The following is a 144179-nucleotide window of genomic DNA, read 5'->3' as shown; positions in this document are numbered from 1 at the left end:
TCAGGCTTGTGCAGTGCTGCCACCGGTTCAGCTCATTCCCCTCCCCCGCTTCCACATTCCTAGGATGGGCGCATACCACCTGCAATGGCGCATACCACCACAGGTGGTACCCAAAGCACTAGCTGGAAAGCCCTGCCATAGATAGCCCAGCCCTGGATATACCTGGATATAAAGGCGGGAGGGCCTTGGAAGGTCTTCTCCCCTGGGATAGGCTGCTCCTCTGAGGCCTTTCCCTCTCCTCCACCCTTGGCAAGGCGTCGGGCTCCTCCTTGCCTTGCTTGTCTTCCGCCTCAGCAGTCCCTGGAGTGGTTCTCAGGGTTGTCCTTAGGCCCAGATCGGGAAGCACCAATGCTGGCAGTTGAACCTTCTTCCTGGCCTTCATTGGACCTGCGGAAGACTTGACAAGCAGACGCAGGAACTGGGTGGCTCGCTGACTGGCTGAGTGACGGGAGGTGGACAGGTGGGAGCCAGAAAAGTGGGCTTTCTGGGTGTCCCCCTGCTGCTGGCCACGATTGACACACTCATCGCTGTCCTTTTTTCTTGAAGGCAACTTTTTCAGCCTGCGGCTCATCCTGCCATAAAGAGTGAGAGTTAGAAATGGAAGCAGATCCTAACCCCCCCCCCAAAAAAAGGGAAGAATTTGTAACTCTGGGTTGAAATGAGGGATCCTTGGTGCTCCCATCTCTCTCATCTTCTTGTGGCTGCTTCATCCCTGGAGTTTTTTAAGAAGAGACTGGACAGCCACTTGTCTGAGATGGTGGAGGATCTCCTGCTGCTTGAGCAGGGGGCTGGACTAGAAGACCTCCAAGATCCCTTCTAGCTCTATTCTGATTCTGATCTCTCTTTCTGTCACACACACACAAAGACAAAGAGACAAACACAAAGAGAAAGGAAAAACATATCTCTCTCCTATCTATCTATCATTTATCTATCTATCTATCTATCTATCTATCTATCTGTCATTTCTCTCTGCCTGCCTACCTATATCTTACAATGTTAGGCAACACAGGATCAACAGTGGAGGCCTTCACCTTCCTGGCTTCTATAATCTCCCAGGACTGGAAATGGACACCTCGCATTAGAAGCATCAATAAAAAGGCACCACAAAGAATGTTCTTCCTGTGCCAACTCAGGAAGCTCAGGCTGCCCAAGGAGCTGCTGATACGCAACTACAGAGGAATTATTGAGTCTGCCATTGGCGCCTCTGTAACGGTCGGGTTTAGTACTGCAACCAAACAAGACAGACACAGACTTCAACAGATAGTTAGGACGGCAGAAAAAAATAATCACAACCAGCCTGCCTTACACTGAGGACCTGTACACTAGAAAAGCCAGAAAGAGGGCTGAGGAAATGTCTACAGACCCCTCACATCCTGGACACAAACTGTTTCAACTTGTCCCTTCGGACTGCCAGTGTAGAGTATTGCATGCCAAAATAACTAGACATATAATTTTTTCCCTCCGCACCGTCAGTCTGCTGAACACTTAATTCCCACAGCACTGTCTCATTTCTCATCTTTTCTCTTCTCTTCATCTTTCCTACTATCTTCTCCTACTGGTTTCTTATGATTTATGAATTGTTGTTTCTAATTTGCTATTAATGATTGTAATTATGATTATGACCTGTGACCTGCTCTTTATATGTACACTGTGAGCTTCTGCACCGGTGGCAAATTCCTTGTGTGCCCAATTGCACTTGGACAAATAAAGAACTCTTCTCTTCTCTTCTCTTCTCTTCTCTTCTCTTCTCTTCTCTTCTCTTCTCTTCTCTTCTCTTCTCTTCTATTCTATTCTATTCTATTCTATTCTATTCTATTCTATTCCACCCCATCCCCTATTTACTTTAATAAGAGGACAGATAATCTGCAGAATCAAGGGGCAGTCTTACCTGATCTTCTAATCTTCCAAACTTTGCAAACTACTTCTCTTCGCTTGCTGGATTTCCACTCATAAAAAAGCTTGTCAGCCTCCTCTCCTCTCCTCTTGTCTCCTCAAATCTCCTTACCTCCACTCGGCTCTCCTCCGCTCTTGTCCACGCTACACCACTCTCCTCTCCTCTGCTCTCCTTTGATCTTCTCCGCTCTCCTCTCCTCCGTTCTCCTCCACTCTTGTCCATGCTACACCACTCTCCTCTCCTCCGCTCTTGTCCACTCTACACCACTCTTCTCTCCTCCACTCTTCTCCGCTCTCGCCCACACAGCTCTCCTCTCTTCGACTCAATTGAACGCAACACAACGCAACTCAACTCCTCTCCTTCCCTCACCTCAACACGCCTCAAATCTCCTCTCTTCAACTTTGCTTTTATATATCTGCCCTCAGCTTTATTTATGACCTCATGGGGGCAGCCGATACATGACCCAAGGGGCCTCTTCCTTCCCAAAATAATGGGGATGGGATATGGAGGGTCCCCCTTGCTAGAGATACATAAGTAGATACATAGTTACATAGGTCCATTCCAGCTCCAGGCTTCTATTGTCCATTTCCTTTTCATTATAGCCTTAATATCCAGAGAGGGAACAAATTAGGGTTAAAATTAATAAGTGACAATAGCCTCACACATTCATTAAATTGTAACAACTTTGTGTAAAAATCACAATGTCAAAGCAAGAACATTGGATGTTAGCAGCGTTGACACACAAATTTGCCCCCTTTAAGGCATCTGTGGCCTTCAGCCCCCAGAATCCAGCGGCTTACTAGGGAATTCTGGGAGGTGAAGTCCATGCAGGCCTTTAAAATGGCCAGGTTTGAGAACTACCCACATAATCCATCAATACTGTTATGTATATATGTATATAGGAGATGTTCACAGAGATAGCCACTGACACCACTAGGTGGCAGGGTGCCCTGTCAGGATTGGCAGGGCAGTCTTTGGTGGGAAATCCGGACAATGGGATTGGTTCCAAGTATACCTGGCTAGGTATATAAGAGGGGCAGTTGCCCCTTTGTTTGCAAAAGTCTGTGCTACATCAATAAAGGAAGTTATGCTGAACTCTGTTGTCCTGCGTCATCCATCTTGGCCATGCAGTCCTGAGCCCATGATCTAACAGTGGCAACGAGGATGGGATGCTGTTTCAATCAGAGCTGAAGTCACTCTGAAGCGGGAAAGGCAGAAAAAAAATTCTGAGACCTTCCTAACGAAGCAGCATTCTAGGACTGGTGCAACATGGCTAAATTTGCAGCAACCAGTGAATTTCTTTTCAACATCGATGAGCCAGAGCGATGGGGAGTGCATCTGGGATGAGTCGAAGGGTTCCTGATGATCAACAAGATCAGAGAAGATAAAATGAAAGCAGTGGCGCTTCTGTGCTTAAGCGGTCAGGACATGTATGATGTGGCTGTTGGTCTGTGCTCGCCGATGCCCGTTGAAAACGTCTCTTATGCTGATTTAAAAAAGAAGCTGGAGGAGCATTTCATGCCAGCGAGAGCTCCAATCTATTGGTGGCATAAATTCATCCAGCGCAGCCAGCATCTGGGTGAGCCGACCTTGCAATTTGTCTCGGCGCTGAGACAGGCTGCTCGCCAGTGTAAATTTCCTGATCTGGAGGACAGGATCAGGGATCGAGTGGTGTTTGGACTGAGAGACCAGCAATGCCGACAAAGGATCCTTGCAAAGCCACCGATGAATCTGCGGGAGGTTTTAGATGAGGTGATGGCTTACGAGGTAGCCAATGACTCTGACAAACACACACACAGCAATAGCAGCAGCTCAGGAGAGACCATACATCACTAGTGTGCTTCGAGCAGCGGAAGCGGCGACCTGGAGGGAGAGACAGAGGTAGATGTGGTACAGCACAGACCTGGGAAGCATCCACTGTGACAGGACAATGACGGGGGCCAGCAGAGACAATCATCAGCCACAAAGAGCACAGCGTGCAGCTGCGGATGCAAGGAACCGAGGGGAGCCAACACATCCAACCAGAAATGTGCCAGCTGTGGAGGAAACCATCTGCGTGCGACCTGCCAGTTCAGATCCGTAAACTGTCATTCCTGTGGCAAGACGGGGCACATTGCAGATGTCTGCTGGAATCGGAGCAGAGACAGCCTGAACAAATTACAAGCTATGGCATTGGAGCTTGAAGGTACTGTTTTCCCTCGGCACAAACCCCGGCACGATCCCTCAGTCCCTGGAAAGGGCAGACAGACCGTGTCTCACATGGAAGTCCATCAGCTGCTCAAACCAAAAATAACAATACAGGTCCATCTGCAAGGGGTACCTTGCACGATGGAGCTGGACTCCGGCTCTGCAGTCTCAATAATCTCCTATGAGATCATGGGGAGGCTGAGCACCACCACCTGTTTGTTGGATCCGTGCCCCTCCTGGCTAGCTTATGCGGCCCGGGAGGGGACACGAGGCTGGTTCCATGCAGTAATAACTGCTTCTTTGAAGGAGGGTGTCTTCCCTGGCGCCTTGAAGGAGGCGGTGGTGAGACCCCTCCTCAAGAAGCCTGCCTTGGACCCGGCTGTTTTAAATAACTATCGTCCAGTCTCCAACCTTCGCTTTTTGGCGAAGGTTGTTGAGAGTGTGGTGGCGCATCAGCTTCCTCTGTTCCTGGAGGAAACTGATTATCTGGACCCGTACCAATCGGGTTTCAGGCCCAGATACAGCACGGAGACGGCATTGGTCGCGCTGGGGAATGATCTCTGGAGGGCTAGGGACAGGGGTTGCTCCTCTGTCCTGGTCCTATTAGATCTCTCAGCGGCTTTTGATACCATCGACCATGGTATCCTACTGCGGCGTCTCAGGGGGTTGGGAGTGGGAGGCACCGTTTTACGGTGGTTCTCCTCCTATCTCCTGGGCCGCTCGCAGTCGGTGTTGACGGGAGGGCAGAGATCCACCCCGAGGCCTCTCATTTGTGGAGTTCCTCAGGGGTTGGTTCTCTCGCCCCTCCTGTTCAACATCTATATGAAGCCGCTAGGTGAGATCGTTCGTGGTTTCGGGGTGGGGTATCATCAGTACGCTGATGATACCCAACTTTTTCTTTCCACCCCAAACCAACCCAGCGATGCCCTCGCCGTGATGTCCCGGTGCCTGGAGGCGGTCCAGGTCTGGATGGGGAGAAACAGGCTTCGTCTCAATCCCGCCAAAACTGAATGGCTGTGCATATCGGCATCTCGGGTCAACCAGACTATTCCATCTCTAACGATGGGGGGTGAGGTGTTACCCCCCATTGATAGGGCTCGCAACTTGGGCGTCCTCCTGGATTCACGACTCAATTTTGAAGACCATATAGGAGCCGTGACCAGGGGGGCTTTTGCCCAGGTTCGCCTGGTGCGCCAGTTGCAACCCTATCTGGACCGAGATGCCCTACGCACAGTCACTCATGCGCTCGTGACCTCCCGTTTGGACTACTGCAACGCTCTCTACATGGGGCTGCCCTTGAGGACCACTCGGAGGCTTCAGCTGGTGCAGAATGCGGCCGCGTGAGTTGTGATGGGGGTCTCCCGATACTCCCATGTAACACCTCTACTCCGTGAGCTGCATTGGCTTCCGGTTGCCCTCCGAGTGAGATTCAAGGTGCTGGTGATGACCTATAAAGCCCTACATGGCTTGGGTCCGGGATATCTGAGGGAACACCTGCTGCCGGCATCAAGTTCCCTTCGTCCAGTGCGCTTCCACAGGGAGGGTCTTCTCAGGGTGCCACCGGTAAGAGATTGCCGGCAGACAACACCCAGGGATAGGGCCTTCTCAGTGGGGGCGCCTGCCCTTTGGAACCAGCTGCCAGTGGAGCTGAGGACTGCCCCCGACCTCCGTTCATTCCGCTGGGACCTGAAGACCTGGCTCTTCGAGCTCTCTGGCCCAGGCTGAGGATTAATCTTATTTTAACTGGGGTTTTACTTATACAGGGACAAATTTAATTTTTTAAAAAACTTGTTTTTAACTTTTGTATTTTGGTTTTTAATTACCCTGTAAACCGCCCTGAGTCCTTCGGGAAAGGGCGGTATATAAATGTAATAAAAATAAATAATAAATAAAAATAAAAGAATTTGCGATCGGAGCAGGCAGAGGGTTCCTTTAAAGCCCACCAGTTTACAGCTGTCAGATTTTCAGCACACCCCTATTAAAATCAGGGGAAAGGCCACTGTGTCTGTGGGGTTGAAGGACTTCCAGGGTCCCTTAGAGATTTTGGTGACCAATGGGCGGAGAACTAGTTTAGTAGGGCTGGATTGGTTTGATGCCCTGGGCATTTGGTTGGGGGCAGTGAATAGCATCCAGCACAAATGTCTTGAATCCGTTTGTAATGAATTTGCAGATGTATTCGATGACAGGCTGGGGAAGTACATGGGCCCTCCCATTAAATTTAAACTAAACCTGAACGTCCCACCAGTTTGTATCAAGCCCCAAAGAGTCCCATTCGCCCTCAAACATAAGATTGAGAGCAAACTGGACAAACTGGTGGAGCAGGGAGTGTTAGAACCGGTGGACGGGGGAGACTGGGAAACTCCAATTGTGACTCCGTTAAAGGCAAATGGAGAAATTAGAATATGTGCTGATTATAAGGCTACAGTAAACCAAGCCTTAAATCCACACGCTTACCCCGGTCCGTCGGTCCGGCAAGTTCTCGCCACTGTCCAAGGTGGCGCGCTCTTTGCAAAACTTGATTTGGCGCAAGCGCATCAGCAGCTGTCAGTGAATAAGGAAGCAGCTGACGCTCAAACAATAGTGACACATAGAGGAGCTTTCCGAGTTAAGCGGTTACAGTTTGGTATCTCAGTAGCTCCTGGGATTTTTCAGGAAGTGATGGAGAGGACTCTGAAGGGCATTCCTGGTGTATGTCCCTATTTTGATGATGTCCTCATCACTGGGGAATCTGAGGAGATCTTGGCTGACAGGCTGAAAGCTGTCTTAAGCAGATTTCGCTCTGCTGGGCTTAAACTTAAAAAAACTAAGTGCAGCATTGGTGTGGCATCCACTGAGTTCTGAGGGTTCAGGATTGATGACAAGGGTATTCACCCCCACTGACTCTAAGGTGAAAGCAATTAAGTTGGCTCCAACCCCAACAAATAAGCCTGAATTGCAAGCTTTTCTGGGGTTACTTAATTTCTATCACGTGTTTTTACCCCACAAAGCAGCGATTGCAGAACCTTTACACAGGCTGTTAAATAAGAAAACTCCATGGATCTGGACCAAGGTCCACGAACAGAGTTTTACAAATCTTAAACAACTGTTATCTAGTGATTCTACCATCACACATTTTATAGAAAATAAGCCTATCTGCATCGCGTGTGATGCATCCCCTTATGGGGTGGGCACTGTATTAAGTCATATAGAGGAAAATGGGGAGCAAAGGCCTATTGCATATTACTCCCAAACTCTGTCCAAAGCAGAAAGGAATTATGCACAAATTGACAAGGAAGCACTGGCAATTGTGTCAGGAGTAAAAAAATTCCATGATTACCTGTATGGCAGGGAGTTCACCATTTTTACTGATCACAAACCATTGTTGGGGTTGTTCACAACTGACAAACAAACACCACAAATTCTTTCCCCAAGAATGCTGAGGTGGTCTATTTTCCTATGCGCTTATGCTTGCAAACTAGTCCATAAACTAGTCTATAAGCCCTAGGCCCCTTAGTTGTGGAGTGCCTCAGGGATCGGTGCTCTCTCCCCTCCTGTTCAACATCTATATGAAGCCGCTGGGAGAGATCATCCGTGGCTTCGGGGTGAAATATCATCAATATGCTGATGATACCCAGCTATTCATCTCCACCCCGAACCAACCCAGTGATGCCCTCGATGTGATGTCCCGTTGCCTGGAAGCGGTACAGATTTGGATGGGAAAAAACAGGCTTCGACTCAACCCGGCCAAGACTGAGTGGCTCTACATACCGTCATCTCGTTTAGTCCAAGAGGTTCCATCTTTGACTATAGGAGGAGATATGTTACCTCCCATTGATAGAGCACGTAATCTGGGCGTCCTCCTAGATTCACGACTCAGCTTTGAAGATCATATTGGAGTCGTGGCTAGGGGGGCATTTGCCCAGATTCGCCTAATATACCAATTGCGCCCCTTTCTGGACCGAGATGCCCTACGTACAGTCACCCACGCACTCGTTACCTCCCGTATAGACTACTGTAATGCTCTCTACATGGGGCTGCCCTTGAAGACCACCCGGAGGCTTCAGCTGGTGCAGAGTGCAGCAGCACGGGTAGTGATGGGAGCACCCCGATACTCCCATATTACACCCCTCCTGCGTGAGCTGCATTGGCTACCGGTTACCCTCCGGGTGAGATTTAAGGTGCTGGTACTTACCTTTAAAGCCCTACATGGCTTAGGCCCGGGATACTTGCAGGACCATCTGCTGCCTGGAACAAATTCCCATCGCCCAGTACGCTCACACAGAGAAGGCCTCCTCAGGGTACCGTCAGCTAGGCAATGTCAGCTGGCGACCCCCAGGGGGAGGGCCTTCTCTGTGGGAGCGCCAGTCCTATGGAATCAGCTCCCCCCTGAGCTTCGGATGGCCCAAAATCTCCAATCCTTTCGCCGCGGCCTCAAAACACTCCTTTTCCACCAGGCTGACCTGGACTGACAGGCATTTTAATTAATTATATTTACAATTTTTAATTTATTTTTAGTTTTTAATTTTAATTTATTGCACAGATGATTTTAATTTTATTTTTATCTTAATTTCTGTACTTATTATATGTTTTGTTGTTAGCCGCCCTGATTCCTTCGGGAGATAGGGCAGGATATAAATCCCATCAATAAATAAATAAATAAATAAATAAATAAATAAATAAATAAATAAATAAACCGGGAAAGGACATGGGCCATGCAGATGCATTAAGCAGGTTGCCAATGATGCGCAATGACCCAGATCCAGCACCGGCGGAGCAGATCCTACTCATCCAAGATCTTCCAGATTGTCCTCTACAGGTGAAGGATATTGCTGCTGGCACCACAGCAGACAAGGTACTGAGCAGGGTCAGCTCATGGGTAGCATCTGGGTGGCAGGACAAGAGCCCGGGGCCAGAATTCCAGGCATATTTTATGAGGAGACACGAGTTGTCTTCTGTTGTGATTCAGGGCCAGCCTGTGGGTCCGGCAGCCGGCTCGGATGTCTCGGATGACTCAGACGAGGGGGAGGAGGAGGGTGTTGAAGACGAACTTGCTGATGATGGCTTGGAGGCTTCGCAGAGCCCCCAGCCATGGCCCTCTTCTCAGCTGCGCGAGCCCGACAGTGCGGATGATGATGACCCACAGCTGGCCCTGTTCAAGGACGCCCGACGCAGGAGGCAGTCAAGCAGGAACAAGCAGAGAAAGGCTGTGGGACTCCTCGGAAGGAGGCACAGGGAGGCCACGCCCTGAACTCTAATAAAGGGAGTGTTTGGGGAAGGGCTGGTTGCTGAAAGCAACCGCTCCATTTGAGGATCACAGTTCCGGTGTTTTGTTTCTTGTTCTGTTCTTTGTGTAATAAATCTTGGCAGACGCCTTCCAGCCTCAGACGCTCTCCAGCCTCTGCCGTTTGTACAGGGGTTGCCTTTCTGCAAGGCCGGTAGCAGGCTGGTACAGAACATCTTCCCATAAAGGATGTTTGCTGTGGGGTAGTAGAGTTATTATTCCAGAGAAATTGAGGGAAAGGGTCTTACAATCGTTACACGAGGGGCATCCTGGCATAGTAAGGACAAAGGCACTAGCTAGGAACTATTTATGGTGACCTGGTCTTGACAAAGCCATAGAGGAGCAGGTAGTGCCAGAGGTCAAGGCCAGAACAGCCACAGGCCCCCATTCACAAATGGGAGGCAATCACACCCCATGGTCTAGGATACACATTGATTACGCTGGGCCTTTTCAGGGGCAATCGTTCCTGGTAGTGGTTGACAGTCACTCTAAATGGCTAGAAGTAGTCCCAGTCTCTAGCATGACCACTGCAAAGACAATTCAAGTGCTGTGGGGACTATTTGCCACTCATGGGTTGCCTGATGTCTTGTTCTCTGATAATGGCCCACAATTCACATCTACTGATTTCCAGGCATTTACCAGAGCCAACTCGATTAGACACATCACATCAGCGCCTTTCCACCCATTGACTAATGGCTTGGCAGAACGAATGGTGAGGACAACCAAGGATGCATTGAGGCGCATCATCAGTGGAGATTGGCATCACCGGTTAGCTCAGTTTCTTTTGGCACAACATACCACTCCATGTACAGCTACGGGCAAGAGCCCCACTGAGTTGCGTTGGGGACAGCGACTCATTACTAAGTTGGACAGACTACACCCAGACAGAGTATCAGCTCAACAGGAGCAACCGGACACCACCCGAGAATTGCACATTGGTAAAAAGGTTTGGAACCGGAACTATGGTGTAGGGCCTCCCTGGATCCAGGGGGTGGTAGTGGGCAAAATGAGGCCTGTATCTTACATTGTAGAGGTGGAGGCAGGTCGCAAGGTGAGGAGACACATTGACCAGTTGAGGAAGAGACAACCTGAAAATCCTCAAAATATGTTTCCAGAGCAACATCTGGCTGGTAGTCAGGACCCTGATGGCATCCCAAGGGATGACTACATTGCAGACTCAGTTGCCCTTGCTGATCCGGGCGACCAGAATGCGGGGCAAGCAGTGAAACAGTCAGCAAGGATCCATAGGCCACCGGCGTATCTCAAGGACTATGTAAGGTCTTGAGGCTAGGGTAATATAAACAAGATCAAGCTCAACTCTGCAAGTTTTATTCCATTATTTATTTATTTATTTTTTATTTTAATTCCATTTATATCCCGCCCTTCTCCGAAGACTCAGGGCGGCTTACAAGCTTAGCAGTAGCCTTCATTCTACGTATATGCCTGCTTATTAGGGCTTTCACACATACCCCAAGCAGCATTATTACAAAGTCAGCTTAATTGCCCCCAACAATCTGGGTCCTCATTTTACCTACCTCGGAAGGATGGAAGGCTGAGTCAACCTTGAGCCTGGTGGGATGCGAACCTGCACTAATTACAGGCAGCTGGTGTTACTTAAGGAGGCATTAGCCCACTGCTCCACCAAGGCACTTATATTAGTTGTTCATTGTTCCCATTATTATTTGTTTGTTTTTTTTTGTATGGGGGAAAGGGTGTTACGTATATATGTATATAAGAGATGTTCACAGAGATAGCCACTGACACTACCAGGTGGCAGGGTACCCTGTCAGGATTGGCAGGGCAGAGTTTGGTGGGAAATCCGGACAATGGGATTGGTTCCAAGTATACCTGGCTAGGTATATAAGAGGGGCAGTTGCCCCTTTGTTTGCAAAAGTCTGTGCTACATCAATAAAGGAAGTTATGCTGAACCCTGTTGTCCTGCGTCGTCCATCTTGGCCATGCAGTCCTGAGCCCACGATCTAACAAATACTGATCTCTTTTCAAACTACTCTGACTCCCATTTGATTCTGACTCCAGTTCGAGGCAGATCTTCTCTCGAAACCCTTCAAAGGAGCCGGAATCCCCCATCAGTCACTCTGACCATCTCTGGCCTGGCTTTGCTGTTTCTGATGATGGAGAAGGGGTGACCATTTGAATTAAGATGGACACCCCCCCATTACTTACAATTTCCATCTTCATCAGGAAAGCCAGGTGTGTGACTTTGAGACGGTCTCTCTCTCTCAGCCTTAGCCCACCTCACAAAGTTGTTGTTGAGGGAAGGATGGAGCCTATGTTATGTTCATTGCCTTGACCTATTTGGAGCACTAATAAAGATGGGATAAAAGTCACCTTTATTAAAAATAAAAATAATTAAGTATTTCAGTCCCCCAGCAGAGAGTTTTTGGGAAATAATTATCTCTGGCCAACGGTGTCCCTTTTTGGCTCATTTCCCCAAATCCTGGAACCGGCTCAGGTTTTACCCTGGGGGCCCAAGGCCCCTCCAACTGGGACCTCCTGGAGCCACGTTTTGGGCCCCTGAATCTTGCAGAGTTTTCCCAGGGCAAAGCGTGGCTGCCGGCCGGCTTCCCCAGTCCCTCTCCGGAGACCTCATCTTCCACAGGGTAGGTGGGTAGTTTGGTCCCAGGCAGGGAGGCTCCTGACATGGCAGGTAGGAGCCCTTCTGGGGTGCTGGGGCTGAACCCCCTTTTCTCACCCCCTCCTCCAAATGGGCATCCACGGGAACTGTTGCTCCCTTCGGACAAGCCCAAACCAGCCAGACCCTGGCGGGGCCCGCAGAGCCCTCCGCCCTCCTCAACCGCCTGCCTGGCCTATGGAGGGATTGGCGGCTCTGGAGGGGCTTCTGCAGCTGCACTGGAAATAGTGGCCGTTTTTCAGGCTTACGACCGTTGCAGCCTAACCATGGTCTCCTTTTGGGGAAAAGAGCTCCTTGCTTTTACAGAACTGTGAGAGGACATGATAGCCTGTGGAGCAAACACATTGCTTTAGCTTCAGCAAGGAATAGGCGAGACAGCTGGCTCAAGTAACAACCTGTTTATTGTAGTGTGGAATTGGGCGCTGACAGGCTTTCTGCGCTGACATTTATACTCCAGCTGGCACGCTGGTAACAAATCAGGAACTTGCCGGTTTCCCACGGATTGGTGAGGTCCAATCCGCGGCGGCTGGTTTAGACAGCTTAAGATGTTACATTAGTCGCGCCTGCACTGTCTCCGCAGTTTGACAGATGAGAGCTGTCAAAACTGCTGCGGCTGCGCATAAGCTTCGGCAGCTTTGACAGCTGTCAAAGCTGCCGTGTATTTGGCCGGTTTTTACCTCATAACCTTTTGTAACGTATATAACCATAACACATTAATACATAACACATTAATACATAACACCCCTTACCCTTACCCTGAACTGGTGGGTTTACCCCTTTATACCCTGTGTCATTTTTTGTGCCCCCACTCGTAGTCTTTTAAGTAGGCTGGGGGTTTCTTGGTTCCCTCGGAACGACAGGGGGTGTTGCTGCATTTGCTTCTGTCCCCCTTGATTCTGGATGTGCGGATACTTGCGTGGGGTCCAGTTCCGGGGGTTCATTGTTGGTTGTGTTGGGGGGTGCTGCTATGGGGTTGTCGCTTGTTCTGGGGGTGATGTTAGGACCTATGTGTACCCTGCTGTCCCTTCCCCCTAAGTTTTGCGCACAGCGCTGCCGTAATTGGTCGATGTGGCGGTGCAAGCGGTTATTGTTGTCAGTGTCCACCATATATGACAAGGGTCCAGTTTGTTCTATTATAACCCCTGGAGTCCATTTGTGCCCCTCCCCATAGTTCCTTGCCCAGACGAGTTGCCCCTTCTGAAAGGTTCTTTGAGGCAGGGGCTGTTCTGGTTCAGCCGATGTCCTGTCAGGGTGCAGCCTATCAAGTCTTGTAGTCAGGCGTCTCCCCCAATGCAGTTCTGCTGGTGACTTGCCTGTTGTTGTGCAGGGGGTGGTTGTTCTGAACCAGCCCTCTTCTGGCCTTGTAGTAAGGCAAACCCCTATTCAGAAAGAAGAGACTGGAGAGCGTCCAAGGCTAAAAGGCATCTGCCAAGATTTATTACGCAGTTAACAAAAACACTAGAGCTTGTCTTCTCAAGCGGAAAAGTTGCTTTCAGCAACCAGCCCCTCCCCAAACACTCCTTTTATAGAGAGCTCAGGGCGTGGTCTCCCTGTGCCTCCTCCCGAGGAGTCCCACAGCCTTTCTTTGTTTGTTCCTGCTCGACTGCCTCCTGCGTCGGGCGTCCTTGAACAGGGCCAGCTGTGGGTCATCTTCCTCCGCACTCTCGGGCTCACGCAGCTGAGAAGAGGTCCCCGGCTGAGGGCTCTGCAAAGCCTCCAAACCATCATCAGCCGGTTCGTTTCCCTCCCCCTCATCTGAGTCATCCGATACATCGGAGCCGGCTGTCGGACCCACAGGCTGGCCCTGAGTCACAACACTATCCCGCACCGCAGGGCCCTTCCCCCGGGTCTGCCGATCCGGATGCGGTCGGGATGGGAACTGTTCGTGAAAAGCAGTCACCAACGCAGGGGCATGAACGGCGGTCGCGTCTTCCCATGTGAAGTCCTCCGGCCCGTACCCTTTCCACTCGATCAGGTACTGGAAGCGACCTTTCAGCCAGCGGGAATCCCTGATGCTGGCGACCTCGTACTCGGGGGTGCTGTCGCCATCACGAGGTCCTGATGGGGGAGGTTCCGCTTGGCGAAGTGGACAAGCCGGTTGTTCGGGGACCAACAAGGACCGATGGAAGACGGGGTGCACGCGCAGGGAACGTGGCAGAGTTAAACGATAGGCGACCGGGTTGATGATGGCCTCGACTGGGAACGGTCCAAGGTAACGGTGGTCCAGCTTCCTCGCCGGCCGAGTGGATGGTAGGTTCCTGGTGGACAGCCAGACCCGATCCCCCACCGATAATGGAGGCGTATCCCTTCTCGACCGATCGGCGAACCTCTTGTAGTCGGCCTTGGCCTTCTCCAGCTGCCGTCGCACCAACCGATGGATCGCCTGTAATTCCGCCATGAATTCGTTCGCTGCCGGCTCCAGTGAGTCCACGGGCGAAAGGGGGAAAAACCTGGGGTGATAACCCACGTTGGCCAAGAACGGTGTCATCTGCGTGGAGGTGTGCTGCAAGTTGTTAAAGGCAAACTTGGCTATGGCTAAATAGTCCACCCAATTGTCCTGCTGCAGGTTAACATAGCAGCGCAGATACTGCTCTAAGATGCCGATGACCTTCTCGGTACCCCCGTCGGTCTGAGGATGATGCGCGGACGAGAGGCAAACCTTAATGTCCAACGCCCGCATCAACTCCTGCCAGAAGCGGGCTGTAAACTGGGCCCCCCTATCGGAGACGACCCTATCGGGAAGGCCGTGCAGCCGGAACACCTGTTGGATGAACATGCGACTAGTGGCGCGAGCTGACGGTAAGCCGCGACAGGGGATGAAGTGCGCCATCTTGGTCAACATGTCCACCACCACAAACACTGTCGTGAAGCCGGAGGATGGGGGTAGATCCGTCAGAAAGTCCATGGACACAGCCCCCCAGGGTCTCTTGGGCGTTGGCAAAGGCTGCAGTAAACCAGGCGGGGCCCCTGTCGCTGACTTGGCCTGCCTGCATGGGACGCAGGAGGTGACATAAGACTGGACATCGTGTCGGACTCGGGGCCACCAGAAGGTACGGGAGACCAGGTTCAGAGTCTTGAACAGGCCAAAATGCCCCGCAGCCGGGTTATCATGACATTGGCTGAGGACGAGTCCCCTGAGTGGCCCTCCTGGAACATAGAGCCGGTCACGATAATACAGGAGTCCATCCGTGACCGACCAAGGCGAATCTGGCCCCACCTCTTCCTTCCGCTGAGCCACCCACGCCTCCTGCTGCTGCGCCTCCCGGATCCGAGCCCGTATATCCACCGGCTCCCGCACCGCAGCAAAAGACTCGACGGGGATCACTGTCCTGGGCGGAAGCTTGTCTTCCACTCGGGTGTACTCGGGCTTCCTGGACAGAGCATCCGCTCTCTGGTTGTGCCCGCTTGGTATGTACCGCACCCGGAAGTCAAACCTCGCAAAGAAGAGGGACCACCGGATCTGGCGTTGGTTCAAATTCCGAGCGGTCTGCAGGCTTTCCAGATTCTTGTGGTCCGTCCGGACCTCGATTTGATGCCGCGCCCCCTCCAGATGATGCCTCCAAGCCTCGAACGCCGCCTTGATGGCCAGCAGCTCCTTCTCCCAGATGGTATAGTTGCGCTCCGAGGGGTTCAATTTCCGAGAGTGATACGCGCAAGGGAAAAGGGTACCGTTGGGCGTCGCTGCCTGGAGTAACACGGCCCCAATGGCAATGTCGGAGGCGTCCGCCTCCACGACAAACAGCCGTTGCGGGTCAGGATGCTTCAAGATGGGCTCCTTCATGAAGGCGTCCTTCAAAGCTTGGAACGCCTGTTGTTCGGGGGCGTTCCACTGGAACCGAGTCTTCTTCTGCAGGAGCCGGGTAAGGGGGGCTGTCAAGGCAGCAAAGCCAGGGATGAATGTTCGATAGTAGTTGGCAAATCCAAGAAGTCGCTGAACATCCTTCACGCGACGCGGGGGTTGCCAACTCTGCAACGACTCAACTTTACTCGGTTCCATGGCAATGCCCTCAGGAGAAATGCGGTGACCCAAGAAATCGATGGTCACCTGGTAAAACTGGCACTTCTCCAACTTGGCAAACAGCCGATGTTTCCGGAGGTGCTGCAGGACCTGACGGAGATGCTGATGATGCGCTTTACACGACGGGGAGTAAATCAGGATGTCGTCCAGGTAAATTACGACAAACTGATCCAACAGATCTCGAAAGATGTCGTTCATAAAATGCTGAAACACAGCGGGGGCGTTGGTCAGGCCAAACGGCATCACCGTGTACTCGAAATGTCCATAGCGAGTACCAAACGCCGTCTTCCACTCATCACCCGGCCGTACCCTGACGAGGTTGTAAGCTCCACGCAGGTCCAGTTTCGTGAAGATCTTAGCCTCCCGGAGTCGGTCCAAGAGCTCGGGGATGAGGGGCAGCGGGTAGCGGTTACGCACCGTGATGGCGTTGAGTTTCCGGTAGTCACAGCAGAGCCGTAACTCGCCCGACTTCTTTTTGACGAAGAGCACGGGCGCAGACACTGGCGAGGACGAGGGCCGGATGAAACCACGAGCCAAATTCTTTGTCAGGAAGTCCCGCAATGCAGCCAACTCGGGCTCCGACATGGAATACAAACGCCCCACTGGGAGAGGCGCATCAGGAACTAGATCAATGGAACAGTCATAGGGCCTGTGCGGGGGTAATTGGTCCGCCTCTGACTCGCTGAACACATCAGCAAAGTCGGACAGTTCAGGAGGCAAAGAAACCCCTGAGGAACCCTCCACCTGGCCGGCACAGATAAGGCGGGTGTGGTCCACGCACTGCAAACTTGGGAAGGTGACCAAGTTCTGAGACCAATAGATCTGTGGATCATGCGCCCGGAGCCACGCCAGTCCCAGGACCACGGGGAAGTGCAGATCCGAAGTGATGTAGAACTGAATGGCCTCCACATGGGAACTGATAGCCATACTCACTGGTTGCGTGGCGGCCGTAATAGGCCCGGACAGGAGCACTCGACCATCAATAGTCTCCACTAGCATGGGCGGATCCACCGGACACTGAGGAACAGCCCATTTGGCCACGAAGGCCGAGTCCATAAAGTTAGTGGTAGCCCCAGAGTCAATTAAGGCATGGACCGGAATCCCCTCTGGCTTGCCAGGAAGGATCAGTCGTGCCTCCAAAATCAAATGCCGTGGAGGTTCACAGGCACCATCGGAATGGCGTCGCTCGGCGTGGTCGTGGTGGGTCGTCCGATCTATCACACCGTCTAGATCGGGCTCGGGCCGTTTCCCGACAGCAAAGCAGGGGACTTTCTCGGGGCCGGCTTGGTCACTGATGCCCGCTGACGCTTCTTTGGACAAGAAGCAGCCAAATGTCCAGGGTCCCCACAGTAAAAACACAACCCCTCCGATCGTCGTCTGTCCATTTTCGTCACCGATAGACGGAACCTGGCGGCACCCAGCTCCATTGGCTCCTCCCTCTGGACTGGGGGCTCACGCACAACAGGGGCGGCAGGGGTCTGTGGGGTGGCACGGCGACTCTTTCGCTGCTGCAGCCGGGCATCGATCCGCAGACAAAGATGGATCAGCCCATTCAGATCTGAGGGAATGTCCACGCGGGCCAGCTCATCCAACATCTCCTCTGACAAGCCATCCTGAAAGGCATCCACGAGCGCAGCCTCATTCCAGGCGGAATCCTGGCTAAGCAGCCGGAAATCGCTGATATAGGCCTGTAGAGGGTGCTGACCCTGCCTCAAAGCTTTCAGGCGTCGGGTGGCAGTCTGCGCCTTAATCGGGTCCTCGTACATGAGGCGCATATGGTCACAAAACCCCCCAAAGTTATCCAACAAAGGGCTAGGCTGTGCCAACAGAGGCGTGCCCCAACGAGCTGCATCTCCCGACAGAAGGCTCAACACGAATCCCACCTTATCTCGGTCAGTGGGGAAATCAGCTGCTCTCACGCTGATAAAGAGCTGGCATTGTCCCAAGAAGGCAGGAAACAGTTCTGGAGTACCAGCAAATTTATCCGGCATAGCTATCTGACATTTCCTCCTGGGTGGGGGTGCAGCATGTACCTGAGCTTGCAGTTGAGCCACCTGAGTTGCCAGCAAAGTGAGTTGCTGGGTGAGCTGGGCATTCTCGGCAAGAAGCTGCTCCATCGTAGTAATAAGGGGTGGGTGGCTGAAAGCAAACTGTTCTGAACCAGCCCTCTTCTGGCCTTGTAGTAAGGCAAACCCCTATTCAGAAAGAAGAGACTGGAGAGCGTCCAAGGCTAAAAGGCATCTGCCAAGATTTATTACGCAGTTAACAAAAACACTAGAGCTTGTCTTCTCAAGCGGAAAAGTTGCTTTCAGCAACCAGCCCCTCCCCAAACACTCCTTTTATAGAGAGCTCAGGGCGTGGTCTCCCTGTGCCTCCTCCCGAGGAGTCCCACAGCCTTTCTTTGTTTGTTCCTGCTCGACTGCCTCCTGCGTCGGGCGTCCTTGAACAGGGCCAGCTGTGGGTCATCTTCCTCCGCACTCTCGGGCTCACGCAGCTGAGAAGAGGTCCCCGGCTGAGGGCTCTGCAAAGCCTCCAAACCATCATCAGCCGGTTCGTTTCCCTCCCCCTCATCTGAGTCATCCGATACATCGGAGCCGGCTGTCGGACCCACAGGCTGGCCCTGAGTCACAACAGTGGTGTGCTGGGCCAGCAGGAATTGGGCCAACCTGCGGTGCCAATTTCCCAAGATAATTTTCCGTAGTGCATCTTTCGTTGTCTTAACCATAACCTCAGCCAAGCCATTCATCGAGGGGTGGAAGGGGGCCGAAGTGACGTGTCTAATAGAGTTCTCCATTGTGAAAGTCTGAAATTCATGGGAAGTAAACTGGGGTCTGTTATCTGAAACTAATATGTCTGGAAGGCCGTGTGTGGTGAAAAGTCCCCTAAGTGCTTGGGTTGTTGCAGTTGTGGTCATGCTAGTGACTGGCACGACCTCAAGCCACTTGGAATGGCTATCTACTGCAATTAGGAACACCTGCCCTTGGAAGGGTCCCGCGAAATCTAAGTGCACTCGGGACCAAGGATTGTTGATTGCTTCCCACTTATGTACTGGGGCGTGCGGGTGTGCTGGTCTGGTCACTTGGCAGGGGTAGCATCCTGCCACATGTGCCTCAATATCCTTGTCCATACCGGGCCACCAGACATAGCTTCTGGCTAATGCCTTCATTTTTACCGTTCCCGGGTGTCCCTCATGCAGAGTGTGTAGCACCTTGGGTCTGTGTATGTCAGGGACGATGACTCTATTTCCCCATAGAACGCAACCCCTATGGGACGACAGTTCTAGTCTCCTTGAGAAGTATGGCTGAAATTCAGGGCCAGGGGATTTGGTTTGCCAGCCGGAGGTGACCCAGGTCAGTATTCTGCTAGTGATTTTGTCTGTGGCCGTGGCGGTGGCTATTTCCTTAGTGGATAGAGGACATTCAGGTAATTCCAGTATTGACAGGATGTTGCTAGCCGGGGCAGGGGCAGGGTCCGTGTTAGGGAGGGGAAGTCTACTTAGCCCATCGGCATGTCCCATCTCTTTACCTGGCTTGTGGATCAGTTTGAAGGAATAAGCAGATAAAAAGGTAGACCATCGAAGTATTCGAGGTGACAGAATTTGGGGAGTCAGCTTGTCTGACATAAAAATTCCTAATAGTAGTTTGTGGTCTGTAAAGATTGTAAATTGCTGACCATATAGGTAGTCGTGAAACGTTTTCACTCCGGCCACAATTGCTAATGCTTCCCTATCTATTTGCGCGTAATTGCGCTCTGGTTTGGATAGAGTTCTTGAGTAAAATGCGATTGGTCTTTGCCCCCCGTTCTCTGTCAAGTGACTTAGAACTGCCCCGATTCCATAAGGAGAAGCATCACAAGCGATGCACAGGCGAAACTCTTCCCGGAATAGTGTTACAGTGGCTTTGTTTGTAAGTAGGCTGTTAAGTTTTAGGAAACTGGTGTCATGCTGGGGGGACCAGGACCAGGGGGTTCCCTTGTCCAGAAGTCTATGGAGGGGTTCTGCTATGGTAGCCTTATTTGGTAAGAAGGTATGATAAAAATTAAGCAACCCCCAAAAGGCTTGTAATTCTTGTTTGTTTTTGGGGGTGGGGCGGCTTTAATGGCTTTGATTTTGGAGTCTGTAGGGTGAATTTCCTGGGAGTCTATCTTGTATCCCAGGAATTCTGTGGACGGAACCCCTATAGAGCATTTTTCCTTTTTCAATTTGAGTCCGGCTACCCTGAATCTAGTTAGGACTTCCCGCAGTCTGTCAGCCAAATCTGCTTCTGATTCGCCTGCAATTAGTATGTCATCGAAGTAAGGACAGACCCCGGGGATTCCTTTAAGGTTTTTTTCCATAATTTCTTGGAAGATTCCCGGGGCTGCCGAAATGCCGAACTGTAGGCGTTTAACTTTAAAAGCCCCGCGGTGGGTAACTATCGTCTGCGCATTTGTGGTCTCTTGGGTGACAGGTAGTTGCAAATACGCTTGCGCCAAATCCAGTTTAGCGAAGATGGCACCGGATCGAATGGCCGTGAGGACGTCTTTCACCGCTGGGAACCGGGTAAGCGTGCGAATTCAAAGCGCGGTTCAGGATGGCCTTATAGTCGGCGCAAATTCTTATTTGGCCGTTGGGTTTGACAGGGGTTACAATAGGGGTTTCCCAAGTGCCGCCCTCCACTGGTTCTAGGACACCTAGGCCTACTAGGCGATCCAGTTTGCTCTCAATTTTACTTTTGAGTGCGAACGGGACTCTCCTAGCCTTAATTCTTATAGGTAAAACTTTGGGGTTTAGTTTTAGGGATACAGGGGGCCCTGAGCACGTTCCGAGTGAGCCATCGAAGACATCTGCAAATTGATTGCAGATGGCCTCGAGGCTTGTAGTCTGGGTCGCGTTGACTCCGGTTAAGGCTATTCCCAAGGCCTCGAACCAGTCTAGTACGGGGACCCTGGGTTACCAGGACTATTAAGGGTCCCTTGAATTCTTTGAATTCTACCCAGATCCTGGCCTCCCCTTTAAGTGGAATGGGTGCCTTTTGGAAATCGGCTAAGTGCACTTGGGTAGGAAGTAAGGGGATTTGCGGCTTGCTAAGGCGGCAAATCTCACGGAAAGTTTTAAGTGAAATGAGGGAGACCGAAGACCCCGAGTCTACCTCCATTTCGCAAGGGATTAAGGGTCCCTTGAATTCTTTGAATTCTACCCAGATCCTGGCCTCCCCTTTAAGTGGAATGGGTGCCTTTTGGAAATCGGCTAAGTGCACTTGGGTAGGAAGTAAGGGGATTTGCGGCTTGCTAAGGCGGCAAATCTCACGGAAAGTTTTAAGTGAAATGAGGGAGACCGAAGACCCCGAGTCTACCTCCATTTCGCAAGGGACCCTCTGGAGCTGTACTAAAATTTTGACCTTAGGTTTTAAAATTTGATGGACCGCCCGGTGTGCACTAGGGACCCGGGGGGCTTAACTCTGTTGGTCGAGGAAGGTCTCATACCTGCAGACGTCACTTCTAGCTCATGCAGGTTCTCCCGGTTTTGGCTTCTGCAAACGGCTTTGAGGTGTCCGGTTTTGCCACAGCAGTGGCATTTGGCACTACGGAAACAGCAGGTGGCCCTGGGGTGGCTTCCTCCGCAGCTGGCGCATCTCGTTGGATTCCCTTGGGGATTGCCCTTTGGGGAGTTGGGGTTTCTGCCGGTCACTTGGTTGCTAGGCGGTCCTCCGCAGCTGTCACGGCGGGTCTGGAGCCTTTCGAACCTCCGTTGGACCGCATCCACGTCCGTTAGGATGTCGTTTTCCCCGTTGTCGCTGAGTGTTAAATCTTCTTGGTGTACGGACCCGAATGGTCCGTTACTCAGTTGGCCGGTTGTTTCTTGGTGGCCTTCTTCGTAAGCCAAGATTTCCGTGGAGGCTTTGGTCAGGTTCAAGGATGGTTTCGCGACTAGCTTCTTCCGTAGTCGTTCGTCCTTGAGTCCGATGACCACCTGGTCACGGATGCGGTCCTCCAGGTCAGGGAACCGGCACCTCCTTGCGGCATGCGGCATGCCTGACCCCCGCTATGAAATCCGTGGCAGACTCGCCCGGAAGTTGGCATTGCCGTGCGAAGTTTACGCGCCAGGAGAGTTCTGATTTTGCGGACATAAAATGCTTACTGAGTCCTTCCATGAGTTCTGCGTAGGAAACTGAGGCGATGGGGTCCGGGCTGAACAGCCCGACAGCCACGTTATATACGGCTGGCCCACTTAGGCAAAGGAGTGCCGCCGCCTTGGCCCAATCGTCCGCGAGCAGGAATCCTTCAACCTGGCCCCAGTGCAACTCCCAACACTCTGGGTGTCGGATATCAAACTCGCGGATATGCCCGAGGTTATCCATGCTGTCTTGATGTAGGGAACTGCTACACAGCGTTGTGAGGGAAGTGGACTTCCAGCTCAGTGACTCCAGCTGTGACTAGCTCTGAACCATAAAAGAGATTCTCTTTCTACGGCTAGTGACTTCAGCCTAGCGTAGCAGAAATCCCACCTTCGTTGCCAGTGCTTTAGCTTCAGCAAGGAATAGGCGAGACAGCTGGCTCAAGTAACAACCTGTTTATTGTAGTGTGGAATTGGGCGCTGACAGGCTTTCTGCGCTGACATTTATACTCCAGCTGGCACGCTGGTAACCAATCAGGAACTTGCCGGTTTCCCGCGGATTGGCGAGGTCCAATCCGCGGCGGCTGGTTTAGACAGCTTAAGATGTTACATTAGCCGCGCCTGCACTGTCTCCGCAGTTTGACAGATGAGAGCTGTCAAAACTGCTGCGGCTGCGCATAAGCTTCGGCAGCTTTGACAGCTGTCAAAGCTGCCGTGTATTCGGCCGGTTTTTACCTCATAACCTTTTATAATGTATATAACCATAACACATGAATACATAACACATTAATACATAACACACATTGCATGCATTTCACTCTCCCGAGCCTGGCTTGAAGCGTGAGAATTGCCTCCAGGAAGGTCTCTGCTGGGCTGGAAACCCGTGCTAACCAGACTCTCCTGATACGAGAGCAACTCTGGAGACAACCCCCAGGAACTAAGAGCCGCCAAGGGAAATTCCTCCATGAGGGCCGGGGGGTGATACAATTATAGAAGGGGGAGATGCAATCGGGGGCAGAGAGAATTGTTCCCTTTAGGGGCTCTGGAGAGGTTGTGAGGACAGGATAAGAGCAGGATCACTAAGCCAGGGACGAAGAAGCGGGAGGGAAGCATGTAACAGCCACAGAGAACATAAAACAGGAACATGGAAGGTTTCAGGTTTGTCCACTGTGTGCTTTCAAAGGAGCACAAATAAATTGCCATGGTTTTCCCTTGGAGGTTTTTGCTTGTGATCTTTATTTCAGCGAGACAACAAGTCCCAGATTGTTATTGATACATACCAAACCCCCGGGAGCCTTCAACCATCTTGGGAAAACCCCGACCCAGCAGCCGTTGACAGTTGACAGCTGTCAAAAGGCTGCCGGAAGAAACAACGCATGCGCACAAACCCGCAGGCAGCCATTGACAGTGACAGCTGTCAAAAGAACTGCCGAGAGCAAACACGCACACGCCAAGACCGATCCAGCTGACAGCCGCCGGAGCTGTCAGCACGGCGGTTCCCAAACAGGTCCTCCAGCTGAGCCGGCCGCTCAGCTGAGAGGATTTCCCTAGCAGTCGAAAACACAGCCCCAAGAGCTGTCAGAATGCCGCAAGGCTATTGGCCTCCGCCCCAGCGGCGGGAAAGCACGGTTCACCGATTGGTTGTTATGTTTTGACAGTTCTCTATAAAAGCCGGTTTGTGTTTGCCTGTCAGCTGTCCGGAGCTGAAACCAAATAAACGTCTGAACCTTGCCTACGGTCTCCCTCTCGTCCTTCGTGAGACATTTCACCTGGCAACGAAGGTGGGATCCCGGTACTACAGAGCTGCCTCTTGAGCTAAGTCATGTCTAGAAGGAGTTCCGATCCCTCCTGCCGCTAAGTCACTGCTGAAGTCGCTTTGAGGGCAAAGGAACCCTTCTGCAGCTTGGCCAGTACCATGGACCCATGCCATGGCAAACTTAGGACACATCAGGGAGTTCGACGTCCGGCATCCCGAGGGATGGGAGTCGCAGTGGGAGCAAGTCGAGGGCTACCTCATCGTCAATAAGATAACGGAGGACCACCACAAAGCCGCAGCTCTACTGTGCCTCAGTGGCCCTGCCGTCTACGACATCGCTGTAGGGCTCTGCAGCCCGGACCCCATCGCTACCATCCCATATGCTGAGCTGACCGACCGCCTCAGCAAGCACTTTATGCCCTGACAGTCCGAATTATATTGGCGCCTCCACTTCGCTCGCTGTCACCAGCAACCGGGCGAAGCATCCACTGCCTTCATCGCGGGGGTGTGTCACGCCGCCCGCAGATGCCAATTTCCAGACCATAAGCTAGTCACACTGTTGTTGAGGAAATCTGGCCTCCCCCTGACTTTGCTGGTCAGAAAGTCGCAAAAGTGGATCGCCCGACTCTGAGACGGTCATAAATCCGAGTCAGTTGCCGAGCCTCTGAATTCCGGTCACGTGACCAGAGGGAGGCTGCAATGGCCGTCGAGGGGAAAACGGCCCCCCGTCCCTTTTTTCAGCAGGGTTGGACTGTAACCTGAAACGGTCACTAAAAAGGAACGTTGTCAGTCACAGTAACCGAGCTCAGCCACAACCATCCCCAGACTGGCCCATAAGCACCGACCCTGCCAACCATCATGGCTTGGTCCAATCATGGTTTTACTGCGAAGCTTTTTGATCAGAGGAGATGTAAGCCCAACTCACCATCATACCGTCTGCTGCAATCCTGGCTAAGCGTAAGACTCAATGCTGGTCAGTTGGGCGTTATTGGGGCCGGTGTGCCCGGAGCACACTCAGAGCCTACTTTTACCCCAGATTCATCTTAGCCTGTGCAAACCAGGATCTCTAACCTACAGGCTGTTTTGCAAACTGATTTTCTCATTGCCTGCCTCTCACCAGCGAGGCAGTCCCTGTTGTGTAGCGACACACTCTTCGGAAGAGCCTGCAGCCTTTCCAACACCTTTGTTTTGTGGCTGCCGCTACCTCTTTTTGGGCCAGTGTTTGTGGCTTCTGTTGTTCTTTATTTCTCCTGGAGTTAAGAATGCTTCTTTGTGATGCAGACCAAGGAAACGTGGAATTAACCAAACCACCTTGAGCCCTAATAACCAACTATATTACTGGAGGGGGGGGGAAGAAAAAATGGGGGAGGGGCTGATTTTTGTTGTTTGTTTCGTGTTATCTTTTGGGGTTGCCGCACAAGCAGCAAACTGAAACCTGACCATATCCTGAACACCAGCGGAGACGGATTGGCGTGGACACACGGCTGGGCTTGGCAGGGGAGGGGGATCGGCTGGACGGCTGGCCCTGATTCTCCTTCCTGTGCCTGATTTAGCTCGGCCGTGCAAGCCCTGCAAAACCTCATCCTGTGCACCGGCCGTCTGGAGGAAGACCAGGCTCTGGGGAAGAAGGGGTGCTGGAAAAGGCTGCTGAGCCCGGACCGTCTCTTCGAAGCCGTCTCCCACCCGGTCGGGTAAGGCATCCAAAGTCAGAAGAGCTTGGCTGTAAGTGGCTGTGTGGTAACCTGGTGAGCCCCCCATGACTCTCCTTTCCTCCCGTGTCTAGGCCACCAACGCTCTGGGCTTCATCCTGTCCTTGCCGGAGGCAGCTGAAGCGGTCGGCCGCAGGTCCCCTCCCCTGCTCATTGGGCTCCTCACCCAGACCTACTTCCTGCGGGGAGGAAGCGGGGAGGAAGCGAGCAGGAGGTGTCTTGTGCTTGTGGAGCGGTGCCTGTCCCAGGACTCTCTGCGACTTGTGATGTTGGGATTTTGGTGGATGCCCTGAGACGTTTCTGCCGGGTGTTTGGCTTAGACGACTGGTCCCTCCATTTTCTGGCACTTCAGACGGGAAAAGAATTTGAAAAGTTGAGGTCGGCTATCAAGAAAACCCCGTTAGCCAATACAATAAATGCAGAACTGGTATTTTCTCTCTTGATGAAGTCGTCTCTTTGGGTAGCTGTGTCGATTGTGGAACCGGCTCTTGATTTTATACCTGTTATTGGTCCTCTGTTTGGTGGAGCGAGTTCATACATTGTCACCTATCATTTTCTGAACAGCTTTCTTGACGATGCTGTGGAAGACGCCCAAAATGTTTGGGCAAAACGTCTTGGCTGATCAGAGTTCCAGGGAAAGTTTGAAAAGAACTCTCAAATGCCCCTTTGAAGGAAACAGTCGAGCATTTCATCCAAATGAAACAGGTGGAAGAAAATAATAATGTCTCAGTGCCTTATTATTTTCTTGTTTTCAAGAATATCACCCTGATCACCCTGTAGCAGATATCTCCATGGGAACTCAGAAATTAAGTATTTATCTATATGGTTTGGGGGTGGTTGCTTTTCTTGTTTTTTCTCTTTTTCTTCCTTTTCTGTTCTATTTGTAACAATTCTAAATAACAAAAGCAATAGAGAATTTGATATGAAGATGCATATTTTGTAATGGTTTTTGAAAGAGAAAGAAAGGAAGAGAGAAAGAGGGAGGGGGAGAGGGAGGGGGAGAAAGAAAGAGGGGAGAGAGAGATGGTGGGAGGGAGGCAAGCAGAGAGGGGGAGAGAGAGGAAGAGAAAGAGGGAGTAGAAGGGGTAGGAGGAAAAGAGAGAAAGAGGGAGAGAGACAGAGGCAAGGGAAGAGAGGGAGGGAGGGAGTGAAAGAGAGAGGGTGGGGGAGAGAGAGAGGAAGAGGGAATAAAGGAGAGAGGAAGAGATGTGTGGACAGAGAGAAAGAGGGAGAGAGAAAGGGAGGGAAGGGAAGGGAGAGAAAGAAAGAGGGAGAGGGAGGGAGAAAGAGGGGGAGAGGAAGAGAGAGAAGGGGATCAAAGGGGGGGGTCAGACAGCCACTAACCTTTGCAGTGATTTGCTTTCATTTGTCTAAACGTTGCAAGATCCAGACTTCTGTAGCCCATTCAGGATCCAGAAGCATTTTCAATATCCAGCTGGTTATTTTTAACTTGGTTTGGATTTGTGTTTCGAAACTCTCTTTATTCTTGAAGGGTTGTGAAACACCCAGGGTTGAAAAGGGGGGTGAGCAGCCATAAAAAGTCTCTAAATTGAGTAATTCATTCCATCTCTTTATCCATAATTCAGATAGCGATTCTTCTGACTAACCAGCAGATCTGGTCTGATCTCTCCGTACTTGATCTTTCAGAACCTTATTCACATTATCTTCAGCCCAGCTGAAGATGATGTACCGAGAGGCCGACGCATACATGCGCCACTCGGACACAAAGGTGAAGACCATCGGGATGGCTTTCTTCTCGGAGGTGAGCAGACGTTGTGGTGCACCTCCACCTTCTGGAGGCCAAGGAAAGTGGCCCAGGGTTCAGGAGGGCTTTATTGTTGGACACCAGAAGTTACGGAGGCTCCGTCACTGCAGGCTTTGAGGAAGAGGCTGGACAGCCATTTGTCTCAAGTGGTGGAGGCTCTTCTGCCTGAGCCGGGGGTTGGACCAGAAGACCTCCCAGGTCTCCTCTTATTCTCTCAATCAGTGGAATGACTTCTGGATGGATGGATGGATGGAGGGAGGGAGGGAGGGAGGGAGGAAGGAAGGAAGGAAGGAAGGAAGGAAGGAAGGAAGGAAGGAAGGAAGGAAGGAAGGAAGGAAGGAAGGAAGGAAAGTAAGAAGGAAGGAAGATGGGAGGAAAAGAGGGAGGGAGGAAGGAGGGAAGGATGGAAGGAAGGAAGGAAGGAAGGAAGGAAGATGAGAAAGATGGAGGAAAGTAGGAAGGAAGGAAGATGGGAGGGAGGAAAAGAGGGAGGGAGGAAGGAGGGAAGGAAGGAAGCCTTGATGACCCCAAATTCTATTTCCACTTTGCATCGTAGGCAGTTTTGTACACTTCCAACTATCATTTACACTAACTTTTGCCATACAGTAGCCTCCACATATGACCATAATGGACCCTCCAGCGGTCACTAAGTGAATGCAGCAATCCTTAAGCCAATGCTGTGGTCATATATTTAGGATGAACCAGATCTTTTAGTGGTTTCCTTCTACAGGGAGTCCTCGACTTACAACCACAACTGAGCCCCAAATTTCTGTTGCTAAGTGAGATGGTTCAGTGAGTTTTGCCCCATTTTGTGACCTTCCTTGCCACAGTTGTTAAGTGAATTTGGCTCCCCCTCTGACTTTGCTCGTCAGAAGATTGCAAAAGACGATCACCTGAGCCTGGGACACTGCGACCACCGCAAATATGAACTGCCAAGCACCCAGATTTGGACCGCATGACCGTGGGGATGCTTTAACGGTCATAAGTCTGAAAAATGGGCATGCATTCTTGGCTACAGGATGTTCTCTGCCCTGCGTGCCTTGGTGGCCCTTTGCACCCCTCCGGTGACCCTGAGGACACGGAGAAACCTCCAGGTGGCCTCCAGGACTCTCTGAAGGAAGACAAGGTGTATAAATTCTCCCCTTCCCCACTCTCCGGTCAGAGCGGAAGAAGCTTCCTGGAGGAGAAGCGAAACATCTTCAAAGGAAGACAGGAAAGTCCAGTTGCCTGGACTTTGGGACAACCATGACCTGGATGGCGGAGAACCTCCATGGGCATTTCTCTTAGTAGCAGCTCCCAGGAACGTTCTTTTCCTTTACTCTGCTGATGCTCGGCATCTCTGCTCTTGTTCCTCAGCTCGTGTATCACACCCGAGAGTGGAGAACCTCTGGAGGTTCTCCATGAAGGTCTGGGCTTCCTTCTCCAGCACCCCTTCCAGGTATGAGACGGGAGGGAGGAAGAGAGGGACTCTGGAGGTAGTAGTTAGGGTGACCTCCCTCTCTGGGAAGTCTGCACTGCTGGGAAGGATAGAGGAAGGAGAAGGAGAAGACCAGCATCACCAGTAAGAGGATGGGATGGGATGGGATGGCATGGGATGGGATGGGATGGGATGGGATAGAATAGAATAGAATAGAATAGAATAGAATAGAATAGAATAGAATAGAATAGAATAGAATAGAATAGAATAGAATAGAATAGAATAGAATAGAATAGAATAGAATAGAATAGAATAGAATAGAATAGAATAGAATAGAATAGAATAGAATAGAATAGAATAGAATATTTTTTTATATTTATATTTTTTAATATTTTTATTATATTTATATACCACCCTTCTCCCGAAGGACTCAGGGCGGTGAACAGGGCACATATAAAAATAGAATAGAATAGAATAGAATAGAATAGAATAGAATAGAATAGAATAGAATAGAATAGAGTAGAGTAGAGTAGAGTAGAGTAGAGTAGAGTAGAGTAGAGTAGAGTAGAGTAGAGTAGAGTAGAGTAGAGTAGAGTAGAGTAGAATAGAATAGAATAGAATAGAATAGAATAGAATAGAATAGAATAGAATAGAATAGAATAGAGAAGAGAGGAGGGGAGAGGAGACGAGAGAAGAGAAGAGAAGAGAAGAGAAGAGAAGAGAAGAGAAGAGAAGAGAAGAGAAGAGAAGAGAAGAGAAGAGAAGAGAAGAGAAGAGAAGAGAAGAGAAGAGAAGAGAAGAAGATAGAAAAAAATAAAATAAAGAGAATAAAATCATTTATCTGAAATGGTATCGAATAGCACTCCTGACAAGCAGGGGGTTGAACTACAAGACCTCCAAGGCCCTTTCCAAGTGGGCCGAGGTTCGTGCCAGGGAGGAAACTGCCCAAGAGGTGAAGGATTTTTCTTGAAATAATTAATCCAAAAGACCCTGAGGCAGTGGAGTCTCTGTTGGGCCTTTCTGGCCACCTGGGTTGTATTAAAGCCATATGCAAAGGATCTTGTATCAGAAAAGGAGAGATTACTTGGGTCAAGCTCTCTGGGGATACGTTTTGGGACAGGTAGGGGCTCTGCTCTTGATTGTACCTTTCTCTCCTTTCCAGATGAAATTGATGAAATTGAGTGGTTCTCCATTTATATCAGGAAATCACTGGCACTTCTGAGAATCTCTGAATTTCCAACTGTTCCTGTTCTTTGTGTTAGAAACAGGAAGTGGATTGATTCACCCCATGAATTATGGATCTCCTGCTTCTGCTTCTGATGCTGCCTTTGTCCCATCCAATCTCTGGGAAGCTCAGAATGAAGTGCTTGCTGAGTTCGGAGCACCAAGATGAAAAAGGACCATGGAACTATTACCGTGCAGGAGACCATCTCATTGGTATAGTCACAACTGCAAAATAAATATTTCATATAAAGTTGCCTTTCAACCTGGCTCCTACTATTCAGTCTCCTTCATAAGTCTTACAGAATGATAGAGTTGCACTCCCTCCATTTCCAATTCTAATACTCTCCTTTTCTTCTTATTTCACCTACCTCTGTATTTCAGGACCTGTCTAATTTCCTAAATGATTTAAATTTCCATGGCTTCCCTCTTTTGTCTTTGTGGAAGAGACTGAAATCCAAAAATGGGGTTGAAAAAAATCTGAAGGAAGTGGGAAGGGAGTTGGGGTCAATCTCACAGTACTCATCCTATAGGGATGCCCCAGCTGTGCTGGTCACAGATCAAAAATTGTGAATCCCACTCCTAACACCAGTTTCTGTGGCAGGAAACAACCAATAATCAGGCTCAATGCTGTTATTATTTATTTAATGTCCACTGGAGGAATTTCCCTTTAAAAAACACTGGGAGGAAATCCTACAGGCAAATATACATTTCAGGAAAGGAGGACAAAATAATAATAATACACATACATATTTAACAGATGATATAAGCATAAATATTCATAATTAGCATGGCTAAAGTCATTTCCTCACCCATATACTTTCCTATCCTCAAGAAACTGTGTAAATAAAAACAAACATCTAAGTGGCATTTCCAAGGCAGTTTGAATGAAATGTATTGAGAAACAAGCTGTTAAGGTTGTTCTATATATTCCTTCCATATTTCTATATTTCTAACATGCTTCCATTCCTCCAAGAAATTGGTTTCCTCACAATCTTCCAGGCACCCATTAATTATTTCAAGAAAAATCATTAGCCCACTCATATATGGAGAACAGCTTGGAGCATTTTCTAGATTTCACCTATTAAAACAGGTTGAGAGTTGAAATTCCTCTGCATCACATTTCTACATTTCTTCTGGCTGTAAGCTGCTCCTTTGTGTTCAGGTCTGGTCTCAGAATGATAATGTAGCACTTGGGGATGAAGATGCAGACCAGCAGACCAGCGCTGGAGGCCAAGATGGAGAAGACCTGCACAGTCACCATGTATTTCCCTTTGGTGCTCAGGTAGGTGGGCACAAAAGTCACCCAGACACTGCAGAAGACTAGCATGCTGAAGGTGATCAGCTTGGCTTCGTTGAAGGCCCCAGGCAGATTCCTGGCCAGGAAAGCCACCGTGAAGCAAATGGCAGCCAGGAAGCCCATGTAGCTGAGGGTTACATAGAACATGACAACAGCCCCTTCGTTGCATTGCAGGATGATTTCTCTAGGCTGGGAGTGAAGGTCAGAGTCAGGAAATGGGGGAGAAACCCCCAGCCAGATGGTGCAGATGATAAGTTGGACAGCAGAACAAGAAAGGATGATGGAGTTGGCCAAGCTCCTTCCCAACCATCTATTCATTTGGTTTCCTGGTTTTGTGGCCAGGAAGGCCAGCACCACCGTGATGGTTTTGGCCAAGAGAGAAGAAATGGCAACTGAGAAGATGATGCTGAAAACCATTTGTCGGAGAAGGCAGGTGGCTTTTCTTGGTTGACCAATGAAGAGAGAAGAAGATAAGAAACAAAGCAGGAGGGAGACCAGGAGGATGTAGGAGAGGTCCCGGTTGTTGGCTTTGACAAGGGGAGTCTCTCGGTATTTAATGAAGATGATTAAAACAAGGTCTGTGGTTAGGAAGGAGAGTAGGGCAAAAAAGACCAGAATGATGCCCAGATGTTCTTCATAAGACAGGAAGGTTATAATTTTGGGGATACATTGGACTTGTTCGTCATTTGGATATTTTTCATCCTGACACTTGGTGCATTTTTCTGTATCTGAGAAAAGCAAAAAGTAATATTTATTTTATAATATTGTCATGGTTGCAATTATGCTAATCTATGCATCACAAATTGACATCCTGACATCAGTAATGGGGGGGAGCAGTGGGGATCGGGATGCAGGGAGGGAACCAGGAGGAATTGAAACCAAGCTGTCCCGTCCTATGAGAAGCACCAACCATCTCAAGGTCACAGCAAAAGAATGCAGAGCCAGTGAGCACACAAAGATAGGGACTGTATCTTTTGTGGGGGGAAATTTCAGATCCAGCTATGCCACTTTGGCTTTAATAAAGTCTGTTTTGGGTTAATGATGGGTCAGTGGTTTTTCTTTCCTAATTGACCAAGTTGGGATGGCTGATGGATATTTAATTGGCTTGCAGAAAAAGATTGTCCTGCAAATAATCTGGAATGAAAGGTAATATGGATGCAATCATGTGTACCCATAACAATCCATATCACCTCCTTCTGGACCAGCAACATCTTCTCTGTGATCCTCAAGAGGAGGCCCATGTAGAACCCATTGCAATAATCCTTTCATTAGGTTGGACCTAAGACAATTCATTAAGTTTTAAAGAACTCAGATCTTTCTAGAAAGGTAATACTAGCAGGACACATGCATAATATAAAGCAGGGCTTTTCAACCGGTACACGAGCATCTGGCTGGTGGTACGCAGCGTTGCCTTCCTCCCCCCCTGCTCCCCCCCATGCTCCGCTCCTTCCCAGCTCACTTGCTGCCAGAAAGCATGCTGCTTGGCAGCGGCTTGCAGGAACCCTACAGAGGGCGCGCGCAGGTGCAGGTTGTCAGAATCCATTTATAACCCATTCATAAATGAATGTCTAAAATATTATACTCCTCCCTGGATTCGGCCATTTTCCCGAGGGGAGAAGAGAAGGTGTTTATTCAGCCTGCCTGTAGGCTGTCTTCAAAGATCAGGGAAAACCTTTTGAACTGAGGACAACAAAGGGAGGGAAGGGAGAAGGAGATCTGGTTTGAATCTCCATTTGAATCTGAAAAGGAAGGAGGCAATAGTCATAAAGGCACGGGAAGATCCCTCTTTCCCATGAAAGGGTTTGACACCTAAGTTAAATTGATGTGGGTCTGACCAAATGGGTTTGAGGGGAGGGGGTTGAACCGGGAACTCTTTATAAAGTATCAAAGTGTAACACAATGCCAGATCCTGTCTTGTATTTCCACAACCGAAAATGTCCTAGTAAAAACTCCTTTTGGACAAGACCTGGCTCCAAGAGTTCTTTATTTTCCTAAGATGTGGATTGGGGTGGGTCCTGACATAGGTTAGTGTTAATCTGTCTTTTAACTTGCACTGTCATGAAAACACTCTAGATGGATGCATTTCCACAAACCCTTCCATTTTCTTTGGTGTCACCCACCTTCCTGAGTGGAGATGGTCCCCTCTGGACAAGGAACGCAATCGTAGCAGCAAACTGGCTCTCCTTCTCGAGCCCTCTTGACAAATCCAGGATGACAACTTTCCACACATTTGGACTGAGGCAGGGACTAAGGAGAAAAACAAGGAATGCCAAGGAAAATGTGTTAGGACTCACCATCCATGGAAAATGGAAGTAGACATGGACCTTAGCTAAGTAGTTTCTATTCTTCACTTAGACAAATAGGAAATCTCTGACTGGTTCCAAATAGTTGTAGGAGATATAGCTATGGGCAATTTCTTCATTTAGCTCCTCCCTCTTGCTTTTGCAGCTAAGATTGCAATAAAGGATTTTTCTACTTAATAAAATCTGGAGGGATGTAATAGATGAAATATTTAAGAATTCAGTGACAACCAGGGGGTTCCTCCTCATACCCTTATAAACACACATTTCTCCCCTCTAAGAAAACAATCCAGTTTCTGCTCCCCAGATTCAATGCTCAGTGAATGTCAACGATCTTGAGGACTAGGCTTAGCTCACTTGAAATGGGCCAAGAGGCTTTGGAAAACAGAGAAAAGACACAAAAATTTCTCCCACCTTGTTGAGCAACTTTAGCTGTGAAAGAGCATCTGGGATGATAATAAACCTCTGTCTTTTAAAATATGCCAGAGTCTCTTCCCTGGGATCCTCCTTGGGAAGAACTAGCAAGCTGTCAATAAACAGATCTGCTGCTATCTCTCCATTTGGGTCCAAGTACAGTTCAATCTCAGAAATATTCCAAAACTCATTCTTCTCCAGAAAGAGATGAAACTAATATTGAAACATCCAAGAATTTTAAAAGCAGAAAACTTCATTTCGTATCACAAATTTGATTTTTTCTTCCACAGTTCTCTAACATGCACATATGCTTAATTAAGAGAAAAGATATTGCCACTATCTTCATAAGTGAACAAAAAAGATTTTAAAACTAGTCAATCATATACTGACAAAATACTGCACACATTGAGAGAATATGGGACAGAAAAACTGTCAAAAAAGGCATTCAAATAATTTTAGTTTTTATTCTTCATCATAAAAGTGGGAAGTTATGAATAACAATTTGTCCTAAATTATCAATTTTCCTATGTTATCATTAACACAGTAGTTGATAAATCTCAGTCATACAAGACTTAATAAAAGATTTATAACAATTCTCAGGCAAATATAATTTGATCTGATTTAAACATCACGAAATTTCCAGAAAAATATTTATGATTTCTTCATCGAAACAACTGCATGAGTAAAAAGCAGTAGAAAAATATCTGAGTTTTAGGAAATGATAAACTATAGAATCTTATTTAAGGACATTAAGGATGCACTGGATGAAGGAAGATGCCAAGCTTGATAAGTATATAAGGGAGCCAGTTTGGTTTAGTGGTTAAGGCATGGGGCCAGAAAGCCAGAGGCTGTAAGTTCAAGTCCCGTCTTGGTTATGAAAGTCACTTGGGTGATTCTCTCAGCCCAACTCACAACTACTCCTTGGTGCTCAGCCTGGGACCTTACTCTTCTTTTACTCCTCTGGAAAGGGTGCAATCAAAATTCCTAGAAGGAAAATTTCAGGTAGCGCCCTGCGTCCCAAATGTAGCACTAAGGAGGGAGGCAGGACTAGCCATAATTGAAACAGGTGCAGAGATTTGCATTTTTGTACTTTGGATAAAACTACTTGGATAAAACACCTTGGATAAAACCCTAGTAAGACCACACCTGGAATACTGCAGCCAATTTTGGCCATCATATCACAAAAGATGTTGAGAGTTTGGAGAAAATTCAGAGAAGATCAACTTCATAAGTGGGTTTTGACTTCCGGGTGGCAAGGCTCTGTCAATGGCGGTCATTTCTGACCGTCAGCCCCGTTCCGTTTGAATCGCGAAAACAGCAACAAACAGCTGTTTCGCAGTTTGGGAATCGTCCCCTCAGGAGAAGAGGGGAGGGTGAGTATTCAGGCAGAGGTAGAGCTCCCTTAGACCCCCAGAATTATTAATCTGGGGGTCGAAGAGTGAGAGCTCCCTCGAAGCCTGAATTAACTCCGGACTCGGGGACTCCTCTGTTTTAAGGTTTTAAAACAGAGCAGGACGCTGCAACCATCCCTGCACTCAATATTGTACTCTGGATTACTTGGACGCAGGCAGAGCTGAGCAGGAGAATATTGAAATAGCAAGTATATGATCTTTAACTCCAGTTTAACTTAAAAGAAGGGGAGGAAGATGGCGCTGGAATAATTTTTTTGGAGAAAGCGGGAAGAACAAAAGAACAAGGCAAATAATATAAAAAATCAAGGAGGAAGACAGAAAGTGGATTTTTAAAGCTGTAAAAGAAAATATTTGTGTCAACTCCTGGATTGCTAGGCAACGAAAATTACCAAGAGATGTGGTTGTTTATTTTACAAAGAGAATGATTAGAAATGCGATTATTCAAGCCTTTTATAATAACAGATTTAAAGTGGCTGATCAAGAGGTTTTAATTTTGAAAGAAATCCCACCAAGAATTTTAAGAAAAAGGAAAGAGTTTTCCTGACAGATGAATTGAAAAAATGACAAATCCAGTTTAGATGGGAGATACCTACTGGGATAGTGGTGAATTATGCTGGTATAAGATATCGTCTTAATACAGTTCTGAAGGCATGAGATTTTTATTGTAACATATTGAAAGTAGACCCACCGCCATCCCCAGAATTTAAAAGAGGGAAGGAAGAAGGAGTGCGACAGATACAATCGGAAGGTATTCAGCCAGGTGAAGAAACCACCTAGCTGATTCTAAAAGAAGTACAGCAAACTCTGGAAACTGTGCAGTCCTTGGTCCCATTAGAAGAATCAAAGGCTCAAAGAGTGACACGGGCTGCAACCAGACAAAAGGAACAACAACAGCAACAGAAACAGTATCCTACAATTACAACTCAAGAATCTAATAGTGAAGCCGTGGGAGGAGCGAGACCAAAGAGGCAGATGCTTGTGGATCTGCAAGATACGCTCCGAAAGCTTCAAGTCACAAAAGATGGTGACAAAGTTTCTAACATGGAATGTTAATGGTTTAAATTCACCGCAAAAGAGAAAGAAAATATTTCAGTATTTGAAACAATTTAAAAATGATGTTATATGTTTGCAGGAAACGCATATTCGTGTATCTGATCAAAAATATCTGATAAATTCCAGACTGGGTATACAGTTTATAGCTTCTGCTCCGGAAAAGAAAAATGGTGTAGTCATTTATGTGAAGAAGACTTTAACAGCTAACCTAATTGAAGCAGATAAACAAGGAACATATATTATAACTGAACTCTTAATAGAAGGGAAGAAAATACTTTTAATCGGATTATATGCACCTCATCAACAACAAGGAGAATTTTACAAACTTCTACATAATAAAATAATTCAGTGGGATTATAAATCGTGTATTTTAATGGGAGATTGGAATGGAGTGCTGGATACACAGAAAGATAAAAAAGGACTTTTTAAAAGTACTCCAAATCATGCTAGATTACCTAAATCTTTTTTTGATATGAAAGATGATTTGGAACTGAGAGATTTTTGGAGAGAACGAAACGTGGAAGAAAGGGATTTTACGTTTTTTTTCTGATAGACATCAATCTTTTTCCAGGATTGACTTTGTATTAACTACTAATGATATTTTTTCTTGGGTTAAGAAGATTAAGATATGTCCAAGAATTTTATCAGATCACAGTCCAGTATGGATGGAATTGGACAAGGGGATGGGAGATAAGAGATCTTGGAGCTTAAATGAAAATTTGTTTAGATATGAAGAAAATGTGGTAGAATGTAAAAAGCATATGCGAGAATTTTTTATTATAAATATGCATAAGGGTACTCCCATTGAAATGGTTTGGGATGCAAGTAAAGCTTATATGAGAGGAGTGTTAATATATTTGAATAATAAATATAGACGTAGATTGAAATATAAGCGTAAAGAATTAGAGGAGGAAATAAAGATGAAAGAGAAGGCTTTTATTTTGAACCCATCTAATAAGAGGCTGAAAGAAGCAATTAATTTGTTAAGAGGGCAGTTTGATCTGTTGATGGCAGATCAAGTGGCAACTAATTTACGATATGTCAAACATAATACTTTTTACAATGCTAATAAGCCAGGTAGATGGTTAGCTTATCTGTTAAGGAAAAAACAAAAATCACGTAATATAGATAAGATAGAATATAAGGGTAAAGAGGTGTTTCAGCCAAATCTTATTAAAAAGGCTTTTGTTGAATTTTATTCCAAATTATATGCTAAGGATATAACTCAAGGTTTAGATATAGATAGGTATGTACAAGAAGTGAATATCCCTATACTTACACAAGAGCAAAGGGAAGGGATGAATCAACTGATAACTGCTGAAGAAATTATTTTAGCAATTAAACAACTAAAAGTGGGTAAGGCACCTGGAACAGATGGTTTGACAGCCATTTATTATAAAAACTTACAATTAGAGTTGGTGGAAACTTTAAAAGAATTATTTAGAACAATTCAATCTGGAGGAGAAGTGCCTCCATCGTGGAAAACAGCATTTATAACGTTGATTCCAAAGGAAGATCAAGATCTTACCCAATCAAAGAATTACAGACCTATATCGCTTTTAAATACTGATTATAAGATATTTGCAAAGATTTTAGCAAGTAGATTATGCAGCAAATGACTTATAGTGATCAAACAGGATTTATAAGTGATAAACAAATGAAAAATAGTGAGACATATTGTAAATTTATTAGAATATTTGGAAAGAAATAATCATGTCCCTGCAGCGCTGATTTTTTTGGACGCTCAATCAATTGAATTGGCAATTTTTATTCAAAGTCTTAGAGAAGATGGAGTTTGGAGATAGGTTTTTACAACCTATTAGGGCAATATATCAGAAACAAACAGCTCAAATAATAATTAATGGTAGTTTAACAGAGGCTTGCAAAATTGAAAAGGGTACAAGACAAGGATGTCCGTTGTGACCATTGCTGTTTGTTTTAACATTGGAAATACTATTGATTAAGATACGTGGCTCAAATAAAATAAAGGGAGTGAAAATTAAAAATCAAGATTATAGATTGAGAGCATTTGCAGATGACCTGGTTATTACATTAAGTCAACCAATTCAATCAGCTATAGATTTAATGAAAATAATTTTGCAATATGGGCAAGTTTCTGGATTTAAGGTAAATAGGCAAAAAACTAAAATATTGTCAAAAATATAACTGCAGAACAAAAGGTAGTTCTAAAAAAACTAACAGGATTTGAAATAGTTAAAAAGATTAAATACTTGGGGATATATCTTTCGGCTTCAAATGCTAAATTATATAAACATAATTATGAATTGTTATGGTTAAAAATACAAAAAGAGTTAGATGGAGAAAATTACAATTGTCTTTATTGGGAAGAATTGCAGCAGTGAAAATGAATGTTTTATCAAAATTTCTATTTTTGTTTCAAATGATACCTATACTTAAAAAAGATTCAAATTTGGAGGAATGGCAGAAAGGTATTAATAAATTTGTTTGGGCAGGGAAAAGACCAAGAGTTAAATTTAAGATAATGCAAGATGTACGTGAAAGAGGTGGTCTTAAAATGCCCAATTTTAAATTATATTATGAGGCTGCGGCTTTATCGTCAATTAGTAATTGGTTTAATTTAACAGAAGGAAGATTATTGAACATTGAGGGATGTGATTTATTATATGGCTGGCATGCATATTTATTGTATGACAAAAAGGTGGATAAGGTTTTTAAGATACATATATTAAGGTACGCCCTGTTGCGAGTTTGGAAAAAATATCGATACAAGTTAAATTATAAAATACCACTTTGGGCAATACCTAAACATGTGATAGAAAATATAAGTTTGGGATTTAAACATGATGTGATTAGATATAAAGATATTCTTAGACTGGAAAGGAATCTATGGCAATTAAAGCCATTTAATATTTTAAAAGAAGGAAAAATAGTACAAACTTGGTTTTAGTATGGTCAGATACAAGCTAGATGGATCGAAGATCAGAAAATTGGCATTTCGACAACAGATGAAAATTTGGTAAAACAAATTAGAGATCAAAGTCAAGCGCATATAAGAAGGATATATAATGCATTGATAGAAATAGATTCAAAAACGGAACTTGTTAAAGATTGTATGATAAAATGGGCCTAGAATATTCAGGAGCCAATAATGATGGATACTTGGGGAAAAATTTGGGTCAGGAATGTAAAATTTACTCAGGCACAAAATTTAAGAGAATTTTTATAAAACGTTTTATAGATGGCATTTAGATCTTAAAAAGTTAGCATGTATGTATACAAATTATCAGCCTAAACGTTGGAGGTGTGGTTGTGAGGATGCAACGTACTACCATATATGGTGGACTTGTAAAAAAGTTAAAGCTTTTTGGATTAAAATTTGGTGGAATGTGCAGAAGATATTTAAGAAAAAGATCAGGTTTTCTCCACAGTTATTTTTGTTGGGTATTATTACAGATTATACCATTATAGAAACTAAATTGATGTTGAATTTAATAACGGCAGCAAGACTTTTGGTTTCACAATACTGGAAGAAGGAGGAACTGCCTACTATAGAAGAATGGACTTTAAAAGTTTCAAACCTAGCTGAAATGGCAAAAATTTCAGCATATTTGAAAGATACATTTCGGAATTGAGAAGATGGATCGATTACATTCAGAATAAATATGGGACTAAAAAGTTTCATTTAGCATATGAATGAGTATTAGAATTTAATAAGATCTATTATTATTTAGTCATGTTTAAGTGGAGTTAAAGCGTGATAGGATTTAAAGTGTAATTATAGATGGTTAGCATATTTTAGCTCAAGTTTGTTAGAGGCAATACCCTGTATTCAGCTCTGGGAAGTCGGGGGGGGGGAGGGGGAGGGAGGGGAGGTTTTTGGGGGGAGGGGGAGGGAAGGAGTATATATTTAAAATGTATTGTAAAACTTTCCAATAAAAAAAAGGATACATAAGTGGGTTTTGGGTTGCAGTTTGGGTACTCGGTCTCTAAAAGGTTCGCCATAGGTTCTCCTGCTTGAGCAGGGGGCTGGACTAGAAGACTTGCAAGGTCCCTTCCAGCTCTATTCTATTCTAATTCTACTCTTTTCCCCTACAGGTTTGAGTTCTCTCCTCATAGAAGACAATTTTGAATCAGGATAGTTCAGGGCCATCTTACAAAAACTCCGGTATCTCAGCTTCTCCAGGGAAGGGCTTTTCATGATGGTGTATGAGTTAGTGTAGTTCGTGAACTCAAGCAAGCTATCAAAAATCTGGAAATCAAACAAGATTGGGCTGCTTTTTCCAAGAACGTTTATTTCAGCCGCCAAATTTCCACTTTTAAACGGCAAGACATTTATATAAAAAAAACATGCCAAAAATCCAAAGGGCATTAACCTTAGAGCGCTGCAATGGGCTTTCCTCAGCAGTTTTATAGGGCCGATATAAAGAAATAGGGTATGAGCTGAGACTGGGTCCCTGTGGACAAGGGGCCACTGAAACTGCAGCTCACCTCCTGTTATGCTGCATCTTCTATAAGGACTCATGGATTCACTTTATAAGAACTCTCCATAAAACTTTATCTGTATGTTTTTAAAATCTTACCCCTCCCCCTGGATTCTGCCATTACTCCAAGGAGGAGAAGAGAGGATGTGTATTCAGCCTGCTGGGAGGCTGTCTTCAAAGACCAGGAGAAGTACCTTTGAACTGAGAACAAGAAAGGAAGGGGGGGAAGAGATCTGGTTTGTATCTCAGATTAGAATCTCTAAAGGAAGGGAGCAATAGTCATAAAGACACGGGAAGACACCTCTTTCCCACGAAAGGGTTTGACACCTAAGTTTAATTGATGTGGGTCTGACCAAATGGGCTGGAGGGGAGGGGTTGAACCGGGAACCCTTTATAAAGTATCAAAGTGTAACACAATGCCAGATCCTGTCTTGTATTTCCACAACTGATCATGTCTTAGTAAAAACTCCTTTTGGACAAGACCTGACTCCAAGAGTTCTTTATTTCCTAAGATGTGGATTGGGGTGGGTCCTGACACCTTTTTTAGGTGCAATTACAGTTATCTGATCAGTACAAAGTAGTTTCTCTGAATGAGGCCAAATTTTGTTATGCTGTATGCAAAACTACTGCCCATTAACTGTCTTTTGTTTTTATTTTTCTCTATTATTATTGCTTTTAATGCTTTTATTTGCAATACTGGTCTGTGACTATAACAAAAATTGATGGCAGCATCTCCAACTTACAAAATCTCTCTGTTGGAAAAGACTTAAACTCTTCCAATAACTGAAAGAGGTTAGACAGAAACTTAAGGTCTGCTCACTGTTATTCCAGACATGAGCAATTAAGTGGCCCAAATCTGTTGAACTTTTGCAGCATAAGAAGGTTGAGATGGTTCCCTTCCTTCTCCTCTGGATTCCTTCTCCAAAAGAACTATGATTAATGGATCCATTTCGGGACCCCTTACCTGCCATGGCTGCAGTCTTGGAGCCCCCAAGATCTTTTCTCCCTCCTTTCTTCTCCTCCTCCTCCTTATTCTGGAGGAATATGCGACATTACAGACTTGGGCCACAGTCTTCATGAGACTGTAATGTTTGTAGAAATTTGTGATCCGGATCCTGTTCCTTTTCTCCTGGGTCTCCAGTGGGTCTTATTTGAGTGCATCTTCTCCGGCCTTTGACAGAAAAGACATCTTTTGAAAGAGAACAGTGAAAATAATGATCTTCAAACCGTTTTTCCACAAAGAAATGGGGTTCAAAGGCATCATCTTTTGGCCTTTTTCTCCCCAAAAAAGCAAAGTTCCAAACACTATGAATGTATTTAAGAAGTCCACGTTTATTTATCCTGTACAGTGCAAGATTTGTGAGGATCCAGACTTTCCCTTCAATGGGTCCTGGCAAATCTTCAAATGTTAAATGGAAAGGAAGAATTCTGTCCCAAATGGAAAGATCTTTTGTGAAGTGAACAAAAACATTGACTTGTCTCCAGTTGGAGAGGGCATCCCTGAGGGGAGCTGCATGTCCAGTTGTTGAGAATTGTTGTGATATAACAGCACAAATTCCATTGCTGACAAGCATAGGAATAAAAGTCCTGATGAAATTCTCCCCATTATCTGTGTCTGAAGCAAAGAGGCCAATCAAGGTCCATCTGAAATGGAGCAGCAGCTGGACAATTGCTGGGTACTGGAACCCTTCTCTGGGGGCCATCCGGTAAAAAAAGGGGAAATGATGTTTATCACTTAGAGCCTCTGAAGCAATTTTATCACTGATCTAAAAAAGTAATGAAGAATGGTGTGTTATAATGCGGCTCAGATCAAGTCCAAAATATTACTTATTGACAAATCCAACTTTGTTCTGATTAATGTATTAGAATAGTTTGTTCCTTAGACGTTTAAAACACTGAAGACAGAATATTAAAAAGACTGTCTATAAAAATGGAAAGCAAAAAACAAAAAACCAATAAAAATGCAAAGCAAATTTCTGTATCACCACTATAATTTACTGCAATTAGACTCAAATTTACAGATGTCAGATAAAGTATTTTGATCTAATAAAGGGCCATACATATTATATGTTATTCTTGAGGACTGCACCATCTTTCTCTGCTTCTGTATCCCGGATTGCTCTTTGTGGAGCAATCTTTTTAGCTTCTTTTCCAGTTGTACAAGAGACAGAGAGACCACAACTCCTAACAGAAATTGTCAGTTGTACAACCCAAGAAATCTTTAATTAAAATGTTGTCTCTTTTAACAGACACAATTTTGGGAATATGCCAGTTTCAATAGCCTTAATTTTAAACAAATAATTATATACACTGAATTTATACAAAGCAAAAATTGTATAAATTCACAATTCATCTCCACGGGAAGCAACTGAAGTCCTTTTATCCGCCCCAAAGATAATCCTCAGATTCTGTGTTTTTCCAGTAGTGGCATTTATTAAACGCAAAATATCAGCTTGATATAGGAATATCAATATGGATTACTTTGGCCTTATATTCTTTAATAACTGGGGATAAGGAAGCTGGAGAGCTAAGGTTTTTTTTTAATTTTTAGCACTAGATAAACTCTTGTCTGTGCTCTAAAGGAGCTCTTTTGATGATGAGGGATCCAAGATTCAGCCTCAGAGAAAACTAACGCAGGTAAGGAAAGGTGTTATGTGCTCTTCTGGATTACCATCAAATAGGTATTTATGGCTAAGATGTTGTTTTCCAAAAACTCTGACTTTTGAATTTTATTTATTAATAATCAGACAATTACTATGACAGTAGGCTCCACATTTTCTTAACAATTTACAGCATCCAAATCATGAGTATCATAATAATATTGTATCATCAGTGTAAATCAGGGTGTTTCGATATGTATTTTTACCATAGATATGTATACTTCAGGTTCCTTCATTAGTGCAGGCAAGTCATTAATATCTAGACTGAATATCAGGGGTTCAGATATGCACCCTTCCCTTCCCCCTTGGTAAGTTTCGATCCTTCTTCTTGTGGCTCCAGTGATCCCAAACCTCCTTCTCAAACCAGGGATTGTGGAAAGGGCTTGGATCAGGGCCAACAGGCTGAGTTCCATTTTAAGGGCAATCAATTTCCTCCATAATATTTCTCCTTTCACCATGCCAAATGCTGCAATAACATCTGTAAAGCCAGCAATCAATGGTTTACCCAGTTGACATATTTTGTGATTAGATATTTTAAACCAAATCTTTTGTCAATATTAGAATATTAATTATGCATTATTTATTATAAACATTTATATATATTTCAATTCTACTTAAATGTTCTTGTTCCTCTGCAAGTAATGTACTTTTCTTCTACCCTATCTCAAATTTACCTAAGAGGAATATGAGATATATTTAAGCCAGTGTATCTGTTGGAGTAACTGGTCTATAATTGCTAGAGACCTTTTTATTCTATTTTTGATATACATAGACAGTAATATTGCCAACTTGAATCCAATTGGATAAGGCATATGTTATTGATATGTGAAATGAACATACTAATGGAGGACCGCCAAACCTGGATATTTTTTCAATAGTTGAATATTTGCTAGAATATCCTCTACAGGGACCTTATGGCTCATCAGGCCTCTAATGGTGAATTTCAACATGAACATGATAGATTAAAACATACTTGAGAAGTGAACTAATATTCTGAAAAACAGCTTTTGAATTCCACGGAGAAGATAATAATATATATATAATATAAAGTTGGAAGGGACCTTGGAGGTCATCTAGTCCAACCCCCTGCTCAGGCAGGAAAACCTATACCATTTCAGGCAAATGGCTGTCCAGTCTCTTCTTAAAAACCTCCAGTGTTGGAGCATTCACCACTTCTGGAGGCAGGTTGTTCCACTGGTTAATTGTTCTAACTGTCAGGAAGTTTCTCCTTAGTTCTAGGTTGCTTCTCTCCTTGACTAGTTTCCATCCGTTGCTTCTTGTCCTGCTTTCGGGTGCTTTGGAGAATAGCTTGACTCCCTCTTCTTTGTGGCAGCCCCTGAGATATTGGAACACTGCTATCATGTCACCCCTCACCCTTCTCTTCCTTAAACTACACATACCCAATTCCAGCAACCGTTCCCTATATGTTTTAGCCTCCAGCCCCCTAATCATCTTGGTTGCTCTTCTCTGTACCCTTTCTAGAATCTCGACATCTTTTTTACATCGTGGTGACCAAAACTGGATGCAGTATTCCAGGTGTGGCCTTACCAAAGCATTGTAAAGTGGTATTAGTACTTCACTTGATCTTGATTCTATCCCTCTGTTAATGCAGCCTAGCGCTGTGTTGGCTTTTTTGGCAGCTGCAGCACACTGCTGGCTCATATTGAAGTGATTGTCTACTAAGACTCCGAGATCCCTCTCACAGTTACTACTATTGAGCAAGGTACCACCTATACTATACCTATGCATTTGATTTTTCCTGCCTAAATGTAGAACCTTACTTTTTTCACCATTGAACTTCATTTTGTTAGATAGTGCCCAGTGTTCGAGTCTGTCCAGATCCTTCTGGATCTTAAGCCTATCTTCTGGAGTATTGGCTATTCCTGCCAGCTTGGTGTCGTCTGCAAATTTGATGAGTTCCCCATCTATCCCCTCATCCAAATCATTAATGAAGATATTGAAGAGCACTGGGCCCAGAACAGAGCCCTGGGGCACCCCACTACACACTTCCTTCCATGTAGATGCAGTTCCATTGAGGACCACACGCTGAGTATGGCCTGTCAGCCAGCTACGAATCCATCTGGTGGTAATGCTATCTAACCCACATTTTTCTATCTTATCAAGTAGTAGGTTGTGATCTACTTTATCAAATGCCTTACTGAAGTCCAAGTAAATTATATCTACAGCGTTCCTCTGGTCCACTAATTTTGTCACTTGGTCAAAGAATGTAATAAGATTTGTCTGGGATGATCTGTTTTTGACAAACCCATGTTGACTTTTAGTGATGACTTTGTTTGCATCAAGGTGTTCGCTGATTTGTTGTTTGATTATCTTTTCCAGAATCTTCCCAGGTATTGAGGTCAGGCTGATAGGTCTGTAGTTTCCTGGATCTATTTTTTTCCCTTTTTTGAAGATGGGAACTACATCAGCTCTCTTCCAGTCCTCTGGTAGTTCCCCAGTGCTCCAGGATCTTTGAAAAATATAGTTCAGTGGTTCTGAGATCACGTCTGCCAGTTCCTTGACAACCTTGGGGTGTAATCCATCTGGTCCTGGTGATTTGAACTCGTCTAGGCTGGACAGGTGCTCACTTACCATTTTCTTGCCTATCTTAACTTGCGTTTCTATTCTGTTTTTTATGGCACTGGTTTTGGTAGGTTGGACTGTTTTTTCCCTTTGTGTAAAGACAGATGCAAAAAACGAGTTAAATAGTTCTGCTTTCTCCCTGTTGCTTGTCACCTTCTTGCCACTTTCCCCCACAAATGGACCAATCATTTCCTTAACTTTTTTCTTGTTTTTTATATGTTGAAAGAAGCTTTTTTTGTTATTTTTGACTTTGGTCGCAAGCCTTAGTTCATTTTGAGCCTTAGCTTTCCTCACTTCATCTTTGCAGGCACGGGCTATTTGCTGATATTCTGACTTAGTTATGTGCCCCTCTTTCCAATTCTTATACTTGTCCTTTTTATCTTTCAATTTATCAGAGAGTTCTTTATGCAGCCATGCTGGTTTCTTTTGAGAGCTGTTATTTTTCTTCTTTGTTGGTATTGTACTAGACTGGGCCTTTATTATCTCACTTTTCAAAATTTCCCAAGCTTCTTGAGTTGTTTTCCCCTTTAGGATTCTCATCCATGGAATTCTTCCCATGGTCTCTCTAAGTTTGTTGAAATTAGCTCTTTTAAAGTCCAAGACTCTAGTTTGGCTGTGTGCTTGTGCCTCCAGAATGTTGAATTCCAATATTGCGTGATCACTTCCCCCCAAGGTTCCTGTGGCTTCGACACCTTCTATCATTTCATCTCTGTTAGTGAGAATTAAATCCAATATGGCTAATCCCCTAGTTCCCTTCTCTACTTTTTGGGAGAGAAAGTTGTCTGCTAGGTTTGACAGGAATCTGTTTGATCTTCCACTTGGTGCAGAGTTTGTCTCCCAGTTGATATCAGGGTAATTAAAGTCCCCCATTACTATTGTGATGTGCTTCTTACATACCTTAGTTAGCTGACTAGCAAAAAGTTCATCTATGCTTGGTTGGGCGGCCTATAGTATACACCTATGGCAATGTCATTTTTCCCCCTTTTATATTGACCCAAATGCTTTCAGGTTTACAGTTTTCGTCATTGTTGTGCTCTATTTCTGTAGAGATAAAGTTATTTCTTATATAGAGAGCAACTCCTCCTCCTCTTTTGTTTAGTCTGTTTCTTTTAAATAGTTTAAATCCCTCTAGCTGTGTGTTCCATTTGTAGGTTTCGTCCCACCATGTTTCCGTAATGGCAACAATATCATATCTGCCCACATTTACCTGAATTTCTAGTTCACCCTGCTTACTGTTCATACTCTGTGCATTAGTGTATAGACATTTGAGTCCTTTATGACTGACGCTGTGTTTACTTGCTGCATAACTTGTGTGGTGCCTGGCTTCCCCTATTTTCTTAGATTGCCGGGGACAGTGATGTACTGTATCAATTAACTCACTATCCCCGTTATTTAGTTTAAATGTTCCTCCAAAAAAGCTGTGATTTTATTGCCAAGTAACTCAGTCCCTTTCTTGGATGGATGCAGACCATCTCTTTTATACATTTTTTCATTGGACCAGCTACAGACATCATGACTAATATAACCAAAGCCTTCTCCTTTACACCACTCCTTTAGCCACATATTAAATTCTGCTATACGCTGGCCTTTTCCATTTTGCTCCTTATACACTGGTAAAACCTCTGAAAAAGTAAGCCTACAGCCTATTCTGCTAAGTTCCTGCCCCAAGCTCTGGAAATCATTCTGCACAGAGAGTACATCTTTTTGGGACAGATCATTAGTGCCAAGATGTACAATAGCCTCCACATCACAGTCCTTGCTGGCATTCTTGATTATTTTGGAAATACGCTTCTTGTCCCTACTGGCAGTAGCACCTGGAAGACACCTGACCTCTTTCAAAACCTCTGTGTCCTTTCCTAAATTTACATCCCTTATAATTGAATCACCAACCAGAAGGTGGCTTCTCTTTTTGGATGCCTTTCTGTTCTTGCATGACTGGTGTGTAATACCAGATTCACACTTCTCCCTGTCGAAAACAAGTTTTTCATCTTGGACCACGATCCCCTGCTTATTTGAGTTATTATCACAGATACCTTTACCTGTCTCCTTAATGTCCTTATTAAGGTCAGAAAGGGCACTGTATCTGTTGTGCAGGGACACAGCAAAAGCTTTGGGTTTATGGTTCACAGATCTCACCCTGCCAGATCCCACGGTTGTCCACACTGCCCTTCTCCTGCAGGATCTTTGTGGTAGAGGGGGCTGATAGCACGGAGGCTCAATAGGGTAGAAGGGCTGAACTGGACACCTAATTTCTGCCTGAAGAGCACAGATTACAGACCCTAGATAAATAATCTGTCCTTGTAGACTAGTGATTTGTTTACAGATAGGACAGTTTCCAAGTTTGAAAAGGGTACTGCATATTGGAACTATTGCTAACCATCCACCACTCCATTCATTTTACCAGATAGAAAACACAAACACACACACACAAACCTGGGGGAGTTTGTAGGTGTCTGCTAATGTTGATATCTGAATGGAGATGTCCCTTCTAGCTACATCGAGAAGAGCCAGGAGGTTCTCCTTCCTTCCACAGCCGTAGTTGGGGACGTTGGCTTCTCCCGTGGAGAGCATGTCCAGCAAGGCGTCTGAAGTGCGTAAAGTGCTCAAATAGTTGTCGTGGATGTTGTACCCAAGTGTGAGATTGTGGAGGAGCTGGGTGTTTTTGTTGACCATTTGAATGGCAAAAATTAATCGTAAGATATATGAAGAACCTGTATTCCTGTTGTAAAAAAATGTTCATGCTACTAGATTCAACAGCAACATCAAATACTTTTTTTTAAAAAAAAGTAACCCCCTTTCTTTCCACCAGCCTACCGAGTCTTAAGCTAAAATTAATCCAAAAGCAATGGTCAATTATGCAAATAGGGAAATGGGCTGAGGAGAGGCAGCTACAACTGTTTCAATAACTACTTAAACAAAATTCACTATTCAAGTGATGAACTCAGGATTGAACCAAGAAAGGAAAAAAATCTGGATTTCCTTCAGGGTTGTTTTCAATCCCATCTTTGGATTTCAGTGTCTTCCACAAAATAAGACAAAAGAGGGAAGCCATGGAAATCAAAACCATTCAGGACATTAGACAGGTCCTGCGGTGTAAAAGTAAGAGAAATAAAAAGAAAAAAGAATTGCCAATGGAGCAAAAGCAGCCATCAATACGAAGGAGACTGACTGGAAGAAGCCATGTTGAAAGGTAATTCTCAGAATCCATTTATATTTCATTCCTAACTCCCTATCTGTGCAAACCTAAATCTCCCCCCCTTACTGGATTTTGCCATTCCCAAGGAAGGGAAGAGGAAATGTTAATTGGCCATCCCTATCCCTTAGGCGCAAGGTGGTTTATTCAGCCTGCCTGGAGGCCATCATCAAAGACCAGGGAATGAACCTTTGAACTAAGAAGAACAAAGAAAGAGGGGGGGATTCTGGTTTGTATCTCTGACTGGAATTTGAAGGGGAGGAAGCAACGATGTTGTAAATGCATGGAAGTTCTCTTTTCCCACGAAGGGTTTTAACACATGAAACTTAACTGATCCGGGACTGACCGAATGGACTGAGGGGAGGGGGTTTTACTCAGGGACACTTTAAAAGTATCGATCTGCAACACAGTTTCCAGATCCTGTCTAGATTATCCACTGCCAACTATGTTTTAGTAAAAGTTCCTGTTTGGACAATCTTGTCTCCAAGAGTTCTTCTTTCCTAAGATGTGGATTGGGGTGGGTCCTGACAGCAACTTTATATGAAATATTTCTTTTGCAGTTGTGTCTCTACTAATGAGATGGTCTCCTGGCTTGTAATGCTCTTGCGGATATTTATCAGCCATGGAAATCAAAATCTTTCAGGAGATTAAACAGGTGCTGCAATAAAGGAGAAAGTGGAATAAGAAGAAAAGGAAGTGTTAATTAGCAATGGAGGGAATGTAACTCCATCATTATTAATGACTTACCAAGGAGATTGAATAGGAGCACAGTTGAAAGGCAACATTATATCTGATACTACTTTTACAGTTGTGACTGTACTAATGAGATGGTCTCCTGGCCTGTAATAGCTCCATGGGTTGTTTCCATCCTGGTGCTCCAAACTCAGCGGGCATTTCATTCCAGGCTTCCCAGAGACTGTCTGGGGCACCAGCAGCATTAGAAGCAGAATCAGGAGGTCCATAATTCATGGGGTGAATCAATCTGATAAAAAACAGAGAACCACTCAGTTTCATCCGGAAAGGAGAGAAAGGTACAATCAAGAGCAGAGCCCCTACCTGTCCCAAATCTTATTCCCAGAGATCTTGACCCAAGGAAGTTATCCTTTTCTGATACAAGATCCTTTGCATGTGGCTTCAAACTGATGTCTATATCAAAGTCAAAAAATGGAGAAATAACATCATAAGTCTCAAAGGCCCAGATAGTCATAATTACAAAGGAGAAGCAGCTTCTCCTCTTGGGATCCTAAACTTTTTCTTGGGTTCATATGCAGAGGAGAGGTTGGATAAAAGCATGTTAGTGAAAAATTACAGACACACCCCTGGGACACTATTCTGTTGTGGTTGTGGGTCCTTCCTGTCAGAACATGTCCAGAAAGTGATGCTGGAGAAGAGAGTTCAACACCCAGGGAATTGACTTCTGCTGTCCTTCAACATGGCCTCTTGTCTCCAGAGACTGCTGGGAAGGTCACCCAGAGTGATGGAGTTTGGTGCCACTTTAAGTTAACGCCATTTAACTCTGGTGTTGCCTGTCTTCTAATGGCAAGGAGGCCACCAGGACACCCTTGAACTCTGCCCAATGTTAAGAGTGGCCCCTGTTTGGAAATTTGTTTTATATCAGAATCCCACATATTAATCCCAATTGCAGCTGATTTTAAAATTGCTTGTGCCTGAAGTGGAATTTCATTTCCCATCTTTTCTAGCAATATTAATTTTTGGATAAGAGCTCATTAAGAAGCAGGAAAGTGACAATGTCAATGCTGCAAACATTGACATATTTTTGCACTGACAATATAAGAGACAGCCTGTTACTTTAAATTGCTTCGCTTTGGGGGGAAACAGCCGGATATTTTGAGAAGATTAGAAAATGTGATTTATGACGTATAGATAAGGGTGGGGATTTTGTGTGTTACAATGGGTTTCGGGGGAGGAGATTTCAGATTCTGGAATTCTGCCAATGTTTCATTTCATTATTAAGACTTTTTAGATAAACAATGCCTGCATTTTGTTTGAACCGTCTCATTTATCGGACCCATGGCATCATGCCAAAATCTACATTCTTTCAAACAACCTGCCGTTGTCTCTGACTTTGAGAGAACTTGGCAAAGATTCAGGGGAGAATCTTTATCATGGGCAAAGAGAATTGGGGTAGAGACGAATACTTGGCAGCTGCCGACAGTGCAGAGGAGGATTTAAGAGACAGTATGCTGTGGGAAGATGAATTTTTGCAGGACTCCCCTTTGGGGGCAGAATCCGAGCTGTTAGCAGAGGTTAGCTGGTTGTCAGGCTGGAACCATTCCAGTGGAGACTACACACACTGTGAGACTGTACTGCCAGAGCCCCGAAAAGCAGAATGGTGGAGAGCTGGCAGACCATCTACCACTGAGAATCTGAGTGAGTGGAAAATCCTGTCTGCAGACCAGACTACCTGCCAGCCCCAGGAGTCCTCCGCCAAGCCCTCCAGACCGATAGAGACAGAGGACCCCATCCTGGGGCCTCTGCAGCAATGGGAGGTTGCGAAACCCCCACAAGTGAAAGGCCAACAATCTCTGAGCTTGCCCCAGCTAATAGAAGCCTTGCAACAGCTGAGGGTGGTGCAGAAGCCTGGAGATCAGAAGCTAGTGGGAGGACAACAGCAGGGGTGGCAGCAGCAGGACCCAAACGTGCAACCCCTGAACATACAGCAGGACCAGTGGGGACAGCAGCAGTGGGGGCCCTGGCAGCCAACAATCAACAACAATCAACAACCAGAATGGGGCCACCAGCACCTGGAGACACAACAGCAGCAGTGGGGACCCCAGCAACCATTTAACCAATAACCAGGGTGGGGCTAGCAGCAATGGGGGCCTCAGCAACCAATGATGAGCCCACCCTTCAGAGCAACCTTCAATGGGGACCCAGAGAAACTGATTTTCTTTCTCAACCAAGTACGCTCTCACTTGACCTGGAAAGTTAACACAACCCAGGTGGCTAGAAAGGCCCAACAGAGGCTTCACTTTCTTAGGATCTTGCGGAAGAACAGGGTAGAACAACAGCTAATGACCCTCTTTTACCGGTCTACCATAGAGAGCGTCCTCTCATATGGTATTGTGGTTTGGTATGCCGGTCTGACAGCCGCGGATAGGAAAGTATTACAGAGGGTAGTGAGCACAGCACAAGACATTGTGGGCTGTCCCCTGACACCACTGGATGACATCGCCAGGGCTCGTTGCCTTGGAAGAGTGAGGAAGATTCTCAGGGATGACTCACACCCTGGACGGTATCTCTTTACTCTCCTACCATCCGGTAGGAGATATAGGAATATAGCCAGCCGTACCAACAGGCTGAAGAACAGCTTTTATCCGTGGGCTGTTAGGCTTTTAAATGGGATATAATCTTATGCAGAGTTGACTTGGGAGGCCGGTGTGTGGTGTAGTTGGTTCACATAGTGTGGTGGGATGGAGGGTTTGTTGTCACTGTGTGTTGGGGGGAGAGAGCACAGGGGGAGGCTCAGCTAATCTCAATGTACACATGTTGTACTTTGACAATAAAGGTTTATTATTATTATTATTAAATCGCTGAGATCACCTCTACCCAAACCCAGTTGCTATGGTTGATGTGATTGTGTCCAGCCTAGAGTGAGAAGCATCCGAATGGTTGAAAATTTTATATAAAGAGAAGGGCCCTGAATTGCAGGACCCCCACCTTTTCCTCCTGGGGCTGATGGAAAGATTTGAGGACCCATCCATTGCCCTCAAAGCGGAAGAACAAATCCATAACATAAACCAAGCTGGCTGGCCTGCCCTAGAGTACATACGGGAGCTTCGAAAGATGGCAGGTCGGATAGAGAGATGGCCTGAGCAATCCATAATTCATCTTTTTAGAGAAGGGTTAGACGACCACCTTTCTAAGGCACGTATCTACCGAGCTGTGCCTGATCAGCTGCATGAATGGTACCAGGCAGTGGTGAAATTAGATGTTTAGCTCACCTTCTATAAGAAGTCTCTCCTCCCTGAAGCCGAGTCGAGGTCAGAATAACCTGAATGGCAATCACCCCCACGAAAATCTCCAGCTACTGTGATGGCTGAAAGACCCAGGCCTCCTACAGGTCTGGCATTTAAGTGTTTCTGATGCAGACAGCAGGGTCATTGAGTAGCAAAATGCCCAATCCCCTTCCCCCAACAGCAGAACAGACCAGGACCAGTAGTGAGAAAGAAACATGCACAGCGGCTAATGGGAGAGATATCCAACCAGATGATGCAGGAACCTGTTGCCCAGGTCACATCTCCCACGCAGGAGGACGCCGGAACTCAGGCTGAACCCAACCCCTTTCTATCCTCTTTCGATAGCGACGACCAAGGAGAGAATGACCCTATGGTGAGCCGACACATCCCACCTTTCTTGTTACCTGCCAAGCTCATAATCCCTAGGTTGGGTATGCAGGTAGATTTAAAGGTGCTAGTTCATTCTGGATGTTCCCGATGCATCATTAGCTTGCCATTTGCCATGAAACTGTGCATACGAGCAAAATTGTTCTCCAAACCTGTGAGGTTCGAGCAAGGTGATGGCTCCCTGATGGGAGGGACTTTAGTCACGCAATTAACGGAGCCCCTACGCCTAGAAATAGGTGAGCACTGGGAATTTATTCGCTTCCTGGTGGCTCCAAAAATGACTGAGGCTGTGATTCTAGGATTAGCCTGGTTGGACAAATGGAAACCGTTTATCTGGTGGGAGAAAGGGTTGAGAACTGTGAGACTACCCATAGGGCCCAATCCCCCCATTGATTCAACAGATGTTACAGGGGATTTTAGCCCACCCAATGAGTGAGCGCACATGGCTACCTAACGGCCACCAGACGAGCCGCTCATCCCCAGTGAGTACTGGGAGCTAGCGGAGGCGTTTAGTGAGAAAGAATGTGATACCTTGCCTCCTCACCGGCCCAATGATTGTTCCATTGAACTGTTACCAGGGGCCAAACTCCCCAGACCAAGAATGTACACTATGTCCCCCCTTGAAATGGAGGAGATGCAGCGATATGTGGATACAAACCTAGCGAGGGGATTCATCGAACGAGCCAAGTCTACTGTGGGAGCCCCTGTGTTGTACAAAGAGAAAAAGTTGGGTATCTACATCTCTGTGTGGACTATAAGGGCCTAAACGCTGTGAGTGTGGAAAATAAATACCCTCTCCCCCTCCTGAAAGAGTTACTAACCCACATGGTGAAGGGGAGTATCTTCACCAAGTTAGACCTGAGAGAAGCATGTTACCAGGTGAGGATAAAGGAGGGGGATGAGTGGAAAACGGCCTTCAACTGCCCCTTGGGAAGCTACCAATTCAAAGTCATGAAATTTGGACTGCAGGGGGCCTCAGACGTATTTATGCAGTTGATTAATGAGGTCCTACATGAAGATTTATACAAAGGGGTTCTGGTGTATCTTGATGACAAGATCGCATACAAATATGACTGATCGCATAAAACTGGTCAGAGAAGTGTTAAAGAAACTATTTTTTAGAAAATTTTATTAAATGTACATTTAAAAACAAAAGTGGACATGATTCAACTTCCCTAGCTACAACATTACTATTAGTATAACCTTATGTTACAGAAAGAAATAACAAAAACTTAAAATACATTCTATGACAGGACAGAGTATAACAAACTGTACATATGGGCCCAGAGGGTGGTATCCCCCTGGTTGATCTTTGTCCACCAGGCTTCCGGGTGCTACACCGGCCTCGGACTCAGGGTAGGGGTGGGGGAGTGGCTGTGGTTATGAGGGAGACCTTATGTCCACAGGAGGCCACCGTTCTCCAGATAGTCTGGTGTGAATCTCTCTTACTGAGGTGTGGTCCTAGGGCGCAGTTGGGCTTGCTGCTGGTGTACCTTTCGCCTAGTCGTGCAGCAGCAGCCCTGCCTGAGCTTCTCGATATCCTCTCGGGGCTGGTGATTGAGTTCCCCAAACTCATGGTTTTGGGTGACTTCAATCTACCATCCCTGGGAGGATCATCTGAGTTAGCTCGGGAGTTCATGGCTTCCATGACGGCCATGGACCTGATGCAAGTAATTCATGGACCGACTCATGTGGGAGGCCACACCCTGGATTTGGTTTTTCTATCTGGATGGTGGTTAGATGATCTTGGTGGGGGCTCCCCAATTGTTATGCCCCTGTCATGGACCGATCATCATCTCCTGCGGCTGGTCTTCCGTTTTGCCACTCCCCACCGTGGGTGTGTTGAGCCAACTAGATGGTTCCGCCCCAGGTGCTTAATGGACCCGAAAGGTTCCAGGCAGCTCTGGGGTCCCCACCTGCCTCCTTTGCTCACAGCTCGGCGGATGCCTTAATGGAAGCCTGGGAAAGGGCAGCCATGGAGGCACTTGACCGAGTTGTACCCTTGCGGCCCCTGACCCGGTGCAGATCCCAGCGGGCTCCATGGTTTTCCGCGGAGCTCCGGGAGATGAAGTGTCGGAGACAGGGCCTAAAGAGCCGTTGGAGGTCCAGCCGATCCGAATCCGACCAATTGTGACTAAGAACCTGTATTAGGTCTTATCTCGCAGCGATAAGGGTGGCGAGGTCTAACCACTTTGCTACCCTTATCGCGTCCGCAGATAATTGCCCGGCCGCCCTGTTTAGGGTGACCCGCTCCCTCCTTAATCAGGAGGTAAGGGAGGAACCCTTGCAGGGTCGTGCCGAGGAGTTTAGTCAACATCTGTCGGACAAAATCGCTCGGATTCGGACCGGTTTGGACTCCGACTGGGCAGAGTCTGACGATTGGGACATGGGTGGTTTTGTCGATGTTATCTGGGATGAGCTCGATCCTGTGACACCGGAGGAAGTGGACAGGATTATGGGGAGGCTGAGCTCCACCACATGTTTATTGGATCCGTGCCCTTCCTGGCTGGTTTATGCGGCTCGGGAGGGGACACGGGGCTGGTTCCAGGCGGTTATATCTGCATCTTTGAGTGAGGGTAGTTTCCCCGCCGCCTTGAAGGAGGCGGTGGTGAGACCTCTCCTCAAGAAGCCTGCCTTGGACCCAGCTGTGTTAAATAACTTTCGTCCGGTCTCCAACCTTCGCTTTCTTGCGAAGGTTGTTGAGAGCGTGGTGGTGCATCAGCTCCCTCTGGTTCTGGATGAAGCGGATTATCTAGACCCGTACCAATCGGGCTTCAGGCCCGGGTACAGCACGGAGACGGGATTGGTCGCTCTGGTGAATGATCTCTGGAGGGCCCGGGACAGGGGATATTCCTCTGTCCTAGTCCTATTAGACCTCTCAGTGGCTTTCGATACCATCAACCATGGTATCTTGCTGCGGCGTCTCAGGGGATTGGGAGTGGGAGGCACAGTTTTTCAGTGGTTCTCCTCCTATCTCCTGGGACATTCACAGTTGGTGTTGGCAGGGGGGCAGAGGTCGACCTCGAGGCCTCTCGCTTGTGGAGTTCCTCAGGGGTCGGTCCTCTCGCCTCTCCTGTTTAACATCTACATGAAACCGCTGGGTAAGGTCATTCGTGGTTTTGGATACTGATGATACCCAGCTTTTTATTTCGACCCCAAACCACCCCACTGATGCCCTCGATGTGATGTCCCGCTGCCTGGAGGCGGTTCGGGTCTGGATGGGGAGGAACAGGCTTCGACTCAACCCTGACAAGACTGAGTGGCTGTGCGTACCGGCATCTCGGGATATTCAGGATATCCCATCTCTTTCTATGGGGGGTGAGTTATTACCCCCCGTAGATAGGGCTCGCAACTTGGGAGTCCTCCTAGATTCACAGCTTTCTTTAGAAGACCATATAGTAGCTGTGACTGGGGGGGGGCTTTGCCCAGGTTCGCCTGGTGCGCCAGTTGCGGCCCTATTTAGACCGGGATGCCTTACATACGGTTACTCATGCGCTCGTGACCTCCCGTCTGGACTACTGCAATGCTCTCTACATGGGGCTGCCCTTGAAGACCACTCGGAGGCTCCAACTGGTACAGAATGCAGCCGCGAGAGTTGTGCTGGGAGTTTCCCGATACTCCCATGTTACACCTCTGCTCCGCGAGCTGTATTGGCTTCCAGTTGTCTTCCGGGTGAGGTTCAAGGTTCTGGTATTGACCTACAAAGCCCTACATGGCATGGGTCCGGAATACCTTGGGGAGCACCTGCGGCCGGCATCAACTTCCCTCCGCCCAGTACGCTCCCACAGAGAGGGCCTCCTCAGGGTGCCACCGGTCAAAGAATGCCGACTGGTGGCCCCCAGGGGGAGGGCGTTCTCTGTGGGTGCGCCGGATTTATGGAACCGTCTTCCGGTTGAGCTCCAGATGGCGCCCGATCTGCGCTCATTCCGGCACGATCTAAAGACGTATCTCTTCGAACAAGCTGGCCTGGCCTGATGGGATGGGGTTGGGTTTTTATTACTTTTAATATGTTTTAACCTATTGTAAGAGTTGTGGGCATTTTGTTTAATCTCTTTTAATTTTTGTATTTTGTCTTTTAACATGTATTGCCCTGTTCACCGCCCTGAGTCCTTCGGGAGAAGGGCGGTATACAAATAAAATTAATAAATAAAATTAATAAATATAACATCTGTAAATTTTTTAGTAAACTGTCTTTCAATCGTCAGCATTATATTTACATATCTTTCAGTTGTGTCCTGATATAGGTGCTAATAAGAAATCATCTTAATATAGTTCTGAAGGCACGAGATTTTTATTGTAATGTACTGAAAGCAGGTTCATCGCCACCCCCAGAATTCAAAAGAGGGTAGGAAGAAGGAGCGCGAAAGGCACAAATGGAAGGCATACAGCAAGGTGAAGAAATCACCTCGTTGATTGTAAAAGCAGTACAGCAAACTTTGGAAATTGCGCAGCCCCTGGCACCACCAGAAGAATCAAGGGGTCAAAGAATGACATGGGCTGCAACCAGACGAAAGGAACAACAACAATAAGAACAACAGAAGCAGTATCTTAAAATCACAGCTCAAGATTCTACTAATAATGAAGCAGTGGGAGGAGCGAGACCAAAGAGACAGATACATATGGATTTGCAAGATATGCTCCGAAAGCTTCAAGTCGCAAAAGATGGCGACAAAGTTTCTAACATGGAATGTTAATGGTCTAAACTCTCTGCAAAAGAGAGTTTAATTTAAAAATGATGTTACATGTTTGCAGGAAACGCATATTCGTGTATCAGATCAAAAATATTTGATAAATTCCAGATTGGGTATACAATTTGCTGCATTTGCTCCAGACAAGAAAAACGGAGTAGTTATTTACGTATGTGAAGAAGGATTTAACAGCTAACCTAATTGAAGCAGATAAACAAGGAAGATATATTATAATTGAACTTTTAATAGAAGGGAAGAAAATACTTTTAATTGGAATATATGAACCCAATCAACAGCAAGGAGAATTTTACAAACTTTTACACAATAAAATAACTCAGTGGGATTATAAATCGTGTATTTTAATGGGAGACTGGAATGGAGTGTTGGACACACAGAAAGATAAAAAAGGACCTTTTAAAAGTACTCCAAATCATGCTAGATTGCCTAAATCCTTTTTTGATATGAAAGACGATTTGGAACTGAGAGATGTTTGGAGAGAACGAAACGTGGAAGAAAGGGATTTTACTTTTTTTCTGATAGACATCAATCTTTTTCTAGGATTGATTTTGTACTAATTACTAATGATTTTTTTCTAGGGTTAAGAAGATTACGATATGTCCAAGAACTTTATCAGATCATAGTCCAGTATGGATGGAATTGGACCAGGGGAAGGGAGACAGAAGATCTTGGAGGTTAAATGAAAATTTGTTTAGATATGAGGAAAATGTGGAAGAATGTAAAAAACAAATGAAAGAATTTTTTACTATAAACATGCACAAGAGATCTTTATATGTAATTACACTTCCTAAATTTATGAATTTGGGGTGCATGAAAATCTCTAATATGGATAGCCAATTGGGGATTTCCATATAATCAAATTTTTTAATTTTTATCCACACGTCTATTAAAAGGTAAAGGTAAAGGTTCCCCCGCACATGTGTGCTAGTCATTTCCAACTCTAGGGGCTGGTGCTCATCTCCGTTTCAAAGCCGAAGAGCCAGCGTTTGTCTGAGGACGTCTCCATGGTCATGTGGCCAGCATGACTAGATGCCAAAGGGGCACAGAACGCTGTTACCTTCCCACCGTAGTGGTCCCTATTTTTCTACTTGCATTTTTACGTGCTTTCGAACTGCTAGGTTGGCAGAAGCTGGGACAAGTAACAGGCGCTCACTCTGCTATGTGGCACTCGGGGTTCAACATCTTATGATCAACAAGCTCAGCATCCTAACCCTGTGAGCCACCGCATCCCTACACGTCTAATAGTGCCCGTCTAATTTGATGATTCTGGAAGTACCGATGAGCCTTACATTTTCTGTCCCACATTATAGTATGCCACCCAATTTGCATGTCATGAACTTCTAATGCTAGTAGTCTTCTGTTCCTTAAGTGTATCCAATCCTTTATCCATAACGCTATTGCTGCTTGATAATATTTTTCCCAATTCGGGAGGCCAAGCCCTCCTCTTTCCTTTGCATCCTGTAATAATTTTAACTTGATTCTTGGTTTTCTACCTTGCTAGATAAATTTGGATGTAATTCTTTTTAAATTTTCAAAAAAAAAATCTTTACCTAATTTAATTGGTACACATTGGAATAAAAAGAGTGATTTGGGAAGTATATTCATCTTGATTGTCGCTATTCTCCCCATAAAGGAGAGCTGCAAGTTTTTCCATCTATCTAGGTCTGCTGTAATTTGGTCCATTAACTTGTCATAATTTTCTCTTTTGAGTGTAATACATCTTGACGACAGTTGGATCCCCAAGTACCTTACTCTGTTGGACGTCTGAATATTAATTTTTTCTACTAGCTCAGTTTCTTGTAAATTGGACATATTTTTAACTAACATTTTAGTTTTTTTCTTTATTAATTTTCAATCCCGCAACATCTCCATAATTTTTCAGCACCTGTAATAATCTTGTTCCAGATTCTAAGGGGTCTTCCAGAATGAAAACTAAATCGTCTGCATAAGCCTGTAATTTAAATGTCTCATTTCTGATTTCTAATCCTTTAATCAGCTTATCTTTTCAGATTATTCTTGTGAGTGCTTCTAAAGAAAGAATGAATAATAAAGGAGATAGTGGACAGTCTTGTCTCGTACCTTTTTGTATTTGAATGCTATTTGTTAATTCTCCATTTTTGCCTCTTGTTTGGAATAGATTGCTTTAAACATATTTATAAATTTCCCCCCGAATTCCATATGTTTGAGCTGAGTCAAAATAAAATTCCATTTGACATTATCAAACGCTTTCTGAGCATCAACAAAAATTAATGCCACTTGTTTTTCGCTGTGTAATTCATAATATTCTAAGATGTCTAGTATGATCCTGACATTATGTCTAATTTGTCTTTTAGGCAAGAAGCTGTTTTGGTCAGTATGGAAAAATTCAGCTAAATATATTTTTAGTCGTGAAAATCTTGTAATCCATGTTCAGTAAAGAAATGGGCCTATAATTTTTAATGCAGGTCAAATCAGAGTTTTCTTTAGGGATTAGTGAGATGATTGCTTCTTTCCATGAGTTTGGAGTTTTTGCTGTGTTTAGTACCTCATTGAATAAATCCAATAAGGTTGGGACCAAAAGTTCTTGAAGGTTTTTATATATTTCAGACGGTAATCCATCAGGGCTAGGTGTTTTATTACTTTTTTGTTTTTTAATGGCTTCCATAATTTCCTGGACTGTTATATCTTTATTTAGTATATTTTGAAATTCTTCTGAAACCTTCGGTAAGTCTGCTTTCATAAGATATTGTGATATTCTTTCCTCAGTGATCATTTCATCCTCTTTATAAAGATTTTTATAGAATTCATACATCACCCATTTTTTCCTTCATTTTGATGTACTATCTCCCCTGCTTGATTACTTAATTTACTAATCCATCTATTATAATAATAAGGGGTGGGAGGCTGAAGGCAAACTGTTCTGTTCCAGCCTATGACTGGCCCTGTTTGAATGTCAGAGACAACCCCTTTTTATAATCAACAGGCTGGAAAAAACCCAACCAAATTTATTTACAAAGAGTTCAAACAAAAGTTAAATGAAAAGTTCAAAGAAGACTAAAACCAAAAGGTTAAACAAGAGTTAAACAAGAATAACAGACCAGGACTCTAGCAGAAGATCTTGAAACGGTTTCCTTCAGCAACCAGCACCTCACACACATTCCCCTTTTATCAGCAGTCCCAAGGCGTGGCTTCTCATTGCCTTCTCCCGAGTTGCTTCATTGCCTTCCTTTGTTCTGCTCTGCTAGATTGCTTCCAGCTCCTAGTGTCCCTGAACAGAGCCAGCTGTGGATTGTCTTCTTCCAATCCCTCATGCTCACATGGCTGAGTCTGAGGAGGAACAAGATGGGAGGTCCTGAGAGTCCTGCTGTGCATCAGAACCTCCCTCTGACATCAAAGGCTCTCCAAACCCCTCCTCCTCCTCCTCTTCAGAATCTTCTGACCCAGCTCCCAGAACCACAGGCTGATGCTGAATCACAACAGAGACACTCTTTGTCCGACTCCTCCAAGGAGACTCATCCAGGTTGAACCTCTGACATAGCCCTCATCTTCCTTGGAGCAGACAACCCCCACAACCACGTCAAGGTCCTGCCCCACTCAGGGATTGTGGTTTGTCACACAGTGAGCACATATGTAAAACTAATTGGATAATGTGATTTATGACATATAGATAAGGGCACAGAATGTATGTGTATATAATATTCTGCCTTTTAATATTCCTCAAAATATTTCTTTCTCGGGGGGGGGGCTGCTGTGCTCCTACAGCCTGGAAGGGAGAACTGGGGGGAGGGGCTGAGGGAGAGGGGAGAACTGAAGGGACAGGCAGGTCCATCCTGGCAGTGAGGAACAGAGGGTGGCCCATATCCCAGTTCCACAACTGGAAAGTTCTCCCACTTGAACATCCCTCAGATTCTGCTCTCAGGGCCTGGAGACCTGATCCTGGGAGGCTCCAAGTTCAAGCTGTGTTGTTTTTTTTTATTCCCATTGATATCCCGCCCTTCTCCGAAGACTCAGGGCAGCTTACAATCTAAGAAGCACAAATCAATGTGCTTAGCACATGTGTTGCTTTTCCATGCCAGTTAGACTCTCTCTGTCCTCCAGGATGCTCACAGCCAAGTCTCCCCGAAGCCGGGTTATGCCCAGAGAGGAGGAGGAAGCCCCTCCTCGGTCGGAAATGGGCCCTCCCCAATTTCTGAGTTTGTCCCAGAGGAGAGGAGGAGGGGAGGCTGTTGTCATTCCTGGTTTGTTACAGGCTCTTAGCAGGCTCCACGTGGACCTCTGCGAGGACCCTAGCCTGGTCAAGTAGGTTGTGTGAAGGTGGTCCTTGTGAGAAGAAAAGTCTCCCCAATACAGGTAGTCCTCGACTTATGACCACAATTCAGCCCAAATTTCTGTTGTTAAATGAAACATCTTTCAAGTGAGTTTTGCCCCATTTTACAATCTTTATTACCAGTCATTAAGTTAATTACTGAAGCTGATAAGTTAGTAACCCGGTTGTTCAGTGAATCTGACTTTCCCATCGACTTTGCTTGTCAGAAGGTCGCAAAAAGGGATCCTGTGACAAACCCTAACCCCCGGGGCACAGCAACCATCATAAACATGAGTCAGTTGCCAGGCATCTGAATGTTGATCACGTGACCATATGGGGATGCTGCAAAGGTCATAACTGTGAAAAACATTGTAAGTCATATTTTTGAGTACAGTTGTAACTTTGAACAGTCACTAAATGAACTGTTGTTAAGTCGAGGACTGGCTGTACATACTATTGTTCAGCATCTCTCCCATGAATTAATGTACTTCAAAGTTCCCATAATTCACGGATTCATCAACCAACAGATTCAACCTTGGAAAACCAACCTTTGTTAAAAGTTGCAAATTTATTTATTTTATTTATTTAGTTGCATTTGTATACCGCCCTTTCCCTGAGGACTCAGGGCGGTTTACAGGGAATTAAAAAATCCAACATACAAAAGTTAAAACCATATTAAAAAATATTAAATTGACCCTGTACACAATTAAAACCCCAATTAAAAATTTCTCCTCAGCCTGGGCCCGAGAGCTCAAAGAGCCAGGTCTTCAGGCCCCGGCGGAATGATCGGAGGTCGGGGGCAGTTCTCAGCTCCACCGGCAGCTGGTTCCAGAGGGCAGGCGCTCCCACTGAGAAGGCCCTATCCCTGGGTGTCACCCGCCGGCAATCTCTCACCGGCGGAACCCTGAGCAGACCCTCCCTGTGGGAGCGCACTGGGCGAAGGGCGTTTGATGCCGGCAGCAGGTGTTCCCTCAAATAACCCGGACCCAGGCCATGTAGGGCTTTATAGGTAATAACCAGCACCTTGAATTTCACCCGGAGGGCAACCGGAAGCCAATGCAGCTCGCGGAGTAGAGGTGTTACATGGGAGTATCGGGAAACCCCCATTACAACTCGCGCGGCCGCATTCTGCACCAGTTGAAGCCTCCGAGTGGTCTTCAAGGGCAGCCCCATGTAGAGAGCGTTACAGTAGTCCAAACGGGAGGTCACAAGCGCATGAGTGACTGTGCGTAGGGCGTCTCGGTCCAGATAGGGACGCAACTGGCGCACCAGGCGAACCTGTGCAAAATGTGAAGGCAGCCATTGGGGAAGTGACTGGGTTAAGCGGGTGGTGTGGGTATCCCCAGAGTCAGTTTGGTGCAGTGGTTATTCAATACCAGAGGACCCTGAGTTCCAGTGCTGCCTCAGGCACCAAGCCAGCCAGGAGACTCTGGGCCAGCCACTCTCTCAGAGCCCTGGGAAAGAGGCAATGGCAACCACTTCTGAGCAACCTGGCCAGGATCTCTGGGTCAGCTTCACCTGTGGCCTTTCGGACAACCTTCACACCCAGCTGGCTGAGGCTGCCGGCCTCACTGCGCCTGGCTTCATCCTTGCCGGCCAAGCGGCCTCCAAGGGGCTGAATTTGGAGAGTTTTGCAGGTGGTTGTGCTGTGTGTGTGGGGGGGGGCACACAGGCATCCTGCAGGGCCAGGGGGGCTGCAGGGGGTCCCCCCATCCTGGTGAGGGCAGGGAGGGAGGGGTGCTGGGGAGAGGGAGGCAGGGGGAGCCCCTCACCCCATCCGGTCTGGGCAGCTCAGGTGCTGTCAGAAAGTGGGAGTGGGGGCCCTCCAAGGTGAGCCCTGGCCACCTGCAGGCCAGGTGGGGCTGGTGGGGTCCAGGGGGAAGGAGGTCAGCCAGGGCTGCCAAGTCTCCCGTGGGGCAGCCAGGTGCCTTTTCCTCCTGCCCTGGGAAGTGGGGAGGGGGCTGTGAGATTTAAAAGCCCAAAATTTGATGCTCACAACTCAAAGACAAGTCTGGTTAACAAAGGCAAAAATTTATTGAAAAGAAATTGAAAATAAAAAAGCGTTTGCAAACGCGGCCTCTTAGACCCTTCCCAATTTGGATTGGGTTCAAAGAGCGCGCTGAACAAGTTTCAAACCAAGCATTTATACTTTCTCTTCTTGATACATGTTACTCCTAAAAAAACCTTAGTCTTTGATGTCATTTACATTTCTAAAAGATCTTATTTGAACTTTTACATCCAAAAGACTTATTGTAACAACTTCCTTACTTCCGGCACTACATTATCTTGTTTTTCTCGCAACCTTGAGATGTTCCTATCCTTTTTAACATTTCAAAAGAACTTTGTTGATTACCATTTGTGAGTTCTCTGTCTGAGCAGGAAACAGATAGCCTCACATCTTAGTGTTACATTTGATACAATTTATAAAAGAATAACCTTTATTTATTGGGGGCCCTTCAAGGTGAGCCCTGGGCACCTGCAGGCCAGGTGGGGCTGGTGGGGTCCAGGGATGAGAGGAGGTCAGCCTGGGAAAGGGCTGCCAAGTGCCTCTTCCTCCTGCCCTGGGAAGTGGGGAGGGGGCCATGGGGAGGGGTCCACAGGCTGCCACTTTCCTGCCTCTTAGTCAGCCCTCATCCAAAAATTAATACCACTAGAAAAGATGGGAAATGAAATTTCACTTCAGGCACAAGCAACGTTAAAACCTGCTCAAATTTAGGATTCATGTATGGAGATCTACTGTAAGAGAAAATCCCAAAGAGGCCTAACGCTTAACATCAGGCAGGGTTCAAGGGTTCAAGGATTATTTGCTTCCTTGGCATTGGAAGACAGGCAGCTCTAGACTTAAATGACATCAGTCTAGAGTGCCACCAAACTCCATAATTCTGGGTCAGTTTTTCCAGCAATCTCTGGAGTTAAGAGACCATGTTGAAGGGCAACAGGAGTCAGTTCCCTTGTTATTGAGATATCTGCCTCCAGCATCACTTTCTGGGCATGTCTTGACAAGAAGGACCACAGTCACACCAGAACAATAGCCCCACGGGTGTTTCTCTGGTTTTTCACTCGCATGACTTTCTCCAGCTACCCCTCCTCACAAGGAGCCCTGGGATGCCTCTCAGTGTAGTCATCACAATACCAGCATTGAGATCTTTTCCACCACTTCTCCAGTGACTTCCTTTGTTGTAAACATCAGACTGAAGCCATATGCAAAGGATCTGGTATCAGAAAAGGATCAATGCCTCATGAATAGAAAAGAGATTGATTCACCCTGCAAATTATGGACCTGCTGCTTCTGCTTCTGCTGCTGCTGATGTCCCAGCCGGTCTCTGGGAAGCTTAGAATGAAATGCCTGATCAATTTGGAGCACCAGGATGGAAAGAGACCATGGAGCTTTTACAGGCCAGGAGACCATCTCATTGATATATTCACTACTGAAAGAATAATATCGCATATATTTTTGCCTTTCAACATGGCTCCTCCTGTTCAGTCTCCTTCGTAAGTCATTCAGAGTGATGGAGTTGCATTCCCTCCATTTGCTAATTCTAACGCTCTCCTTCTTTTCTTCTTATTTCACTTACTTCCACATTGCAGGATCTCTGATTTCTTGAATGATTTTGATTTCCAGGGCTTCCTTCTTTTGTCTGATTTAGTGGAAAAATCCAAAGATGGGGCTGAAAAAACTGAACAAAGTTCCTCTCCCAGTTCAGTCCTGAATTCATCCCTTGAATGTTAAACTTTGTTTAAAGTAGTGATTGAAACACTTGTTGTTCCTCAGCCAAGTCCATTTCAATATTTGTATACCTGCTCATTGGTTTTGGATCAATAGACTCTACCAACACACAGTAGGTTTGTTAAAACAAAGAGGATTGCAGTTTTAAAAAAGTATTTTCTTGATGATGATGATGATGATGATGATGATGATGATGATAACAACAGCATGATTTTTTTTACAGGAGAGTTTCTGCTGGTTATTCAAAAATCTTACAATTTATTTTCACCTTTCAATTGGTGAACAAGAATTCCCATCTTTTGCACAATCTCACACTTGGCTACAACATCCACGACAACTCTTTGAGCACTTTACGCACTTCAGATGCCTTGCTGGACATGCTCTCCACTGGAGAATTCAATGTTCCCAACTATGGCTGTGGGAGGAAGGAGAACATTTTGGCTCTTTTTGATGGAGCTCAGAGGGACATTTCCATCCAGTTGTCAACATTACTAGGCACCTACAAAGTCCCACAGGTTTGTGTGTAAGTCAAAATAGAGCTGGAAGGGGCCTTGGAGGTCATCTAGCCCAACCCCTTGCTCAAGCAGGATTTCCTATACAATTTGAGACAAGTGGCTGTTTAGCCTCTTCTTAAAAACTTCCAATGGTGGAGCACCCACAACTTCTGGAGGCAACTTCTGTTCCACTGGTTAATTGTTGTCACTGTTAGGAAGTTTCTCAATTCCAGGTTGCTTCTCTCCTTGATTAGTTCCCATCCATTCTTTCTTGTCTTGCCTTCTGGTGTTTTGGAAAATAATATTTTCATATGTTTTAGTCTCCAGGCCTTTAATCATCTCAGTTACTATTCTTTGCACTTTTTCTAAAGTCTCAACATCTTTTTTGTAATGTGGTGACCAAAACTGGATGCAGTATTCCAGATGTAGTGTTACTAAAGATGTATAAAGTGGTATTAATCAATGCTTTTTTTGTTAAAAAAAAAGGTGCCAGAATTCATACACGTCACACAACCCGCCTTGCCTACCCTATAAGGTTTACCTTTGTAGCTGGGAAAAAAAAAACCCTTCAATTTTTAGTGTATCTAAAAGACTAGGATTTTGTTCAAGGTAAGTTAATACTACTAATGTTACTATGCACTGTGTGGCTTTAAATTACAAGAAGCCATTTTATTAATCTTTTGGGACTTTTACCACTGGCATACCCATTTAGTTTAATGAGTGGAAATGTCATCTTTCTAGGTGGAATGAAATTGGCCCAATAAAACAAAATTTGGTTGCTTGTAAAAGATTGAATTATTTTTAAGAAGTTGTCAAACAAGGTGGAAAAAAATTACATTTAGAGTTCAATATGGATATTGACTTGAAACACAAATCAAAGTTGAAACTTTGTCAGTGAACAGATTACTTTTAATTTACCTTTAAGTTAAACCCAATTTAATAAATAGATTAATAATCTTATATTGACAATAGATTTATCTTGCAATGTCTAATCAAAAAATATTTCAGGTGGATAAACTATGGTTTGCTGTCTTTATCCTGTAGCTCTTAGTGCAGCATTTGATGCTGTAAAGGGAGGAAATCGATTGTTATTCAGACTGCTGGCCCTGATCAAAGCCCTTTTCACAAGCCCTGGTTCAAGAGGGAGGTTTCGGCTCAATGGAGCCATGAGAAGAGGGATCAGTACTTACCAAGGGGGAAGGGAAATGGGTATATTTGAACCTTGCTCTTCAGTCTAGAGATTAAGGCCTTGCCCGCACTAATGAAGGACAAGTAGTACACATGAAAGTGAAGTACACATAAAATGACACTATTCTCATTTTCATAAGCTGGATTGTGTAGGCTGTCAAGAAAACTTGGACTCTACTGCCATGATAGTTTTCAGAATGTTGACAAAACGAAGTAAAAAGTTATGGGGGGGGGCGTTTTGGGGGGATGGGAGTGTATGAAATGACATCATAGCTATAGGATCCTATTTGATGGCGAGCCAATAGAGCAAGTAACACTTTTACTTACTGTACCCGGGGTAGTTTTTTCTGAAACTGGATATTGCTTCTCAAATCATAAAAAGAACTCAATTAGAGAAAAGACACAAGTGCATTTAGTGCTTAAACATAAAAAAACCACAATCATACAATCTACCTTTCTCCCTATGTATTAAAGTATATGATGCCAAATTTACCCCCCCAAGCCCTTATACGGTGCTGAAGTTTGGGGCTTAATATATGCCACTAGTAGAACCAGCCCAATCAAAGCATTTTGTGTGTGTGTGTGTGTGTGTGTGTGTGTGTGTGTGTATGTAATAAAAGGACTTCAGCTGCTACCCTCAGAAGTGAACTGGGATTTTGTCAATTTGTCTTTTGTCTAAAATCACCATATGTATTTATTAATGTATAATTAAAGCTATGGAATCTAATAGATTCCTCAAATTTCCTGTGTTAGAACTGATAAAATTTCAATTAAAGACCTTTTGATTGTAGAAACGACAATTTATATTAGGAGCTGTGTTATCTTGTACAAGAAGAGAAGGAGCAAAAAAGATCACAACACAAAGAATCTGGAACATTGAAGCAGAGAAAGATGTAGCCATCCTCAATAAGTTTGGTACACTGAAATTTATTTATTTATTTATTTATTTATTTATTTATTTATTTATTTATTTATTTATTTATTTATGTATGTATGTATGTATGTATGTATGTATTTATTTATTTATTCGGTTTATATACCGCCCTATTCCCAAAGGGCTCAGGGTGGTTTACAGGGCAGAATTTAAAAACAATACAATATAAAATTAAAATAAAATAAAATTAAGTATAGCCCCAAAAAGTCAAAATCACATTACACCTTCCGACTTGCCAAGTATTGAAATGTAGAAATGCCAAAACATCTTAGGGCATGTAAGCAACATTTAGAAAGAGAGAGATCAGGACTGCACATTAGACAAATGATCTCTTCAGATCTATGTATAAAAATAACATATTTCCTGTCAGAATCCATTGATATCACATTCATAAATGTATGGTTAAAATATTGTGCCTACCGGGATTCAGCCATACTGGTAGAAGGAGTGGGGGGGATTGTTTATTAATAAATAAAAATAAACCTTTATTGTCAAAGTACAACATGTGTACATTGAGATTAGCTCAACCTCCCCCGTGCTCTCTCCCCCCAACACACAGTGACAACAAACCCTCCATCCCACCACACCATGTGAACCAACTACACCACACACCGGCCTCCCAAGTCAATTCTGCATAAGATTATGTCCCATTTAAAAGCCTAACAGCCCACGGATAAAAGCTATTTTTCAGCCTGTTGGTACGGCTGGCTATATTCCTATATCTCCTACCGGATAGTAGGAGAGCAAAGAGATACCGTCCAGGGTGTGAGTCATCCCTGAGAATCTTCCTCACTCTTCCAAGGCAACGAGCCCTGGCGATGTCATCCAGTGGTGTCAGGGGACAGCCCACAATGTCTTGTGCTGAGCTCACCACCCTCTGTAATACTTTCCTGTCCGCGGCTGTCAGACCAGCATACCAAGCCACAATACCATACGAGAGGACGCTCTCTATAGTAGACCGGTAAAAGAGGGTCATTAGCTGTTGTTCTACCCTGTTCTTCTGCAAGACCCTGAGAAAGTGAAGCCTCTGTTGGGCCTTTCTAGCCACCTGGGTTGTGTTTACTTTCCAGGTCAGATCTTCACAGAGGTAGACTCCCAGAAATTTAAAGGAGGAAACTCTCTACACAGTCTATCTGTAGCTGCTTTCAAAGAACCTTTGATCTGGGGGAACAAAGTGGGGGGGGGAGTGATCTGTCTGTTGGGGCTGTAGGAAGAAGGCAATCAACAAAGGAATGCACGAAGTTTCTTTCTTCCCACGGAAGGACCTGACAACCAAATTGATGGGATCCTAACCAAATGGAATTTTGAGAGGAGTGGGTTGAACTGGGAATGCTTATATGGATTTGAAATGTGACTCAAGACCAGATCCTGTCTCATATCTCCACAACCAATCTTATCCTTAGTAATTTTTTTTCCTTTTGGACAACTCGGCTCCCAAGAGTCCTTATTTCCTAAGATGTGAATTGGGGTAGGTCCTGACATTTCCTGTGCAGTCAGAATTCAGAAATGACATATAATACTGTCTCTTATTAGACTAAAACAGTTCAGTTGACATCTAGATATGTGGGTCTGTTTGTGATAAATTGTAGGGGTGATACAGAAATGATTTACATTCTTCAATCTTTCTTTTTTTTCTTGCATTCTATTTTGATACATGAACTTATTAATGTTTTGTATTCTACATTATGCATTTTGTTATGGCTTAAAGGCTAATTAACAATAAAACATTCTAATATATTCATGAGAACCAAATTGGATTTACTAAACGGTAATATTATGGGTTTGATCTGACCCCCAGTATAACACAGCATTCTTCATTGCCCTTTTTAGATCAGGATTGAAACTGCTTCAGAGGCTCTGAGTGATAAAAGCAATTTCCCTTTTTTCCACCCGATGCTCCCCAAACAAGGGATCCAGTACCCGGCAATTGTCCAGCTCCTCCTCCATTTCAGATGGACCCTGATTGGCCTCTTTGCGTCAGACACAGAGAAGGGAGAGAATTTCATGAGGATTTTTACTCCTGTGCTTGTCAAAAATGGAATTTGTGTTGTTATATCACAACTATTCTCAACAACTGATCACATAACATGCCTCAAGGATGCCCTCTCTAAATGGAGACAAGTCAATGTCTTTGTCCACTTCCTAGAACATGTTTCCATTTTTGACAGAATTCTTCCTTTTCATTTAACACTTATGCGTCTGCCAGGACCCATTGAAGGGAAAGTGTGCATCATGTCAGTCCTGGGTTATTTGACAATTACAAGGCACAGACTTTACAAATACGTCCATAGCATTTGGAGATTTTCTTATCAGGAAAAGAAAGAAAGGCAAAAAGATGATGTCTTTGAACCCCAATTCTATGTGGAACCCCAGTTTCAAGATCATTATTTCCGTTGTTCTCTTTCAAAACATGTCCTTTCTGTCAAAGGCCGAAAAAGATGCACCCAGGAAGCACCACTGGAGACCCAAAACAAATGGTACAGGAACTGGATCCCAAGTTCTGAACATTATTACAGTTTTGTTAAGACTCTGGCCCACACCTTGAAAGCTGCATATTCCTCCAGATTGCGGAGGAGAAGCAAGGAGGTCGAAGAGAGTTCAAGGCTGCAGCCGTGGCAGGTATGGGGTCCTGGCAAGAATCTGTCAGTTACTTTTTAAAAAAGCATCCAAAGGAGGTGGAGGGGAACCATCTGAACCTCTTTGTGGTAGAAACGGCAAGAGTTCTGGACAACTGAATCACTCATGGGATAATGTTCCAAAGAGTGGACATCACAACAGATACTGTATATAGAAATAATGTTGTTGTTGTTAGCTGCGAAGTCGTGTCCGACCCATCGCGACCCTATGGACAACGTTCCTCCAGGCCTTCCTGTCCTCTACCATCTTCTGGAGTCCATTTAAGCTCACGCCTACTGCTTCAGTGACTCCATCCAGCCACCTCATTCTCTGTCGTCCCCTTCTTCTCTTGCCCTCAATCTTTCCCAGCATTAGGCTCTTCTCCAGTGAGTCCTTCCTTCTCATTAGGTGGCCAAAGTATTTGAGTTTCAGCTTCAGGATCTGGCCTTCTAAAGAGCAGTCAGTGTTGATCTCCTCTAGGACTGACTGGTTTGATCGCCTTGCAGTCCAAGGGACTCGCAGGAGTCTTCTCCAGCACCAGAGTTCAAAGGCCTCAATTCTTTGGGGCTCAGCCTTTCTTATGGTCCAACTTTCACTGCCATACATTGCAACTGGGAAGACCATAGCCTTGACTATACACACTTTTGTTGACAGGGTGATGTCTCTGCTTTTTAGTGTGCTGTCTAGATTTGTCATGGCTTTCCTCCCAAGGAGCAAGCGTCTTTTAATTTCTTGGCTACAGTCTCCATCTGCAGTGATCTTGGAGCCCAGGAAAATAAAATCTGTCACTACCTCCATTTCTTCCCCATCTATTTGCCAGCAATTGAGAGGGCCGGATGCCATGATCTTGGTTTTCTTAATGTTAAGTTTCAACCCAACTTTTGCACTCTCCTTCTTCACCCGCAACAAGAGGCTCTTTAGTTCTTCTTCACTTTCTGCCATTAGAGTGGTATCATCTGCATATCTTAGGTTGTTGATGTTTCTTCCGGCAATCTTAATTCCAATTTTTTATTCATCTAGCCCTGCCTTTCTCATGATGTGCTCTGCATATAAGTTAAATAGGCAAGGTGACAGTATACAGCCTTGCCGGACTCCTTTCCCAATTTTGAACCAATCAGTGGTTCTGTGTCCAGTTCTCACTGTTGCTTCTTGGCCCGCATATAGGTTTCTCAAGAGACAAATAAGATGGTCTGGTACGCCCATCTCTTTAAGAACTTGCCACAGTTTGTTATGATCCACACAATCAGAGGCTTTAGCATAATCAATGAAGCAGAAGTAGATGTTTTTCTGGAACTCCCTAGCTTTCTCCATGATCCAGCGTATGTTGGCAATTTTATCTCTAGTTCCTAGTAATTAACTTAATGACTGGTAATATTGGACGCCTTCCGACCTGAGGGGCTCATCTTCCAGCATCATATCATTTTGCCTTTTGGTACTGTCCATAGGGTTTTCATGGCAAAGATACTGGAGTGGGTTGCCATTTCCTTCTCCAGTGGATCACGTTTTGTCAGAACTCTCTGCTATGACCTGTCCGTCTTGGGTGGCCCTGCACGGCATAGCTCATAGCTTCATTGAATTACGCAAGCCCCTTCGCCACGACAAGGCAGTAATCCATAGAAATAATAGATATATAATAGATATAATATAATATTATATAATATATAATAGATAGATAAATAATAGATAAATAATAGTAAAGGTAAAGGTTCTCCCACACATGCGTGCTAGTCATTTCCAACTCTAGGGGCCGGTGCTCATCTCCGTTTCAAAGCCGAAGAGCCAGTGCTTGGCCGAGGATGTCTCCGTGGTCATGTGGCCAGCATGACTAGACGCCAAAGGCACATGGAACGCTGTTACCTTCCCACCGTAGTGGTCCCTATTTTTCTACTTGCATTTTTATGTGCTTTCGAACTGCTAGGTTGGCAGAAGCTGGGACGAGTAACAGGCGCTCACTCTGTTACGCGGCACTCGGGATTCAACCCGCCAAACTGCCGACCTTCTGATCGACAAGCTCAGTGTCCTAACCCACTGAGCCACTGCGTCCCTTATAGAAATAATAAGCAATAGTCATTTCTATAAACAGCTATCTACTTAATCAACAAAACCCAAAGTCAGAATATCATTTTTATCTTTTTTATCAGAGTCCAGAAATGGTTTCCAAGTGGAAACAAAGCTATTTACATTTCTTTCCTTAATCAATGTTATTAGCTTTGCCATATCCATCAGTTTCTCCATCCATTGTTGCATGTGGGAATTGATGACTCTTTCCATTTTGGAGTACATAAAATTTTCATTACGCTCAGCATATATGATAAGAAAATTCCATTTTTTCCAATTCCTTATCCAATACTCAAAAAGGAAAGAATTCTAGATCCCATTAGATAGGTTTTTTTAAAGAAACATCTCGATTGAAATATAAATCTGGTCCCCATATATTTTTGCCTTGTCACAAGTCAGCCATGTATCGTAAAAAGGACCTTCTTTAAAATTGATTTTCCAATGGACATTTGAAATATCTTTAAATATCTTTGACAATTTTAAATACCAACAGTACATGATTTTATACAATTTCACTATAAATTTCTCATAATTACATTATAATTCACTGTAAATTTCCAACAAGTCATTTTCATAAATATTCCTGTCTTCTTCCAGTGCATCATTAATGAAATTAACAATAATTATATGATTATATGATTTTGTTATCTAATAAATTAATTTAATAATTTAATTTAATAATTTGATTTCTATACCGCCCTTCTCCCGAAGGACTCAGGGCGGTGAACAGGGCAATGCACAATAAAAATCATATACAAAAATTAAAAAACCATTAAAAACCAATTAAACATCATGCCCATAAAATCAATACATATTAAGTTAAAAACTAATTTTAAAAAACCCAACCCCACCCCGTCAGACCAGGCCAGCTTGTTCGAAAAAGAATGTTTTAAGATCGCGCCGGAAGGAGCGAAGGTCGGGGGCCGTCCGGAGCTCAACCGGTAAGCTGTTCCAAAGGTCTGGCGCGCCCACAGAGAACGCTCTCCCCCTGGGGGTCGCCAATCGGCATTCTTTGATCGGCGGCACCCTGAGGAGGCCCTCTCTGTGGGAGCGCACTGGACGGAGGGACGTTGACGCCGGTCGCAGGTGATTAGTTGATACCACCAATTTATTAAAATCAGTGACTATTATACATACATAATAATATCAAAATAGTACAAATGAAACCTTAATGATTGATCTATATACTAGGTCCCATCTGTCTGTTCTAACACCAGATACCATAGTTTGTCAAATTCAAATTGATAAATAATAGATATTTTTCAACTGGATTTTAATTATGGTGCTGTCTCTATTCCAAAATCAAATATTTTTTAAGAAACTGGAAGTCTTTTAAAAGTGATATGAATAGTTTTATTTTAGAATTAGTATAAATCATGCATCATAAAAATCATTTATCAATTCTATCTGCCTTTATTAATAAATATATTGAAGACTAAATGATCAAGGAGTAATTGTAATTCATATCTGACCAGTTCTATGAGTAATATCAAAAAATATTCGAGTTCAATTATTAAAATAGTTTTTCCCACTTAATTATCACACCACTTAACTAGGTTTCTCGTGATGACTTTATGAAGATGTTTGTATCTCTCCAGTTCTATGAGGAAAATTAAAATTTGAGTTCAATTTTTAAGACAGTCTTTTGCCATTTAATTACCACACCATCCAATTCTCATTTAACTAGGTTTCTAGTGATGAGTTCATGAACAAATTTGTTAATATGAAATCAATTTATATCAAAGCATTCCCACAATCTATTAACAAAGTCTAATGACATGTGGGAATGACCTTGGGAAAGGGGGAAGAGATGCTCACTAGAAATGATCAGACAAGAGGGAGAGAAGACAAAGTAACTCAGAAAGGATCCTGCCTAACTTTTCAGGGTGAAAGGAGAGTTGGTGGGAGATTTATACTTTCAGACTTCCAGTATTCTGTAATATTTCTTACAATAAAGTAAAATTAGCTCTTCTGAGCCTGTCTGTTTACCTAAGAGAAACTTGGAAAAATCCATGCTTACTAGTATTCACTTTGCTTATGAATAATCTTTATAGGTTTGTGGGTTTTTATTGTTTTTGACTACTATAGAAAATTCCATATAATTGACAATTTTTGTCAATTACTGTATATTGTATGATTGACATTTTTTCCTGAATATTTTTTTAAATTTTTTTGAAAATAGTGGCAAGTCACGTCCCAACTAAGAATGCTTACAAATTAAACAACTTTTCAAATGTGAAAAGACCATGTGGGATAAAGAACCAAGTTTTCTGTTTTCAAAATTTCTGGATCTTTCCATTTTAGTTTCATACCTTTCTGTCGAAAGAGGAGTTTTGCAATTTTTCTCAGGAGATACTGTACTTGGACCAAAATGGAGATGTAGCAGCAGATCTGGGAATCACAAGCTGGGTGTTTCTCCCCAAGATGGATTTCATCATAGAACAACTGGGGAGTTTTGAAAGACAAAGATTTACTGTCAATCAAGATGCTCTTTTACAGCTAAAGTTGCTCAACAAGGTAGGTGAAATATTGGTGCCTTTTCTGTTTTCCAGAGCCTCAGGAACCATTTCAAGTTGAGTAAACCTAGTCAATGTGATGGGGGAATTTTTTAGGCTGCTTGGGAGGCTTCAGTAGTATTAAGAAAGTGTCCTTCAGATGCTATAATATGGAACAATGTTCTGATTCAGACAACCTGGGATCCAGCAGGACAGTTGTTTGGTCATTTTGTGTCTCCTCTGTTATTTATTATCTCCATAACCTGGTGAGAGAAGCCATCAAGTGTTGGGGAATGTAGTGCTGATTGCTTCAGAATCGCTTCTTTCTTGGCCTGAAATTTCAAAGGAGGCAATTCTGTTGACCTGAGTTCAGGTATGGATTGAGTTCAGGTATGGATTGAATCCAATCAAGTTTATTCAAGGCTGGCTGGAGGTCATAGAGGTCCCAGTGGAAAATAAGCTTTAGAATTAGAATTCAGCTTCTCCAAATATATATGCCACCCATCTCCCTGTCCAGAATGACTTTGAGCAGCTTACAATAGTGTATTGTTTGTATGATGTCTCATTTTGTATACTGCCCTGACCCAGAAAAAGTAGTGAAACATTTTGATCCAAAGGAAAGCCCTTCCTGATATCCAATGTAATAAGGAGCAGTATGAAAGAAACACAACTTACAAATATAAAAGCCTCTGTCTTTTTAAGAGGACTCTTCTTCTGAAAACCCTTGGAACACAATTAGCTACTTTCAGCCTCCTTGGGAAAAAGGAGTCTCCATATTTAACTATTAATAAATTTAGTTTTTTTTCCCCATGCCACTTGATGTAACCTAGTTCAAGTTCTTCTACAGAAATGACCTTGTTTTGGATAACTAGATGGGCTTTAGAAATATCCCTTCCTGACACAGGGCTCATTCTTGTGTCCTACATGCTGCAGCAAAAGATGCCTAATTTACCCTTTTTGAGGGACACGTTCTCACAACCTTGCCTCCATCTCACCTCACTACAATTCTAAAAACTAGAGTCGATTTTATTCTTAATTCACCAGCATGGCAACATATGAATTGAACAAATAAATATACAAATCAGTAAAAAAAAACTGATTTCAATTGGACAGCTCCAATTTGAAAGGAATTTATTCTTCTTATCTTAACTAGGACATTGTACTACTTTCAAAGAGAAAATTTAATAGGAATACATCATCATATTTTACAATCATGAGTATATGAAGAATGGAGGACTGAATAGGGTTATACTTAATAATTGAACCATTTTTAAATTCTATCCCTCCAGACTTAATAGAAAAGTCCTTTCTTGAAATGTGACATGCCAGAAGCAGTTAATAAATAAAGAATCTACCAGTAGTTATATCTCCTATAACCATTTGGAACTAGTCAGAGACTTCATATTTACCTAAGCTACTTGGCTATTCCTATTTGTTTCTGTTTAGTCTCTGCCTCAGTCCAAATGTGTGGAAAATTGTCATCCTGGATTTGTCAAACGGGTTAGAGAAGGAGAGCCAATTTGCTGCTACGACTGTGTTCCTTGTCCAGAGGGGACCATCTCCACTCAGGAAGGTGGGTGACACCATAAGAAAAGAAGGCCTTGTGGAAATGGATTTATCCAGAGCATTTTCATGAAAGTACATGTTGAAAGACGTATTGAAGCTTAACTGTACTCCTGTTTATTTTCTAAATACAAAATTTCTTATCTAAAGGGAACACTAACCAAAAACTCTTGAAGGAGAGATGAGAAACAGATAAGGTAAGGCAGATTTGCCAAGTTTTACCAATGTCAGGGAAAATTACTTCTTTTGGTGAAATTGTTAAGAAACACATCTAGGAAAGTGACCCTGCTATCAGTTGTTTTACCAAAAATATCTTTTTTGAAAGATAAAAGGATATAATATTAAATGAATATTGGCTTTTGAGTTTTTCAGATACAGAAAAGTGCACCAAGTGTCTGGATGATAAATATCCAAATGAGGACAGAGTCCAATGTATCCCCAAAGTTATAATATTCCTGTCTTATGAAGAACATTTGGGCATCATACTGGTCCATTTTGCCATACTCTTGCTCCTAACCACAGGCCTTGTTTTAATCACCTTCATTAAATACCGAGAAACTCCCCTTGTCAAAGCCAACAACCGGGACTCCTCCTACATCCTCCTGGTCTCCCTCCTGCTTTGCTTCTTGTCTCCTTTTCTCTTCATTGGTCAACCAAGGAAAGCCACCTGCCTTCTCCGACAGACGGTTTTCAGCATCATCTTCTCAGTTGCTGTTTCTTCTCTCTTGGCCAAAACCATCATGGTGGTGTTGGCTTTCCTGGCCACAAAACCAGGAAATCGAGTGAAGAGGTGGTTAGGGAAGAGATTGGTCAACTGTATCATCCTTTCTGGTTCTGCTCTCCAAATTATCATCAGCTCCATCTGGCTGGGAGTTTCTCCCCCATTCCCTGACTCGGACCTACACTCCCAGCCTGGAGAGATCATCTTGCAATGCAACGAAGGTGCTGTTGTCATGTTCTACATCACCCTCAGCTACATGGGCTTCCTGGCTGCCATTTGCTTCACGGTGGCTTTCCTGGCCAGGAATCTGCCTGGAGCCTTCAATGAAGCCAAGCTAATCACCTTCAGCATGCTGGTCTTCTGCAGTGTCTGGGTGACCTTTGTGCCCACCTACCTGAGCACCAAAGGGAAATTTATGGTGGCTGTGCAGGTCTTCTCCATCTTGGCCTCCAGTGCTGGTCTACTAGTCTGCATCTTCATCCCCAAGTGCTACATTATCATTCTGAGGCCAGACCTGAATACAAAAGGGCATCTTACAGCCAGAATAAATGTAAATACATGAGACTTAACACCATTACGATATTTAAAGAATTGGAAAAAATTCCTTTTATTTGAAAGAACATATTATTTACACATATGTAGGACTCAAAGAAAATCATATCTACATGTTTTAGAATAGGAATTGGTTGAATGGTTGTAATTCTTATAACTCCCTTTCCTTTCATCTCAATAAATCTAGGTAAAGAGAACTGTGAAAGTCGTTCAGAGGAATTTGCTGTTCAGTAACTGCCAATGATCATACACTTTTTAAGAAATCATTGGAGCAATTATTCCTACTGAGAGCAGTTATATGTGTTTGTGTGAGAGAGAGTGAGTAGGAAAGAGGTAAAATGGAAACTGCAGGAACCAAGCTTTTATAATCTCCACTATCATCTTCTATCTCCGTGGAAGCCATCCAAAGGAAGACCGAGTGTCAGACCTTTTTACTTTCAGGTTCTGTCATTTTACCGGGAAGGGAGAGGCTGTTTGGCTATGCTGTTGGGACGGGGGAGGTCAGTCAGTGTTTTCTCTGCTTTGTTCCTCATCCCTTTGATGTCTCAGGGTGTGAACAGGAGAGGAATGTGCTCTGGGCCATCTGTCTTATCTCCACTCCAATGGGAGGAGACCAGATAGAAGTGAAACCCTGAGAATGGTGCCTGGGATCTACATTTAGCACCTTGGTTCCCATAACAACTTCACATCTGAGCAGTGGATAAAACCAAATTGGATGTTTGGGTGGGATTTTGAGAGGGATGCTTTAATGTAACATTTTGTGCAGGAAAACATTAGATCTTGCTTTGTTCTTCTGCTATCACTGACACTCAATAAAAGTTCCTTTTGAAACAATGCCTGTTTCAAGAGTTCTGCTTTCTTGAGAGGACTATCTGAGGTAGGACAGAGATGTCCAGCAGCATGGATATCCAGCAGCATGGATTCCACTGGTGGGTTCACGACTGGTAGGACTTTGCTGTGGGGTGAAAAGAAAAAAACATATAGCAGTGCTCATCTTAGTGAACAGCCCTCAGTTTCATTTTTCACACAAGAATAGGATAAACTCAGTCAACTGCTGGGAGATATGAAGAGATCAAAAGCTACCCTCTCTTCTCTCTGCTTCATAAGGAAAAGCTTTGCTTTGATTTGGTGACCCCAGCTGAAAGGGTCCAAAATTGCCATGGTCCAATTGAAGCTTCTGAATACCACATTCAAGGTCTCTTTTTAGACAGGCTACTTCCTCTTGGGCTTCTCGGGAATGGTCTAATTTTCTGAAAAGGAACTTCCCTTTCCCCCACCTGGCCATGGTGGAGAAATCTGGGAAAAGGAGACATGTGTAAAATTGGAAGCTGCTCCAGATGAAGAGAAGTCACTAAAATCATCCCTGTCTTTGCAGCGCCCTTCCCTCAGAGACTTGATTCCATCCATTCAAAAGCTTTTGGTATTGAGAAGCCTCCTAGGGGCCTTAAGCAAATGGCATTCCTTATCTTTTCCTTCCCCATTAGTCAATAGGTGCCATTCATCAAATCTGAAGATTTCCAGAAGAGTCCCATGGAAGCAGAACAATTGGTGGAAAGTCAATGTGTACTCAGGAGCCTCAGGAGGATGCCATTTGCCCTATGCCCAGTCCCTGTGTGCATCCTTGAATTGAGAAAGAGGCAGAAGTGTTCCTTTAGATGCCTCCATGGATGCCTCCATTCCTGAAGTAGCTTCTTCCCTTTCCATCTCCATCTCCCCTTCCCAACCTCAAGTCCATGAAAGTTTCCTGATCTGTCAGTTTCACCTAGCATTTCTAATATACCCAATAAATGGTTGAAGACTGTTTCCTGCAAGAAGAACCTGCTGGTTGTTATGGGAGAAATAGCAAAATGGGATGTTTACACGCACACACACAAATACATGAAGTTACTTTTTTTCCAAGAAAAAAAATCTGTGGAATCTAATTTCTCTCTGTTCTGCATAATTGACAGGAACAAAACAGAAATTTCAAGGCTGTTGCTGGGAAAAGACCCACTCCAATTGAAGGAGCTTTTGCAGAAAAATCTCCAACTAATTGCAGAAAATATTTTGGTTAGACCAGGGGTCAGCAACCTGAAACAGTGAAAGAGCCACTTTGAACCAGTTCCCTCACAAAAGGAAAAACTGGGAGCCGCAAAAAATATGTGTGCATGCGCATACATGCGCGCATGCGCAGAACAGGGTTTGACTGAATAGTGGAGCCAAGGCGAGATATGCACCTGCCCTGCATATTTGAATTGATTGGTTGAACTTTTTTAATCCCATTTTTTTTTTTGGACTGCACATGGCAGAGGACTGGGAGCCGCAGGAGACGGCTGAAAGAGCCGCATGCGGCTCTGGAGCTGCAGGTTGCAGACCTGTGGGTTAGACAGTTAGTTACAAAGTCAGTTACATAGGTAGTTGTGTAGATAGATAGAGAGACACACAGAGAGAAAGTCGGCTCCGTAGGGAAGCAGGACTTTTCTTGTTGTGGGTATTTCTTCCAGTGATGGAGCCCCCATTAAGAGTAAGCCTTATTATTATGGTTAAGAAAATAACCTACCAGTCCGTTATCTTTTATTCTTTTTTTCTTCTTCAATGCCCCCCAAAAGGTGTTCCCAGGTGTCGCAAAGCAGCCAGAAGAGGTGGAGGTGGCCCCCATCCGGGTCTGAACCATTTATTCCAGAATCCATCCATCCCAACATCACGATCATGGATCAGTTGCCAAAGGCCCCTTTCCTCGGCACAGCCAACATCCCGCCCCCCCCCTCTAGCTGACATTGTGAAGAACCACAATCCCCCAGGGAGGCAGGAGCTTGTCGTGGTTGTGGGTCTTGTGTGCTCCGAGGAAGATGAGGGCTACAAAGAGCGTCTCTCCCGTAAACAATATGGAGAAACATACATTAAAGTAACCCCAAAATGGCCTCCAGACTCAGGAGAGATTTTTCCCCTGCTGAGAGACTCCTGGTTTCCTCACCAGAACTGTCTCTATTCTCTTTTCCTTTTATGCACTTTTAAAATGTAGCTTTGTTTAGCTTTGGGGTTTTATTCGGGGGTTTTTTTCGGGGGGGGGGGAGTTTGTATTTTACGGTTTTGAATAAAATAAAAAATTGATTTAAAAAAAGGATATGAGAAAAAGTACAAAAGAAATCTTCCTGGGCAGCTGGACTTCAACTCCCAGAATTCCCTAGGCTCCACTCAGGGTCCTCAACCCTCTTTGAACGCTTTAGCTGTTTTTCGCACTGCCTGCAGGGAGGGTCTGCAGTCCGGCCTTTCAGTCCCAGCTGGCCCTCCAGGCAGAGAGGAGGGCAGCTAAAGCCGGCAAAGGCCTCACAGCGTCCTCCATTTTGCGGCCTCTTTCCTGAGGGGAATCTTCCTCCCTCCATTTCAGGGGGGGAAAAGCCGCAGGGAGATTTTCTCCCCCCTCCAGCCGGGAGTCAGGAAGGTTTCCCAGAGGGGGGAGGTTGGGGGGGGTGGAGGGAGGAGGCAGGCCGGCAGCCTTTCGGGGGAGTCTCAGAGGATGCTGGGGCTGGAGGGGTCCACGGAGGTCACCTAGTCTGACCCCGGCCCAACCATCCCCAGACTGGCCCATAAGCACCGACCCTGCCAACCATCGTGGCTTGGTCCAATCATGGTTTCACTGCGAAGCTTTTTGATCAGAGGAGATGTAAGCCCACCTCACCATCATACCGTCTGCTGCAATCCTGGCTAAGCGTAAGACTCAATGCTGGTCAGTTGGGCGTTATTGGGGCCGGTGTGCCCCGAGCACACTCAGAGCCTACTTTTACCCCAGGTTCCTCTTAGCCTGTGCAAACCAGGATCTCTAACCTACAGGCTGTTTTGCAAACTGATTTTGCAAACTGAAGAGAGAAAGAGGGAGGGGGAGAAAGAAAGAGGGGAGAGAGAGATGGTGGGAGGGAGGCAAGCAGAGAGGGGGAGAGAGGAAGAGAAAGAGGGAGTAGAAGGGGTAGGAGGAAAAGAGAAAGAGGGAGAGAGACAGAGGCAAGGGAAGAGAGGGAGGGAGTGAAAGGGAGAGGGTGGGGGAGAGAGAGAGGAAGAGGGAATGAAGGAGAGAGGAAGAGATGTGTGGACAGAAAGAGGGAGAGAGAAAGGGAGGGAAGGGAAGGGAAAGAAAGAAAGAGGGAGAGGGGGAGAGGAAGAGAGAGAAGGGGATCAAAGGGGGGGGTCAGACAGCCACTAACCTTTGCAGTGATTTGCATTCATTTGTCTAAACGTTGCAAGATCCAGACTTCTGTAGCCCATTCAGTATCCAGAAGCATTTTCAATATCCAGCTGGTTATTTTTAACTTGGTTTGGGTTTGTGTTTCGAAACTCTCTTTATTCTTGAAGGGTTGTGAAACACCCAGGGTTGAAAAGGGGGTGAGCAGCCGTAAAAAGTCTCTAAATTGAGTAATTCATTCCATCTCTTTATCCATAATTCAGATAGTGATTCTTCTGACTAACCAGCAGATCTGGTCTGATCTCTCCGTACTTGATCTTTCAGAACCTTGTTCACATTATCTTCAGCCCAGCTGAAGATGATGTACCGAGAGGCCAACGCATACATGCGGCACTCGGACACTAAGGTGAAGACCATCGGGATGGCTTTCTTCTCGGAGGTGAGCAGACGTTGTGGTGCACCTCCACCTTCTGGAGGCCAAGGAAAGTGGCCCAGGGTTCAGGAGGGCTTTATTGTGGGACACCAGAAGTTACGGAGGCTCCGTCACTGGAGGCTTTGAGGAAGAGGCTGGACAGCCATTTGTCTCAAATGGTGGAGGCTCTCCTGCTTGAGATGGGGGTTGGACCAGAAGACCTCCAAGGTCTCCTCTTATTCTCTCAATCAGTGGAATGACTTCTGGAGGGAGGGAGGGAGGGAGGGAGGGAGGGAGGGAGGGAGGGAGGGAGAAAGATGAAAAAGATGGAGGAAAGTAGGAAGGAAGGAAGATGGGAGGGAGGAAAAGAGGGAGGGAGGAGGAGGGAAGGAAGGAAGGAAAAGGAAGAAAGGAAGATGGGAGGGAGGAAAAGAGGGAGGGAGGAGGAGGGAAGGAAGGAAGGAAGGAAGGAAGGAAGATGGGAGGGAGGAAAAGAGGGAGGGAGGAAGGAGGGAAGGAAGGAAGCCTTGATGACCCCAAATTCTATTTCCACTTTGCATTGTAGGCAGTTTTGTACACTTCCAACTATTATTTACACTAACTTTTGCCATACAGTATCCTCCACATATGACCATAATGGACCCTACAGCGGTCACTAAGTGAATGCAGCAATCCTTAAGCCAATGCCGTGGTCATATATTTAGGATGAACCAGATCTTTTAGTGGTTTCCTTCTACAGGGAGTCCTCGACTTACAACCACAACTTAGCCCCAAATTTCTGTTGCTAAGTAAGATGGTTGTTCAGTGAGTTTTGCCCCATTTCACGACCTTCCTTGCCACAGTTGTTAAGTGAATTTGGCTCCCCCTCTGACTTTGCTCGTCAGAAGGTTGCGAAAGACGATCACCTGAGCCTGGGACACTGCGACCACCGTAAATATGAACTGCTAAGTGCCCAGATTTGGACCGCACGACCGTGGGGATGCTTTAACGGTCGTAAGTCTGAAAAATGGGCATGCATTCTTGGCTACAGGATGTTCTCTGCCTTGCATGCCTTGGCGACCCAGAGCCTACTTTTACCCCAGGTTCATCTTAGCCTGTGCAAACCAGGATCTCTAACTTACAGGCTGTTTTGCAAACTGATTTTCTCATTGCCTGCCTCTCACCAGCGAGGCAGTCCTTGTTGTGTAGCGACACACTCTTCGGAAGAGCCTGCAGCCTTTCCAACACCTTGTTTTGTGGCTGCCGCTACCTCTTTTGGGCCAAGTGTTTGTGGCTTCTGTTGTCGTTCTTTATTTCTCCTGGAGTTAAGAATGCTTCTTTGTGATGCAGACCAAGGAAACGTGGAAGTAACCAAACCACCTTGAGCCCTAATAACCAACTCTATTACTGGAGGGGGGGGAAATGGGGGAGGGGCTGATTTGTGTTGTTGTTTGTTTCGTGTTATCTTTTGGGGTTGCCGCACAAGTGGCAAACTGAAACCTGACCATATCCTGAACACCAGTGGAGACAGATTGGTGTCCACGCAAGGCTGGGCTTGGCAGGGGAGGGGGATCGGCTGGACGGCTGGCCCTGATTCTCCTTCCTCTGCCTGATTTAGCTCAGCCATGCAAGCCCTGCAGTCCCTCATCCTGTGCACCGGCCGTCTGGAGGAAGACCAGGCTCTGGGGAAGAAGGGTTGCTGGAAAATGCTGCTGAGCCCGGACCGTCTCTTCGAAGCCATCTCCCACCTGGTCGGGTAAGGCATCCAAAGTCAGAAGAGCTTGGCTGTAAGTGGCTGTGTGGTAACCTGGTGAGCCGCCCGTGACTCTCCTTTCCTCCCGTGTCTAGGCCACCAACGCTCTGGGCCTCATCCTGTCCTTGCCATGGTTCTTCAGTGAGTTTTGCCCCATTTTACGACCTTCCTTGCCACAGTTGTTAAGTGAATTTGGCTCCCTCTCTGACTTTGCTCGTCAGAAGGTTGCGAAAGACGATCACCTGAGCCTGGGACATTGCGACCACCGCAAATATGAACTGCCAAGTGCCCAGATTTGGACCGCACGACCGTGGGGATGCTTTAATTTAATTTAATTTAATTTAATTTAATAATATTTCTATACCGCCCTTCTCCCGAAGGACTCAGGGCGGTGAACAGGGCAAGAATAAAAATACAGATTACAAAAGTTAAAACAAGATTAAATAAATGCCCACATACTAAAATACATCTTTAAAACCTAATAAAATAACAAGAACAACCCCCCCCCAATCCCCTCATCAGGCCAGGCCAGCTTGTTCAAAAAAGTATGTTTTTAGCTCGCGGCGAAAGGAGCGGAGGTCGGGCGCCATCCGGAGCTCAACCGGTAGCTGATTCCATAGCTCCGGGGCGCCCACAGAGAAGGATCTCCCCCTGGGGGCCACCAGTCGACATTCTCTGACCGGTGGCACCCTGAGGAGGCCCTCTCTGTGGGAACGCACAAGGCGGAGGGAAGTCGATGCCGGCAGCAGGTGTTCCCTCAGGTACTCCGGACCCCTGCCATGTAGGGCTTTGAATACCATTACTAGTACCTTGAATCTCTTTAACGGTCATTAGTCTGAAAAATGGGCATGCATTCTTGGCTACAGGATGTTCTCTGCCCTGCGTGCCTTGGTGGCCCTTTGCACCCCTCCGGTGACCTTGAGGACACGGAGAAGCCTCCAGGTGTCCTCCAGGACTCTCTGAAGGAAGGCAAGGAGTATAAATCCTCCCCTTCCCCACCCTCCGCTCAGAGCAGGAGAAGCTTCCTGGAGGGGAAGAGAAACGTCTTCAAAGGAAGAGAGGAAAGTCCAGTTGCCTGGACTTTGGGACAACCATGACCTGGATGGCGGAGAGCCTCCATGGGCATTTCTCTTAGTAGAAGCTCCCAGGAACGTTCTTTTCCTTTGCTCTGCTGATGCTCGGCATCTCTGCTCTTGTTCCTCAGCTCATGTATCACGCCCGAGAGTGGAGAACCTCTGGAGGTTCTCCATGAAGGTCTGGGCTTCCTTCTCCAGCACCCCTTCCAGGTAAGAGACGGGAGGGAGGAAGAGAGGGACTCTGGAGGTAGTAGTTGGGGTGACCTCTCTCTCTGGGAAGTCTGCAGTGCTGGGAAGGATAGAGGAAGGAGAAGGAGAAGACCAGCATCACCAGTAAGAGGATGGGATGGGATGGGATGGGATGGGATGGGATGGGATGGGATGGGATGGGATGGGATGGGATAGAATGGAATGGAATGGAATGGAATGGAATGGAATGGAATGGAATGGAATGGAATGGAATGGAATGGAATGGAATGGAATGGAATGGAATGGAATGGAATGGAATAGAATAGAATAGAATAGAATAGAATAGAAAATATGGAACGGAATGGAATGGAATGGAAGAGAAGAGAAGATCGAAGAAAATAAAGAGAATAAAATCATTTATCTGAAATGGTATCGAAGAGCTCTCCTGTCAATCAGGGTGCTGAACTAGAAGACCTCCAAGGCCCTTTCCGAGCGGAGGAAACTGCCCAAGAAGCGAAGGGGGAAGAGAGAGACACGGCCTTGCTTTCCGGCTCTTTCATTGATCCAGACTTTTTGGGGATGCTGGAGCAGGAGCTTGACGTCCCGTGCCCAAACGAGGGGGTGGGACGCTGCTCCCCCGTCCCCTGGGCGGAGAAAACGGGGCTCCCTTTGGCAAAAGGACAAAAAAAATAAATGATTCTTTTCTGCTTTTGGCAGAAATTTGACAAAATGCTACAAAAGTTCTTGAAGATGGCAAAAGGAGGCTGTGATGTTAGTCTACAGCAGTTCTTGAAGATGGCAAAAGGAGATTTTGATTTAAGCATGCAACTGTTCTGGAAAATGGCAAACTGCAGCTTTGACAAAATAATGCAACAGTTCTTGAAGATGGGAAAAGGAGGCTTTCACAAAATGCTACAAAAGTTCTTGAAGATGGCAAAATAAGTCTTTGATGGAAGCCTATACCGGTTCTTGAAGATAGCAAAAGGAGGCTTTGAAGGAAGCCTACAGTAGTTCTTGAAGATGGCAAAAGGAGGCTTTGAATTAAGTCTACAACTGCAAATGGAGGCTTTGACAAAATTCTGCAACAGTTCTTGAAGATGGGAAAAGGAGGCTGTTATGGAAGTCTACATCAGTTCTTGAAGATGGCAAAAGGAGATTTTAACTTAAGCCTGCAAGTGTTCTTCTAGATTGCAAACGGAGGCTTTACAAAATGCTACTAGAGTTCTTGAAGATGGAAAAAGGAGGCTTTGACGGAAGCCGACAGCAGTTCTTGAAGTTGGCAAAAGGAGATTTTGACTTAAGCCTACAAATGTTCCTGAAGATGGCAAATGGAGACTTTCACAAAATGCTACAACAGTTCTTGAAGATGGCAAAATGAGGTTGTGACTGAAGCTTACAGCAGTTCTTGAAGATGGCAAAAGGAGATTTTGACTTAAAGCTACAACTGTTCTTTTAGATGGCAAACGGAGGCTTTGCGGAAGCCTACAGTAGTTCTTGAAGATGGCAAACGGAGGCTTTGACTTAAGCCTATAACTGCTCTTGCGGATGGCAAATGGAGGCTTTGACAAAATGCTCCAACAGTTCTTGAAGATGGCAAAAGGAGGCTGTGAATGAGAGAAGCAGCGTCTCTTTTGCTCTCACCCGTCATAATTGCCCTGGAGATGCTTTCATGTCCCTTCCTTCCCCCTTCTCTCCCTCTGAGGTCCCTTCCGATCTTTCCTGGCCATCATCGGATCAGGTGGAAAAGACGCGCCAAAGGAAAGAAACTCCTGCGCTGGCTATGATTGTGGCTCAGAGGGGACGGGACACCCTCATTTTGGACAGGGAAGATGGCTTGAGAGAGGGAATCCGTTTGTGCCAAAGCAGAGGCTCCTTCCCTCAATAAGGAGGGAACCTCTCCCCCATTTCCTGGGCTGCTCTCTCATCAGCCCCCAGGAAGAACACAGGAACCCATAACGCCCCCCAAGAATTTCAGGAGTTGGTACATTCCAACGGCTCTCTGCCTACCCAGAATCCCCCTATCCGAGTGGTTCAGACCGAAGAAACTGCTTGGAGAAGCAGCAAAACCTCTCACTTAATAAAAAATAAATCCGGTTGCCATGACTCCATTTCCAGACGTCCATCTTAATGTTATCATGGAGAATAGAACAGAATACCTGGGTTCTATAAAGAGCATACAGAATTTGATAAGATATTACTGACATCAGACAAAAAATGGATTAAGAAACTTTATAAATAAATATATGCTAAGCTTAAAGATGAAAGAGGAACAAGCTAAAGAAACAACGATAACGGGCAAAGAACTTTGGGCGTAACATAGAAGTATAAAAATGGCAAAATCTTTGGAGGGAAAAATTGAAAATAACAAAAGCGGTTGCATCCAAAGAAGGCTGGACTAGAAGACCTCCAAGGTCCCTTCCAGCTCTATTCTGATTCAAAAGAGACTCATAAAATACTCCCCTGCAGATAGCTCTGTATATATCCCCCCAAACTATGGAATATCAAGGACATTTTAGATTCCTTGAAACCCATTAAATTAATTTCATGGAATTGCATTCCTGGGGGAAAAAATCCAGAGGCTTTAGGTTTTCTACTTCACTTTTATTGTGAGATTTCCCATTGGGTTCAGATCCAGCCTTGGTAAAACCGTGTAACGTTTGGGAGGAACCTGCAGCCCAGCAGCCTGGAGGCCCAGGAGGAGGAGACCTTCCCCGCCTGAGACGCATCGGGCAACCAAAGAGCCGAAAAGCCCCTGGCCCCTTTATTGCTGGGTTCAAAATCCAGGCCAACCAGACACACACACAGCTTAACCCTATTCACAGGAAGTCCTTGACTTAGGACCACAGTGGGGACTGGGATTTCTGCCATCCGTCATTGCAGTTGTCAAGTGGAAGCAGACCCAATTTACGACAATTTTCAGGGAGGTCATTATGCAAGTCAGGCGCTGCTTCGGATCCGGTTCAGGCAGGAGCAGCAGATCACAGAAACTCCCTCCGGCTTCACCTGGACCCAAAGCTCCCTCCGGCCTCCTCTGGGAAACCAGGCAGCCAATCCCAGGGCGGGTCTTGGGGGGGGTTTCAAATGGGGAGGGGTCTAACTGTCCGTCAAACCAACCATGGCAGCTTTAGCATGAATTAAGGGTATTCTGGGAGTCCCACAAACTGATTTATCCTTTTAGAGGAACACAGTCCAGGAAGTCCTCAACTTTCTTTGGTTCCTTCCATTTTCTCCCCAGTGCTGGCAAATCCTGTGGATCTTCCAACTGTTAATCACAAATCCTTCCTTCCTTCCTTCCTTCCTGGCAGCACACCTATATCTGGATTGCCTCTCCCCATATTCACGTGAGAGAGAGGGCAGTTAAGAGCACTCGGCACCTCCTGAAGTTCGTCTCTGAACAGACAGATTTCGACGTAAGTCCCAGTTTTGGAGGAGAAGTGAAATTTTTCCAGAGGGAAAAAAGCTAAGAAAGTCCAGTTGCTTTTGGAAAAAGAGCCTTTGGGAGGTGACCAGGATGCTTATCAAGAGTCCTGCTCGAGCGGCAGGTTGGAGGGGAAGAAATCCAGGCCCTTCCAGCTTCTGTGTTTCGGTGATTCCAAGCTCTGATTATTCTGAGCTTCTAAGATTCGATGACTATACGTTTCTATGATCATAAGGTTCCATGGTTGTACGATTGTATAATTTTATGATCCTGTGGTTCTGAGATTCTGTGACACTTTGATTCTACGATTTATAATTCTAAGATTCTACGATTCTATGATTATAAGGTTCCACGATTATAAGACTGTATAATTCGATGAGTCTATGATTCTGGGTTTCTAAGATTCTGATTCTACGATAGGCTGAAAGCTTCACGAGCCCCCTTCTTTGCCCTTCCTTTCGTTAGACCACAGCTGACTTTCTTCTGCTGGGGCAGCTGGTGGCGTTTCTGGGCCTGCACATCGGCGAAACCGTCAAAGAAATTGGCCAGACCTCGGCGGAGGCCGCCTACTACCTCCACTGCATCGTCCTGAACAAAATGGGTGAGAAGTTTTGACCTCCTCACCAAGGGGCGGACGTGCTGTAAGGAGACCACAGATACACGCTGCCCAAGTGGCACAGCCTCGGGCTTGGGCATCATCGGGCTTGGCAGAGTTGCCTTGAATTTGCAGTCGATATTGGCTTCTCTCAGGTCCTTTTAAGACTGAGTTCTCACGTGACGTGGGTCAGTTGGGCTAAGCACCTCCGCTCACCCGGCACGGGATGGTCAGCCTTGACCCGTCGTTTGCCTCTGAGCGTGTTTTGCAAAGCCACCTTTTCGTAATTGGATGGCTGGATGTATTGCAGGAAGGGAGAAAAGGGGCTAACAAAGTTACTGCTTGGGTGGAGAGCGTTAAGGAAAAAGCTAAAGAACGAGTGCTGAGCCTTACAATTAATTATATCTTAGTTTTATAGTTTCAACACCAATTCATATGCCTTCTCATTTTGTAATTGGGAGCCGTCCACAATCGGTTGAAAGAGGGGAAGTTGTACAAATGCTTTAAATAAAGTAAAGGATCTGTTCAATTTGGTTAGTTAAAAGCTTAACCCGGTGTTGGCGAACCTTGGCAACTTCAAGACGTGTGGATTTCAGCTCCCAGAATGAAATCAGTTCAGCACCGAATGCTTAATTTGCACAACAGGCAAATGTAGTCAGAGTTAAATCCAGTTAGATTCATTCATTCATTCATGTAATTTCTCTCTTATGTAACCCTATTTATTTTCTCTTTAAGGTCCAGCCTATTGTGGTAACCTAGAAAAGAGATAGAGGGAGGGGGAGAGAGAGAGAGGGAGGGAAAGAGAAAGGGGAGGGAGGGAGGGCAGAGAAAGAGAGGGAGGGAGAGACAGAGGGAGGGGAGGAGGGGCAGAGAGAGGGAGGGAGAAAGAGGGGGAGGGAGGGAGGGGAGAGAGGGAGGGAGGGAGGGAAAGAAAAAGGGGAGGAAGGGAGGGCAGAGAAAGAGAGGGAGGGGAGGGAGGGGCAGAGAGAGGGAGGGAGAAAGGGGGAGGGAGGGAGGGCAGAGAAAGAGAGGGAGGGAGAGAGAGGGAGGGGAGGAAGGGAGGGAGAAAGAGGGGGGGAGGGAGGGGAGAGAGAGGGAGGGAGGTTGGGAAAGAGAAAGGGGAGGAAGGGAGGGCAGAGAAAGAGGGAGGGAGAGAGGCAGGGGAGGGAGGGGCAGAGAGAGGGAGGGAGAAAGAGGGGGAGGGAGGGAGGGCAGAGAAAGAGAGGGAGGGAGAGAGAGAGCGAGGGGAGAGAGGGAGGGAGAAAGAGGGGGGGAGGGAGGGGAGAGAGGGAGGGAGGTTGGGAAAGAGAAAGGGGTGGCAGGGAGGGCAGAGAAAGAGGGAGGGAGAGAGGCAGGGGAGGGAGGGGCAGAGAGAGGGAGGGAGAAAGAGGGGGAGGGAGGGAGGGCAGAGAAAGAGAGGGAGGGAGAGAGAGAGCGAGGGGAGAGAGGGAGGGAGAAAGAGGGGGGGAGGGAGGGGAGAGAGGGAGGGAGGTTGGGAAAGAGAAAGGGGTGGCAGGGAGGGCAGAGAAAGAGGGAGGGAGAGAGGCAGGGGAGGGAGGGGCAGAGAGAGGGAGGGAGAAAGAGGGGGAGGGAGGGAGGGCAGAGAGGGAGGGAGGGAGGGAAAGAAAAAGGGGAGGAAGGGAGGGCAGAGAAAGAGAGGGAGGGGAGGGAGGGGCAGAGAGAGGGAGGGAGAAAGGGGGAGGGAGGGAGGGCAGAGAAAGAGAGGGAGGGAGAGAGAGAGCGAGGGGAGAGAGGGAGGGAGAAAGAGGGGGGGGAGGGAGGGGAGAGAGAGGGAGGGAGGTTGGGAAAGAGAAAGGGGAGGAAGGGAGGGCAGAGAAAGAGGGAGGGAGAGAGGCAGGGGAGGGAGGGGCAGAGAGAGGGAGGGAGAAAGGGGGAGGGAGGGAGGGCAGAGAAAGAGAGGGAGGGAGAGAGAGAGCGAGGGGAGAGAGGGAGGGAGAAAGAGGGGGGGAGGGAGGGGAGAGAGGGAGGGAGGTTGGGAAAGAGAAAGGGGTGGCAGGGAGGGCAGAGAAGGAGAGGGAGGGAGAGAGACAGGGAGGGGGAGAGAGAGCGCATGCCTGGTTTAGCATCACCAACCCCGATGCAAAGACGCACCAGACCGGGGTTCGAGAGTTCCCCTGCCCAGGTTCCTTTTCCTTTCTAGCAAGAATTTTGGTCACTCTGCACAGCAAGGCTGAGTTTGGCCAGCCCTTTTTTTGTTTGCAAATGTTTCTTTGACAAGGTCATCAGAACAATGGTATGCGACACACGCACACACACACACACACACACACACAAACACACACACAGAGCCTGTCCCTGATGACGGTGCCAGGTAATGCCAGTTGGGTGGGGTCCTTGGTGCTCTCTGAGCTTGGTGGTGTTCTTGCAGACGTTTCATGACCCAGCTAGGTAACCTCATCAGCGCTAGAAGCGAGGCAGTTTTCCTCGGTGTTTCTGCACGCGTGTTTTGCCCTCTCCGTATGGGTGGTCATCCTCACTTGCTGTGCAGGTTCTGAGCTTTTGCTTGATTGAAAAACACAGGAGACCAGAAGTTGCCTTGGAGCTTTATGTTTCTACTCAGCTGAACAAAGGCGGGCTCCTCGGAAAGAGAGAAGGCCCGAATGACAAGAAATCCTGGTATCTATTCCTTCTGGCGACGTAAGCAATCCACCCGGCCAAGCGAGATAAAGATTTCACCCGGTCAGTCTGGCACACGGTAGATAAGAAGGGAGAAAGCAGAAGTAGCTAAAAATGTCCCCTTTGGGGTCTTTCCCTAAAGACATTGCACGTTCCCGTTGGGTTAGGACACGGGATGTTTCCCTAGCTGTCCTTTCGGGACCTGCGTCCATGACTCTGCAAGCGCCCAAAGACGGTGGGGCCGTCTGCACATGTTCACAATTGATACTTCCTAGGCTGTCTCCTAATTCCGGTCAACGCACACTGATGATGTTACCTAGTTGGGCCGTGAAACGTCTGCCAGAAAACCACCAAGCTCAGAGAGCCCCAGGAACCCCCCAGTTCAGCCCTGAGCTCCACATTTTCCCTTCGGTTGGAACGACTGAACCAGCAGTCAGGCGAAGGACGTGCAGCAGTTCTGAATGACAAAATCTGACCTTGTGCTTTCCCCCCCCCTCCCTACAAAGCTAAAGAGATGGAGAAGAAGCCCAAAAACAAAAAGGGGAATACCGTCAAGTGGCTTAAAGAGGATTTCATCGCTTCGGGATCAAATGTATTTTATAATAACATCCCCAAAATGGCTAAGGTAGGTTTCAGTCCAGCCTTTGGCCTTGCTTCTTCTTGACCTTCCTTTCTCGCCTCCTCCGTAGGACCTGGAGATGCTCCAAAAAGCCAATAGAACAGAGGGGAGGGCATGATCCATCCATCTCATACAATCTATGAGACCAATGTAGAAGAATGTATTAGAATCAAGATCATGTGAAGGGTTAAATGCCACTTTATAGTGCCTCAGTAAGGCCACGCTTGGAATAATGCATGCAGTTTTGGTCGCCATGATTTAGAAAACATGTTTGGGGCTATATCTTTCAGACTCAAATGTGAAATTATATAAAAATAATGATGAATTCTTAGGGTTAAAAATACAAAAAGAATTAGATAGTTGGAGGAAACTACAATTGTCTTTATTGGGAAGAATTGCAACAGTTAAAATGAATCTTTTACCAAAATTTTTATTTTTGTTTCAAATGATACCTATACTTAAAAAAGATTCAAATTTGGAGGAATGGCAGAAAGGTATTAATAAATTCATTTGGGCAGGGAAGAGACCGAGAGTAAAACTCAAGATAATGCAAGATATACGTGAAAGAGGGGGTCTTAAACTGCCCAACTTTAAATTATATTATGAAGCCGCGGCTTTATCATCAATTAGTAATTGGTTTAACTTTACAGAAGGAAGATTACTGAATATTGAGGGCTCTCGGGCCCAGACTGAGGAGAAATTTTAATTTGGGGTTCTTTTTAATCGACTACAGGGTCAATTTAATATTTTTTAATTTGGTTCTTAATTTTTTGTATTTTGGATTTTTAATTCCCTGTAAACCGCCCTGAGTCCTCAGGGAATAGGCCGGTATATAAATATAAATAAATAAATAAATAAATAAATGATTTATTATATGGTTGGCATGCATATTTATTGTATGATAAAAAGGTGGATACATATATTAAGGTATGCCCTGTTGCGAGTTTGGAAAAAATATCGATATAAGTTAAATTATAAAATACCAATTTGGGCAATACCTAAGCATGCGATAGAAAATATAAGTCTGGGATTTAAACATGATGTGACTACATATAAAGATATTCTCAGACTGGAGAGGAATGTATGGCAATTAAAGCCATTTAATATCTTAAAAGAAGGGAAAATAGTATAAACTTGGTTTCAGTATGGTCAGATACAAGCTAGATGGAAAGAAGATCAGAAAATTGGCATTACAACAACAGATGAAAATCTGGTAAAACAAATTAGAGATCAAAGTCAGAATATTCAAGAGCCAATAACGATGGATGTTTGGGGGAAAATTTGGGTCAGAAATGTAAAATTTACTCAGGCTCAAAATTTAAGAGAGAATTTTTATAAAATGTTTTATAGATGGCATTTAGATCCTAAAAAATTAGCATGTATGTATCCAAATTATCAGCCTAAATGTTGGAGGTGTGGTTGTGAGGATGCAACCTATTACCACATGTGGTGGACTTGTAAAAAAGTCAAAGTTTTTTGGATTAAAATTTGGTGGAATATGCAGAAGATATTTATGAAAAAGATAAGGTTTACCCCACAGTTGTTCTTACTGGGTATTATTACTGATTGTACTGTTACAGAAACTTAAGTTGATGTTGAATTTAATAACGGCAGCAAGAGTTTTGTTTTCGCAATATTGGAAGAAGTAGGAACTGCCTACTATAGAAGAGTGGACTTTAAAAGTCTCAAACTTGGTAGAAATGGCAAACATTTCAGCGTATCTGAAAGAACAATCGCAACAGAGATATATTTCGGAATGGAGAAGATGGATGGATTATATTCAGAATAAATATGGGACTAAAAAATTTCATCTAGCTTAGGAATGAATCTTAGAATTATAAGATGTACTATTATTTACCTACGTATAAGGGGAGTTAAAGTGCGATAGGATTGAAAGTGTATTCATAGTTGGTTAGCATATTTTAGTTTAAGTTTGTTAGAGGCAATACCCTGCTTTCAGTTCTGGGAAGTGGGGGGGGAGAGGGGAGGGATGGAGTATACTTAAAATGTATTGTAAAACTTTTCAATAAAAAAAGAGAAGGGCGAGGGGTGACATGATAGCAGTGTTTCAGTATCTGAGGGGCTGCCCCAAAGTAGAGGGAGTCAAGCTATTCTCCGGTGCCCCTGAAGGCGGGACAAGAAGCAACGGATGGAAAGTAATCAAATAGAGAAGCAACCTAGAAGTAAGGAGAAACTAAGGAGAAACAGAACAATTAACAATTAACCAGTGGAACAACCTGCCTCCAGAAGCGGTGAATGCTCCAACACTGGAAGTTTTTCTTTATTGAAAAGTTTTAAAATACATTTTTGAAACATATACCCCATCTACCCCACCCCTCTCCCCACCCCTCCCATCCCAACACCCCCCCCAAACTGGAGGTTTTTAGGGGGTTGGACTAGAAGACCTCCAAAGTTCCCTCCAACTCTGTTATTCTAGTCTAATGTCTTTGTTATGTTGTCGTTAGCTGTGAAGACCCATCGCAACCCCATGGACAACGTTCCTCCAGGCCTTCCTGCCCTCTACCATCTTCTGGAGTCCCTTTAAGCTCACGCCTCCTGCTTCAGGGACTCCATCCAGCCACCTCTGTCGTCCCCTTCAGGATCTGGCCTTCTAAAGAGCAGTCAGGGTGGATCTCCTCTAGGACTGACCGGTTTGATCGCCTTGCAGTCCAAGGGACTCGCAGGAGTCTTCTCCAGCACCAGAGTTCAAAGGCCTCCATTCTTTGGCGCTCGGCCTTTCTTAGGGTCCAACTTTCATAGCCGTACATTGCAACTGGGAAGACCATAGCCTTGACTATACGCACTATTGTTGCAGGGTGATGTCTCTGCTTTTTAATGTGCCGTCTGGATTTGCCATGGCTTTCCTCCCCAGGAGCAAGCGTCTTTTAATTTCTTGGCTGCAGTCCCCGTCTGCGGTGATCTTGGAGCCCAGGAAAATAAAATCTGTCACTACCTCCATTTCTTCCCCATCTATTTGCTGGCAATTGAGAGGGCCGGATGCCACGATCTTGGTTTTCTTAATGTTAAGTTTCAATTCTAATGTCTAGGAATAGGCAATTGCAGCTGCCATGTTGGCTTCTTTTACCCATACCTTAATCTCAGTGGATGTGATTGATGACATGGACTAAGCCCTTCCTCTCTGCGTGATGTGCTTTCCCCAGATCTGGGCCAAAGTCTCTGAACCGCCCCCCCTGATTTGAAGAGAGAAGGGAGCGAAAAACCCTGATTCATTTCTGAGTGGTCTCCTTTTTTTCTTTCCGATAGGCCTTTGGTGAGCATCTTTCCCCCTCGCAGATCACCTACCTGCTCTTAAAAGCCCTCGAGGGTCTCGGGAATGAGGAAAACAGCATTTCACAGGGCGCAGGAATGCTTTTCACCTCTTTCCTGGCGGAATGCGGGATTGACATGGAGGAAGTAAGAAAATGCAGAGTTTGGAGCAAAAGGGATATAGGAGATGTTGTAGAAAAGAATGACGAGAATGGATGAGACCTTGTGTTCTGAGGCCCTCTTGGTGATGACAACACTTTGGCTGATTTTAAGAAAGTTAGGGCTGGATGGGAGACCGCCAGGTGATCTGAAGGCTATAAAGTTGGGTAAACCTTCCAGAAGAAGGTAAAGGAAAAACAAAATAGCCATATTGTTTTCATGAAAACTTTATTTAGAGCGCCAGTTGGATAGGGTTTTTTGGAGGGCGGGCACACAATTGTGTGATAATATATTTTCCCATTTATTGCCCCATTTATTGAGGGCCTCTGCGCATCTATCGTGGCCAGTGTGAATTCGGGTCAGTGTTGTCCATATCGCACGGGCCTTGATAAATCAGATGGGCTTTATTCTAAAATGTAAGGCAAACTTTGACACTGTGGGGCCAATTCCCCCCCCCCCAATGTTAGGCTGTGATCAGCTCCACTGCATCTCCAGTGGAGACCCACACTGGATCTCATCCCTCCCATCTGTGTTTTGCCGTAGCTACCGACAATCGTCCATAAAATCTACCACCGTCTCCCCAACATCAGTGACCCAACCACCAAAGAAGACATTTTAACATCTGTGTGTCGACTGGCAGCAAAAAGAGTAAACAAGGTGGTGGATCTCCTCCTGGAGTGCTCCATGGATTGTGATCAGTAAGAACCTCGAGGAGACGAGGATTCCTCTTTTCTTATAATTATGGCGATTCTCAGTCATTCGTGATAGTGGTGAATCTCTGCAGCTCGGGTGGAGGATGAGGGTGGAGGTTCGTCCTCCGAGCTTGTGGGTTGGTTTCCGAATGTTTCGTTACCAGGCTGGGTAACATCCTCAGCGGAGTTTGAGGGATGTCGGTGTTGGCTTGTAAGGGCTTGAGGTGTGTGTGTGTGTGTGGAATGAGGGTCTGGTGAGGGGTCAGGTGTGAGTCATCAGTGAGAGACTTGTGATGGGGAGGTTACCTCTTTGGCTTTGGGCAGGGAGTTGGTCTAGAAGACCTCCAAGGTCCCTTTCAGGCCTATGAACCTATGAATCACAGAATAATAAGAGTAGGTAGGGGCCTTGGAGGTCTTCTAGTCCAACCCCCTGCTCAGACAGGAAACCCTACATCATTTCAGACAGGTGGTCGTCCAATCTCCTCTTAAAAACCTCCAGTGTTGGAGCATTCAGAACTTCCAGAGGCAAGTCGTTCCACTGGTTAATTGTTCTCAGTGTTAGGAAATTCCTCCTTAGTTCTGGGTTGCTTCTCTCCTTGATTAGTTTCCATCCATTTGTGCAGATGATTTGTGTGGGTGAACAAGCCCTCTTGATGTGGAGCTCCCATGGGACAGCTGCCCCACATGCGGTGGCTTCTGGGCAGGGGGCAGGTAGGAATGAAAGAGGGGGAAGCTGAGCTGGTTTTAACCTTTGTTGTGGTTTGCAATGGGGGTGACTATCTTTCGCTCAGGCGGAGGATGAGGGTAAACATTCGTTCTCCGACCTTCTGGGTGGGTTTCCAAATGTTTTGTTACCGGGCTAGGTAACCACTTCATCAGAGTTTAGGGGATGTTCGTGTTCCTCTGTTTATTTATTTATTATTTATTAATTTAATTTATATACCGCCCTTCTCCCGGAGGACTCAGGGCGGTGAACAGGGCAATACATAAAAACTAGATACAAAAATTAAAAATTATTAAAACATGATTAAACAATGCCCATAATAAATTAATACAAATTAAAATTGAAGTTCATTTATAAAAATCCCACCCCATCCCATCAGGCCAGGCCAGCTTGTTTAAAGAGATGGGTTTTAAGATCGCGCCGGAAGGAGCGGAGATCGGGCGCCATCCGGAGCTCGACCGGAAGATGGTTCCATAAATCCGGTGCACCCACAGAGAACGCTCTCCCCCTGGGGGCCACCAGTCGGCATTCTTTGACCGATGGCACCCTGAGGAGGCCCTCTCTGTGGGAGCGTACTGGGCAGAGGGAAGTTGACGCCGGCTGCAGGTGCTCCCCAAGGTATTCTGGACCCATGCCATGAAGGGCTTTGTAGGTCATTACTAACACCTTGAACCTCACCCGGAAGACAACTGGTAGCCAATGCAGCTCGCGGAGCAAAGGTGTGACATGGGAGTATCGGGAAACTCCCAATACAACTCTCGCGGCTGCGTTCTGTACCAGTTGGAGCCTCCGAGTGGTCTTCAAGGGTAGCCCCATGTAGAGAGCGTTGCAGTAATCAAGACGAGAGGTCACGAGCGCATGAGTGACCGTACGTAAGGCATCCCGGTCTAGATAGGGCCGCAACTGGCGCACCAGGCGAACCTGGGCGAAGGCCCCCCTAGTCACAGCTACTATATGGTCTTCTAGGGAGAGCTGTGAATCTAGGAGGACTCCCAAGTTGCGAGCCCTATCTACAGGAGGTAATGACTCACCCCCCATAGTGAGGGGTGGGATATCCTGAATATCCGCCCAGTACGCACAGCCACTCAGTCTTGTCAGGGTTGAGTCGAAGCCTGTTCCTCCCCATCCAGACCCGGACCGCCTCCAGGCACCGGGACATCACGTCGAGGGCATCACTGGGGTGGTTTGGGGTCGAAATGAAAAGTTGGGTATCATCAGCATACTGATGATACCCAACTCCAAAACCACGAATGATCTCACCCAGCGGTTTCATGTAGATGTTGAACAGGAGAGGCGAGAGGACCGACCCCTGAGGGACTCCACAAACGAGAGGCCTCGCGGTCGACCTCTGCCCCCCTGCCAACACCGACTATAAGGGCTTTGTGTTGTGATGGGGAGGTCAAGTCAGGTGAGGGCCTTGTGATGGGTCTAGTGAGGGATCTTGTGGTGAGTCAGGTGTGGATCACAGGTGAAGATCTTGTGATGATTCTTGTGGTGGTCACGTGCTGGTCAGGGGAGTTGCGGTGGGTTGCTTGAGGGTCGGTGTCATCGCTGGTTGGCTGCGGAGTCGATTTGAATTCTGAAGGGTTGGTAGGCTGGTTGTCTCAATCATCCAGGTCATGATTGTCCCAAAGGGGCATTCCCAAAAGGCAGCTGGACTTTCTTGGTTTTTTAACTTTCTTGGTCGCCACGATGTAAAAGAGATGTTGAGATTCTAGAAAGGGTGCAGAGAAGAGCAAAGAAGAGGATTAGGGGACTGGAGGCTAAAACATATGAACAATGGTTGCGAGAACTGGGAACGTCTAATGAAAGAAAAGAAGGACTTTGGGTGAAACGATCGCTGTGTTCTGATATCTGAGGGGCTGCCCCAAAGACGAGGGGGTCAACCTACCCTCCAAAGCACCGGAGGGCAAAACAAGAAGCAACGGGTGGAAACTAATCAAGGAGAGAAGCAAGCTAGGACTAAGGAGAGATTTCCTGACAGTGAGGACAATTAATCATTGGAACCACCTGCCTCCAGAAGTTGTGAATGCTGCAGCACTGGAGGATTTTAAGAAGAGATTGGACTGCCATTTGTCTGAAATGGGCTGGACTAGTAGACCTCCAAGGTCCCTTCCAACTCTGTTGTTCTGTCAAAAGCCCCTTTGGGTTAATTGTATAGACACACCGCTCCTAGAAACAGCCCCATCCTCCACCCGTTCTGGGCTGCCTGGCCCTTCAGGGGGCCAAGATGCTGTCCCTGAGGGATGGCCAACCCAGCTCTCAGCCACGGAGGGTGTGGTGTGGCTTGCCAACTTCCCAGGAGTTGCTGCAGAGGAATTGCCCGCTTTCCCCCTGCCTGGGCTTCCTCTGCCTTGGAAAGCAAACGTCGGGCGTGGACGAGGGTGTCCCTGCTTCGGAAGGCTTTCCTGGCTGCGGATGAGAGGCGGCAAAGGCAGAGGAGCGACTCAGCCCACCTGCAGTTGGCAACCCTTGCTCTTCCACAGGGAGATACCAGCCTAGAGAAATGTACACAGGTGGTCCTCGACGTACAACCACGACAGCCCAAAATTTCTGTTCTTAAGCAAGACAGTTAGTCAATCAATTTTGCCCTATTTTATGACCTTTCTCGCCACGATGGTTGAATCAACCACTGCAGTTGTTGAGTTAGTAACGCAGTTGTTAAGTGAAACTGGCTTCCCCACGGACTTTGCTGATCAGAAGGGGATCGCGTCACCCCAGGACGCTGCAACCGTCCTAAATATGCAATAAATCTTTGTGCTCATTTTGAAGTGACTGAATCGTTACAGAATAACAGAGTCGGAAGGGACCTTGCAGGCAGGTAGTTGCAAGGTCTCTCTCACAGCTCCTGTTTTTAAGCCAGGTCTCCCCTAATTTGTACCTGTACCTTTGATTTTCCCTGCCTAAATGTAAAACTTTGCTTTTCTCCACACTGAAACTCATTTTGTACAAGTCTGTCAAGATCTTTTGGGATCCTGAGTTTGTCTCCTGGGCTGTTGCCTCCTTCTGCCAGTTTGGTGTCCTCTGCAAATTTGATGAGTTAGTAACACAGTTGTTAAGTGAAACTGGCTTCTCCACAGACTTTGCTAAGCAGAAGGCCGCAAAAGGGGACCGTGTCACCCCAGGACGCTGCAACCGTCATAAATATGAGTCGGTTGCCCACCCTCCGAGTTTTGGTCAGGTGACCCAAGGGATGCTGCAAAGGTCGTAAGGCTGAAAAGCGGTCGTAGGTCCCTTTGTTCAACGGCGTTGTGACTTCAAACGGTCGCTAAACGAACTGTTGTAAATCCAGAACTGCCTGTATAAATGTCTGTGGAGATTCCCACTCATCCGGGTCATCGTTATCCCAAAGGTGCTTTTTCACGAGGCGACGGGACTTCCTTCTTTTCCTTTTTCCTTTGAAGACGTTTCGCTTCTCCTCCAAGAAGCTTCTTCGGCTCTGACTGATTTCGTTTGGTTTCGTAAGACCGAAGATGGGCACCCTGAGGACACAGAGAAGCTTCCAGGGAGCTTGAGCGACTCGCACAAAGAAGGCAAAGGACCAGCTGTCCGCAAGGAATATAAGTCCTTTCCTTCCCCACCATCCAGTCAGAGCCGAAGAAGCTTCTTGGAGGGGAAGCGAAACGTCTTCAAAGGAGAAAAGAAAGAAGCGAGTAAGTCCCCTTGCCTCGTGAAAAAGCATCTTTGGGATAACTAGCTGTATATTTCTTTTCTTGGATTAAGGCCATTCAATTGGCCATCACCGCAAGCTCCATCCGTTTTCTACTCCTTCCTTCCATCGGGAGCTTTCTTACGTCTGGACTGGCAGTCTCCTCTGGAAGGGGGAAAGCATCTGGTTGGTGCAAGTCTATGTTTCCCCACCTCTGCAGAAGGGCAAGAGAGATGTGGAGGGCGCTGGTTGCAGACCCCTATGCTAGCAAGAAGATTATGAGGCCCCTCCTGAAAAGGCTCCAGGACGAAGACCCCGTTTCGGAAACCACCAGCAGGCGAAACAGCCAATCGATCATGCCAATTGCGGTAAACCGTCAGCCAGCGACTCCGTTTTCCTTTTGTCTAGACGTGGGGCAGGGCTGATGGAGGGGGGAAGGGATGAGCAAAGGGTCACCTCCGGCGGCCTCCCCCTCGGAGTTGGTGAGAGGCACAAGAGCAGGCTTGCCCTGGTCGGAGGGAGGCGGTGGGCAAGGTGGGGTAAGGCACCCCCCAAAAGACCCCCCTGAAAGTTGAAGCGTCTGTGGGCTTCCTTGCCAGAAGCAGAGCAGCTTTGGTATCCGTCCATCCATCCGTGCATTGGTTCATTTATCCATCCATCCATCTATCAATTCATCCATCCACCCATCTGTCCATCCATTGTTTCATTTATTCATTAATCCACCTATCCATCCATCCATAGGTTCATCCAATCATTCATCCATCCATCCATTCATTGGTTCATTTATCCATCCATCCATCCATCCATCCATCCATCCATCCATCCATTTCATTTATTCATTAATCCACTTATCCATCCATCCATAGGTTCATCCAGTCATTAATCCTTCCATCAATCCATCCATCCATTGGTTCATTTATCCATCCATCCATCCATCCATTTCATTTATTCATTAATCCACTTATCCATAGATCCATAGGTTCATCCAATCATTAATCCATCCATCCATCAATCCATCCATCCATTCATTGGTTCATTTATCCATCCATCCATTCATTCATTGGTTCATTTATCCATCCATCCATCTATCAATTCATCCATCCACCCATCTGTCCATCCATTGTTTCATTTATTCATTAATCCACCTATCCATCCATCCATAGGTTCATCCAATCATTCATCCATCCATCCATCCATCCATCCATCCATCCATCCATCCATCCATCCATTTCATTTATTCAACCATTCATTCATTCATCCATTTTTCCATTCATTCATTCATTCATTCATTCATTCATTCATCCATTCATCCATTCATCCATTTATTGAGAAAACCTATATGGTTGCCCATCTCATTCATGGTGATTCTGGGTGGCTTACAGAAATAACTAAGAAAAGATTGATTTAAGAAAATACATGACAGAAACCAGCAGAGCCAAGCAGCTGAATGTCGTGTCTTGTTTCAAATACTTTTAATCTGTGTTTTTATTCCTGTGTTTATATTGTTTTATTCCGTTGTCGTAAACTGCCCTGTGTCACACAGCTGAGATGGCTGGTGTAGAAATTTAATTAATTAAGACGAACAGAAGAAAATATTTGTAGCTCACGGCTGAACTGTGGGGTCCTTGGTGCTCTCTGAGCTTGGTGGTTTTCTTGCAGACGTTTCGTTACCCTAACTAGGTTACCTCATCAGGGCTATAAGGGAGTGGGGTTTATGGAGTGAATAGGCCACGGAGTGGTCCGTGGTCTGTAGGTTGGGGATCCCTGATCTAAGTAACCTGGTGAGCCCCCAGTGACTCTCCTTTCCTCCCGTGTCTAGGCCACCAACGCTCTGGGCTTCATCCTGTCGTTGCCGGAGGCAGCTGAAGTCGTCGGCAACAAGTTCCCTCCCCTGCTCATCGGGCTAATCACCCAAATCTACTTCCTCCTGGGAGGAAGTGAGCAGGAAGCGGGGAGGAAGTCAGGACAGGTGAAGCCCCTGAGGTGAGGAATCTCCTGGGCCCAATCCGGATCCTTTCTCCATTTCTACAAACCTCAGCAGATGCCTACAGATTTTTCCCCACTGTTGCTAAGTGAGACAGTCTTTAAGTGAACTTTGCCCAGAGTACCACCTTTCTGGCCACGGTTGTTAAGTGAATCGTTCCCTTTGTTAAGTCAGTCACACCGTTGTTGAGGAAATCTGGCCTCCCCCCGACTTTACTGGTCAGAAAGTCGCAAAAGGGGATCACCCGACTCTGAGACGGTCATAAATCCGAGTCAGTTGCCGAGCCTCTGAATTCCGGTCACGTGACCAGAGGGAGGCTGCAATGGCCGTCGAGGGGAAAACGCCCCCCCCGTCCCTTTTTTCAGCAGGGTTGGACTGTAACCCGAAACGGTCACTAAAAAGGAACGTTGTCAGTCACAGTAACCGAGCTCAGCCACAACCATCCCCAGACTGGCCCATAAGCACCGACCCTGCCAACCATCGTGGCTTGGTCTAATCATGGTTTTACTGCGAAGCTTTTTGATCAGAGGAGATGTAAGCCCACCTCACCATCATACCGTCTGCTTCAATCCTGGCTAAGCGTAAGATTCAATGCTGGTCAGTTGGGCGTTATTGGGGCCGGTGTGCCCCGAGCACACTCAGAGCCTACTTTTACCCCAGGTTCCTCTTAGCCTGTGCAAACCAGGATCTCTCACCTACAGGCTGTTTTGCAAACTGATTTTCTCATTGCCTGCCTCTCACCAGCGAGGCAGTCCCTGTTGTGTAGCGACACACTCTTCGGAAGAGCCTGCAGCCTTTCCAACACCTTTATTTTGTGGCTGCCGCTACCTCTTTTGGGCCAGTGTTTGTGGCTTCTGTTGTCGTTCTTTATTTCTCCTGGAGTTAAGAATGCTTCTTTGTGATGCAGACCAAGGAAACGTGGAATTAACCAAACCACCTTGAGCCCTAATAACCAACTCTATTACTGGAGGGGGGGGGGGAAATGGGGGAGGGGCTGATTTTTGTTGTTGTTTGTTTCGTGTTATCTTTTGGGGTTGCTGCACAAGCGGCAAACTAAAACTTGACCATATCCTGAACAGACAGCTGGCCCTGATTCTCCTTCCTCTGCCTGATTTAGCTCGGCCGTGGAAACCTTGAAGACCCTCATCCTGTGCACCGGCCGTCTGGAGGAAGACCAGGCTCTGGGGAAGAAGGGGTGCTGGAAAAGGCTGCTGAGCCCGGACCGTCTCTTCGAAGCCGTCTCCCACCTGGTCGGGTAAGGCATCCAAAGTCAGAAGAGCTTGGCTGTAAGTGGCTGTGTGGTAACCTGGTGAGCCCCCCGTGACTCTCCTTTCCTCCCGTGTCTAGGCCACCAACGCTCTGGGCCTCATCCTGTCCTTGCCGGAGGCAGCTGAAGCGGTCGGCAACAGGTCCCCTCCCCTGCTCATTGGGCTCATCACCCAGACCTACTTCCTGCGGGGAGGAAGCGGGGAGGAAGCCCTGAGACGTTTCTGCCGGGTGTTTGGCTTAGACGACCGGTCCCTCCGTTTTCTGGCACTTCAGACGGGAAAAGAATTTGAAAAGTTGAGGTCGACTATCAAGAAAACCCCGTTAGCCAATACAATAAATGCAGAACTGGAATTTTCTCTCTTGATGAAGTCGCCTCTTTGGGTAGCTGTGTCGATTGTGGAACCGGCTCTTGATTTTATACCTGTTATTGGTCCTCTGTTTGGTGGAGCGAGTTCATACATTGTCACCTATCATTTTCTGAACAGCTTTCTTGACGATGCTGTGGAAGACGCCCAAAATGTTCGGGCAAAGCTTCTTAAGCAACCAGAGTCCCAGGGAAAGTCCCAAGACAACCCCAAACCCCATTTGAGGGGGACCGTCAAGCAAGCAGAGTCCCAGGGAAAGTTTGAAAAGAACTCTCAAATGCCCCTTTGAAGGAAACAGTCGAGCATTTCATCCAAATGAAACAGGTGGAAGAAAATAATAATGTCTCAGTGCCTTATTATTTTCTTGTTTTCAAGAATATCACCCTGATCACCCTGTAGCAGATATCTCCATGGGAACTCAGAAATTAACTATTTATCTATATGGTTTGGGGGTGGTTGCTTTTCTTTTCTTGTTTTTTCTCTTTTTCTTTCTTTTCTGTTTTATTTGTAACAATTCTAAATAACAAAAGCAATAGAGAATTTGATATGAAGATGCATATTTTGTAATGGTTTTTGAAAGAGAAAGAAAGAGGAAGAGAGAAAGAGGGAGGGGGAGAGAGGGAGAGAAAGAAAGAGGGGAGAGAGAGATGGTGGGAGGGAGGCAAGCAGAGGGGGAGAGAGGAAGAGAAAGGGAGTAGAAGGGGTAGGAGAAAAGAGAGAAAGAGGGAGAGAGACAGAGGCAAGGGAAGAGAGGGAGGGAGTGAAAGGGAGAGGGTGGGGGAGAGAGAGAGGAAGAGGGAAAAGGAGAGAGAGAGATGTGGACAGAGAGAAAGGGAGAGAGAAAGGGAGGGAAGGGAAGGGAGAGAAAGAAAGAGGGAGGGGGAGAGGAAGAGAGAGAAGGGGATCAAAGGGGGGGGGTCAGACAGCCACTAACCTTTGCAGTGATTTGCTTTCATTTGTCTAAGCGTTGCAAGATCCAGACTTCTGTAGCCCATTCAGTATCCAGAAGCATTTTCAATATCCAGCTGCTTATTTTTAACTTGGTTTGGATTTGTGTTTCGAAACTCTCTTTATTCTTGAAGGGTTGTGAAACACCCAGGGTTGAAAAGGGGGTGAGCAGCCGTAAAAAGTCTCTAAATTGAGTAATTCATTCCATCTCTTTATCCATAATTCAGATAGTGATTCTTCTGACTAACCAGCAGATCTGGTCTGATCTCTCCGTACTTGATCTTTCAGAACCTTATTCACATTATCTTCAGCCCAGATGAAGATGATGTACCGAGAGGCCGACGCATACATGCGGCACTCGGACACAAAGGTGAAGACCATCGGGATGGCTTTCTTCTCGGAGGTGAGCAGACGTTGTGGTGCACCTCCACCTTCTGGAGGCCAAGGAAAGTGGCCCAGGGTTCAGGAGGGCTTTATTGTGGGACACCAGAAGTTACGGAGGCTCCGTCACTGGAGGCTTTGAGGAAGAGGCTGGACAGCCATTTGTCTCAAGTGGTGGAGGCTCTCCTGCCTGAGCCGGGGGTTGGACCAGAAGACCTCCCAGGTCTCCTCTTATTCTCTCAATCAGTGGAATGACTTCTGGATGGATGGAGGGAGGGAGGGAGGGAGGGAGGGAGGGAGGGAGGGAGGAAGGAAGGAAGGAAGGGAGGGAGGGAGGAAGGAGGGAAGGAAGGAAGGAAGGGAGGGAGGGAGGAAGGAGGGAAGGAAGGAAGGAAGGGAGGGAGGGAGGGAGGGAGGGAGGGAGGAAGGAAGGAGGGAAGGAAGGAAGCCTTGATGACCCCAAATTCTATTTCCACTTTGCATTGTAGGCAGTTTTGTACACCAACTATCATTTACACTAACCTTTGCCATACAGTAGCCTCCACATATGACCATAATGGACCCTCCAGTGGTCACTAGGTTAATGCAGCAGTCCTTAAGCCAATGCCGTGGTCATATATTTAGGATGAACCAGATCTTTTAGTGGTTTCCTTCTACAGGGAGTCCTCGACTTACAACCACAACTTAGCCCCAAATTTCTGTTGCTAAGTAAGATGGTTGTTCAGTGAGTTTTGCCCCATTTCACGACCTTCCTTGCCACAGTTGTTAAGTGAATTTGGCTCCCCCTCTGACTTTGCTCCCAGGAACGTTCTTTTCCTTTGCTCTGCTGATGCTCGGCATCTCTGCTCTTGTTCCTCAGCTCGTGTATCACGCCCGAGAGTGGAGAACCTCTGGAGGTTCTCCATGAAGGTCTGGGCTTCCTTCTCCAGCACCCCTTCCAGGTAAGAGACGGGAGGGAGGAAGAGAGGGACTCTGGAGGTAGTAGCTGGGGTGACCTCTCTCTCTGGGAAGTCTGCAGTGCTGGGAAGGATAGAGGAAGGAGAAGGAGAAGACCAGCATCACCAGTAAGAGGATGGGATGGGATGGGATGGGATGGGATAGAATGGAATGGAATGGAATGGAATAGAATAGAATAGAATAGAATAGAATAGAATAGAATAGAATAGAATAGAATAGAATAGAATAGAATAGAATAGAATAGAATAGAATAGAATAGAATAGAATAGAAGAATAGAATAGAATAGAATAGAATAGAATAGAATAGAATAGAATAGAATAGAATAGAATAGAATAGAATAGAATAGAATAGAATAGAATAGAAAATATGGAACGGAATGGAATGGAAGAGAGAAGAGAAGATAGAATAAAATTAAGAGAATAAAATCATTTATCTGAAATGGTATCGAAGAGCTCTCCTGTCAATCAGTGGGCTGAACTAGAAGACCTCCAAGGCCCTTTCCGAGCGGAGGAAACTGCCCAAGAAGCGAAGGGGGAAGAGAGAGACACGGCCTTGCTTTCTGGCTCTTTCATTGATCCAGACTTTTTGGGGATGCTGGAGCAGGAGCTTGACGTCCCGTGCCCAAATGAGGGGGTGGGACGCTGCTCCCCTGTCCCCTGGGCGGAGAAAACGGGGCTCCCTTTGGCAAAAGGACAAAAAAAATAAAACAGGGCTGGCCTTTTGAATTCTCTGCTCTTACAGCACAGGTGGCTACATTCTGCTCAGCGGCCCTGGGGATTCCTCGGAAACATAATTCAGATGATAAACATATTTGAAAATATTATTTTTACATTTTGCGTGTTGCGATTTTATAGTTGGGTCTAAAAGCATCGTTTCGAATTCTATCAAAATTTACATTTGGATCTGTTTGATTCTTTTCTGATTTTGGCAGAAATTTGACAAAATGCTACAAAAGTTCTTGAAGATGGCAAAAGGAGGCTGTGATGTTAGTCTACAGCAGTTCTTGAAGATGGCAAAAGGAGATTTTGATTTAAGCATGCAACTGTTCTGGAAAATGGCAAACTGCAGCTTTGAAAAATAATACAAGAGTTCTTTTTTTTAATTGAAAAGTTTTACAGTACATTTTTTAAATTCCCCCCCTTCCCTTAATATATTATCTTAAACACATTATCCACCTTCTTATCATACAATAAATATGCATGGATAGGCAAGAGTATTGAACAGCTTGCTGTTTGATGGCATTTTAGTCCTCTCAATAAAGCTATTTACACCTTAAATACTTGTTTTCCATTACCGCCTTTTTTCCCCAGAACACAGAAGAAGAGGGGAGAAACCCTTATTCATGACAAGTTCATTTACAATATTAAGATGCAGGATTTCATCCTCATTACTTCTCAGCTGGAGGAAAGAAATGGTTTGTGTGGGATCCAGTTGACAGGGAGGCAGATCAATAAAAAATAATGTTCTATTTGTAATGGCATGATGGTATTTGTTCAGTTCATTAGCCTTCATGGCTTCAGATTACAGCAAATTCATTCATAAAAAGAAAACTGCTCAAGCACCAGTGAGGGTATTGGACACACTTCAAACCCTGGGTCACAATGATTTATCTATTTCTTTGGGAAAGATTCTTTCTCCAACCAGAGTCTGCCTGAGCACCATTATCCACTTTCCTCCCAGCCTAGGATCAGCTCAGGCAATTCCTCCATTCAGACATAGAAAAAGGGAGTTTGAACAGAAGCTCTGGGTCAGTTTCTATTCTTCAAGACAAAAAGGTCCCACTCCCCCCGCCAAAGCCAAATTCCCACTTGTTTCCTGGACACCTCTGGCCATCGCTCAGCTGAGTTGGCAGCAGGCCCAGGGTGGCTGAGAATTGGGATGGAAGGGACCACATACACTACACAAACGTCCCCAGCCACAATTAGACTCTTAGACATAGATTGTGGCCTCCCACACACTCCTCTGTAGGAAACCTGTCATATTTCCACCTTAGGCTCACATAAAATGGCGCAGGTCTGGCTCAGGGCAGAGACAAGTTTCGTTTCTGCGCATAAGTTGCAGTTTACCAAAAATCAGATGACCTTGCTACGTGCAGACAGACACCCGTTGGAACACGTACAAGAAAGTAACACATACAAGATAGTTACAAGAACAAAGACATTCCATACAGATATGTAGCTGATTTATAACCTTAAGATAATTGCTTAGTGCATGGCTGAGATGTAACCATTCGTAACCTTAAGATAACTACTTCATGGATAGCTGAATGCTTAGATAATTGCTTGTTGCTAATTGCTTGTTGCTGATGCGTTGCTGGTATCTCAATAAAAGAGAGGTTGGGACTTCGGTCTGGGCCCTCATCCCGAGAAAGCTCAGACACGTGTCCTCATTCATCGGCAAGTTCATGAGGAGCCCGCCGGGTGCGAAAAACCCCACAACTGGTGACCCCGACGTGATTCTGCGGAATACATCTTCAGCCGTCCATCCTCATCCCGATGGTGGCCGCGCTCAACCTGGCTGTTCACAAGCAGCAGGTTCCCAGCAACCCGGCTGCTTCAGGCAGCAGGTTCCCAGCAACCCGGCTGCTTCAAGCAACGGGTTCCCAGCACCCCAACGTGATCTGCTGCGAGTGGATACGTCTCTGACGGTCTCCATACTCATCGCCTGGAATAGGCTGTGCACACGATCTCGCCTCGTGAAGACGATCCATTCGTGAGTATGGGGAACAAATTTTCTAAGCAACAGACAGCGCATCTGAAAGAGCTTGAGGAAATAGTCAGAACTTCTAATATTTTACTTAAAAGTAGTGGCAAACAATTACCAGCAGTTTCAAAAAAGGAGTTGATTGCTTTAATGGAATATGTTTGGGAAAATACTCCGGCTTATCCGGAAAAGGGCTCGTTGAAAACAGGGACTTGGAGAAAAATTGGAGAATGGCTCCACGAACCTCCTCGAGCACCTCCAAAAATGTTAACAGCCTGGCGAGTCTTAATGGAAAGTTTGTTGATTCACGAAAAGGGACTTAAAGAAGCCTTTTCCTTTCTCCGGCTCCCCCTCCTTACGAGGAACCTATTCAGCCGGGAGAAACTCAGCAGGGCACCTCAGCTGCGGCTCCCAGTGCCCCTCAGGCTCAGCCAGAAGTAATTAACAATTATCCTAAAGAAGGAATGGTGGCAAATGCTATTAGACAGGCCGCCCGATCAGGACAGCTAACATTGGGAGATTTATCTTGCTATCCAGTAAACATCCAGCCAGCTCCGGCAGCTGGAGGAAATGCTGTTCACACATATGAAGGACTGGAATGGAATATAGTGAAAGATCTTAAAAAAGCTGTTGCTTCATATGGCATTCAATCGCCTTTTGTACAAGGACTTTTCGTTTCCATGGCCTCTACTTATGTGATGGCATTGGTAGACTGGAAGTCCATTGCACACATGATACTGACACCTTCACAATATGTAGTTTGGGAATCTGAGTATAAAAAAGAAATAGAGAAAAAAAATTCTTGCTGGATTACCTCAAGGAGTAAATAGGGATCAATTATTTGGCACAGGACAATTCGTTACAAATGACCAACAGGCTCAAAGCCCAAGGGAGGCTTTTAATTTGATACAGGAAGGGGCTTTAGCAGCTTTCCGCAAGATAGATGATCCTCACGGAAAAGCTAAAATGTCTTTTGCAAAAGTTTATCAAGGTCCCAATCAGGCTTATTCAGAATTTGTGGATAGATTGCAGGAAGAAATAACAAGGCAAATAGACAACGAATATGCCCGAAATGAACTCCTGTTAAAATTGGCTTATGTGGGGCTTGAAAGAGCCTCTTGGGGCGAGCTGTTCTCAGTAAAGTCCAGGGGCGCGCCTGTTGATTTCAACTGCCTGGAGTTGTCTGAGATCTAGCTTCCCATTGCAGGCTCCGAGCCAAACTAAATTGACAATTCTGGTCTACCAAATCAAAGAATAGGAAAGTAGTTGTTGTAAACCTAAAGAAAAGAAAAATCAAAGAAATAATACCAAGTTTTTCTTCTATCTTTTTCTTTTAATCTAGCTTTTTGGACTATTGTTTTGGCCTAAAACCCCAAATTGATATGTGTGTTTTGTTTTGTTTTATATATATATATATGGACATTTGGAACATTAAGCTTGGACTTGGAATGGTGAGAAAAATAGGAGATAGTTAAACGGCCCTATAGAAACCATGTTCGGTTGGAATCACCTCATGATTTTTCTCACCTCTTGTAGGACAAGCCATATGTCTAAATAAATGTTGTTTTAATAGTATCTGTGTATATATGTCTGTCTGTGTTGTTCTGTGTTATTTCCAAGACTTGGAAGAGGGTCAAAATCCTCTCTGATAACACCAAACAAAAAGGCCTTATTTAACAATGTATGGTTTGTCTGGAGAAAGTATGAAATGAAATTTTTGTATGTGAAATTGTTTATGCAAGCAGTCAGAATGGAAGTGAATGAGTTAATTTGCTGATATGTAAATGTGAGTGTGTTAGCCCTCAAACCCACCTACCACCCCCCACCCCGTCCCAGGCTGTGAAAGGAACAGTAAACTGCAGATTTTATTGTTGTAAAAGCCATGGAGGATGTGTGAGAGAATTTATGGAAAATGCATGTAAAGGAGAGCAAACTATTTTTTTTTTAGTGGTGAGATTTTTGTAAAGTTTCTTTTACTCCCCCCCAACCCCGCTGTGTTACTTTAAGAGTGAGAAAGGGAGAGACAGCCAGAAGAGGGGGGGTGGCTGGTCCTTTTAACCATTTTTTTTTCTCTGCTTAGAATTCCAGTCTGAGAAAGGGGGGTGGATGTGAAACTTGATGCCCACTCTTGCAGTTTCAGCTTGCAATTTTTTTTACTCGAAAGAGGAGAGATTAATTGTTGGACAAGTTTTTGGAAATCTTTGAGTTTTAGTTAAACATCACCCAAAAGAAATTACTCTGATCTTTTTGTGGAGTTGTTTTTTGTTTTTGTTTTTTTGTTTTTGATGTTTTTGTGTCTGTGTGCAGGACACATTGATGGAAGGTGATATCTGGGAGAATTTCCCTCCCTTAATCAGCACTAACCTGTGGATTTTATGCCTTACAACAGGCTCTGAGATTGTTAATAAAGGAAAAGGGGAACATATACACTGACTCCAAATATGATTATGGAATCTTCAATATTTTTGGAGAAGAGATATGTAGAGGATTGATTAATAGCTAAGGGAAACAGTTGGCTCATGCAAAAGTTGATAGAAGCTGTGGAAGCAGAAAAGACAGAAGTTAGGCCAGAGTGGCAGAAGGGCAGTGAATGAATGGATAATAGAAGAGAGAAACAGAAAAGTGGTTTTTAAGTTGGTTTGCACAGATTTGTGAATTGCATGCATTAAAATTGTTGGAAACAAGGGGATTGCCACTAACGGGATCATCCTAAACGTGTGAATTGTATGCCTTAACACAAGCCTTAGAATGCTGAAGGAACAAGAATGTACTATAGAAATATGGAAAGGGAGAAACATGGGAAGTAGAAGAAAGTGAGAGGTGGATGTTGCATGATGTGAGTCTGTTCCTTTTGCTGCTATTATTTTAAACACGCCTGGACTATTTACTGCTGCTATTGTTCAATGTGCTAACCAATTGAAAATTTTGGAGTGGATTCATTTATCCCACACGCCCAAAGTTTCTGTTTTAACCAGAGAAGCACAATTGGCTCAATTGATTTTTAAAATTCGTTCACCGAACGAAAGCCTTGATTGGGCTGGAGATAGACACTCTTTTTGTGCCTATGTCTTTGCAAATTTGGGAATCATTTTTTCAAACCTCAAGTGAATTGCAATTTTCCTTAGCTGATTGGCATGGCAAGGTTTCTTGCCACCCACCACCCGATTATCGTTTGCAAATTGTTCGCACTGTACCCATTGACTGGTTATTTATTTATTTATTTATTGATGGGATTTATATCCCGCCCTATCTCCTGAAGGACTCAGGGCGGCTAACAACAAAACATATAATAAGTACATAAATCAAGATAAAATGAAATTGAGAACATCAGTGCAATAAAAAATTAGAGAATTTAAAAAATGAATTAAAAATACTAAATATAAATTAATTAAAATGCCTGTCAGTCTAGGTCAGCCTGGTGGAACAGGTGTGTTTTGAGGCCGCGGCGAAAGGATTGGAGGTTTTGGGCTATCCGAAGCTCAGGGGGGAGCTGATTCCATAGGGTTGGCGCTCCCACAGAGAAGGCCCTCCCCCTGGGGGTCGCCAGCCGACATTGCCTGGCTGACGGTACCCTGAGGAGGCCTTCTCTGTGTGAGCGTACTGGACGATGGGAATTTGTTCCCGGCAGCAGATGGTCCTGCAAGTATCCCGGACCTAAGCCATGTAGGGCTTTAAAGGTAAGTACCAGCACCTTAAATCTCACCCGGAGGGCAACTGGTAGCCAATGCAGCTCACGCAGGAGGGGTGTAATATGGGAGTATCGGGGAGCTCCCATCACAACCCGTGCAGCTGCATTCTGCACCAGCTGAAGCCTCCGGGTGGTCTTCAAGGGCAGCCCCATGTAGAAAGCATTACAGTAATCAATACGGGAGGTAACGAGTGCGTGGGTGACTGTACGTAGGGCATCTCGGTCCAAAAAGGGGCGCAATTTGTATATAAGACGAATCTGTGCAAATGCCCCCCTAGCCACGGCTCCAATGTGATCTTCAAAACTGAGTCGTGAATCTAGGAGGACGCCCAGATTGCGTGCTCTATCAATGGGAGGTAACATCTCTCCTCCTATAGTCAGAGATGGAACCTCTTGGACTAAACGAGATGACGGTATGTACAGCCACTCAGTCTTGGCCGGGTTGAGTCGAAGCCTGTTTTCTCCCATCCAAATCTGTACCGCTTCCAGACAACGGGACATCACATCAAGGGCATCATTGGGTTGGTTCGGGGTGGAGATGAATAGCTGGGTATCATCAGCATATTGATGATATTTCACCCCGAAGCTACGGATGATCTCTCCCAGCGGCTTCATATAGATGTTGAACAGGAGGGGCGAGAGCACCGAACCCTGAGGCACTCCACAATTAAGAGGCCTAGGGCTTGACCTCTGCCCTCCTGCCAACACCGTCTGCGAACGGTCCGAGAGGTAGGAGGAGAACCAACGCAGAACGGTGCCTCCCACTCCCAGCCCCTCAAGACGACGCAGTAAGATACCATGGTCGATGGTATCAAAAGCCGCTGAGAGATCTAATAGGACCAGGACAGAAGAATAACCTCTATCTCGGGCCCGCCAGAGATCATTCACCAGCGCGACCAATGCCATCTCTGTGCTGTGCCCTGGTCTGAAACCCGATTGGTACGGATCTAGATATTCAGCTTCCTCCAGGTTCAAAGGGAGCTGTCGTGCCACCACGCTCTCAACGACCTTCGCAAGGAAGCGAAGGTTGGAGACAGGACGGAAGTTGTTTAAAACAGCTGGGTCCAGTGCCGGTTTCTTGAGGAGGGGCCTTACCACCACCTCTTTCAAGGCAGCAGGGAAGTACCCTTCATTCAGTGAGGCATTGATAACTGCTAGGAGCCAGCCTCGTGTAACCTCCCGAGATGCATAGACTAGCCAGGAGGGACACGGGTCCAACAAACATGTGGCGGCACTTAGTTTCCCCATGATCTTGTCCACTTCATCCGGAGTCACAGGATCGAACTCTTCCCAAATGTACTCGGCCAACTTCATCGTTTTCCTCTCGTTAGATACTGCCCAGTCAGAGTCCAGACCAGCCCGAATCTGAGCAATTTTGTCCACCAGATATTTACTAAATTCCTCAGCCCGTCTATGTAGGGGGTCCTCTCCCGTCTCTTGTCACCCTTGTCTCCTCACCCCCTACATTCGGCTGTTACAGTTTTTGCAGATGGGAGCAAGGAGTGTGGCGCCTGTGCCTGGTTAGAAAATGGTCAATAGATAACCAAGCAAATAACACCCCAGCGGTCAGCTCAAAAAGCTGAATTGGCTGCTTCAATTTTGGCCGGTCAAATTTTTTCATTTCAACCTTTGAATCTTATTGTAGATAGCTTTTATGTTTATCACACAATTCAAGTGATTTATGGATCTTATTTATCCCCATCCATTCAATCAGATTTGTTACAACTTTTTTTAACCTTGCAAAATTTGCTTTTTGAACGCCAACATCCTATTTTTATTGCTCACATTCGTAGTCATCAGCCTTTTCCAGGCTTTTTGCAAGAGGGAAACACTGTTGCAGATCAGGCTGCCTCTGGACCTTCAGCCTGTTCCTTGCAACCCCTCACCCCCTGGGAAAGTCATTCATATTTTCATCAAAATTCCAAAGCTTTGCAGAAGCAGTTTGGCATCACCGCTGCAGAGGCAATTGCAATTCGCCAGCAATGTCCAACCTGCAGCAAACAAGCCACTGCAATCCCTATGGGTGTCAATCCACGGGGATTGGAGCCTTGCCAAATTTGGCAAATGGATGTCACACAATATGCACCATTTGCCCCATGGAAGTATTTGCATGTTTCAATTGATACCTTTTCAGGATTCATCATGGCTACCCCCCAAAGGGGAGAAGCCACCAAACATGTCATTAATCATTGTATTCGGACCTTTGCAGTGCTGGGATGTCCAAAAGAACTCAAAACAGATAATGGCCCTGCCTATCGCAGCCAAGCCATGGCAGAATTTTGTCATCATTGGCAAATAACACACAAATTTGGAATTCCATATAATAGCCAAGGCCAAGACTTGGTGGAAAGGGCTAACCAAACCTTGAAACATGCTTTAGATCGCTATAAAAATCAGAACGGGGGAAAACGAAGCCCCAACCTCCCAGCAGTGCAAGAAACTCTTAACCTTTGCCTCTACACTCTGAACTTTTCAAACTTGACTGGCTATCCCTTAACCACAGCTGCAGAGCGGCATTTTTCTTCTTCTTCTTCTTCTTCAGATCTCCCTAAGCCACAGGTTTGGTACCAACAACTTCCAGACCTAACTTGGCAAGGCCCTGCAGACCTTATCACCTGGGGCAGAGGCTACGCAGCTGTCCAACTGCCAGACAAAGTGCTGTGGATCCCTGGTCGCCATGTTCGCCCATATCATGCTTCCACAAAAACAACTACAGAACCCGCTAAAAATGACAGCATGGTTTGTGACTTTTTTTCAGCCTTGTTCTAACACCACTGACTGATGCCACTAAAACACAATTCCATCTGAAAGCTTACCCCAGATGTCAAGTTTTGCCGTCTACTCAGCCTGCAGTATTTCATTGTGCCTCCACTTCACCAGCTATCCCATCCCGTTCTTTACAATGGCTCACACCTTTGACATTGGTTCCAGTCAAAAATGACTCTTTTCACACTGTTTTTATTCAAGACTCAGTGCTAACCTTGATTCTTTTTCCACCCATGATCAATCAAACCGCCAACTATTGGTGTTTTGGCTATGACATCATTGATAATTTTGAACATTATTGGGTAGGGGTTCCAGTCATTTGGCAGCCACATCCTCGCCCCTCTCGGTCCCCACACCATGGAGTGATACTTGGTCCTACCTTTGTTTATGGACATACTGGAGATATTGTTTATTTTCATTGTTCAGATCACTCTCAACCTTATTGCCCCATCGCATGGACCCAGAAGGAACAACCTGTTGTCAACAATGAGTCTATGGTCATTTACCATCATCATCCATGTCGAGTTTTGCTTCAACTTATTGTTAGCCCCAGGACCACTGGCTTTTATTATTGTCAAGGTTTCAGTAGAGGACGCCAATTTAAAGACTGGGTAGAACTTGCTTCCATTGATAACTTTGCTAAACCTCCCCTTTCCCAGGACTTGTTTGTTTACACGCATCGTTATAAGACCAAGGCAAGACAGATGAACATGTATAAAGTTTTGTCCCGGCGTCAACGTTCCACTGATACTCAGACTGAGGGACAATGTGAACTCTGTATGGTTACCACCAAGCTAGGTACAACAATAACCAAAACATTTATATTATGCAAAATCGATTGGCCCTGGACTATCTCTTAGCTAAAGAAGGGGGGGTATGTGGAAAATTTAATCTTACAAATTGTTGTCTTGAAATTGATAACAGTGGGAAAGTGATTCAGGAGATCACAGATAAAATGATTAAGGTAGCTCATGTTCCTGTTCAAACATGGAATGGTTTTAACTTTCAGGAATTATTTGGCTCCTGGTTTCCCAAATTACCTGGTTTGCAAGCTATTGTAGCTTTAATTAGTATGATTGCTTTAGGATGTATTATTTTGCCTTGTATTTTACCTATTTTTGTTAGAGCTATCTCTAATAGCATTTCATTTATAGCAGAACAACGTGCCATCAAGCATGTAAATGCCTTGTGGGAAAAGAAATATCAGTTATTGCCTCAAGAAGACCTTGAGTCAAATACTACGGACTGCGCCATTGAAAAGGCCTCCTTCGTATTAGACACAGATGGCGAGGAGGGCCAAAAGAAAGCCTTATGCTTAGCAACGGAATGCACCACATCTCTGTCCTACTGAGCCCTTTGGGTCAAAAAACAAAAAAGGAGGAGATGTAGGAAACCTGTCATATTTCCACCTTAGGCTCACATAAAATGGCGCAGGTCTGGCTCAGGGCAGAGACAAGTTTTGTTTCTGCGCATAAGTTGCAGTTTACCAAAAATCAGATGACCTTGCTACGTGCAGACGGACACCCGTTGGAACACGTACAAGAAAGTAACACATACAAGATAGTTACAAGAACAAAGACATTCCATACAGATATGTAGCTGATTTATAACCTTAAGATAATTGCTTAGTGCATGGCTGAGATGTAACCATTCGTAACCTTAAGATAACTGCTTCATGGATAGCTGAACGCTTAGATAATTGTTTGTTGCTAATTGCTTGTTGCTGATGCGTTGCTGGTATCTCAATAAAAGAGAGCTTGGGACTTCGGTCTGGGCCCTCATCCCGAGAAAGGTCAGACACGTGTCCTCATTCATCGGCAAGTTCATGAGGAGCCCGCCGGGTGCGAAAAACCCACACTCCTCAAGAGTGCCTTTATGTGGCATCAGGAAGGGAGATGGGATCAGTCTCACAACACTCATCCTAAGGGGTTCCCCAGCTATTGCCCCTAATTACAGATCAAAGACTGGGAATCCCACTCCTAACACCAGATTTGTGGAGTCAAATGCAGGACCCAAAAACAAATAACCAAGGTTCAGAGCAGTGATTATTTATTCATTGTCCACAGGAGGAATTTTGCTCCATAAAATAGTGCACTCATATTTATACATTTCAGGAAAGGAGGAGAAAATGATAATCTGCATATGCATATTTAATAGATCATGTAAGGATGAATACTCATAATTCGCAAACCTACAGTTACTTTCCCACCCTTTTGCTGTTACTATCCTCAAGAAAGAGTAATTGTGTAAATAAAAAAAAACAGTTTTATTGCCATCACAGTTTTGATAAAATGTATTGAGAAACAATGGCATCAAGGCTGCCCCATACATTCCTTCTACATCTCTTATCTTGCCATTATGTCCCCATTCCTCTAAGAAATTGTTTTCCACATAATCTTCCAGACACCGTTTAAATATTTCAAGCAAAATCGTTGACCCCCTCATGTATGGAGAACAGCTTGGACCATTTTACGAGTGGACTGTTGGAACATTTTATGAGTTGAAATTACTCTGTCTCATATTTCCAAATTTCTTCTGGCTGTAAGCTGTTCCTTTGTGTTCAGGTCTGGCCTCAGAAGGATAATGTAGCACTTGGGGATGAAGATGCAGATCAGCAGACCAGCACTGGAGGCCAGGATGGAGAAGACCTGCATAGCCACCATGTATTTCCCTTTGGTGCTCAGGTAGGTGGGCACAAAAGTCACCCAGACACTGCAGAAGACCAGCATGCTGAAGGTAATCAGCTTGGCTTCGTTAAAGGCCCCGGGAAGATTCCTGGCCAGGAAAGCCACCGTGAAGCAGATGGCAGCCAGGAAGCCCATGTAGCTGAGGGTGATGTAGAACATGACAACAGCCCCTTCGTTGCATTGCAGGATGATTTCTCCAGGCTGGGAGTGGAGGTCAGAGTCAGGAAAAGGGGGAGAAACTCCCAGCCAGATGGAGTAGATGATCATTTGGACAGCAGAAGAAGAAAGAATGATGGAGTTGGCCAAGCTCTTCCCCAACCATCTCTTCGCTCGGTTTCCTGGTTTTGTGGCCAGGAAAGCCAGCACCACCGTGATGGTTTTGGCCAAGAGAGAAGAAACGGCAACTGAGAAGATGATGCTGAAGACTGTTTGTCGGAGAAGGCAGGTGGCTTTCCTTGGTTGACCAATGAAGAGGAAAGGAGACAAGAAGCAAAGCAGGAGGGAGACCAGGAGGATGTAGGAGAGGTCCCGGTTGTTGGCTTTGACAAGGGGAGTTTCTCGGTATTTAATGAAGACAATTAAAATAAGGCCTGTGGTTAGGAAGAAGAGTAGGGCAAAAGATAGCAGGATGATACTGAGATGTTCTTCATAAGAGAGGAAGGTTATAACTTTGGGGATACATTGGACTCTCTCCTCATTTGCATATTCATCATCTGGACACTTGGTGCATTTTTCTGTATCTGGGAAAGTCAAAAGGCAATATTCCTTTGATATTCTGTTCTTTTATCTGCTGATGTGAGAATCATTTTCCAAGAAGGATTGCTTAAATCAATTTCACAAAAAGAGATCAGACTTTTTTTTCATTTGTTTGATGATACAAGAAATCTGAGGGGTTTCTGTGTCATATGATTTGGTGTGTCTGGCCTAAACTCCATGCTGGTTATGAAGCAGCATCTATTAATACACTTTGAAAACAAATGTAGTAGTTAATGTAATTATAAATGTTGTGTTAAATTAGATTCCTAAAATGTGTAATGTTCAATGAAGAGTTTTGGTTTAACTGAGTTTAGGATTTAGCAAAAAGGTATAATCTTATGCACATATAAAGAAATTTTAGGAAAAATTAATCAAGTAATAAATGAGGGGAGCATCACACTTTTTTGGCAAAATCTTTCTATTCAAAGAATGAGCAGATGAAGCAGTTTGGTTCCACGTTATTTCAGTTTAGTGATCTATTCAACCACTGATCTAGTTACATATAAATCAACATTATATAGCTTCATGTTTTTATTAATTCTCCATTTTTCCATCCTTTTTGGTAGGTCTGTTTCAATTGAATCCCAATTGTGCATGTAGGGTTTTTTATTTTGTTTTTGGTTGGGGTTGTAATTGTTATTATCTCAATATATAACAACAAAAGGAGATTAAAGAAATGGAAGGCCCACTACCATTGATACCAAAAAAATTGAACTGACTTTAAATGAATATTAGTGTTTTACCTTTTATACGATAACATGGACAATTAGCCTTGGTGGAGCAGTGGGCTGATGCCTCCTTAAGTAACACCAGCTGCCTGCAACTAGTGCAGGTTCGAGTCCCACCAGGCTCAAGGTTGACTCAGCCTTCCATCCTTCCCAGGTAGGTAAAATGAGGACCCAGATTGTTGGGGGCAATTAAGCTGACTTTGTAATAATGCCGCTGGGGGGGGGGCAAAAGCCCTAATAAGCAGGCATATACATAGAATGAAGGCTACTGCTAAGCTTGTAAGCCGCCCTGAGTCTTCGGAGAAGGGCGGGATATAAATGGGATTAAAATAAAAATAAAAATTAAAGCACTGGAGAAAAGTAAACATATTTTACCCCCAATAATTTTACATTTAGCTTATCACTCCCAGAGAGATACTGTCTTCTTTTATTTTATGGTATATTTTCTGTTTTCTTTTCTTTTCTGATCTTTTTTCTTTTCTTTTCTTTCTCTGTTGAGCCCAAAAGCTCTCGCTCCATGATGGTGGTTAATGTCCTTAATGGAAACTGATTGCTTATATCTTTTTATGCATCAGTTTTGGGGGAGGAGATACCATACATTTGCTTCAAATGAGGAAAAGCAGTGGACCTAAGGCAGGTCCTAAAGTTTCAAAGAACGGATATATTCCTAGAAAAGCAAACATAGAAGGACACATCCCAGCCAACAAGCAATGGCAATGGTAAAACTTGCCCAACTGCCTTAACTTCTTGTTTTTTCCCTAGCCCCTCCTTCAGGATCTTTGGGTTATTCTTCCTGTTAGATAAGAAATTCTGAATTTTAAAAATAGACAGGAAAACAACTAAGCTTCAAAATGCCTTTCAACATGGACCTTCCTCAAACTGCTCTGGATAAATCCAATTTCCACAAGACCAGCCCTTTTCTTCAGTGTCACCCACCTTCCTGAGTGGAGAAGGTCCCGTCCGGACAAGGAATGCAGTCGTAGCAGCAGACCGGCTCTCCTTCTTGAGCCCTCTTGACAAATCCAGGACGACAACTTGCCACACATTTGGACTGAGGCAGGGACTAAGCAGAGAAACAAAGATTGACAAAGAAAATATGTTAGGACTCACCATTCATGGAAAATGGAGGTAGACGTGGACATCTCTGACTCCTTCAAAACAGATGTAGAAGTTATAACTAGTGGCAGATTCTTCATTTAGTTCCTCCCTTTTTCTTTTGGCATGTAACATTGCAAGAAAACAACAACAACACTTTTCTGCATAATAAAGTCTGGAGGGATGGATTTGAAAAAGGTTTTAAGCATTAAGTGAGAATCAGACGATTCTTCTTCATGGCCCTATTCTTCATTCACTCACGGCCCTATTTCTCCATTCTTCATATACCCATGGTTTTAAAGTATGATGATCAATTCATATTAAATTTTCTCTTTGAAAGTACTCCAAAACAGTCTCCCAGTTAAGGTAGAAAGAAGAAATTCCTTTCACACTAGGACTGTCAACTTCAAAGAGAATGTTCTTCGGTTGTATATTTGTTTGTTGAATCCATATGGCTGCCATACTGATGAAACAAGAATAAAACAGACTCTTTAATTTCTGGAATTGTAATCAAATGAGATGGTCCTTTCTTTGAAGAACTACAACTAGGTGACACCAACTGTCATGGAAAGAGAGACCCACATTTATTATTACTTAAATTTGAAACCTCCTTTTCACCCAGAGAGACTGAAGTATCAAGATAAACAATGGCACTGAAACATTGAAGAGCCCTCTTACAAGACAAAGGACAAAAGTAAGTAGCTTTTATTTCAAATTCTCCCTCATTACCTTTGATATCAGGAAGGGCTTTTCTCTGGATCAAAGAAATGTTTCATTAGTTCAGTTTTCTGGGTCAGAGAATTATACAATGGGAGACATTATACACACAAGACACTCTTGTAAGCCATCCAGAGTCATTCTGGACAGGGAGACAAACGGCATATAAATCTGGAGAAGCTGAACTCTAATTCCAAAGCTTGTTTTCCACTGAGACACAAAGAGCCTGCACCCAGCCTTGAATAAGCTCCATTGGATTCAAACCTGAACTCAGGCACTGCTCAACAGAATTGCCTTCTTTGATATTTGTAAATAAGAAGCAATTGATGGCCTCTGTGACCAGGTTTATGGAGACAATTAATTCACAGGGTGTCAACGCTGCTAACATTGGATATTTTTCCATTGACAACAGATGGAAATGTAGCCATCTTTCACCTTTCACTTTTAGAGTTAGATGATGCTGTGAATGAGAGTCTAGTTAGACATAACAACACTAAACATAGTGTGAGAATCAAGGTTATTGAGCCCAGAACTGATAAAGAATTGGCGAGCTGGAGAGGAAGCCCGCACTTCAAGCTAATTTGGGAATGTGATTTATGACTGTTAATTGGAGGACGGAATTGCGCTTTGATACTATGTGCCCAGGGGAGGGGAATTCAGTTTTGGGCTTCAATTATGCGGTTCCGATATTATGCTACTCAAATAAAAGATTCTTTAAGGTAAACAATGCCTTGAAGTTCTTTTGAAGAGTTTCATCTGTCGGAACCATGGCACAGGGAACACAAAAGACCATTATCTATCTCCTAAAGAGTTGTCCAAATCCCAGATTCTCTGAATCAGCTTAGAACATTGTTCCATTTTATAGCATCTGGAGGAATTTTCTTCATTAGCCTCCTAAGCAGTTTAAGAAAAGTATCATTTCCCACATTCAATTCTCAGCAAAGGTCATCCATCATGGTAACTAGTCTTAGCCACTTGAAATGGTTCCTGAGGCTTTGGAAGACAGAGAAAAGACATGAATATTCCACCCACGTTGTTGAGCAACTTTAGTTGTGGAAGAGCATCTTGGTTGACAATAAGTCTTTGTCTTTCAAAACTCCCCAATGGCTCTTCAGTGATATCCATCTTGCCGACAACCACCCAGGTCCTGATCTTCAGATCTGCTGCTATATCTCCATTTTGGTCCAAGTACAAATTAATGAGTGAAAGATTGCAAAACTCATTTTTCGCCAGAAAAGGATGAAACTAAAATAGAAAGATGCATAAATTTTAAAAGCAGAAAAAATGGTTTCTTATCCTATATGGTCTTTTCACATTTGAATATTTCTTCTACAATTGTCTGACTTGCATGTATTGCTAGTTGGGAGAACAAGAGTTACCAATATCTTTAAAAATGAAGAACAATGATTCAGCAAAATTTGAAAAAAATTTATTGAGAAAATTTGTCATTTATACAGTATATTGAATATTCTAGTCACAACACAAACAAACCAAAAAGAGATTACTCATAAACTCTTTGAAAATAGCTAGGTGATTACAAATAAACATGGATTTGTCTAGAAGTAAGTTCCCTGGCAAATCTTCCAGGTAAGCAGAAGGAAACATGACCAAGGAGCTAATTCTAATTTATTATAAAGCTGCATTATGAGAATCTTGCAAATCTGAAAGCATAATTTCCCCCCCCCCCCAATTGTTTGTACAACATGAAAAGTTGGGCAGGATCCTTTCTGAGTTTCTTTGCCCATTATGCAGCTAAGGGCCCCCCTCCCACTTGTGTGATTTGTGGTTAGCAGCTCTTCTTCCACCCAAGGTCATTCTCATATATCATTACACTTCGTTAGTACATTGTGGGAATGCTTGTGATATAACTTGATTTCATCCAACTACTGTATTAACAAACTTCTTCATAAAGTCATGATTGAGAACCTAGTTAAGTGATGGTTAGATATTGTGATAATTAAGTGGAAAAAGATAATCTTACAAACTTTGCTGAAATAATTTTTAATGTTCCTCATATCCAGGTTCGGCTGGATACTGGGGGGTGTCCACCAACCACTATTCAGGCCAGGCCTGAGATTGATCACGCCGAGATGGAGCTTGGACTGGTTACCCCCGGGGCCCCGAAGCGGGATGTGGGATTACCTATTCCCACGACATTAGGGAATGGCAGCAGGTGTACGAACAGAGGGCCGCATCAACATCTGGAAGTGCGTCCCCGCTATCTTCAAGCGGTGATGTGCTCCGACCCTCTGGTTTCGGCCTGTGGTTCCGGGAGCGAGGACGAGCAACCACCTGAGCTCAGGCTTGTGTATCTTAACGCCAGGTCCGTAGTTAATAAGGCTCCTATCCGGGATTTGGTTGAGGGAGAGTATGCGGATCTGGCTTGCATTACTGAGACCTGGTTGGGACCAGAGGGTGGTGTCTCTTTGGTGGATCTTTGTCCACCAGGTTTCTGGGTGCTACACAGGCCTCGGGCTCAGGGAAGGGGCGGGGAGTGGCGGTAGTGGTGAGGGAGACCCTATATCTGCGGGAGGCCACTGTCCAAATAGCCGGGTGTGTGTCTCCTCCTAAGATGTGGCCCTAGGGCTCAGTTGGGCTTGCTGCTGGTGTACCTTTCACCTAGTCGCTTAGCGGCAGCCCTGCCTGAGCTTCTTTTCATCCTCTCAGGGCTGGTGATTGAGTTCCCCAAATTTATGATCTTGGGTGACTTCAACCTACCATCCCTGGGGGGATCATCTGAGTTAGCTCGGGAGTTCATGGCTTCCATGATGGCCATGGACCTGACGCAGGTTATCCAGGGCCCGACTCATGTGGGGGGTCACACGCTCTATTTGATTTTCCTATCTGGACGGTGGTTAGATGATCTGGGTGGGGGTTCCCCAATTGTTATGCCCCTGTCATGGACTGATCATCATCTCCTGCGGCTGACCTTCTGTTTTGCCACTCCCCATTGTGGGGTTGTTGAACCAACGAGATGGTTCCGCCCCAGATGCTTAATGGACCCTGAGCGGTTCCAAACAGCACTTGGGTCCCCACCTGCCCCTTTGCTCATGGCTTGGCCGATGCCCTGGTGGAAGCCTGGGAAAAGGCAACCACGGAGGCACTCGACCAAGTTATACCCATGCGGCCCCTGACCCGGTGCAGATCCCAGTGGGCTCCATAGTTTTCTGCAGAGCTCCGGGAGATGAAGCGTCGGAGACGGGGCCTAGAGAGCTGTTGGAGATCCAGCCAATCTGAATCCGACCGATTGTGACTAAGGTCCTTTACGAGGTCTTATCTCGTGGTGTTGAGGAGGGCAAGGTCTAATTACTTTGCTACCCTTATCGCGTCCACAGATAATCGCCCGGCCGTCCTGTTTAGGGTGACCCACTCCCTCCTTAATCAAGAGGTGAGGGAGGAACCCTTGCAGGGTCGTGCCGAGGAGTTTAGCCTACATCTGTTGGACAAAATCGCTCGGATCCAGACCGGTTTGGACTCCAACTGGGCAGAGTCTGACAATGAGAACATGGACAGTCTTGTTGATGTTATCTGGGAGGAGTTCGATCCTGTGACTCTGGACGATGTGGACAGGATCATGGGGAAGCTGAGCTCCACTACGTCCTTATTGGACCCGTGCCCCTCCTGGCTGGTTTATGCGGCTCGGGATGGGACACGAGGCTGGGTCCATGCAGTGATAACTGCTTCATTGAAGGAGGGTAGTTTTCCCGCTGCCTTGAAGGAAGCGGTGGTGAGACCCCTCCTTAAAAAGCCTGTCCTGGACCCAGCTATATTAAACAACTTTCGTCTGGTCTCCAACCTTCGCTTCCTTGCGAAGGTTGTTGAGAGCGTGGTGGCGCATCAGCTCCCTTTGTTCCTGGAGGATGCTGATTATCTGGACCCGTACCAATCGGGTTTCAGGCCCAGACACAGCACGGAGACGGCATTGGTCGCTCTGATGAATGATCTCTGGCGAGCTCGGGACAGGGGTTGTTCCTCTGTCCTAGTCCTATTAGACCTCTCAGCGGCTTTTGATACCATCGACCATGGTATCTTACTGCAGCGTCTCAGGAGGTTGGGAGTGGGAGGCACTGTTTTTCAGTGGTTCTCCTCCTACCTTCTGGAACATTCACAGTCGGTGTTGGGTGGGCAGATATCGACCCCAAGGCCTCTTGTTTATGGAGTTCCTCAGGGACTCTCACCTCTCCTATTCAACATCTATATGAAGCCGCTAGGTGAGATCATCCGTGGTTTTGGAGTGGGGTATCATCAGTATGCTGATGATACCCAGCTTTTCATCTCGACCCCAAACAACCCCAGTGATGCCCTCAATGTGATGTCCCGTTGCCTGGAAGCGGTCCGGGTCTGGATGGGGAGGAACAGGCTTCAGCTCAACCCTGACAAGACTGAGTGGCTGTACGTGCCGGTATCTCAGGAAATTCAGATTATTCCATCTCTTACTATGGGGAGTGAGTTATTACCCCCCGTAGATAAGGCTCGCAACTTGGGTGTCCTCTTAGATTCACAGCTCTCCTTAGAAGATCATATAGGAGCTGTGACTAGAGGGGCCTTCGCCCAGGTTCGTCTGGTGCGCCAGTTGTGACCCTATCTGGACCTGGATGCCTTGCGTATAGTCACTCATGCACTTGTGACCTCTCGTTTAGACTACTGCAATGCTCTCTACATGGGGCTGCCCTTGAGGACCACTCAGTAGCTTCAGCTGGTACAGAGTGCAGCCGCACGAGTTCTGTTGGGGGTCTCCCGATACTCCCATGTTACACCTCTGCTCCATGAGCTGCATTGGCTTCCAGTTGCCTTCCGGGTGAGATTCAAGGTGCTGGTGATGACCTACAAAGCCCTACATGGCATGGGTCCGGATTACCTACGGGAGCACCTGCTGCCGGCATCAACTTCCCTCCGTCCAGTGCGCTCCCACAGAGAGGGCCTCCTCAGGGTACCACCGGTCAGAGAATGTCGACTGGTGACCCCCAGGGGGAGGGCGTTCTCGGTGGGCGCACCAGTCCTTTGGAACTGCTTACCGGCTGAACTCCGGATGGCCTCCGACCTTCGCTCCTTCCGGCGTGATCTAAAAACTTATCTATTCGAACAAGCCGGCCTGGTCTGATGGGTTTGGGGTTTAACACCGTTTTTAACTAATTTACTGCATCGGGCACAATCATTTAATTTTAAATCTTATATTCTGTATTCTTATTTTTATTGCCCTGTACACCGCCCTGAGTCCTTCGGGAGAAGGGCGGTATATAAATCAAATAAATAAATAAATAAATAAATAAATAAATAAATAAATAAATAAATAAATAAATAAATAAATAAATAAATAAATAAATAAATAAATAAATAAATAAAATGGGAAGATATGAATAACAATTATTCCTTGCTCATTTATTCTTCAATATATTCATTAATATAGGCAGATAAAATACATAAATGTTCATTTTGTGTTGCACGATTTATTCCAACTTAGCTCACTTTTAAAAAATTCCCAGCGCCCAGAAAAATAATTTATGATTTCTCAATAGAGAAATGTACATAAATTAAATCCAGTAGAAAAATACATGATATTTAGCCATTTGCACTTGAGAAATTATGGTATCTTGCATAAGAACAGACGGATGGAAACTAAAAGGTCCCCTTACCTGCCATGGCTGCAGCCTTGGAGCCCCCAGCCTCTCTTTCACCTCCTTGCTTCTCCTCCTGGATCTGGAGGAATAGGCAGCGTTCAAGGCCTGGGCCAGAGTGTTAATGAAACTGTACATGTAGGGGTGATTTGTGATGCGGATCCTGTTCCTTTTCTCCTGGGTCTCCAGTGGGGCTTTCTGGGTGCATCTTCTGCGGCCTTTCACAGAAAAGACGTGCTTTGAAAGAGAACAGCGGAAATACTGACTTTCAATCTGGGGTTCCAGAAATAAATGAGGCTCAAAGGGATAATGTGTTTGCCTATTTTTCTGCTGAAAATAAAAGGCCCAAATACTATGAACATATCTGAGAAGTCTGTGCCTTCTAATTTCTAAATAACCCAAGACGGTCAAGATCCAGACTTTCCCTTCAATGGCTCCTTGCAATCCCATAAGCGCTAAATGGAAAGGAAAGACTCTGAACCAAATGGCATCAAATTCCATGAAGTGAACAAAGACATTGACTTCTCTCCACTTAGAGAGGGCATTCCTGAGGGATGCTGTATGTCCAGTTGTTGAGAATTGTTGTGATATGACAACACAAATTCCATTCCTGACAAGTACAGGAGTGAAAGTCCTCATGAAATTTGCTCCCTTCTCTGTGTCTGAAGCAAAGAGGCCAATCAGGGTCCATCTGAAATGGAGAAGCAGCTGGACAATGGCTGGGTAGTTGATCCCTTCTTTGGGGAGCATCTGGTGGAAAAAGGGGAATTGACTTTTATCACTCAGGGCCTCTGAAGCAGCTACAACACTGATCTGAAAAAGCAATGAAGAATGCTGTGTTATATTTGGGGTCAGAACAAATCCTAAATATTTGCTTTTATAATCCAGCCTGGTTCTCTTGAACGTAGCCATTAAGCCATACAAAATGTATATTGTAGAACACAGAAGACTAATGTCAGTATATAAAAACAGAATGCAAGAATGAGGGGCTTGCACACTAATAATTATAAATCTGATTTTTAGACAAAAGACAAATTGTATAAATTCTCAATTCAACTCTGAGGGCAACAGCTGAAGTCCTTTTGTCCACCCTCAAGATTCTCCTCAGATGCTGTAATGGTGTTTGTTCTAGTAGTGATATAGATTAAACCCAAAACGTCAGTTTGATATAAGGGCTTCAGGGTAACTTTGAGATTATATATTGTAATAAATGGGGGAAAAACTGGGTAGCTAAGATTTTTTTAAGTTTAAGCAGTAAATTCACTCACACCCTTTCTCTAACTGGTTCCTATAATGATGAGGGAAACAATATCCAGTCTCAGAGAAAACTTGCCCAGGTAAAGAATGGTGTTGTTTACTCTGTTGGATTACCATCAATAGGCATCAATGGCTATGATGTTGTTTTCCAAAGATCATAACTTTTAACTTTGATTTATCAATAACCATTGAATTATTATGTCAGTAGGAGCTTTCTTAAAACTTTTCTTAACAGTCTATACAATACAATACAATACAATACAATAATAGTAAAATATTATCAGAATGAACAAAGGTGTACCGATATGTATTTAGCACCGTAGAGATTTGTACTTCAGGATCCTTCATTTTTCCTGTTGAAATGCTCAGGCAGGAAACCCTATGCCACTTCAGACAAATGGCTGTCCAGTCTCTTCTTAAAAACTTCCAGTGTTGGAGCATTCACAACTTCTAGAGACGAGTCGTTTCACTGATTATTTGTTCTAACTATCAGGAAATTTCTGCTTAGTTCCAGGTTGCTTCTCTCCTTGATTAGTTTCCATCCATTACTTATTCTCAAACCCAATTCCAGCAACCATTGTTTATATTGCTAACCACATTGATTTGTGCTTTAGATTGTAAACCACCCTGAGTCTTCGGAGAAGGGCGGGATATAAATGGGTTTTAAAAAATATATGTTTTAGTCTCCAGTCCCCTAATCATCTTTGTTGCTTTTCTCCGCACTCTTTCTAGAGTCTTAACATCTTTTTACATGGTGATAACCAAAACTGGATGCAATATTCCAAGTATAGTCTTACTAAACATTATAAAGTGGTATTTACACTTCATGTGATCTTGATTCTATTCCTCTGTTAATGCAGCCTAGCACTGTCTTGGCTTTTTTGGCAGCTGCAGCACACAGCTGGCTCCTATTTAAGTGATTGTCCACTAGGACTCTGAGATCCCTCTCACAGTTACTATTATTGAGCAAAGTACCTCCCATATATACCTGTGCATTTGTTTTTTTTCTTGCCTAAATGTAGAATATATCTTTTTTTCATTATTGATTTTGCTAGATAGTGCCCAATGTTCAAGTGTGTCAAGATCCTCCTGTCTTAAGCCTGTCTTCTGGAGTGTTGGCTATTCCTGCCAGCTTACTGTCGTCTGGAAATTTAATGAATTCCCCATCTATCCCCTCATCCAAATCATTGATGAAGATGTTGAAGAGTACTGGGCCTAAAATAGAGTCTTAGGGTATCCCACTGCATACTTTCCTCCATATAGATGCAGTTCCATTGAGGGCTACACATTGAGTGGGGTTGGTCAGCCACTTATGAATCCATCTGGTGGTGATGCTTTCTAACCCACATTTTTCTATCTTATCAAGTAGTAGGTTGTGGTCTCCTTTATCAAATGCCTTATTGAAGTCCAAGTAAATTATATCCATAGCATTCCTCTGGTCCACTAATTTTGTCACCTGGTCAAAGAATGCAGTAAGATTTGTCTGGCATGATCTGTTTTTGATAAATAGGGCAGGTATTATTTACATGTGAAAACAAAAATGCCAGTAGAGGTACTCACAATAAGGGATATTTTTTGAATAGCCAAATAGCCAGTAGAAAGTCCTCTCCAGGGACCTTATTGATCTTCAGGTCTTTTATGATGAATTTGAACATGAACATAATGTGCTAAAACAGTTTACATGTTCACTAATATGGAGAAAAGCAGCTCTTGAATTAAATGGAGAAGATATGATTGGATTTCACCCCGCATCCTCCCACTCACTATACCAGATAGAGAAACACTCACACAAACCTGTGGGACTTTGTAGATGTCTGCTAATGTTGACATCTGCATGGAGATGTCCCTGTGAGTTCCATCAATAAGAGCCAAAAGGTTGTCCTTCCTTCCACAGCCATAGTTGGGGACGTTGGCTTCTCCAGTGGAGAGAATGTCCAGCAAGGCACCTGAAGTATGTAAAGTGCTCAAATAGTTGTCATGGAAGTTGTAGCCAAGTGTGAGATTGTGCAGGAGCTGGAGATCCATGTTCAAAAATTGAATGGCAAAAATGGATTGTAGGGTTTTCATAAAACCAAAGGAAAGGACACTGCCAAAAAATGTGTACGTTATTATCAACATCAACATTTTTTAAAAAAAAATCCAGTCCTCTTTGTCTCCACAAGTCTACTGAGCCTCAAGCCAACATTGATCCAAAACCAAGGATCAGTTAGGTCAGTACTCTAGTGATGAACCCAGGATTTTTTTTTCCAGCCCTATCTTTGGATTTGAGTCTATTCCACAAAATAAGAAAAACAAGTCAAGTCATGCAAATCAAAATCATATAGAAGTAAGTGAAATAAGAAGAAAAGAAGGAGAGTGTTAGGTCTGCAAATAGAGGGAATGCAACTCCATCACTTACAAAGGAGACTGACTAGAAGAAGCACTGTTGGTTGTAGTGATGATCATAGCAATGAGATGGTCTCCTGGCCTGTAATAGTTCCATGGTTGTTTTCCATCCTGGAGATCCAAACTCAGCCGGCACTTCCTTCTAAAATTCCCAGAGACCGGCTTGGACATCAGCAGCATCAAAAGGAGAAGCAGGAGGCCCATAATTCTTAGGGATAAATCAAACCCCTTCCCAATTCTCAATAAAAGAAGTTGAGTTAGAAGTATTCAAAGCACACTCACAAGATGGAAACGTTAGTGGCTTTCCTAATTCAGTAACCGACACCCCAAGCTTCACCTGGAAAGAGTAGAAAAGTACATTCAAGAACTTGGGCCATACAGAATGTGACCTAAGATATTTATCCATTTCTGATGAAAAATCTCATGTTGCTTCAGTCTGATATTTGCATTGGACAGTTATTGGAGGGTTAGCTGAAAAAAACATGTTAGTGAAAAACCACAGAAACACCCCTAGGGGCTCTGTTCTGTAGTGGATGCAATTATTCCTGTCTGGACATGTCTATAAAGTGATGCGGGAACAAGATAATTCAATTGAAAGGGAATTCTACTGTCCTACAACATGGTCTCTTGTCTCCAGAGACTGCTGGGGAAGCTCACCCAGAGCTATGGAGTTTGGTGTTACACTAGGTTGATGTCACTTAATTTTAGTGCTGCATGTCTTTGAACACCAAGGAAGCGATTAAGACTCTTGAACTCTGCCTAATGTTAAGAGTAGGGCCTGTTTGAGATTTTCTTTTCTATCACATCTCTATATATTAATCCTAAATTGTGGCTGATTTTAACATTGGTTGTGCCAGAAGTGAAATTAAATTGCCCATCTTTTCTAGCAATGTACATTTTTGGATGTCTAAAAGGTAGGAAAGGAAATGTTATGGTTCTGTTAGATGAAACCAGTAAAAGAACTTCAAGGCAAGAATTCTTTCTTAAAGAACATTTTATTTAGAAAACAAAGTATCGGCACTTACATAGTTGAAGCCAAGAATGAGATTCCCTCCTCCCAGATACAAAGTAACAAATTTCAATTCCCAGCCCACAAGAGCTGTCATAAATCACATTCCCCAATTAGCACAAAACGTGGGCCTTCCTCTCCGGCCCCTCAGTTTGCCAAAACCTTATCAGAACACATCCTTGAGTTCCCACACTTCTACATTGTTAGGTAAAGGTAAAGTTTCCCCCGCACATGCGTGCTAGTTGTTTCTGACTCTAGGGGCCGGTGCTCATCTCCGTTTCAAAGCCAAAGAGCCAGCGCTTGTCCGAGGACGTCTCCGTGGTCATGTGGCTGGCATGACTACCTTCCCACTGTAGTGGTCCCTATTTTTCTACTTGCATTTTTATGTGCTTTCGAACTGCTAGGTTGGCAGAAGCTGGGACGAGTAACAGCTTCACTCTGTTACGCGGCACTCGGGATTCGACCCGCCAAACTGCCGACCCTCCGAATGACAAGCTCGGCATCCTAACCCACTGAGCCACCGCGTCCCTTCTCTACATTGTTATGGCTAGCTAAATCCTCAGGCATTTACCCCATTCTACACCTGAACTCTAAAAGAATAGAAAGGCACATTAAAAGCAAAAGTAAAAATGGCTGCTGGTTCTCAGTTTTCAGAGCGACAACATCGTCACAGCATTGACAGGAACAGCCTGTGTCCCCAGGTTATTTCAGTTATGAGTTATTGTTCAGTTGGTCTCCACTGAATTAATGTTCTTTGGGACTTCCCTAACTCATTCACCCATCAGCCAACAGGTCCTGCCTCAGAAAACAAACCATGGTTAAAAGTTGCAAGAGTGAATGCAGCCATTAGTGAAGTGACCAGGTTTGTTTTTTTTTTGCCGGCTCCAAAGATGGCGGACACGCTGGGGAGAGCTCCGTAGCCCCCAACGGTAAGGCGTCCCCCCAGGAGCCCCCCAGGGATGTCAGTGGAACCCTGGGGTGGGGCCAGAATTTCGGGCAGATGAGCTGGGCAATTGTGCCGCCCGCTGCCTCCTGAAACAGCTGCAGGGGTGCCGAGACATCTCCGCCCCGCCGCCTGGGCCGTTGGCAACCGTTATAAACGGGGCCAGCGCCTCCGCCCTGCCTCTACCGCTTGTCAAACTGCCGGGCAAGGGCGGCGGATCAGCTGTGCGGCGGAGGCGCCGCCGGCAAGGACGGCGGCAGCGGCGGCGACGACTCTCCAGCCCCCAGGCTGGTCGTCGATTCAGGGAGCCTGGCAGCGGCGGTGGCGGTGGCGGCGGGGCGTCTCCAGGCCCGCCCCTGGACCACGACAGCCATCGCAGCCATCCAGGAGGGGCCGGAGGCTCTGCTCTGCCCCGGCCCCCTGACCGGCTCCCGGGTGGCGGCGGCGTCTCCGGGCGATCGGCGGAGACGCCGCGGACCAGCTGGACCAGCTGGGTGGTGGAGGCGGCGGCATCTTCGGCGGCGTCGGCGGTGAGAGGCCCGCCCCTGGACCACGACAGCCATCGCAGCCATCCAGGAGGGGCCGGAGTCTCTGCTCTGCCCCGGCCCCCTGACCGGCTCCCGGGAGGCGGCGGCATCTTCGTCGGCGTCGGTGGTGAGAGCTCAGCGGGCCCTGGTCTGCGGTCTCCCACGATCCCGATCACCGGGCAAGGGCGGCGTCTCCGCAGATCAGCTGTGCGGCGGAGGCGCCAGCAACGAAATCAACAGCAGCAGCAGCGACGGCTCTCCAACCCCAAAGCTGACCGTCTGTCCCAGGAGCCTAAAAGCGACGGTGGCAGTGGCGACGGGGCATCACCTAAGCCCCTAAGCCACCACAACCATTGCTGCCATCCAAGAGGGGCCAACATCTCTGCCCTGCCCCAACCCCCCCCTGTTCGACTCCCGGGCTGCGGCGGCGTCTCCAATCGATCAACGGAGGCGCCGCGGACCAGCTGGGTGGCGGAGGCAGCGGCATCGTCGGCAACGGCAACGGCGAGATCCCCGCAGGGCCCTAGTCTGTCATCTCCCCACAGGCCTGAACACCGGCGGAGGCAGTGGCGGTGGGGCGCCCCTGACCCGCCCCGACCCGCTGCAGCTGCTGCAGCCATCCGGAGTGGGGCCGGCGCCTCCACCCTCGGCTCCCTGTTATGCCTCCCTGGGCAACGGCGGCACCTGGGAAGATCAGGAAAGACCCCGCGGATCAAATGGATCAGCTAGGCGGCGGAAGAGGCAGCCGCAGCAACCGCCCTGAGCAGGACCGGAGTCGTTACTCTGCCTCGACCTCCTGGCCTGCTCCTGAACAACGGCGGCGTCTCCATGGGATCAAGGAGACGCCACAGACCGGCTATGCGGACCCGATCGACCACCACCGAGGGGCCTTGACAACGGCGCTAAGCTTCTCCAGGCCCCGGTCGACCAACTCACCAAAAACCCTCAACGGCAGCACAACTAGACGCGGCGTGGCGTCTCCGGCCCGCACCCTGGGTGCCGACGGTGTCTCCGTGCCGATCAACAACCTAAAGACGCCACGATGCAGCTGACCAATGGAGATGACGGCGACTAGACCACCGAGGCCATCATCATCTTGCCTCCACCAGCTCCGAACCCCCTGCCCTCCCTCGCCCCACAGGACATGATGGGCCTGGGTGCAAGCCACGGTGGCAGAGTGGCCTGTCCTACACCTGCAGCCCCATAGAGGTGAGAGCTCTATGGGGTATGCTTCACCCAGAGTGGGTCCTGGACCACCCCCAGAAGCAGAGTCACAACCCATCGTGAGAGGATGGGGAGTGGCCTGCTACTGGGGTTCACCCAGCCAAGTGGCAGTGGTTGGATGACGGTCCAGATATCCACCTACCCGACTTGACCCTCCTTCCAATGCTCCACCCAGGGGACCGCCTTCCCAATGCTTCCCAATGCTCCCTATGCTTCTCCAATATTCAAGCATAGATCTACTCGCCCTCAGGAGTTCCCCCCTCTCCTGGGTTCGTCCTGCCTTCAATACATCGAACCTCGATGACGGGCCCGACCACTGGGCCTCTGAGAGATGGCCAGGCAGGGTCAGGGGCCTTCATCACAAGACCAACAAGAGGCCCCTGGTTAAGTTTCTAGTCAAGTTTTTTGTTGGGTTAGGGAGGGGGGCAGGAAAAGACTATGGTTGCTCGGGAAAGGCAGGCCTTCCAGCTACCATAACGCAGGCCAGGCCTACGACCATTCGCGATGGTGAAAAACGAGGACCAGTCGCCGACAAAACCCAGTGGCGAACTGACGAACAGCCTATTCCCAGGATGGTGGGGAATGGCAGAAGGTGCACAAACAGAGGGCCGTATCGTCACCGGGAGTGTCATCTCCGCTCTGTGCAAGCGGTGAGACGCTCCAACCCTCTGTACTTCCCCGGAGGACCCGGGAGCGAAGGTGTGAAGCCTCCTATGCTAAGGCTGGTCTACCTGAATGCCAGGTCCGTAGCTAACAAGGCTCACCTCGTTCGTGACCTAGTGGAGAGCGAGCACGCGGACCTGGCTTGCATCACGGAAACCTGGCTGGGCCCAGAGGGTGGTGTCCCTCTGGTTGACCTCTGCCCGCCAGGTTTCCAGGTGCTGCACCAGCCTCGGACCCATGGGAGGGGCGGGGGAGTGGCAGTTATCATCAGGGAGTCCCTTAGCCCGCGAGAGACCACCGTCCCTCAGATGGTCGGGTGTGAGTCTCTCCTTCTGAGATATGGCCCGGGGGCGCAGTTGGGCCTGCTGCTGGCGTACCTACCACCTAATCGTGCAGCAGCAGCCCTGCCCGAGCTACTCGATGTCCTCTCAGGGTTGGTGGTTGAATTCCCAAAACTCATGGTCTTGGGCGACTTTAACCTACCGTCCCTAGGAGGATCGTCCGAACTGGCTCAGGAGTTCATGGCTTCCATGGCAGCCATGGACCTGTCGCAAATAATTTCTGGACCGACTCATGAGGGAGGCCACACCCCAGACTTGGTGTTCTTGTCTGGACGGTGGCGTGATGATATCGGTGGGGGTGCCACGACTGTTACGCCCCTGTCATGGACCGATCATCACCTCCTACGGCTAGACTTCCCCTTTGCCACCCCCCGCCGTGGGTGCACGGTGCCAACCAGATGGTACCGCCCTAGGCGCCTAATGGACCCTGATAGGTTCCAGGCAGCGCTTGGGGATGCACATGCACTCCCTGCTCACAGCTCGGCGGATGCCTTAGTGGAAGCCTGGGAAAAGGCAGCCACGGAGGCTCTGGACCGAGTTGTACCCATGCGGCCTCTGACCCGGCGCAGATCCCAGCGAGCCCCATGGTTTACCGCGGAGCTCCGGGAGATGAAGCGTCAGAGACGGGGCCTAGAGAGCCGCTGGAGATCCAGTCGATCCGAATCCGACCGATTGCGATTAAGAATCCTCACCAGGTCTTATCTCGCTGCGATAAGGGTGGCAAAATCCAACTACTTTTCCACCCTCATCGCGTCCGCAGATAATCGCCCGGCTGCCTTGTTCAGGGTGACTCGCTCCCTACTGAACCAAGAGGTGAGGGAGGAACCCTTGCAGGGTCGAGCCGAGGAATTCGGTCAATATCTGCTGGATAAAATTGCTCGGATTCGAACCGGCCTGGACTCCAACTGGGCTGAGTTGGAAGAACAAGACATGGACAGTCTTGTCGACGTCATCTGGGAGGAATTTGATCCTGTGACTCCTAAGGAAGTGGACAGGATTATGAGGAGGTTGAGCTCCTCCACATGCTTACTGGACCCGTGCCCTTCCTGGCTGGCTTATGCGGCTCGAGAGGGGACACGAGGCTGGTTCCTGGCGGTCATCTCTGCTTCTCTGAGTGAGGGTCACTTCCCCACCGCCTTGAAGGAGGCGGTGGTGAGACCTCTCCTCAATAAGCCCACCCTGGACCCATCCTCATTGAATAACTTTCGTCCAGTCTCCAATCTTCGCTTCCTTGCGAAGGTTGTTGAGAGCGTGGTGGCGCACCAACTTCCTCAGGTCCTGGATGAAGCGGTTTATCTAAACCCGTGCCAATCGGGCTTCAGGCCGGGCTACAGCACGGAGACTGCATTGGTCGCTCTGATGAATGATCTCTGGAGAGCCCGGGACAGGGGCCATTCCTCTGTCCTAGTCTTATTAGACCTCTCGGCGGCTTTCGATACCATCGACCATGGTATCTTGCTGCGGCGCCTCAGGGGACTGGGAGTGGGAGGCACGGTTCTGCGTTGGTTCTCCTCCTTTCTCCAGGGTCGCTCGCAGTCGGTGCTGGCAGGGGGACAGAGGTCGACTCCGAGGCCTCTCGTTTGCGGAGTCCCTCAAGGGTCGGTCCTCTCGCCTCTCCTGTTCAACATCTACATGAAACCGCTGGGTGAGATCATTCGTAGCTTTGGAGTAGGGTACCATCAGTATGCTGATGACACCCAGCTTTTCATCTCAACTCCAAACAGCATCAGTGATGCCCTCGACGTGATGTCCCGCTGCCTGAAAGCGGTCCGGGAATGGATGGGGAGGAACAGGCTTCAACTGAACCCGGACAAGACTGAATGGCTGTACGTACCGGCAAACCAGGTTACTCAGAGCATCCCATCCCTTAACATCGGGGGTGAGTTACTACCCCCTGTTGATAGGGCCCGCAACCTGGGTGTCCTCCTAGACTCACAGCTCTCCCTGGAAGATCACATAGGAGCTGTGACCAAGGGGGCCTTCTCCCGGGTTCGACTGGTGCGCCAACTACGGCCTTATCTGGACCTGGATGCCTTACGTACAGTCACCCATGCCCTTGTGACCTCTCGCCTAGACTACTGTAACGCTCTCTACATGGGGCTGCCCTTGAGATCCACTCGGAAGCTTCAACTGGTGCAAAGTGCAGCGGCACGGACACTTTTGGGAGCCTCCCGATACTCCCATATCACACCTCTCCTCCGTGCGCTGCACTGGCTTCCAGTTGCCTTCCGGGTGAAGTTCAAGGTGCTAACAATGACATACAAAGCCCTACATGGCATGGGTCCGGACTACCTACGGGAGCACCTTCTGCCAATGTCAACACCCCACCGCCCTGTGCGCTCCCACAGAGAGGGCCTCCTCAGGGTGCCACCGCTCAAAGAATGTCGGCTGGTGGCCCCCAGGGGGAGGGCATTCTCAGTGGGTGCGCCAGCCCTCTGGAACTGCTTACCAACTGAAATCCGGATGGCCCCCGACCTCCGCACCTTCCGGCGCGACTTGAAGACTTACCTATTCCAGCAGTCCGGCCTGGCCTGATAGCTCTAATTGGGGTCCCAGTTTGTTTTGTTTATTGTTTTCAGTACTGTTTCATTATGTTTGCCTACCTTACTCTGTACACCGCCCCGAGTCCCTCGGGAGAAGGGCGGTTTATAAAAACAAACAAATAAATAAATAAATAAATAAATGGGAACTATCTGCGAGTTAACCAAGATAGTGAAGATGGCTTGAGGGCTACAACACTCCTGTGCATGTGTAGCCAGGCGACATCTGATATAGCCGAAAACCTAGTTGCCCCTGCTACGTTCGAGTCGGTTGCCTATGCAGATCTCAAGAAGAAGCTCAAGGACCACTTCGAGCCAAAGCTTTCCATCATTGCATGGAGATATACGCTTGAGCAGCAGGAGCAACAACCAGGAGAGTCTGCTGCCGAGTTCATAGCCACCCTCTGACAGGCATCCCAGCTTTGCAACTTTCCAGACCTTGAAGAAAGACTGAGAGGCCGTTTGGTTTGTGGGTTGAGGAACAGGGAGCTCCAGCAGAAGTTATTCGCAATGGAGACCCTCACATTCCAAGATTCCTTGAAGGAGATGATGGCTGAAGAAGCTGCCGGAGGAGCTGTTAAAGCCTTGCAGCCCTCCAAGAACACTCCCAACCCAGAAATCATCCACCACGAGGATGCCGAAAGAGCAGAAGACTCCGACATGGACCATGAGATCGATCAGCTGCAGAAGCAACCAGAGAGGAACCAGTGGCCATTTGACAAGGCAGTTCTCTTCACTCGATGTGTGGGCTGTGGAGGCCAACATAGATGCTCGGAGTGCAGGTTCTGTGCAGCAATGTGCCAAGCATGTGGCAATCAAGGCCACATTGGCACCATCTGTAGAGGTTGCCAGAGGGAAGGATTGCAAGAAGAAGTATTCAGGAAAGGTACTGGGGCCCTGGGGCAACACAGAGTCAGCTATTGCTCCAGCCGAAGAAGTGTGTTTAGAACAGATGCCCATCGCTCCCTTAAAGAGAAGCTTAGACACAAAGTCAAGCTTCAAGGATTTCCTTGCAACATGGAACTGGACACAGGGTCAGCCCTATCTATAGTGTCCCAAGGAACTTTTAATCACATTTGCAATCACAGCGGCAAACGAGTTAAACTCAGGCCATCTAACCTTTTGCTGACGGATTTCCAAAAGTCCCACATAGCAGTTAAAGGAGAAGCTACGCTCAATGTGCAGTTCAAAGAGTTTGAGGGTCCATTGGATGTCATGGTAGTTGAGGGCCACCGCACAAGCCTCATCAGCCTAGACTGGCTTGATGCCTTGGGCAACCAAGTGACTGGCATTCACAGAACGCAAGTGGCGGAGCTGTAGGCAGTTTGCCAGGAGTTTGCTGGTGTTTTCAGCCCAAGTTTAGGCAAGTACAAGAGACCTCCTATTGCCCTTCACCTTGATCCTATCATAACCTCAATACGGACCAAGCCTCATAGAGTGCTTTTTGCCCTCAAATCCAAAACTGATGCAGAGCTGGACAAGCTGGTGCAACAAGGGGTGTTGCAGCCAGTTGATAATGGGGTGTGGGAGACCCCCATAGTCATGCCACTTAAAGCCAATGGTGAGGTACACATATGTGCAGTTTATAAGTACACTATTAACAGAGCACTTCAACAACATGCATTTCCGGTCCCTGTAGTCAGCCACATTTTGGTGTCACTACAGGGAGGTTGCGTATTCGCCAAATTAGATTTGGCGCAAGCCTACCAGCAACTGCCCACGGATGACGCCACAGAAGAAACTCAGACCACTGTCACCCACAGGGGGATGTTCAGGATTAGGCGCGTACAGTTCGGGGTCAGTGTAGCCCCAGGGCTTTCCAAGGGAGTGATAGAGTACATGCTCAAGAACATTCCAGATGTGTGCCCCTACTTTGATAATGTCCTCATAGCTGGGGAGTCAGTGGAGGTTTTGGCAGAATGGCTCAAAGCCGTCCTTCAGTGTTTCCGTGATGTGGGGGTGAAGCTAAAAAGGGAAAAATGCAAGATTGGGATAGATTCAACCGAGCTCCTTGGCTTCCACATAGATGCCGCAGGCATTCATCCGGCGGACTCCAAGCTCAAAGCAATTCAGCAGGCTCCCAGTCCTAAGTCTAAGGGGGAGCTTCAGGCCTTTTGGGGACTATTGAACTTTTACCATGCCTTTCTTCCACACAAGGCTGCATTGGCAGAGCTGTTACACTGGCTCTTGGACAAACATGCACAGTGGCAGTGGACAAGCGTCCACGAGAAAAGTTTCTCGGCAGTCAAATCACTGCTGTCTTCGAACTCAGTGCTCACCCACTTTAATGAAAAGCTGTCTATCTGCATTGCTTGCGATGCATCTCCGTATGGGGTAGGGGCCGTGTTGAGCCATTTGATGCCTGGTGGGAGGCAAGCTCCCATTGCGTATTATTCTAGGACTCTGTCTTCAGCGGAATGCAATTACACACAAATAGACAAGGAGGCACTGGCCATAGTGGCCAGTATAAAGAAGTTTCATGACTACTTGCATAGCCACCATTTCACGGTCTTCATGGACCACAAGCCACTTCTGGGTTTGTTCACAACGAACACCTCAGATTCTATCTCCATGGATGCTGAGGTGGTCTATCTTCCTTTCAGCCTATGCTTATAGGCTGATTCACAAACCGGACAGGGAAATGGGCCATGCAGACGGCCTCAGCAGTCTGCCCCTGCCACATTTAGAACCAGACCCCGCTCTGTCTGCATGCATCCTGGCTATCCAGGACTTGCCGAAGTCTCCCCTTCACACTGGGGATGTGGCTGCTGAGACAGCCACTGACAAGATGCTTAGCCGCGTGTTGAATTGGGGGCACACAGGATGGATGGACAACTGTCCAGAGCCAGAATTCCAGAGTTTTTACATGAGGAAAGATGAGCTCTCAGCTCATAAAGGGTTGCATCCTTTGGGGGAGTCGAGTCATAGTCCCGAGCTCCTTGAGGCCCAGGGTTTTAGAGTCTCTGCATGAGGGACATCTGGGAATAGTCTGGATGAAGGCACTCGCGAGGAGCTACCTTTGGTGGCTTGGGCTGGATAAAGATATTGTGGGCCACGTACATGGCTGCTACATTTGCCAACAATCCAGGCCCGAGATGCCTCAAGCCCCTGTCCACTGATGGGAAGCCACACAAGCCCCGTGGTGAAGAATCCTCAAAGACTTTGCAAGGCCATTTTAGGGACAACTGTTCCTCATTGTGGTGGACAGTCACTCTAAGTGGTTAGAGGTCGCAATAGTCCCAACTATGACTACTGCCAGGACCATCCAGGAACTGCGCAGGATCTTTGCAACGCACGGGTTACCCGACATGCTAGTCTCAGACAACGGGGTTGAATATACCACTGCAGAATTTCAGTCCTTTCTGAGGGCTAACCTGATAAGGCATGCCACTTCGGCCCCCTTTCACCCGGCCTCAAATGGCCAAGCGGAACGCATGGTCCAAACAACCAAAGAATCCTTAAAGAGGATCATAACCAGCGACTGGCACCACAGTCTGGCAGATTTCTTACTCTGCCAACGCACAACTCCCTGCACTTCCACGGGCAGAAGCCCAGCTGAACTTAGATGGGGTCGGCACTTAATTACTAAGCTGGATTTGTTGCACACTGATCGAGTTGCCTCGGACACAGCACAGCCAAAACCACCGTGAAGTTTGCAAGTTGGGGACCGGGTTTGGGCCCGGAATTACGGTCAAGGGGCATCGTGGGCGGTAGCTGTGGTTGCTAAAATGTCAGGGCCACTCTCGTACAAAGTGGTCCTGAAAGATGGTTGAGTACTTAGACAGCACATCGACCAACTATGTCAGAGGGTAGCAAACCAGTCACTGGCTCAAGAGGGCCAACCACAGGGGTGGCGCGACAGCAACCCAACAGGGGAATCTGCATGAACCAACAGGATTCTCAGCCGAGGAGACGGGGGGGGGTTTGGCCATAAGTGAATTTTCTCCGGACACACAGACTTCACCCACTGAGCAGAATTGGCAAATGGCTCCAATTTCCAGCCCAGCGGAATCTGTTCCCCAATGAGCTTTGGCTTGGGTCTACTGGAACAGGCCAGCCAAAGGGACTCGGGTCAACCCGAAGCAATCGGGTCTCAAAGCCCTGGTCCACCAGCATGGCAGGTGAGCAGGTAGACTGGGAACCTCCAGCGGCTCCGAGATATTCAGAACAGTCACGAAGACCGCCTAAGTATTTACAGGACTGTTAAGGATTTTGTTGTGCAGAGGTCTCCTTGTGCTACCAAAGAG

At 46.1% G+C, this 144179-nt stretch overlaps 2 protein-coding genes, 1 long non-coding RNA gene and 1 pseudogene across 4 annotated transcripts; 2 read left to right on the top strand and 2 right to left on the bottom strand.

The window, feature by feature from the left end:
• Positions 1-31091: 31091 nt before the first annotated feature.
• Positions 31092-50314, bottom strand: LOC308679206 (vomeronasal type-2 receptor 26-like; annotated as a pseudogene). The gene is made up of 6 exons: positions 50100-50314; positions 48593-48878; positions 41881-42682; positions 33989-34201; positions 33395-33521; positions 31092-32002 (listed from the first exon to the last, which is right to left on the bottom strand). The product of its transcript is annotated as a vomeronasal type-2 receptor 26-like (transcript).
• A 15670-nt stretch (positions 50315-65984) lies between these two features.
• Positions 65985-79068, top strand: LOC308679205 (vomeronasal type-2 receptor 26-like; the record flags this gene model as incomplete). The annotated part of the gene is made up of 6 exons (XM_081346797.1): positions 65985-66202; positions 66661-66952; positions 70884-71672; positions 76032-76244; positions 77669-77795; positions 78158-79068. 6 exons carry the CDS (start codon positions 65985-65987, stop codon positions 79066-79068), a joined length of 2550 nt encoding a protein of 849 aa, XP_081202923.1.
• Positions 79069-85306: 6238 nt separating this feature from the next.
• LOC308679209 lies at positions 85307-89942 on the top strand. The gene is made up of 3 exons (XR_014028723.1): positions 85307-85361; positions 86563-86644; positions 89929-89942. It is a non-coding gene; the product is annotated as an uncharacterized lncRNA (long non-coding RNA).
• Positions 89943-119961: 30019 nt separating this feature from the next.
• Positions 119962-132325, bottom strand: LOC308679200 (vomeronasal type-2 receptor 26-like; the record flags this gene model as incomplete). The annotated part of the gene is made up of 4 exons (XM_081346793.1): positions 119962-120872; positions 122553-122679; positions 129062-129856; positions 132095-132325. The coding sequence occupies 4 exons, from the start codon at positions 132323-132325 to the stop codon at positions 119962-119964; spliced, it is 2064 nt and encodes a 687-aa protein (XP_081202919.1).
• Positions 132326-144179: the final 11854 nt, after the last annotated feature.

Source organism: Vipera berus, assembly GCF_964194415.1.
Source record: "Vipera berus genome assembly, contig: HAP1_SCAFFOLD_28, whole genome shotgun sequence".
NCBI classification, from domain to species: Eukaryota; Metazoa; Chordata; class Lepidosauria; order Squamata; family Viperidae; genus Vipera; species Vipera berus.
Note: the sequence above shows the minus strand (reverse complement) of the source record. Positions and strands in the feature narration are given on the sequence as shown.